Source organism: Trachurus trachurus (genome assembly GCF_905171665.1).
Source record: "Trachurus trachurus genome assembly, chromosome: 1".
In the NCBI taxonomy this organism is placed as follows: Eukaryota; Metazoa; Chordata; class Actinopteri; order Carangiformes; family Carangidae; genus Trachurus; species Trachurus trachurus.
In genome coordinates this window covers 16,168,694-16,306,469 of record NC_139891.1, presented here as the reverse complement: position 1 = coordinate 16,306,469, position 137,776 = coordinate 16,168,694, and the positions used below count along the sequence as shown (strand labels likewise).

The following is a 137,776-nucleotide window of genomic DNA, read 5'->3' as shown; positions in this document are numbered from 1 at the left end:
ACATCCTCACGTCTTATTGTGTGGGTCTGCTCAGACACGGTGCTCCTGTCCACCCATCTGGTAGTCAGCTGAAGAAATAACAGGTTTCTCCTGCATCTGGTTTTCAACATCTTAGCAATATTTGTTTCAGTGTGACTCAAGTGGATCAGTTATACATATTGCATGGACACATCTGTAGATGTTGCACTACTTGTGGTTTGTTGTTAAAATGGAGAAGCACTTAAAATTGTACTGAGGGCACATTGTATCAAACAGCACAAACATACAGTATACTTATATTGGTAAATGTCTGCTTTGAACACATAATTACATTCACTAGTCAGCCAGTTGTTCCCAGGTTCAGCACACATTCATTTTAACATTACTGTGAACTTCAATAAAAGCAATGCAACTTTGACTCCACCATCAGATAATATATGCAAATGTGTCAATACTCTCCTATAACGTGTTAAGTAGATGAGCAGTTGAATCAAACAAGAAAGCAGCTGTGGACTGCAAAATGAATTTTTAGATTGCTGTACCTATGTATTATCATTTCACAGTAAAGACTTTATGATGTGTGTGCTAGTTTTATGCCAATCTCTCATGCCAGGAATAGATCTTTGTTGTAATGACATGCACAACTCACCGCTGTAAAAGGGCTTCAGCTCTCACCACCATTATATCAACCCTCACTGAGAAACTTTTTAAGCTGTTTTTATTTCATTGTGTTGATTCTGGATGTTTTCTTCTTACGTTTAGTGTTTCTATGCCACTCTGTTTTTGTTGCTGTTGTCTGGTGTCTCCAATGGAACCACTAATGATCAATAAAGACTTGACTGTTGTCAAAATTTATGGTAAAACATACATTCTTGAGAGATTAATACAAACGTGTTAATTTGTTAGTTTTAAGTGTACCTGACTGTTATTTTGACTTGGATAATTCAAGTTCTTTCTCATGCTTTACTGCATTATATTTTCTTTTACATAGGCTACAAAACAACAACAACAAAAACAAACAAGCAGCGAAAGTGACAAATGACCACAAGATCAAATTTTCCTTGAAGATTGGAGATATGTTCATAGGTGGCTGCTAGGCCAGAAAAGCAGAGAATAAATGGCCTCTCCAAATGGATAAACACATCCAGGGTGTACTCCCAGCTGCAAGGAACAGCACAAGGATACTGCCATCCAGAGCCAAGACTGAGCAATTGCCTACTGAAAAGGTCCGTGGGGGAAAAAGGCATTAGATACACAACCCAAATGTAAAATGGATGTGGCATCTGAGACCATACCAAGCAAACTGCCAGAACAAGAACCAGTCACCTTCACAAGGCACAACAACTTAAAAAAACAAAGACAGGAAAAAACCTGACATGATCCAAACCTATTGGCCCAAAAAGTTAAAGAGCATGTCATGACCATGGCCTCTCCTAAATCCTTAATAATGTTAAACAAAAAATACATAGACTAAAAGAGGGACACGCATGTACACACAAAGGACTAAAGTTTTCTATTTGTGAATAATGAACATTGAAAGGTGAAAAAGGCCGCCGCTCATGCTTAGGCAAAAGGTGCTGGAGGTGAACGTCACAATGACCGAAAGCTTGCAATAAATTGATATAGGCCTACGTGTTAGGCTACATTGTCCCCCTCTGCTGGCCTGGCAATAATCTCTCCCTGTGCTCTTCTTTCCATCCAGGAGTGATTGCTGCTGAGCGCATAAGTGTTTGGAGTGTGCGGTTGCGATTTTGTTGTTTTCTAAGTGAATAGGCTAATGAACATTAAAAACTTTGGAGAGAGTGGCACCCACACACACCAGTAGGCGGTGATGCACTACAATGTTGCTGATCAACCGCCGAAGGTAATCAGAGGAAGAACACCTGCGTTTACAGCAGCACCTGAGGATTTACGGCAGCTGCACGCGCGGTTAATACAAAAGTGTTAAGTTAAATTTGGGCAAATTTAATAGACTTTTACTTAATAATGTGTGACAATAGAATCAGTGGAAGTATCTGACCAGTCTGCTGAAATGTCTGCAACAAAGAGGACCAACACACAAAAGCATTGAGAAAAGGTAAGACCATGAGCCACCTCGTCCAAATGTTTTCTTGGCCAGTAAGCTAGCTAAGTAAAGCAATTGCTGTCTTCGACTTTGTAAAATGAATTCTTTAGTTTGTGAAGTGGCAGTGACCTACTTAATTTTAATCTGTGTGAAGTGAACGTTGTGTACACAGTTCATAAACTAATAAAAAAAGAAGAAGATAGAAAACAAGTTTTATAGCCTTACCCTTTGATGCACAACATGGGTCTAAAGTGAGCCGACTGAGTTTTTTGTGCTACATCCTTGCAAAAAGATGTATCATATAGTATTCCAGGCATTCCTCAATTAAAGCAGAAGTAAGCGATATATTTGTGTTAATATAAGTCTTAAATAGTTATATCTTCCGACAGCAATCACTTACATAGAGTGTTTGGACCGAAACACGGGTCTGTCAGTCCCTCTGCTCTGCTCTGAGCCGAGGAGAAAACTTTTCTCGTATCCTACAGTTTTTATCCAATGAGGAGAGAGAACGGCATGCAGGGCTGTGTGTGCAGCCAAGGGATGCGCGTGAATGTGGTGACGTAGGGACGAGGACTGTTATGGTGCGTTCAAGGCAGCCCGTAACTCGTGTTTTTCCGACCTGTGAAGTCATACCAGTTCGATCTGGTACGAGTTCACGGGTCGGAAGTTACGAGTGGCCGTTATAGTGCACTTTCACAGGTAAAACAGGTCGGAAAAACACGAGTGGGTTGCCTGGAACGCTACAAAGTCGTAAGTTGTGACTTTGAAGGGGGTCATCCCTATGTTCCCACAGCCCTATGTTCCCTCAGCCCTATGTTCCCTCATTTCTAACTTTTGTCGTCACTGAAAATTAGGCCCTATGTTCCCTCAGCCCTATGTTCCCTCATTTCTAACTTTTGTTGTCACTGAAAATTAGGCCCTATTCCCACAGCCCTTTGGTCCCACCATTGGTTGGGTTTAGGCAATGAAGAAAGGAGTTGGTTAAGTTTAGTAAAAAGACCAGGTAGAGGCTAGACAGGCCAGATAGACAGAGTCCAGATAGGTAGAGAGAGTCCAGAGGGGACATAGGGCTGAGGGAACATAGGGCCGAGGGAACATAGGGCTGAGGGAACATAGGCACGCTCCCTGAAGGTTTCAAAAGCCTGCCTGGAACGCAGCATTAGCCAAAATGACCGGATCGCTTCTGCTTTAACTTGTTCATCATATTACATCCTTATTCATTTTTTACTTTATGAATAAACATTTTGTATCACTAGTAGCCTACCACTCTAATGCACAATATGACCCACATTCATTTTCAGTGTTATTTCATGCTGAGTGAGTGTTTCTTTGCTGTAACTTTTGAAATCTATCTATTTTATGATTGAATGTTCCAAGTATTATTTTAATATCTTGTGTTTTTATTAGTGAGGTCATTATTTAAAACATACAGTATACTTGTCTTACATATTGGACAAACTGATTAATCCAGGTGTGTCTGAGTAGTCACAATGGACACACCTGGATTAATCAGTTTGTCCAATAATGTAAGACAGGAAATAAAGGAGCTGCCTTAAATTCAGGAAGTAGTGGAGCTGTGCATAGAGCCCATTTTCATCAGCAAAGGCTAGTAACAGACAGGCAGAGAAACTGAGGTGAAGGAGCAGAAGTCCAAAAAACAGGCTGGGGGTTCATTACAGGCATAAATTGGCAGGCATGGGAAAAGGGGTGGATAACCATGGCTGTAAGAGGCACTTCACAATCTGGTGTGAACGGGGAAATGGTCTGGTCTAAATGCTTACAGAGCTGATGAGAACAGGTGTGCAAGTGAGTGTGGTGCAGAGAACGCCAGGAACAGTGATGTGCCTATAAAATCAGATTCTTTAGCATGCAATACACTGTCTGCACAGGATACTCATGTGATATAACATGCAATGTAGAAATTACGTTGTCATCAGTCCTTATGGCATATGGTGTCATTTCTCACCTTGCTGCACTGATAAACCAGCAGGTGTACATTAAGAGCCTGTGACATCAAAGCTGGGTGTGCTTACAGGTGAAACAAAGCACCACACCCAAACAAATCTATCAGTGATGCTCATGCTGCATATGGTCGCTGGTGAACCAACCACAGAGGGGCAGCAATAGACTTCTCTGTCTGACAGAAAGATATCACATACCTGCCACGTTGCAGTGATGTTTTTCTATGGTGCTGTGCTGCTATCAAACACTATTAAAACAAAAACATGTATAAAGGTAGGTTCAAGAAGTTCGAGTGATTTACAGAACACCTGAATTTTCACTCAAGAAATGCTGTCAAAATCTCACAGTCAGATCCTCAGTGCGATAAGACGGCAGTCTCTAAGTGGCATTGATGAAACGTATGTAACAAGTCATTCATCACTTGTAGTTCTGTTACATGCTGCAGTTGTCAGCTTGCTGTCACCCTTGCTCTCACTTCCAGTGTGTAACGATGCTGTGACTTAACATCTGCTGTATGTCCAGACCCATCTGTGGTCCCGGAGAGATGTATACATTCATTATAGTCTTTGACAGTACTGTAACAGCTATTTTACTTCACTTAATTTTCACATTTCATCTGGTGGGGATTGGCGTCACTTCCTGAAAGGAGCACTCTCTAAAGTGAATGAGCTTATTCAAATTTGTGTACTTTTCCCCCAATATGTTGCATAAATAATATCATAGATGCATTCATAAACTCTGACACAGTTAACTGTCTAATTGTTGTACTATCCTGATGATTCTCCATATTATGTTAAGTTATGTATGCATAGGGCCTACTTTCAATGTCTGAAACCTGACTACCTAAGATGCTGTGCAGTGCCTCATAACTAATGGACAAACTTTCCCATCTGTCTATAAAAGTTTGTACAATAACAAAGGTTTTCACATTTTCCAATTAGACATAGAAGAGAATCTGAATTGTTAAATGTAGCACATAGTGGAGTTCTGTAACACTGGCAAAATGTAAAAAAAGAAAAAGAAAAAAAAGCCCTGATGCAAGGCAGCAGTGCAGACAGTAGTTACACCGATTTTGGCATTTCTATGGTTGTGATCTTCTGAAACCTAGTCTGCTAGCTTCACATATTATTTATTTATAACATACAGACTGTACATATGAATTCAACATTTCCTGGCTCCTGCCAAAGATGAACTGATTCCAGACAACATCACCTTCACAGGGACCTACAGAGACCTTCATGCTGCCGCTGCCATCTGCTCAGGGAATGAACCAAAGGGATGTAATATTGAGCTTGTGAGAGTGAAATTATGCAAGTTTTCCACTTTCTACAGTAGGTCATGATATCACAGAAACTGAATACAGTTGCTGTGCGTGTTTTTGTGGTATACAAAAGTCTGAACATGTGCCATAACAATACAGAGACTTCTCATCCTCTGAAAGGCCACGGGCTGCTGTTTGGGAATAACAGGGGATCGACTGCATCCAGGCAAATTACTGAGCCAGCTGTGCTGTTCCTCTAGCAATGATGGTCTCTCTAGTCCCTGGTGTGAATATCTGAGCTACATCTAGTTGCTGTGCATACAAAAAAAAAATCTCTCTTCTAAAATGCAATAAAAAAACCAACAAGAAGGTAGTAATTCAGTATTACTCCAATCTCTTGTGACTTTCTTTATACAGTAGCAATCAAAAGTTTGGACACACTTTGCACTTGATGGGAAAACGTATCCAAACTTTTGACTGGTGCTGTATCTTTAATATATTTGATAGCAGTTTCAAAAGTGTATAACTTTGGACATGGATCATTCACTACTGTATATTATCACTATTAAAATAGCTAACAAATTAGTTCACTGGGAAGACCTGTTGTGACACTTGTCAGTTGGTGTCCATAGTGCGCTTTATTGTACTGTAAGGTTAAGCACATGAGTACACACTATTAAGCATTAGTTAAGCATGAATAAATATTGAATTCATAATTTATAACACATGAATACTCATTAGTATGTAGTTAGTAAACATAGTTATAAATGTTTTACTCATCATTGGTAAGCACAGTAGTTATGGATTAGTAAACACTGAATTCATCATTTATAAAGCATGTTTCTGACGTTAATACTCAGTATGTGGTTTACAATCACAGTTGTAAATGTTTTACTCTTCATTAATAAGCTCATCTATATAAATGATGGATTCAGCATTCCCAAGCTGCTCTTACACGTCCAGTATGAATGGTTAGTGAGTGTTAGTAAATGTTTTATAAAAACTCACAAATTTCATTTCCAATGGATGACTTATAAACAGTTATTAATGCAGGAATTCATGAATTTAGGCAGTTACAAAGCACTTACTACTTGTTAATTAAGTATTTTGTGTGAGCTCATCTAAAGTGGGCACTATTTATGCCTTATAGAGCATTTACAAATGAGATATTAAGGCTGGCAATGCCTCAAGACTCACAAGGAGAGACACAACACGATATGGTTCATATTGCATTGTATTTACTGCAACTAAAACTAAACTTATCAACCAGCGCATCCAGCGTTTACCATTTGTATTTATAAACGAGTCTGTGGCGGCCGTGACTCTCTCCCTGCTCTCTCCCTCTCGCGCTGGCGCACACACGGGCAGATGGATGGACAGCAACCCACTCGTGTTTTTCCGACCTGTTTTACCTGTGAAAGTGCACTAAAACGGCCACTCGTAACTTCCGACCCGTGAACTCGTACCAGATCGAACTGGTATGACTTCACAGGTCGGAAAAACACGAGTTACGAGTTTCCTTGAACGCACCATAACAGTCCTCGTCCCTACGTCACCACATTCATGGCGTCCCTTGGCTGCACACACAGCCCTGCATGCCGTTCTCTCTCCTCATTGGATAAAAACTGTAGGATACGATAAATGTTTTCTCCTCGGCTCAGAGCAGAGCAGAGTGACTGACAGACCCGTGTTTCAGACCAAACACTCTATGTAAGTGATTGCTGTCGGAAGATATAACTATTTAAGACTTATTAACACAAATATATCACTTACTTCTGCTTTAACCTAGTTTACACATGCTGACTTCAGCTTCAGTAACATTACAACATTATAAGTTTCTCCTCATGTATGATATTCGTCATGTGTGATACTTGAATTGTGAAAGTTATAGTGTTAGCAGCAAGTTTGAACTGTGCAGTCAGTAGCCTCTTGTGGTCAGCTATAGGTGTATCCCTGGGAACACAAGTCACCCCCTGAGTGAGAGTCAAAGTCATGGTTCAGAGAGGGGCAGTTTAATAAAAAAAAAAAAAAAACCCAACAACAGCAACTAAAGTTGGCATCAACGTTGTACCGAAAATAGACTTAAAGCAGAAGTAAGCGAAATGTTTGTGTTAATATAATTCTTAAATAGTTATATCTTCCCACAGCAATCACTTATATAGAGTGTTTGGTCTGAAACACGGGTCTGTCAGTCACTCTGCTCTGCTGTAAGCCGAGGAGAAAACTTTCCTTGTATCCTACAACCTTTATCCAATGAGGAGAGAGAACGGCATAAAGGGGCGGTCCTCTCTGTGTGTGCAGCCAAGGGATGCGTGTGAATGTGGTGACGTAGGGACGAGGGCGGGGACTGCTAACTCCATCCGCTGACAAGAAGTTAGCTAAAACGACCGGATCACTTACTTCTGCTTTAACCGTTAGAAACCTCTTGATGTCCTTTTTAAAAAAAACAACCATTTTCTACCCCATTAAATTTAAAAAAGAACTCATCTTAACTACTGCAACTATATTGTTTGTAACATGTGAATTTTCTAATACACAAGTAATTATATGTTTTAAAATTACAGTCTTGAGGCACCCAATACCTACCCACAAATCACCACTGTCACAACTGCAGTTTGGAGCTGTCAATTATCTACACACAAACAAGACAGTTTCATTATAAGCAGATAAGCTGCACAACAGCTGAGGGGTGAGCACTGAGAAAAACAACAAGAACGTGGGGCCACAGAGAGATGTTTGTCTCCGGTCTTTGAGAAGCCAGCTGCCAACTACTGACCAGTCAGCTGATGAAACACACCCGTGCATCACTTCAAACTGCAAATAACACACTACCACCTACAGTACACATACACGCACATGTGTCTTTATTATTATCTTACTGAGTACCACACTATCAGATTTATCTGTGAGAATAGAGTATTACTGCACAAACAGTCAATGACTGTGTGATGACTAAGAATTCCACATTTTACAGTGACACTCCTACACAGAGGTAACTTGTTGCTCTCATTAAGTTTTGGGTTTCTGTCTAATTAATATATTTTTAGGCAAAGCTTTGGTTTCCTCAAATTACAGTGGATGGTGCAATGTGTTGCACCATGTTGTTGTTGGCTGGCTACTGTATATAATTGCAGAACACACAATACTCATAAATACTGTACTGCAGATGTGGCAATCTAGTGTCTTCAAGCAAAATCTTATTTCTCTTGAAATTAAAATTAATTTGTTTCTTCAAAAATATCAAAGTCAAGTGTAATGTTAGCACAAGATATATATTTTTTTTTTGCATCCCCGAACCTGGCTCCTATTTCTTCTCTTTAAATACAGATTTTCTCCCCCCCAACTGACACCTGAATCCATCACAAGTCCAGCTTATATATGAACAACATAACAATCCATGTTTAGTTCAGTATGTTGATTTTGTTCTGCATGTATTAGTTTAATTCCCTGTATGTTTCTTCTTCAAGTTCAAGTTCAGGTTATTTTGTGTGATGGAAATCAGCTAGTATGAACTGGACAATTTTCCTCCTTCAAACCCTCATGATCTTCATCTGCATACTTAAATGTCTAGATGCCTCAAGACTGTTGACAATAGTGAAATTTCTCACATACAGTATAAGAAAGTGACAAGAATATGAAACAGCATGTAAGCCTTAATCAGTGCAGCCTTCACACATCACAGTAAAAGCAATGTGATAAATAATCCTGCTGCACAACTATATTTCACATAAATTGGTCAGTTATTGGAGTCAGTGGTGTAAAGAGAAAAAAAGCTATAGTTGATTTTTTGTTTGTTTCTCTTGTTAAAGGCTGATACATATGTGTCTCGTCCCACTCAAGTAAAGGCTTTAATGTGGAATCGTGTTGTATAGGTGTTATTTTCTGCTATTCCACCAAGAATGCTGATGGCACAGCTTTGATGAGTTCAGGCTGATGTGACCATGAAAAGATGAAGAGACATAAATGACAGCCTAAGGAGGAACACAGGGAGGATCAAATCTCACGTCAGCCGCCTGGCATATCGGCGAGAAAGAATGTTTACAGCTCTGCTGCAAGGCTTTCCTGAACAGAGGAGTGCTGCACTTTGACAGAATTTATCACATCTGCAATGCTTTACACTCAGCTGTACTGCCACTGAATGTTTCTTTGGTGATGGAGGGTTGCTGCACGCTGCTGTCAACTGACTGGACATCAGAAAGTACCCCCCCCCCCCCCCCCCCCCCCCCCCCCCTACAAATGAGTAAGATAGGGAAATTTCAACATGTTATGCGATTATGTCCTCTCACTTTGAAGCCACGAGTCCTGGGTTCTCTCTCTGCATGTAAAGGCAACTTAAAGGCGATGCACTTCAGCTTGCTTTTGCTTAGGGAAAGAGAATGTGTTGAAGCCCCTGGAAACATCTGACAAATCCAAAGCCAATTTGATATATTGGGCAGTATGTGTGGGGAGGTTAACATTCTGGGGGTTTATTTCATCAGGCATCTCCTTGGTAACATTTTCCTCTATCTTTATAAAATCAATAAAATGAGCATCCATTGGGTCCATCCCTGGAATTTAATTTAGAGTTCAAAGAAACTGATGTCCCTTCTTTGCAGTGCAGACAAGACTTTGCCCATTTATCTGGTGAAACAATGTGATTTATTTACAAAGACTTTTATGGTTGCCACTTATGTGAGATGACTTACGAGTACAAGCTGATTGATATTGTACCTGATGCTTTTGATGTTTCAAAGACGGTTGCTAATACTTTTTACTGTGGGGTTTAATGATTTTCTTTTATGTCTGTTTTCATGACTTTATTGCAGGCTGCAGAACAATTGGTCCTTTGGGGATGGCAACATCTCAACCATTCTTTCCTGAAGACCTGAAACTGTGGTCAGTAATTCATTTTCTTTTTTTGAAATAGACTTTTATTGGCTGTGACACATGCTGGCATTTTAACACAAGTGATTATACTAATTGCAGATAATGAGGGTACAAAATTATATGGCCCTAGAATCTATGAACTGACGATTCAACTAAACCCTAAATCAAATGTTAGACCGTTATAAGCCATCAGGCTAGAAAAACACAATAAACTGAAAAAACTGTTTCAATCCTTTCCTCAAACAGTATAATTCATCCAACCTGTGATGTGAATATTAAGTTGAAATTGTTTGAGGAATCAAATTAATAGTCTACAGTGGATCTGCATTAAGTGAATAGCTCATGACGAACACAGAGTGAAGCCCAGCTTCTTGGACTATTAAAATGGAAATTGGAGTAGTTTTTGCTATATTGTTGTTTTGACTGTGATAGTAATCAAATTTTAAAATGGTTTCTTGGTATTATCTGCCCTAGTGGTTTTACTCCACATTAACTAAATGATTGGTGTAGATTTTGTGTAGAGCATCTAGAAAGCTGTTTGATTCTCTACTTATCTTATCATTTATGTGTGTGGATGTGGCTCCTCCCTGACTCCTCCAAGCTGAGTATTAAGTCGCTTTGGGCAAGATACTGAATTCCACATTGCCACTGATGACTGTTTCATGTGCATGACGTACGAATGTGTCAGTAAAAGGATGAATGTGACAAGTACTATGAAAAGGTCAGTAAGTCTAGAAAAGCACAATGTAAGTTCAAGTCCATTTACCACACCATTCACAAAGCCACAGTTATTTCACTTTATTTTTTAACGCTTCTGAATTACACGTTTCAAAATGTGTGTCATATCAGACACACATTGTGAAATATGAGGAGGCTTATAATCATACATGGTCGTTTTCCAGATTGTCACACTGAATCTTTTGTATTAGAATAGAAGGGCTATAAATTAAACTGGCAGGTGTAGCGTCTGGCTGTCGGCTCAAAAGAAATGGCTGTTGGATTGAACATGCAAATAAACATATTTGCAGCTTTTCAGTATTGGTTGTAGTTTTGAATGCATCTTTGCATTCTTCATCTTTTCCTCGCCGCCACTGACCAAAACGACTTTGAAACAAAGGGGAGAAGCACATTTCAGAATTACATGACCAGATAACCAGTAAGCAATACTGAGTCATGACCACACGGTGTCAGTGTTGCATACTGGACAAATTGAAACAGATTGGGGGACTTTTTTTTTTTTTTGACAGTTTGGTTCTTTCACACAAATCTTTGCTGCAGTTAACACCTCTAAAGCATTATCTGATAAGTCTCAGCACAAATTGCCCTATACATTTTTAAACTTGGGCCCCAGGCCCCAGTTTGAAAATTCCCTTAAAAGATAAGGCTGATGGATGGAGCCACATTTTAGTGATATTCTACAAACTTATTTAGATGACAACCAGGTGCATTGCACATACAAATAAGAGTATCAAAATGCCATTCTGCTAAATGGGGTGTGTGTGGCAGCTCTGCTGGTTAGGCATGAAAATAGTTTAAAAATGGAGCGTGACAGTTCATTTCCAACCTCAGAAACAGCACATAACATCATATGGCCTATGGTCTTCATCAGTGTATGCAATTTGCTCATTTGTCATGGAACTGAGTTTGAATGTCTCAAGTCAAAGCTGAACAAGTTAGCGAGTGGACCTTGAACAGAATTAGTTTTGGCAAAAGTTGAGCAATGCAGTTTCATTGGAATAAGGCAACAGTTTTTAAGAGTGGGAAAGTGCATTTTGGATCAAATTGTCAACATTACTCAGTCACGTAAAGCTGTCGGCATTAATAATAATAATAATAATGGATTACATTTATATAGCGCTTTTCTACCGTTACCCGATACCCAAAGCGCGTACAGTAACCATTATTCATTCATACACATTCACACCGGTGGTGGTAAACTACGTGTGTAGCCACAGCTGCCCTGGGGCAGACTGACGGAAGCGTGGCTGCCATTTCGCGCCAAACGGCCCCTCCGACCACCACCATGATCATTCATACGCATGCACACACATTAGTTACCTGTAAGTCAGTCAGCTGCCATTATAAGTCTTTATAGTTAATTAATACAGAGTCAATTAATATGCAATGTATCAACTATACAGCTGTCAATGTCAATTAGCTGTTAATAATTGGATTTTGGTCAAGATGGCCTGGAGCCCTTCTCCAGAGGATGTGGCCACACAGTCCAAGGGTTTTCTACAACCTGGCATCTAAAAGGAAATTCTTACTAATACTGTATGTCCTAACTGCCTGTAAGGCATTGGTAGATGATTTAATAACCATTATAGTGCCATTAATTGCATTGAACACTAAGCTGTAAAGATAAAGAGAAAGGCTACCTGTAATTAGAGTGTTACTACTCATGTGTAATGACATGTTTATTGTTAACAGGCCACCTGAAACTGATACTCTGAGAGATAGCTGCAAATTAACTTTTGTTTCCCTCCCATCTACTGTTTATCTCACAGTCACTGTGTGGAACACAGCCTTTAAAAAGCTAATAGACAACCAAGAGTGTTTGAAGTTTTTAATGTCAAAGTCAAACTTTTACATGATTCATTTTCATACCAAACCATTCGTCACCAGCTCCCCCTTCCTCCTCATCATAGCAAATGCAATTAGTTCATTATTTAATTACAGGAATGGAGCAGCAAAAAAGCAGTGCCAACCCCATAAGAAAAGAACACAAAGAAGAGGAAAATAAAAATAAGATTTTTTTTCTCGTTTTTTTTTTTCTCAAGTGCAGATTTGAAGACCTTAAGCATGCCATTGTCTGTTATGGATTCCAGTTGCCTGTTCTACAGTGTAATTTTATCTGTACATGGCTATACGGATAACAGCACGAGGGGGATGACAGGTACATGATGTCCGCTGAAGTGTCTGTTTTTAAAAATGTCTTTATTACTGGCTGACCGATCTCAGGCATTTACGCTCCTCTCTGTCTCCCCCTTCTGTTTTGCAGTAAACTGAAACATATTCATGTTTAAACGTGCAGTATAAAAAAGATACACACCCACACATATTAATGTACAGCTAAATTCCCTTGAATCCAGGTAGGAGGGGTTTGAAAGGTGCCATAAATGGAACTGCCATAAAACAGCAGTTTGAAGAAATATCTGCCACTTTGATGAGGCAGGGCTGCGTCAAGAGTCTCTTTCCAAAGCTTGCAAACACGGACATTAGTCCTTCAAGACCTTTCTGGTGTGCAAGGGATTGAGAAACATTTATCCAAGAGATGAGCACATGTCTCAGTGTACCCTGCAGGAAGTTGCGTTTTTTTTCACAAATCCCTTTTCAGTGTGAACACTCCATGAACAGTAGCTTCAAATGTTAGGCCTCCAGTTTCATTATGTCTTCAGCACAGTCCATCAATAACAGAGCTCTGTAAACAGCCATGTTGGGGAATTGGGGGTAATGAAGGCTTAGGGAGAAAGTACATCAGTGGCTGAACAAACTACAGAATTAAAAAGTTGTAGGTATATACAGGTATACAAACTGTAATCACACACATGGAGCACACCAATTTCTTAACCTCATTTCTGTTGAAAGATCAGAGGAGGAGTCTTACTGTTTCCACACATTGGTTATCTTTCACGCGGGTACAGTCGAGCAGCAACAGTGTGTGGGTTTGTGTGCGGCCAAAACCACAAGTAGTTAGTTAACAGGTTTAACACTGCTGTGCATGTTACCTGAGTGGTGCTTGTGTTTCTGACTCTAAGCTCTATGAGGATCAATGAACTAAACTTTAGTACATCCTTAACAAGTGTGACTCTTTTTTTGCCTCATCTGATTCAAAACAACCAGAAAAAATGAAGAGGCACACTTACTAGCAGTTTCCAGCAGTGTTACATTCGCCTATCCAGACATTAATGAGATCAGTGCAGATCAGGGGAGGAGAGGAGAGGAGAAAGGAAACTCATTAAGACCACAGGGACGACCTAACCCTATTATCCCTATCACACCACTGAACCACACACTGATGATGGGAATTAAGATGTGCTGGCCTCGATCCACACCCACTCTTCAGCCCTGTGCAGCAGAGTGTGTCTGGAGTCGTGCGGTACCTGCTGGGAAGGACAAATGTGAAGGAGTTTGTTATCTGCGCGGTTCAGCACAGCAGTACGGGCGTGTTCAGTTCGGCACTGTGCGGTGAAAAGGGTTGCAGCAGAACTCTGCGCTCCCACTACATTGTGTTCTTCTTTGTTACAGCTTGCGGTATCCTTCGTGCCAACTCAGGGGCGTGGAAACTGAGAGAAAGACCCAAGGTTAGCCCAGACCCGCTCTATGATAAAGAAGCAAAAGTTTAATCCACTGAAGCTAACTCCCTTGCTGCCATCATTATCTCCACTTCCCTGTAAGCGCACACATTTAGTACAGATGTATTCAAATAGGCGTGGTATCCAAAAAGGCGTGTGGTTTAAAAAAGAGAGAAAAAAAGTTAGCATTATCTTTCTTTCATGCAGAGTCTTTTTTTCTTTTCCTTTTTTTTCTTACAGAAATTTGGTTTTTCTATGAGTCCTACTTACAGAATGCAGAATATCTCATATTCCCACATTGTTCATTATTACATACAGTAGATGTCATTGAAATTCTCTTTAATGTAGTCCCACACGTCAGTCAGAGAGATGAGTAATTATTTAAATACATTTCATGTTTAAATACTGGCTGGAGGGGAGCAGGCAAAATGCTACAGCTATTTGAATGAGAGGCAATATGTTAAAAAATTATGATTAAGAGCACATACACACATAGTGCATATGAATTTTGCGCATTGCACACATTTTAATCTGAGTTTGTGTTTCTACTTATGTTTTAATATGCTGTATGTGTGTGTGTGTGTGTTTTGTGTACTTAATGTTTTCTGTATGAAAGTTAATGCAAGTTATTATATACTTTATGTTACACTGCCACTGTATCCTGTCATAAACTGTGGCCCTATGCATGTTCACATTCTGTTAATGCACTGTTTGACTTTGTGTTTACATGCTAAGGTCTGTATGTGTAAGCGCGTGCATGCGTGCATGTGTATGAAAGAACATTTTATGATACATGAACACTGTTAGGATAGTGTAGGCGTGTCATGAACCCAGCACCTCAGTCTACTCTGAAACGGTGGACAGATGCAGAGAGAGAACACTGCCGTCGTATCAAGTACACACATACAATATATACATACAGACTGGGCGTGAAGGCAAAATAATAAACACATATTTTCACACACGCCGAAGAAACTGTGGCACTAATGACACTCTATGAGAACCTTATTCTGAATGGTTACATTTGATTATCGTAAAAAAAAAAGTCACATTGTTGCAGTTTGTTCTGAATCATTAATATTTTTCAAGAACAGTACCTGATTTTCTTTTCTACCGTGTAACTGTACAGCGACAACACTTGTGTTGGTACTTTGATACTCTGTTTGTGACTTAAGATTCTCACGGGGGTTAGAAGGTTCATTGGTTAATATTCCCGTCTTGTGTTATGATAGAGTTGATTAGGCATTAGAAAGTTTGACTGATGTGAATTAGACCCAAATAACTCAAACACCCATTACTTCTTTTCATCTGTTTTGACTTGTTAAGACTTCACTGGTTTTCCAGGACGGTTTGTCAACTGAGTCCAAATCTGGTCGGCTGTAGCCTCAGAGAAAGTTTTTTATGTACACTGAGGCATTTATAACATCAGGATCTCAATCTCTCTGTTCTTCACACGGATCCCTCTGTGGCGGAGGGTCAGGCATGCATTGAATTCAGGGTAAAAGAAGAGGAGATGAAGTTGTCCTCCTCCACAAGGACATAATAGGATTTTTGCCTGCAGGCAACTCTCTCTCGTAGTTAAAAAAAAAAAAAAAAAAAAATTTTTTTTGAAGGTTCTTGTGGTCAGAGCTCTGCAAAGAGTTGATCCATCAATGCTGAAGTTTAAGTGCCTATAAATATTAGTTAGAATCCAAAAGTTCCAATTTGATACACAGCTTTTGGAAACATCTTCCCTGACATTTCATTTTCACAAGGCCCTCCAAACTGATGAGTGGCAGGTAAAGTCTTAACACTCCCTCTTATACAGATAAGGGAGTGAAGTGGTTTCTCCATTGCAAGGCTGTCACAGGTAGACCTCACGACGTGACAGTGTGAGACAGGACGTGGTCTTGTAGTCCCCTCCTGTCCGCGTCAGTGGTATGACCTCAGCTGGGTTCTGGCCTTCTCCGCCTTCCTCCTCTTGCTGGCGCCTCCCAAAGCCTGCGCTACTGAACGTGTCATAGGATGCCGACGTCATCTTGCGGTTCAGAAGATTACGGTTGTGATCGCCCATGTTCCTGTTGCGGTCTCCACGACCCAGGGTGCCAAGAGGATCCCCGTTGGCCAAGGGTAACCTATGACCATCTCCACTGACGACCACCCCAGGTTCTGAGCTCCCTGCGCTGCCGGCACTCTCGCTGTCACTCTCATGGTCGTTACCACGGAGATTGTTGTTATTATCTCCCGGGGCAAAGGTGGAGAGCCGTGGGGGGTCGCTGCCGTGGCGCTGGCGCTGGCGAGGTGAAGGGCGGACGGGCATCCAGCAAGTGTCAGAGTGGCCAAATTCATCACACTCCCTTGTACACTTTCCTGTCAGAGCTACGTCTGGAAGCTGTCTGGCATCTGGACACAGGAAAAAGATAAGTGTGAAAAAGACTTCATTTAGTCGTTTTGAATGGAGAACCAGACAGGAATACAGGGAGAAAGAAAAGGGTATCGCAAGAGGTAATACTGGAGTTCTTATGGCATGTAGTAGGCCTATTCAAGAAGAGACAATTAATTGAAAAAACAGACATTGTGAGCATTGGGAGAGGAACACAGGACAACGACTAATGTGTATTAAAAAAAGGAGGAAACTTCAGGACACCACTAACAACCTTTGTCTCCAAGAACAATCCCAACAACAAATGCTGGAGGAACTGTGGCATGGTCGGCGACCATACTCATATTTTTTGGGACTGTCCAAAAGTACAAACATTTTGGAAAAATGTCAAAGAAGAACTGGAAACATTTTTGGCAGTGGAACTTCCAATGGACTCTTTGTTATTTTTATTAGATGTGTTTCCTGACCTGTTTACCACAGAACAATGTTATATATTACACATTTTGTTGATGATTGCAAGAAAAATGATTACTATAAACTGGATGAAAACGGACCCCCCCATGATCACTCAGTGGTTACAGAAAGTAAAACATGTCTACATGATGGAATATATGACTGCCCAATTACAGCTAAAAGTACCTGTTTTTATGAGAAGGTGGACCCCAGTTACCGATTATATCGCTTAAAGGGATAGTTCGGGTTTTTTTTTATATGAATCTATATGGCATCCCCATCATCAGTTAGGCCTACGTGCTGTGACGGTGACTTTCCCCGGACTGTGTCCCGTGAGCGGAGTTCCGGCCTGGTTTCGGTGCTGACGAATGTAGTCCGGCTAGTTGGCTGGGGTCACGAAAATAAAGCGTTTTTCTTCTCAAAACAATATGCATTCAAAAGAGTGATACATTTGCACCACAAAACCGTTGTCCACGAAAAAGTCTGACCTCGCAATCGCTTGGCGCTATTTTCTCTCCCGCCGTATCACTGCGCGCTGCCGCCTGTAGACGGCTGTGCGCGTTTCTATCAGCTGTTTCACGGAGTTTACTGCTCGGATAGTTCACATAAACATATCTGATTATGACACAAGTGATGAAGCCATCCCTTGTTTTAGCACAGAGCCAAAGGGAGAGCTTTATGAACCTGATGTGATGCTGAACTTCGTCAGATGGAGTTAAAACGAGCAGACAGAGAGAGGAGGGACAGGGAAGTGACAAGCTGAAGTTAGACCACAGCTGTAGCTGTGACGGACAGGGTGATGATCAGTAATGCAGCGCAGTCCGTTATGGAAGATCTGAGGCTCCTCTGACAGCTGCAGGTGAGCCGCAGGTGAGCCGCAGGTGAGCTGCACGTCAGCTGGCTGGAGAGTAGTGCCGTTCTTTTTTTTTCTTTCTTTTTTTTCAGCAGCACCGTCCGGTGCAGGTGATGCACGCTGTCTGTCTGTGTATGTTTGTAGGTCTGATCTTCCACCATGAACTGCGCTGCAACGATCACCCACCTCTTTACCTAACTCCATCTGACGAAGTTCAGCATCACATCAGGTTCATAAAGCTCTCCCTTTGGCTCGGTGCTAAAACAAGGGATGGCTTCATCACTTGTGTCATAATCAGATATGTTTATGTGAACTATCCGAGCAGTAAACTCCGTGAAACAGCTGATAGAAACGCGCACAGCCGTCTACAGGCGGCAGCGCGCAGTGATACGGAGGGAGAGAAAATAGCGCCAAGCGATTGCGAGGTCAGACTTTTTCGTGGACAACGGTTTTGTGATGCAAATGTATCACTCTTTTGAACGCATATTGTTTTGAGAAGAAAAACGCTTTATTTTCGTGACCCCAGCCAATAGCCGGACTACATTCGTCAGCACCGAAACCAGGCCGGAACTCCGCTCACGGGACACAGTCCGGGGAAAGTCACCGTCACAGCACGTAACTGATGATGGGGATGCCATATAGATTCATATCAAAAAACCCGAACTATCCCTTTAAGACTCTTATCTAAAATATCCCTTTTATTTATTTTATTATTAGTATTTTTTGGGAATATAGAACCAGATAAAATATGTGCAATACCCTTTACAGTGCTATTTGTGTGACAGATGAGACCCAATCTCAAGATTGTTTGATCTGTTTTCCTTTGTGATGTTAATTGCCTGTTAATGTGCATAAAGGCAATAAAGTTAAAAAAAAAAAAAGGAGGAAAAAAAAGAAACCCTGGGGGCAAAGGTGGGGAGGTGATAGAATTCAAGGAAAGAAGAAAGGCAAAGAAAATGCTGTTAAGGCAAAATGAAAATTGCTGACTAGTGACTACCAAAGAAAATTCTCAAAAATATCCTTACACTATTCAGCATTACACTGAAGGTGAAAGGTGGGGTCAAACCAAACAACTAATGAGGCCAAACAGATAGGTAATTACAAGCAGTTTGAGTGACATATTTTAATTTCTTCACATGAAAGGAAACACATTATTACATTAGCCGAGCCCTATTATATCCCATGAGTGTTGTTTGACAAGGTTAGTGAGGCCAAAGAATACTAATGCCCTACAGAGTCAAGTGTCAAAGGTTATGGTTATCATCAATGAAAACCGATATAAATCAATACCTACATGTGAAATCGAGACAAGAATTATAATAATGACAGATGAAGTAAATGCGTGGGTGTAATGTTCCAGATGATTAAAGGTAAAATCTACATTGTAAGAGCAACTTAGAACAATACATTAAAGCAGAAGTGAGTGATATATTTGTGTTAATATACGTAAGTCTTAAATAGTTATATCTTCCGACAGCAATCACTTACATAGAGTGTTTGGACTGAAACACGGGTCTCTCAGTCCCTCTGCTCTGCTCTGAGCCGAAGAGAAAACATTTATCGTATCCTACAGTTTTTATCCAATGAGGAGAGAGAACGGCATGCAGGGCTGTGTGTGCAGCCAAGGAACGCCGTGAATGTGGTGACGTAGGGACGAGGACTGTTATGGTGCGTTCAAGGAAACTCGTATTTTTCCGACCGTGAAGTGGTACCAGTTCGATCTGGTACGAGTTCACCGGTCGGAAGTTACGAGTGGCCGTTATAGTGACTTTCACCGGTAAAACAGGTCGGAAAAACACGAGTGGGTTGCCTGAAACGCTACAAAGTCGTAAGTTGTGACTTGAAGCTGTAATTTACGATTTCAAAAGCCTGCCTGGAACGCAGCATTAGCGAAAACGACCGGACCACTCACTTCTGCTTTAAGTTAAGGATTGATTGTGTAAATTCTGCTTAACTCGAATTAAACACGAGAAATTAAATATTTTTTGTTGTATTCTGAAAGACAATTCTAGTTGTGGCAGCTACATAAAGCAATAGCAGCAGTACATTCATGTGAAACCAAACAAGCACATAATCATACAGCCTAATTACAACCAATACAATGAATTCTCTGCTAAATTCCTCTCCATCAGACCGTGACGAAAACTTATTAAACTCCACAAAATCCTCATGATTTTACATGTCAGTGAGATAGTGGCATTTAACTGAAAGCACATTAAAAGTCCTAGAAATACAGTCAGTTACCAAGGTCATGGTGACCTTAAATAAGAAAAACTTTTTCATGTATCGGCACTCTTGACAAAGGCCTAGTAGAAAAGGATTTCCTTGGTGAAAGGGAATATTTGGACAGCCGACTGATGACTGAAGGCCACTGATGAGCATCTGGCTGTCAAGATTTCCCTGTTTATTGGCCTTCTGTTGTACTCTACATGCCTGCCCACCAGAACTTCCTTCCTGTTTTCCGATCCTCTTGCATGCCTGTTTTCCATTTCTAATCACTGGAACTTCCCTGCTTACCTACACACCTCTCCCTTATTCCCCTAAACTTAGACCAGTCAGTACTCAAATCATTTGCTAAGGTTGCTGACTGTCATTAATGCTTCTTGTTTGTGGGTCCTTCATGCCAGGGCTACCACCAGCTGTGACAGTATAGTCTGGCCTAATGTGGACTGGCAGACTAGCTCCTACTTGACCTGCCATGTACCTGGGAGAACGCTTATATACGCCTATAATTTTCAAGAAAGACCCAGACCACCTGGAGTCACTGGAAAAAGAAAGAAAGCCATGTATTGTTGGAAGCTTGTCTTCAGCCTTCAATCCATGTCCTGTTTCTTGCAAACCCAATATCTTTACCACCTGTGCAGTCATTCTTTGGTGCCTGCTTCTCTTGCAGCTATCCCCTGCCATGCTTGCCAGTTCCCCAACCAGCTAGCCTGCTAACCTCCAGCCTGCTACCCTGTCAGCTGGCATCAGGCCTGCAAGCCTCCAGCCTGAGTCAGCCACCCAAGCAAATGTTTTGGCCATTACAAAGTTTGTTGGGGGGTTTCTGCTGATGATCAATCTGTTCCTCAGGCCCTTGCTTTAGCTAGTGACGACCGGCCTGTTCCTGGTGCCATTGTCTCAGCTGGCACTAATTACTTCAGTCTTAATGCCACTGTCTCTGCTGATGCTTTGAGTGTCAATGACCAGCTCGTTTATGGTGCACCACCGACTCCTGAGGTTGTATTCACAGGTGGGCCAACCCCCCAGATTATCAGCCCCTTGTTGCTGGTCACTTACTCTGGACTCCAGCACCGGCCTTGCCAGAAGCCTCAGCTCTCTGACTTTCCAGCCCCTGGGCTATCCACCTGAGGTCTTTAGCTCTCCGGCTCCTGGGTCACCCACCTGAGGTTTTCTGATGTCTAGTACTGCTGTTTGGCTATCCACCCTAGATGTCCCTCTTTTTCTCTCTTCTGCCACCAGGCTGTCTGCCCAATGTTTCTTGCAATCTGAATAGTTTAGCTTTCCTGTGTATGTACTTTGAATTCCCCTACTAGCACTCATGAAATTGGCAGAGTATGCTACCACACATTAGATTTAAAAAAAAGAAAAAAAAAAAGAAAAAAGAAAAAAGCACTTCATATAACATGTGCAGCAGGTGCAAATAAACTACAGTTGCTTCGTTCTATAAAACACATTTCTCACCATGTGAGAAAAGACTCCTGAGATCTTGACAACAAGTCAAGGTTTCAATGAAAATGTTTGTGTGTGCGTTTTAGAGTGTGTATAGTCAAAACATGTCTAAGCTTTTCATAGAATATATAGCCTTGAGAGATGAAATCTTTAAAGTTCATTAAGTAAATGAATGTTGATGCCTCTTGACCACAAGTCTAAAATGAGTTCAATAAATGTTATTAACTGGTTACTGCACTGTGTGTGTGTGTGTGTGTGTGTGTGTGTGTGTGTGTGGTTGCTCTGACCATTCTCCACATGTTCCTCCTCGCCCACACTTCCCTCCGGTGTGGTTCGCTCATAGCCTTCCTCGGGCAGCGGCAGGGCTCCCAGCCGTGGCCCTGATGAACTCTTGCTGCTCGGTGTCTCTGAGTCCTCCATGCCACTGTCATAGCAACCGCCGTCCTGGGGCTGGCTGACTACCGAGAAGGTCACCCGGCGAAGGGTTCCCTGCAGGAAACATACACACACAATATGGGATTAATCATCCAGGATTCCTAATCTGAGACTCTAAATCTGGGGATTAGGCTGGTGGGCAGGGGTCTGCAAAGACATATTGAGATTATCTGATCATGTTCGTCTTGATTATGGGATTAGCTGCTACAATGCAGGGTAATAGTCATCAACCAATCACGGCTGTCTTTCAAAGTTTTCAGTTGGCTTTTAATCCCAGTTTAGATTAATGCTGCTGGACATGGCTGATGTTTACAAACCTCTGGCCTGCCTGAAGACACTTATTTTCCATCTGGAATGGCGCCCAGTAGTAGCAACATCTGGGTAATATAGTCTCTTCTCAAAAACACATACTTGGTGCTCTTCTAAAACAAGTGAAGGATTTGAAATAATGAGTCTGGTTATGTTCTATATTTTTCTCAATATCAACAAATCCCATAAAAAGCAATGGATTTATCATATTAAAAAGACGCATGTATCCAAAACCTCATGTAACTTCCTTGATTGTGGCATATATCTCCATGCATTGTATGACTTGTTCCTTCATAACTAATTACATGGGAACTGTAGTTTATTTTAACACGATCGCTACAACAACCTGCTGCGCAGGATGAACCGTCTTTATTTCACAAAATGTATAAGAATCCACAGCTGAAAATAGTCCCCAGCTGAAACAGTATTTACTCTTGTTTGAGTTATGTTTTCTAAACACTACAGCACCCTGCTGTTTTAAGTAATGATCACTTTAAAAAACAAACAAACAAAAAACACACAAAACAAAACTGAATTGTCACACATCATGATTTACATCTTCAGGGGGATCAAATGGGCTTTGGGCTGAGTGCCACAAGCAGGGACAGGAAGATGGAAACTGGAGAGATGGATGAATGCTTTGTTTTGTTTTGGTATTTTTGTTGGATTTGTTGACGAAAACAAAAATACAGAATATCAACAACCTTATCCTTTCAAAATCAGTTTTATTGATTTTTTTTGATTGATTTTTTTTCAGTGAATTTTTTTTTTATTGCTATCCCTTTTAGTCTGCAAAATGAATGAATATATATCTGATGTTTATGTTTGTTCTGTTTTTCTTTGTTATTGTTATTTGAATTGATTTACGGAAAACTACCATTCGCCAAGTATAGAAGTTCACTTGGGTATGAATCAAAAGAAATATGCCTTCTATTTGTGAAAGCTTGATATGCAACCATAAGGGTTTCAAAAGTTGGCTGCAGCCATAACTGTGAACACAAACCCACAGACTGTCAACCACCAAGTGACAAATCTCCCAATCCTGCAGTGAAAGTGGTAGTGATTCAGTAACAAACCATATCATTCACTCAAGCTGAGCAATACACCTGCCACCATTCCAACACACAAATCACCCCAGTCTAGTTAGCGGACAAGTTTCCACTCTGGAGAGGGGAAAAGACTGTAATAAGTCCACGCTCAGAGAATATCACAGAGAGTTAAATGATCCCGTCTGGCCTGGAGGGATCACTCTGCAGCAGGAAGCCCATTTCTATACAACATCCCTCCAACTCCCCTCATACTCATTTATCTGCCCGCAAAATTACACCCCTTTCAATTTAGATCTGCTTCGAAATACACAGCATATAGAGAGGAAGTGAGTGAACAGAGGGAAGAGGCAGATTAGGGCAGAAAGACTTCAGATCGGAACGTCGCCTCAGGAAAATCTGGAGGGAAACTGATGGACAGCATGGGATAAAAGACAAAAGTGTACCAATTCTTTTTTTTTTAAACCACCTAAAAGAAAAAGGATCATTTGAACATTTCACCTAATGAACATGCAAGACAAGAGCAGAGGGGAACAGAGCAAAATTAATTAAGCAAAAGGGAGAAATTAACGGAGCATTTGTTTCTTCTGCCATTCCTTACAGTAACAACGGATAAGATGAAAGAGGGATGAGTGAAAGTAACTCAGCCAGCAGGGTTGGTGAGCCCAAGCAAGACTGAAGAAGAGATATTAGACTCTAATGGTAAAGCAGCAGTTCTTGGAATCTCAGTGGCTTCATCTTAACTCTCCACAGAGAGAGCAATGTATTTTTAGAGCATTAGCTAGATGAAGCGGTCCAACCTCTTTTCCACTTGTTCAGTCTAGGGGCAATGGCACAGAGAGGAAAAACTGGGTGACAGAGTATAAGAGGCTCAGAGGGCATGGGCATGATCTTTTGCTTTTTTTTCCTCAATGAAAAAATAAAGTATAGATCTCACCATAAGACGTTTGTTTTTTTAAGATCAAGTTGACACTATAAAAAAATGATGCTATTCCCTAACAGGCTGTCAAAACTGTTTTCTCGGATCATAGAATAATAATAGCAATGCATCATCATGGCAGAGTGCTTTTTTTGATCCGAGGATAATTATTTATTTCATGATATAAATTATGTAAAAATGCTAATTATTTCTGATCATAAGACAAGGGAAATTTCCTCTTGAATCCTTTGAAACAACATAAAACAGGAAGAAAATCAGATTACTAAAAAAAAAGAGATTATTGTTAGCTCTGGTTTGTGCCATTCATTTATCACCATTACTCTCAAGTCACACAGCTTCACATCAGATTTTCTTAAATGTAAATACCCCGCAATCTGGGTATACGTTTAACAAGAAAGGTTGCACAGTGATGTTCTTAGGAAGTTTAACAATTTGATTGAAAAAAGTATTTTCTGTAACAGAAAAGATTTTTATCCCATTTCCACAATCACACATTTTTCCTAATCTGAGCACAGATAGAGGCTTGATTTGGTGCTCAACTTGTAAAATTGGAACCAAATATTGTAAAAGCCTGAAGACGTTGCTCAATTGTGCAAAAACTTAATATTTTTCATCCAGATTAGAATACTGTAAGAGGATATCTGAAATACCTTCACAACAGTGGTAAATGTTAATGAACGACTTTCACAGTCTACAGCCATGCTAATACCACTGTGCGTCTTAGGCACTGAGGTGCAATATGCTAACATACTCCCAAAGACAATATTAATGTGGTGAGGCTAAAATGACATAATGCTTATCATGTTATGTTAGTATGCTGACACATGCTAACTAGCACTAAAGTGCTAAAGTCCAGTTGATGAAGTTGGGGAGATCAGTTCCTTTGCAGGTATTTTTTGTCATTAACCAAAGCACTATAAGAAAAGTCAGGGGATCACCAAAGTGATTGCAAATAATCCTAAGGGATCATAGTCATGTCAACCAAGTTTTATGGCAATTCCTCCAAGTCTTGTCAACACATTTCACCCAAAAGTCAGGGGATCAGCAAAGTCAGCTGGCTTCGTCCTCCTCTGGGGACAATGCATTTTTGTACATAATCCAATAGTAATCCATTCAGTAATCTGTTTCCACCCATTGGATGCTTAGGTCTATTACTAAAATGTAATGGTTATATATGAGAGGCAAAAACTGAAGCAAGGATTACTTTATGAATGTAGAAATCCAGTCTGTGCCACAGGGCGGGACTTGACTGACAGACAAAGAGTAAGTTACTATTGGAGGCCGGTTGGTGGTTGCTCTGTGTGTGTTCTATTACAACATTCATCTGTTCAGCCATGATTCCATCTAATTCAATTTCCCTCTAACCCTCTTTCTGGCCAGAGCTGCCCCCTTTCATTCCTTCATCCCGCTTATTTTATTTTCTGTTTCTCTCCTCTATTATGATTCTCGCTTCCTTCGGCCGATCCCGCCGTCAACTCCGCTTTTCACAGCTGTTTCTCTCTCTTCTTTCTCTGTTCTTCCCTCTTGCTCTCCTTACCACCAGCCCCTCCCCTCCCCTCCATTCCCTCTTCTCTTCTCTGACAGTCAGCTTTATGATGTGGCGATCGATGATGTGTCCTTGACCTCGTTATGAGTCCCGCTCCTCTTCCCCTTAGCAGGCTTTATTGACCCATAACTTCTCTACAATCCCTAACCCCTTTTCCTTCATTTTTCTATCACCCTCCGTCTTCTCCATTTCAAAGTCTTTCACTCATTGACAAACCTCTGTTCTATTCCTTTGCCAAATCCCATATTGGCATCTTTAAGTCAATAAATTTTACTTATTGTACACGTTACACAGCCAGCCTTGTCCCTCTTGCTTCTTATGTTGTCTCACTTCATTCCAAATTTGCCTTTACACTCCTCCATTTATACTTCAGCTTCTCCCTAACCATTCTCTGTCAATCAACATTTTCTGTCTATATTTTTTTTTAGTTTTTTTTCTTAATCACTTTCTTCTCTGCTCGTATGTTATATATATCTGGGTTTATTTCCTACCTTTCTCTAAAAAATAACTCTCCATACCCATTGATGTTTTCAAACCTGAACAAAGCTCTTGGTGTGAAAGTGTATACATATGAATGCCTTCTATTATTTGGCTGACTATTGGCAATGAATAGTGATAACTAAATTTGCCAAATATCTACTGAATCTGGACACACATTCGTACATGTGAGAGCGCAATACACACACAAACAGATGAATTGGCTGAGGGCCAGTGTGTCCTTAGAGTTCATGCCTGATGGGATATTAATTGAGTTTGACGAAGGACATAAAAAACCTTCCTCTTAATCTGACACGGGCCATTACGGTTCAATACTGACATGGAAGCTTCACTCGCCTGCATGGCGTGGCAAGTCTGCTCGATTGCGTGTGCGAGTGTGTTTGTGTATTTACTACATGCATGTAATGCATCTTGTGCTGTACAAGCATGAGTTTCCTGATACAGTATGGAGGTTATTTTGAAGTTATTTCTGGCTGATCAGTGTGAATCAAACAGAGGAATGATGGGTCTGAACTCAGAATAAACTTAACTATCTGAATCTTGCAGCTCTGAAAAAAAGTTCCTAATATAGCTTTCATTTCAGGGCAAGCTCATGTTGCAGTGCTTACACGTGTGTGTATGTGCATATGGTTACACTTATGAGTGAGACTTCACACCTTTATGTTTGTGTTTCATGGCGGTGTGTGAGTGTGAGACTTTCAAAGCTTGAAAGATGTGTTATGTCAGCCCATGAGAATGTGTGTGTGAGATTGTGTGTGCATGTGCGTGCTTGCAGTGTGAGGATGTGATGTGCATGTGTGTGTGCTTGTGCACAGGTTGGCTTAGTCATCAAGGTAATTAGTGTGTAAACCTCCTTGCTGTCGGTTCAAAGAGAATTAACGAGCTCTAGTTAATTAACAGTCTCCCTCTCTTCTCCTTACATGTGTCTGCATATTCAACACATGTGTGTTTGTGTGTGTATGTGCAACATCTCCATATCTGACTGGTTGCGTGTGTGAGAGCACATTAGTATGTGAGTTTGTGTTTGTCTATGCCCTGCTACACTCTGGTCTGCATAATGAATTGACAGGATGCGGCTTATGCATAAACCAAAACTACAAATATGGTTGTAGGACTAGAGCCACATTTCCCTTTGGCTCTCTGCTGATTCTCATTTATGTTTGACATCATCTAGGTACAGGGGGAAAGCCACCATGTAATAGCTGATTTTTATTATTTATCAGTTTGTTATATGTACATTATATTGTTTACTTCCTCTTTCATGCATAACTATTGTGTTTATAGCAACACTCAGATTGGAGGTCAGTCTCCCACTGTGGCCACACATTTGTTCATCCATTCACTGAACTCCAAGTCACGTTGCTGAGAGAGAGTCAGGATGTCATGCATAATCCATGACTGACCACAGCGTATGGAGCTGCTACATTTCCTACTGTAGATACACTGCAACACATTACTGTAATGATTCTGCGACACACCAAATAAACTCATTTTCTGCACCAAAATATAATTGCAGTTTGACTGGTATGGCTTATTTAAGACTGATACAAAAATGACTGAAGATCAATATCCACTGACAGTGTGTGATAGCTTTTGCTGTTGGCTTATATCTGACAGATTGAAAGTTGCCAAATTAATTGACAGCGCCTGTTCAATAATTACATTTGGCCTTAACAGCTCTTAGGTTTTAATTACATTAAAGATTACAGAAAAGACGTTTTTTCTTTCCTGCTTGCTGTTGTTTATTAAAAATGTAACAGGCTGTGGCAGAGGGAATTTATATGTTTTAATGACGGGGAAAGAGGGATGATATTTTCCTAATATTTCACAAATGTTCATCAGTTCTTCTGATGCCTTTAGCTAGTCTGATAGCACATTGGCTGGCATCACAAGCAATAGATTATGTTCTCATCTTTAATTCCGAACATCCCACCACATGTCGTTCCTACATGTCGTTACTTGCTTGCATTAGTTTCTGTGCTAAAAAAGAAAGAAAAGAGATGGAGCGGGAGGTAGAAAACATCTTTTCTTTCTGATGGTTACGTTTTTTTGTGTTGAAGCAGGAAGAAGTCAGAGAGTTTTGTGAGCCATACGTCAATCAAACAGACACCTGACATCCTATTTGCAATCTCTCCCTCCAGACGTCTGAAATTTTCCTAACGTTGAGTGAGGGGTGTAGCTTTGCGTATTAATTTCCCTGCCAGTTGTCCTTGACTGCTGATTTCAGCGTGTGGACACATGATATGCGATGCCAGTCAATATTTTTTTAAATGTGATTACTCTCATTCCAGAAATAGGATTGTGTGACCCTCATGGGACCCCGAAAGTCTCAATTAAAGGCCAGATTTATGGAATTCCTTAAGTGGCTTAGCAGCTCTAGTGGCCAGAGTGGTTAGAATAGCTCTGCTATTAAAGCATAATAATGTGTTTTCATTAAATAATTAGTTCTCAAAAAATGAATTGAATGAGAAAATGTTCCACGAGTATTTTGATGAGTATTTCTCCCAGGAAACCATCTCTACCAACCGGACATCAGATATCAGATACTCAACATCAATATGACACTCTAAAGTCACTATTTATATGATCAAATTATGCCACCTCATCCTGTCCCTCATAATATGATGATGGAGCTCATTTACTTCCTAAAAATAAATGAGCTGATATTACACTGTTACACTATCACACAATGAAAACTAATACTCCTCTGTTGATACCACTTGGGTATAGTCCACTCGTCATATCTGGAATGCCGATCAGTCAAAATGACCTTTGCCTCTGCTCCTCTTGTTGTGCCTCTGTTTAGAAATCATGTTGGACTGATGCAGCCAGCTAATGGACGTATGTGCTCACACTTTTTTGAGGGGAGTTGGTGCTGGAATGAGCGAATGATCTCGATAACGGGGAGTTTATTACAATTCAAACATTATTGAAAAGTAATGAGTTTGTATATCGACTGTTTTTTGTATTGACAGTGCCGTCATAACTGCCATGTAAAAGATGCTTTGTGTGCAGATGCTAACTACAGTGATCGATTCACACTATTGTCTAATACATTGTCTAGCACATTCACATCTTCGTGGCTCTTCTGATGTCATGTTTCGCGCCATCTGGCATCTGATTCAGTGTATGTTTTTGCCTTGCCATTTCAACTTAGTTTCCATTTATATTCTCAGATCCATCCCAGATGCCTTGCATGATATTTCTTAGGGAAATTGTTTCTAACAGGCAATGTGTGAATGTGTGAAATTTGGTAGAGAAGTCACATGAAGATATTGAGTGTTTTATGTCATCTCCTCAAACAGCGAAGTTCATCTCTATTTTTTTTATCACCACACTTCAACACTTTTTTCTGTCGCTTTTCCTCTGTGTTTTATCACCATGCCCATGACACCAGCAAACAAAACTACAGTAACTTTGACAAAGTGATTGACTCAACTGGTCAAATTTTCCCATTCCTAGGCTACATTTGCCCAGGAAATCTCTGAAACATTTGCTAGAAAATCTTTTGAAACCTTTTTCTGTCTACTGTTAAGTTATGCATCAAAGGCAGCGAAGAGGAGAAACAGTGAAATATGCTGACAGAAAGCATCTCGCAGGGGCTGTGTGAACAGGACAGATGTGTTAACAATTCATTTGACAATGACATATTTACACTGGTTATTTAAATATAGAACTGATCTAAAGCTCTATCCAGGACCTTGTGCTGTAATCGAGTGACGTGTGCAGTGTTGGAATGCAGTTTCCTGAGGCTACGCTGAGAGGAGGAGACGTCCTGTTTATACAGTTCAGCCATTAGGTCAAGCAGACAGGTAAAGACAAGTGGTGAGAGAGACAGAAAGTAGGAGGGAATGAGCTCTAAGTAATGATGACTAAAATGGCTGAAAAATGGGTGAATAAGCAAAACAAAAAAATGGACAAAGAGGCTGATTAACAGCCTCTTTGTCCATTTTTTGTTTCACTGTGTGGGAGGGTAAAATGTTAAAAAATAAAACAAGAAAGGGACAGAGGAAAAGGCTCGGCACGACCACGGGCTGTCTGAAGTAGAAATGAAGAGACAAAGGATGCTGTTTTGAGCAGAGAGATGATGGGCTCTTGTGGTATTTGCAGAATGCAGAAAATGGTTTGGAGCAGGTTGAAACTCAGCTTAGGGACGAAGCAGCATGAGTGTCGATTCTTCAGCTGTCTGACTTGCAGATGTTGATGAGCCAAGGCGCCTTGTTGCCACAACACACACTCACACTGACTCACACAGCTTCCATGCAGATACCGTAAATCCACACATTAGGCACACCTGCTCGGTTTACGCTCACAATTGCAGGTGTGCACATACACACGCATTATGTGAACACACGCATTTACAAGTAAAGCAGCGTGTGTGTTGCAGTGGGACCACCTCTGCAGTAAGAGCAATCCTCCCTTCTGCATGCTTCTGCTCTCCCCTATTTTTTTCCCTCCCATATTTCTCTGCTCCCTCTCACCCTTCGTTCACTCTTAGTTCCCCTCTCTCTCTGCTTTCCTCTCCTCTTTCTCCTTTCATCCTTCTTATTCTGCAGTCCACCAGTCACCCACCCCTTTCCCTTCTCTCTTTCCTCTGTCTCAGTCTCTCTCTCCATTGCTCCCTCTAGAAGCAGGTGATGTAGAAGGGTGCTCAGCAGTATCTGACTATCAGGCCTGACTCTGTGAGAGGAATGATAATCACTGTGCTGCACTGCAGAGAGAAAGAAGAGAGGGAGCTAGGGAGAGACAGGGAGAGACCAGAGGGAGGGAAAGGGGGCATGAGGTAGAGGGAAAGGGGGGCAAGTGCGGCAGTAGAAAGGGGGGGCAAAGTGAAGTGGGGTGGGGGAAATGATAGGGGAAGGCCGTAGCAGCGGGACAAAGAGTGGAGGGAGAAGAGGACAAAGAAAGAAAGAAAGAAGGAAAGAAAGAAAGAAAGAAAGAAAGACAGGAAGAAAGAAAGAAATTGAGCTGTGCTTTTACCATTCATTCTGTGCTGTGCTCCCTCTTTCCCCTCACACACACTTTTTATCCACCCCCACTCCCCTCATCTTTACTCTTCTGCATACACACTCATACACCCTGACGCATTAACACACCTCCAACAACACCACCTCACCACTACAATAGCTTGTAGTACAGCAGCCCTGCGATATGAGGGAGAGCCTTTGCCTTGTGTCTGAGCACCAGAGAACATTAACTGCAGCAGCGAGGTCATCTGATCGGCACTATGCGGTCTCTCTCTCTCTCTTACTCTCTTGCTCTATTCCTTTTCACTCTGCTGCAGTCTGCTACTGGCCCCCCTGTGGTCACCACTAGAACTGCCAGTGCCAGAACGCCTGTCCTGATAATCAGTTTTTGCACCGTACAATGTATACATGTATGTAATTTTCCGAAGCTTGCGGCCATGAATCCCTTTCTCTTACTTGGAACAGTTTAAGACAAACTCTGCAGTTGTGTTCTTTAGCACAGCTGTAACTAGCAAATGTAAGAGTGTGTGTGTGTTTCGGTTTGGAGAGACATTGCATGCGTGTGTGGAAGTGTATGTGAGTGTGCAATTTGTGTAGAGAGAGAGAGAGAGACGGAAAGAGAGACTGCTTCACTGCAGGTCTACTGCATCACCATCCACCACAGCTCTCTTACTATCAAGCTGTCCACTCTGGCATTGACTTTCTCCCTTCTCCCTGTCTCCATCTGGGTCCTCCACCCTGCAGATACACACTGAAAATCACTCACTCTATTCACAGCGCCGGGCCTTTGAAATGTTTATCCTTTTGTGCAGCCGTGGCTGTCTATAGGGGGAGAAACAAAACGGAATCAAAAGCTCATAGTGTGAGATGTAAAGCGAGGCTTACCGGACAAATGCCCATGATTCAGATTAGCCCCATTGTTAGTGTGTTTGTGCGTGCATGTGCGTGTGTGTACTGATGTGCATCGCTTTCCACTGCTAGTCTCTAAAACAGTCATCTCTTATAATATCCATGACAGCACTCATTGTTAACACAGATGCAAACAGGATGGTGGTGTACAACCGGCCTTCTGTACGTGCTCGTGAGTAAGAGAGACCATACATATGTATGCTTGCTATTTAGATGGCATTTACTGCTCATTCTGGGTGTGTGTGTGTGTGTGTGTGGACCATTATACTAATAGTATGCGTGTTAGGAACAGGCTTTTCCCACCCACTGCTATTGTCCATTAAGGCTGACCAGAGGAGGAGACAATGGCTTCACTGTGGGGTCCAGTGTATGAAAGAGTAAAAGTGAGGATGAGGCTAAAGATACGTAGTCTGGCAGACAGGCACATGCACACACACACACACACACACACACACACACACACACACACACACACACACACACACACACACACACACACACACACACAACCTCCCTGTTGAGAGTGATTAGGAGTGCTGCTGTGAACAATAGACAGAGTCAATAAAGGACCTCAGAGACATCCGGATACAAGAGCAAGGTCTCTATCCCTCTACTCCCTCTACCCCCCCCGCCCCTCCCCTTCTCCACCACCACACCTCCACCTTTATTTCCTCCCCAGCATTTTCTCCTCTTCAGCATCCTCTACACTTTGTCCGCTTTCTATGTTTCACCATTTCCTCTTCTCCACCATTGCTGCCCCCTCCTCTCCACTTTCCAAACTATTTCATTTGTCATATCAGAACCAGCCCGTTCCATATCTCTCTCATTTTCTTGTTGTCTCCGTCCCCTTCTCTTCTTCTCTTGTATATTCTCCGTCTCCTTTGTGGCGCTCCTGTCTTTTGTAAAAATGGGCGGACGGGGCTGAGCTGACAGAGGCTGACACTGCGGAGCGCTATGGCAAACTGAAATCCATCCTGTCAGTTTAGAGTCGGTGTCACTCATTTTACAAGGTTAAAGATAGCTTTGCCTAATGTGCTGTCAGATACAAACAAATACGTACACCACAGCCCCAGACACACACACACTCTTAGAGAGGATAGCATAAACTCACCCACCTACATATAGATATGACCTAAAATGGAAATACAGCATATCTGTGTGTGCTTGCGTGTGCGTGTGTGTGTGTGAGTGAACCCCATCTCAGCCCTATCACCCCTGTGACAGACACAGTGCCACAGAAATGTCTTGGGGCGCCTCGCCCAATGTCTTGACAATAGTCTCAGTGTGTGAGTGACAGAGAGTGGCTCGGGGACACAGAGGGGGCGTTATACTAAGTAGACGGCATGCGTGCACACACACATACGCAGACACGCACCCACATTAAAGAGGGAAGACAGTGCACTCTTTCTCCCCCTCTGCGCTATTTCTCATTCCCTCTCTCCCTGACGTAGAGAGACTCAATCATTCTCACACTCTGTCTCTTTTGACGCAGAGGAAAAACATAAAACAACTGCTCCCTCGCTCTCTCTCTCTTTTTCTGGGTGTGTATCTGTGTGTGTGGGTACGTGTGTGTGTGTGTGCGCGTGCAAACACAGACTGTATAATTAATATGGCTTTCATTTTCTTTGAGCTCTGAAGTATGCTTTTGGTATGCAAACAGACTTCTTGCATGTGAGTGTGTGTAAGTTTGTGTCTGTGCGCGTGTGTGTGTGTGTGTGTGTGTGTGTGTGCGAGCTGTTCGATACACGAGAGACCAAGTGCAGAGTCGGGCCATTGAGCGAAAGGAGAAGGAAGGAGGAGAGTTAATGAGAAAGCAGGGGAGAATCCATGCCATTCCCATCGATAACCTCACACCACACTTCAAGCATACATTGGCTACATTTTTGCAGCCCCCTTTGAAAATTATGGTTCAACATTAGAGTCTTCAGTAAAGCCATATCCAGCAGAGTTTCAGAGAGCCGAGCCTTTGCTGAGTAGTCAGCCTGATTATTATGCGACTCCTGGCATTAAAAAAATGTTTAAAAATGCAAATTATTCCACAGCTGCTGCAGCAAAATAGCTAAGCTGCTGCTGAAAAACATAATGTTTATTGGACACCCCAGGTATATACTTTGCTAATTACGTATGTATGCTTTACTTGCTAATGTGTAAATGTATACGTCTTGCCCTACACAATTAAAATATATACGTCAACTCCAGCTAATTATAATGGGCCATTTGGGGATATGAGGATTTAAGGAATGTAAAACAAACATAGTCTTATGGTTGAGTTAATGTTGGGACAACTAGTGTAGGAATTTCTTTGTACTAAGGACTTTGGGACATCATCCTCTCATTATTGAATAATGTGCTGATTACTTTCTTGATTGACTGATTGATGATGTCAAAACATCATTAAAAAACTGCAGATTTGCTTGCTTAATCCATCCCACGGTCCAAACCCCCAAAACTAATAAGGTTTGTTGTCATGGAAATTTAAGAAAATCTGAGGAATATTTACATTTCTTAAATTACAGCCTGCACATTTTTGGCATTTTGCTTTAAAATGACTCAATCAATTATCAGATTATTAGAATTGTTGCTGATTGAGTCCCCCAGGATCAAATCATCAATCAATAATTATTTTCAGCTGCACTTGTGCAGTGCTGCTCTGCTATGAAAACTATGTATCAGCAAATTGTTGATTTGATGTACTAATGTATGTGATAATCTAATACTCCTGAAAGCTTAGAAATAGAAAAGGGACAATTTACGACTCATTAATCCTCCACTTTGTCTGAAAACGTATATATATATCCCCAAGATTAATAGGTTTAATTGGATGGCAACAAGATTCTATGTGTATAGTATTTGCATGACTTCACTGTGTGTGCGGAACAGCTCCTTATCCAACTTTGTAAAAGCACTTTGAAGATGCAAGTACACAAGCTAATGTCTAGTTGGATCATGCTGTGTGTAAAGTGGTTTCCTATAAGAATCTGCATGTCAGACTTAGATCATACATTAATCCCCATATGGGAATGGAAAATGAATTATTAAACCATTCAAAATAACCATGCCATGTGAGAGTAACACAGCTTTGTACAAGTCACGCAGAGCCATTTTCCTGCAGCAGGGACTCAAATTGCACAAGAAAATACCAGTGGCTTCTTTGATATTCAATTAGCAGTTTAGTCAATAATAATTCCAGATTCAACGTTTGATCACCCTCAAAACTACACTGCTACTGCAGCTGCTTTGTGGTTGAGATCCACTTAAAATGTGGCCATGCATGGTGAGCACGCTTGACTTCTGCCTTTCAAAAAAATTCAGAAAAAAGGGAGGAAAAAAAGGAAAAGAGGAGGAAGAAGAAAAAAACCCATGGAGAGCATGTTGAGGTGAAATCGTTGATTCAACATATTTTTGACGGAAGGCTCCCTGCAACGGCTCTGCTGGATTTAAAAGCGGCCGTCGTCAGCAAAGGCCGGCATTAAGAAACACTCTCACACATCAAATTCTAATCAAAGCCTGCTCTTTTTAACAGCCATGAAAGCTTTCATGTTAACACGACACCGCGACCAAAGCTTTATTCACGCTTTTAAAAAGCGACTGACCGGTCAATGAGCGTGTGTGTGTGTGCCTGCGTCCGACAATGCACCGTATCTGTGTCAACACACTCTATCCCTGCTTCTCATCTTACCGGTGATACTGTGTGTGACTCCCCCAACCATGCATAAATTGTCTGTGATCCCCACTTACAATGTGTACACCTGTATGTGTGTGTTTGTGCGTATGATGTGTATATTTTCCAAGCCATCTCAAGTTGTCGGCTCAGATGTGAGTATTCTTTTATCCAGCCAATTAGAGGTTGCCATTTCATCCCCCACAGAAACCCGTTTGGGCCCTTAATTGGCAGAAAGATTTGCATTACTTTGGTTGTAGATTTTTTTTCATGTTTGTGTTTAAAGTTTGTGTTTGTCGGTGGATCTGAGCAGTACTCAATAAGAGTGTGTTGTTTTGGTTTCGTCCGTTTCATTTCCGCTTTTTTATCCACAAGTGCTGTTTAGTGGCCATCTTCACAAGATCTGTATTTTTTGTGAAAGGGGAGAATAGATCCTTTTAAATAATGCATGTCTCACTTGCACCTCTGCAGTGGCGACCCATTAAAAAGCAGCTTTACCGTAATGCTGCTGTGCAATTACCGTGCTGCATATTAGTATCATCGATTGACTTTTAAGTGTGGTTTATTGCTGGAAAGTTTGTTTTGTTTGGGAAGTGTCAGTATGTAGATGGGTAAAAAAGAAAAAAGAAAGGAAGACAAAAGTGTTGCTTACATGTAATGGATGGTGTGATGGTGGTAGTTGAAACAATTCATGTGTAATGTCTACGGCTGAGTTGAAAGTGGTGTGGTGGTGTTAGTGCCTGATTATGTAGTCTGTGTGAGTATGTGTGTGTGTGTGTCAAACAGGTCAAACTATTTTAATGCCTCTGTTGAAAAGCACCGGGGGGATTTCTCTCAAGCGGCTTGAGCGGCTAGTGCTTGTAGTTCAGCTACCTGTCTCTTTCTGCGTGTGTGCATGAGTGAGTGTGTGTGTGTGTGTGTGTATGTCTACGTGTATAGATGGGTGTCTCTTATCTGGTCTATTTCTGACAGGAAGGACGATCAAAACACACACACATACAGTACACACTCACATTTATAGTAGGTGCACACATACATTGAGAGAGGCCCGGGTCAGTGGTATAATATGGAGCATTGCTGTAGGCAGAGGACCTGCCCACTCACATTTATGTAACTTCTTCAATAGGGCAGGTAGAAAGCTCTCATTCTCACACACACGTACACACACATCTACACACGCACGCACACACCAAAATAGCCCGAAGAGCCTTAGCTGGCTTTGCTTGCAGAGTGAGGCTCCCTCCTCTCCTCCCCCTTTCCTGTCTCCCTCTAACCCCAGACCCTTATATATACCTTATTTCTGTCTTTTTCATTCCATCTCCGCCCTCTCCACACTTACTCCTTTCCACCCCTAGGCAATACCTAAGAACTCATTTTGTAGTTTCACTTCTCCCCCCTACCACTCATTGAAGCGTTGCCTTTTCTCCCACTCGCCTAATTTCTCTTCATCTCCCTACCCACCTCTCATAACTACACCCCCCTCCTCCTCCTCCTACCACCATTCTCTTCTTTCTCAGCCGTGGGTACTGACCAGGCATGTCTTTTTTCCTCTTCCACTCATTTTCTGTCTCTTCTTTTTACACCCCTTTCCCTATCTATCTCCATCTTGATCTTTCGATTCATCTATCTTCCACCAACAATTCTAAAACAGATGGCTACACTTAGCCCGGGGCAAAAACATTGGCTTTGGACTACAGCGCCACCAGGACCAGTCTTTCGCAGTCATGCAAGATCTAATAAGCTGATATCCGGCGAGAAATGTGCTCTGATTCGCCGGTGGCAAAAATGCATAAACCATATTGCTCACTGCAGTTATTCACACCTTAGGCTTGTTCCTTGGTAGCATGCTTAATTTTATCCAATCAGGAAAAATGAAAATTAAAGCTTAAAGCTGACTTTAACTACTGTTTAAAAACAGAAGGAAAGGGGAGGGAGGGGCACATGGAGAGGGTTGTTAAGAGCCATTTGTAAAAATTTAAAGAAACTATTAAGTGTTATTAAAAAAAAAAAGTTTAGAACCATTAAAAAAAACACATTTTGAAAAGATGGAACCAGATGGAGAGTGATGAAAAGAAATGAAACCACTTTGGGAGAACAGAGAGATCAATCAGAGGGTAGACAGACGGAGGAGGGTGTGTGTGTGTGTGTGTGTGTGTGTGTGTGTGTGTGTGTGGGGAGGGGGAGGCAGACAGATGACAGATATTGGGGAGGGTGGGTTGGACACTTTTTATTGGATGAGATACAGAGGACTGTTCAGACAGAGCAGGCAACTCGTCTGTGGAATATTCAATCATTCATAATGATGTGCTTGTTGTTATCTAGTTTTACAACTTTTACAAATTTTTTTACAATTTAAGTTTGTAGCTGTGGACGGAAAATCAAGCTGGGGGGACTTCATTTTTTAATTCTGAACATTTGGTCTCTGCCTCTACACTCTCTTGCAGAGCTGTGTGCTCACTTTCATGACTTCAAGCTTAATGTTACGAGCTATGAGGTAAATAAAAAAATAATGCGCAGGCGTCTGCCTGCATGTTCACAGACTTCTGACAGGTTTACTGGGTGGTGAGGTTCAGAAAACAGAGGGTCCGCAGTGAGTGAGGGGGAGGGACATTTAACAGCTGAACAATCAGTGCAATTGGTTGTTCGCGTCTGTCAGTCATGTGACAGGGAGACAGCTGTTGTTCGCTCCCAGACAGATGTCTGACTAATGATGTCACACAACCAGGTAGACACTGTGTTCTTTTAAGAACACTTCAACCCAAGACACATAAATCTATATCTGCATAATTTATAATCTGACTTGAAACTGGTGGGATTAAAGCCCCAACATGCTTAAAACTAAGCTTTAAAACAATTAAATAACGTGATTTTCAAATGGTGGATTCAGCTTTCGGGTTTGCTTCTTGCACAGAAAGTACAACAATCAAACCCACGCTGTGCATTGATTGGCTAGGGGGATGGAGGTGATGAGGTAAGACAAGGTTTTGACTTCTCTCAACCGCTATTCTTTCATTTCTCCATCACTTCGCCTACAACTTTCTGTGCACCATCTCAAATGCTTTTAAAGAGTGACTGTCTATAACTGTGCACACTTATACCCATTTTTATGATTCACTGTGTAGATTCATAACAAGTTCAAGGACACAGTGTGATGCAGTCAGGTATAAATAATTTGTCTGTTCTATGTGGTTTGACACCACACTGTATGATCTAGTTCGTGTCAAGCACAGAACCCTTTGTGCATCTTTTTTTTTTTTTTTTTTTTTTACCACTGAGACTACAAAACTTGAAGCAATGGAGTTGAATTCAGAAACTCACAATAGAGATTACAAATATTCATGTTGACAAACTTTTCTGGAACAGAGTTTACAGCTACAAACTTCTCTGCTTACAACCAAAAATGACAAGTTCAAAACTACATATTGGGCACATCTTTGACAGAATAAAGCTATTAACATGTTGTCAATCCACCTCATGTAATCAAAAAATATTTCACATTCTCCCCACTGAGCTGACAGCTGCAACATCCACTGGCAAGGCAAACAAATTTAAATCACTTCAGCTCGCTTCACTTCAATTTGATTCAGTTTGACTCAGTCCTACTCGATTCCATACAGTCTGAATTATTCAATGGAGCCGAGTTGGGCTCAGTCCAGTTCAATTCAAAATCCATTCAAGTCAATTTAATTCAACCCAACTCAATACCACTTAATGCACTGAAGATTCTTTTGTGTAGGTGGATAAAACCAGTCACAGGGCTACTAAGCTGTCTAGAATCCCTGTCTATTGCGAGAGAGACCGCTTTTGTTTAGCAATATTGGGTAAAATTGCTCAACCCACAGACAGCCATTAAGGTAATGCTGGAAGGCAGATGAGCCGAATGCAGGGCTGTACAATGCAGAGCAGAGTCTTCAAGAAGCAAATAAAAGGAAGCATCTCAGCGAGGGGCTTGCTATGTAGGTCTTTGTGTGTGTGTGTGTGTGTGTCAGGGAGTTAAGAGAGTGTGTGTTTGTAAGCCTCTGCGGATGTGTGATTCTAGGAGACAGAGTGTGCCTGGGCTTGTGCATGTGATTCGATCCAGAGGGAGTGGAAGAAGAGACTGATGTAAGAGCCGGAAAAACTTTGCTCTCCGCTCGTGTGTCATCATATTCTTATCAGAGTTCGTCTGCTCGCGGTGAAAAGTGTATATGCATAAGGATCTGGGAGGGTGTGTAATTATGTGCTATTATGTACACACAAGAGTGTGTTTCAGTGGGCACGTCTCTGTGTGTTAAGATCACACGTCTGACAGTGGCTGCTGTGTGAGAGCGTGTGTGTGTGTGTGTGTGTGAGTGTGTGTCCCTGCCTCAGCCTGTCTGTGCGTGTCTGTGTGCGAATGACATTCCCACATTCCTGCCATTTCACAGAGAGCTTGAAACAAAAGCTGAAGGGGGGAGTTGTTAACACAGTAACATTATCAGCTGAGCAGCCTGTCTGTATTATCTTGTGTGGTAAACAGCCAAGACAGACAGAGGACTTCCAATCACATCCCAGCTCTGGGTGACCTTGACAAGTGAGGAAACAGACAATTTCTCTCCCTCAGCCTCCCCGCAATCTCACTCCCTCTCATTCTCTTCTCACTTTGTCTTTTCTGTCTTTGTCCTGCTGTCCTGCGCTCACACACGTCGAAAACACACACACACACACACATCTCCAGAGGAGGCTTTCACAGATTTTCGATTCACGACTCCAAAAGCTTACCATTACCCTCACTACGATTCTAACACCCCTTCCCTTTACCTTCACCTGATCAATATTCTGATCTTCAAACAAAACAATTTCTACCGAGCAAGGACGACCTCTTCACAGTTCACGTCACTTTTAAGAGCTTATCGTCATCCCAGTGGGGTTCACGCTGAGTCTCCGCTCCCTGCACAGTGATGGCAACACGCCAGCACAGGAACAGTGGCCGCAGTTGCTTTCCACACTGGACGCAGTCAGCCGCAGCACCTCCATCAGTCGAGCGAGTTCAGACAGCGCTCAAAGTCCAATTCACAGTGAGGGTAATTGCACACGTAAGTGAGAAAAAAATAGAGATACGGTGTTCTTCAGGTGTTTTTACATCTAACATCTGACTGGAGAGCAAAATTTGTTGATAAAGCAAAAGAGTTCAAATCCCCTCCCTCACATACACTTGCTTTCACATGACCAAAGTGGTAGGACTACAACTGAAAGCTCCCAGAAAAGGCTGAATATTCAGCTTTTTTTGTTTTGTTTATACTGGTATATGAATGATACTGTACTAGTAAGTCTAGTGCCAATCAAACAACTGTTCCCCTTCAACAGCAGCTTTGAAGTGAACTAATACCAAACATAAAATGCAGCTTATTCACTACACATCCTGCAAGTAAAATTTTGTGACAGTGCTATTAATTAAAAAGCTTAATGGAATGAATTCACAGGATTTCTGTGTCACAGCAAATGTTGTATAATCGTATTTTCTGCATAGTTAATCATAGATTATTGGGTAACCATAGTAGCACAAGTGTTTTTCCACATCTTCAAAAACTTAAGTCTCTCTTGATTTACAGTGCAGCAGATGAGGTCTAGTAGCAGTCTTTGGGAATAATGTTCAGCTGTTACTTCAAGAGCTCTTTGTCGCCAGAGGGGATGAAGAAAGCCAAAAGTTTCAAGTCCGTCAGAGTGATTTAATGTCTGCATTTCTTCGTTTGGTTGTACTACATTCAGCTGCACACAAAACAGACAAGAACAAAAAGGCACTAGCGCTTAGCGATTTTGTTTGGTCTGGACCAGTGGAACTGAACTGCAGGTGTGAAAGCACCTTTAAGCAAAGCATATTTGTAAGGGATCCATATGATCCTGGTCAAGCAGAAAATCAATGGTTACAGGGTAAGCATGTGTTCCACCTCCTCCACTGAGCGTAAAACACAAACACGCATCTGTCTCCATTTTCCCTTTATGTTTGAACCTTTTCTCATCCCCTCTCCTATTTCCTCATCGCACCGACTCTCACCTCCTCCCCGCCCCCCTTCCCTCGCTCGTTGCCGCCAGGTCAGCGGATCAATTTTCAGTCTGTCTCGTTGGGTGCTCCCCGCTTTGGTTACCTGGTCCTTCTCACCTCCCGCTTACCCCCGCCTCCTCACCTCCCCACCTACGCACCCCATGAGCATATGGCTGGCTGCACGGCCTGAACTCGCCGTGGCTTTAATAAATACATCAGTTCATTGTGGTATCACCATGACAGGGGTCATGGGTCGGTTACATTGTGTGTTCATGGGCGTGTGTGTGTGTGTGTGTGTGTGTGTGTGTGTGTGTGTGTGTGTGTGTGTGTGTGTGTGGTTGTAACAGGAAGAAAGGGAGAGAGGGAGGGGAGCGTATGTGTGTTTGTATTTGTTTCTGGATGACAGTGCCTTCACCTCCATGACCCTAATACATGCCGCATGTTATCACAGGAGGTGAACGTGCGTTTGCGTTCATGTGGCGTGGCTGAACGCATGGAGGGGTCGGTGTGAGTCTATGACAGACGCTCATCATATTTAATCCTCCAGGGATTTCGTTGAAATGAAAAGCTGCTTTTCAATTTTATAATCCAGTAGACCTAATCTCTCCACCCGCGCCTGTCCATACAGTCCAATTAGATGAACAAGACTGGCCGGATGAGTCCTGTTCACCACAAACTCATCTCCATACCGTGTCCTTGCTGTGTCAAAACACAGTGTCGCGTGTGCGCGGGCCTGGCGTTGACCTTCACCAGGCACATTAGAACTGTGCAATGCGCAAAAAACTGCGCTGTCAACCCACCTGTTTTTACTGCAGTCTTGGCCTTGTTAACGGGGCATTGATTAGGCTTTGGATTTGTGTGTTTGTGTGTATGTGTGTGTGTGTGTGTGTGTGTGTGTGTGTGTGTGTGTGTGTGTGTGTGTGTGTGTGTGTCTGGTTCGATTCAGCCTTTGTGGCACCACACCCACCCCCACACACCCCCGCTGGGTCCAGAGAGAGAGAGAGAAAGTGCTCACTACAGTAAAAGAAGAAGTGACACTAGTGAAAACGCTGAGTCGATTCATTCTCAGAGGTCAGTGTGGTGCATGGAAGACGCAAAGGTAGCAACGGCGCTGGGGTGTTTAGATTTATGGCCATGCATACGGTAAAGAAAACAACAGAGGGGAACAAAAGGTGAGAGCCAAAAGGAAGAAGAAGAAAAGCATGGTGCAAAGTGCTCATCAAGATAAGGCACACACTGCAGTACTACAAAGACTACCTGAGAATAAAACCCCAGCAAAAGTGAAATCTAATGACAAGTTCAAACGCCAACTGTGACCTTTGTTGTGGTCGACTGAGGAGAGCAGGCAGCAAAAACAGTTTTGCGGCGGCGTGTGTTATGTATGTGGTGGTGGTGGTGGTTAGAGGGGGGAACGAGGCCACTTTGCCCATATTGACTGCAGTGCCATGTGACTGCTGTGATCATTAATGTGTCCTGATGCCAACGGGTATCCTGATGACCCACATCTCAGCAGTCCACTCTCTCTCTCTGGCTGCCACCCAAACCAGACCTCTCTCCCACTCTCTCTTTCTCTCTCTCTCACTCTCTCTGCCTCTCCCTACTTGGACGCATGTACTCAAACCTTCTCCCTTACACTTTCTCCATCAGCACTAGAGACTGGGTATCGAACCTCAATGCTTTTCTGGTTCTGACCAAAGTGTCTGTGGCACTGAGTGTTAAAAACTGTCAAGTACCAATTGACTTGTAACGATTTGTTCTCTCATTGTTTTATTGAATATTCACTGTTTTTAAATCTGAATTTTGCTTATTAGGTTTGTGTAGAAACAAAATGAGGAACCGAGGGTAAAAACTGTGAAGTACCGAAAAGTTGATTCCTTTAATCCACATAGAAAACACAAACCCTCAAACCCGAAGTTTCTCCTCTTTCTCTCATTTAGCTCATGCTACCTTTTTTTTTTTTTTTTTTTTTAAATGTCATCGCCCCTTTCTCTCTCTCTCTCTTCCCCTTCAGCTAACCTCTATCTCTCAGCTGCTCTCTTGAGTATAACAGCCCCTTACTCACTCTTTTACCCTCTTTCCTGCTCTCCTTCTGTTCAATTTTGCATTTATTCATGCCCATTGATATGGATATCCTCCCTCTTCCCTCTCTTCTCCCCTCCTCAGTGAACAATTTAGATTTAAGAGATTCAACACCGTTGACTGAGCTGTTTTATGATCTTGTTGCCTCTCTGATGCAATCTTGCTCTTCATCCATGATGGCCAGTTTTTATTACTTGCCCATTTTGCATTCGTTTTCTCTCTCCCTCCCCCCCCCCCCCCCCCACCCTATTTGGAGCACCCTAGTTGGTGTGATGATGTGCTGACTTCAGATGAACAGTTTTTAGAGTTTTTCACTGACCCAGTAAAGTAGCTTTGAAATTCAAAGTCCCACCCTCACACCCCCCATCTCGTTTACTCCGTCTTCCTCCCCTCCTAACCTCCTATAATTTTCTCCCACTCCTGATCTAATGCTATTCCAAATTCTGTCAGCGTCCCAGTTCCTACATTTGGCGTACTCGCCACCTATTACTTCCTGAGTCTATCTCTCACTTACACTCACACATAAAATGCATATGCCTTCGTTAAATAAGCAGTCCCTCAAGCACCCTGACAGGCACCCACCAACACAAACCTGCTCATGTCGCCAAACTGTTCCGAGTTAACAAATTTTGACACGTACGTGAAAGCAGTCACACACATGAGCAGCCAAAGTCTTAGACGCGAGCACAGTTATTAACACACTCACGCACAAACACGCACAGGACTGTGTATGAAATCACTGGCTGTTGAATATTTTGGCGGTGGGCTATGGTGGGGCGGGGGTGCACAGCAGAGGAGTTAATTACCCCGTACGATCAATAATTCATTATGCTGTCAGTTTGTGTGTCTGTGCGTCTCCGAATGTGTGCTGGCATGTTTTGAGTGCACGTAAGCATGAACACCAAACTCTCCAAGTAAGCATTTTCTTTCCCTGGGAACGGCAGATTAAGAGGATTGACTCCGTAATGGATTAACCTCTGGAGTGTGTATGATGTGCGCGTGTGTTCCCCTGTGTGTGTGTATGTGTGTGTGTGTTGAGCAGGATCAGAGAGCCTATGTATGAATTGATTAGCCTAAGAAGCTCCTCTCCTTCCCTTTTAATGACCACATCAGCACTTTTTCACCATGGGGAGGATAAATGCAGAGCTGTCCGTCAAGGAAATGAGACACCACCCCTTTAAGAAGGGTTAGCTGTCACTCAAACATCACTCTTGGGAGCACTCCCCATGGACTAGGGAGACCCTGCTGTGTCAGTGTGTCTACAATGATAGATGGTGCCTGTGCGTGCGTGCGTGCGTGCGTGTGGGTAGAAGGGCGAGTGACCGTCTCTATCCAGTATTTATTTGTCAGCAGGACTTCAGCTTTTAAATGGAGCTTCCTGAGCAAAGATCAAAGCCAGTGCATCCATTATCTATGCAACTGATATTGTTTACAGCATATCCATATATAGTGAATGGAAGAAACATAACAGCTTGATAGGAGGAACAGAAACACAACATGACCAATTACTCTGTTGGAGGCAACTATTCGCCCACTCCCTCTGTGCCCTTACTCCAACTCAGCTCCTTAGGGGTTCATTCACATGGTCACACAAGCGCACGCAGTCATGCATGTACTGTACAGACAAATGCACATTCACATATTGTTTGGCTACAGTAGGGGGTTGACTCATGTCCCCTGTATTAGATCTTGCTAAACAGAGGGCTGATGTTTGACATGGAGCGCACCAGCACACACACATGCACACACACATGATGACAGCAGGGTACCATCACACTGCTCACAGGCTTCGGATGCTGACATGGACACACGAGCATGCGAGCTGCTGTGCGCACACACACTGACAGCTATTTTGTAGAGATAAAAATGGTGTTTAGACGTTAGCGACGGGGTGTGCGGTATGGTATGTCAGCAGATATGAGAATAAGAAGAGATGAAGCCAGCGAGGAGGAGGGGAAGACAGAGATCACGAGTCGGAGATAGGGCAAACCAAAATCGAATAAGCACAGAGACAATGTCGACCCAGTCCTACCTGTTTGCTGTACTTGTTCCCAGTCTGGCAACCATACTCTGAGCACTGGTCAGATCCCAGGGACATGGCATCTGCATTACCACTGCCCCCACTGCTGCTGCTGCTGGAGCCGGCACTCCCCACGCATCCTCCACTGCCCACAAAGGTGTTGGAGGGAGGCAACTCCTGGACCGCCTGGTGCTTCTTTCCCTCAGCTGGGGGGGAGTGGGGCTGTAGGTTCACTGCTGGGAGGGGTGAGCTGGATTTGTAGTGTCTGGCCAGATCTGGGCTCGATTGGTGTCTTCTGCCACCACCCATCCGTGGGCTGCCAGGGTCACCATCCACAGCACAGTAGCGGGCCGCCAGGCGATCACTGGCACTACTCAAATCCTCCTCATCATCATCATTAGCATGGCGGCGCAGTCCATTGACGGTCACAATACCGCTGTAAAGCGATCTGTCCGACTTCCCTCCTCCCGCAGCTGCACTACCACCGCTTCCGTTCCGTTTGTCCCGTCGAGGTTTGCGTCCACGGTCTGATCCCCCTCCCCGGCCGGCCTGTGGTTGAGCCCCTGGAGGACTGAAAAAGTCTTCCTCTGGCTCCTTCTTACCAGCCTCGTAGCCATTCTTACCCTGAGCACCGCACTGCCGAGCTGTGACTACGAGGAGTATCACTAGGATGACGGCTGCGGCTCCCGCTAGGACGCCGATTGCTACACTGAGGCGCTGTTTCCCTAATGCACGCTCACTGTCTGGGTCCCCTGCAATGTCCAGTGACAGTGGAGCCATCAGGCTTCGGGCCACCTGTAGTGAAAGTGAGAGAAGGAGAACAATAGAGAGAAGATACAGAGTATAAGAGGGAAAAGAAAACAAGAGACAAACCGTCAGTGAGGGGAAAAAAAGTCCAAAGCCGTGACTGTAAAAGATGACACAGTGGGTGTGAGCCACAGAGAAACATCAAACAGCATCTTCAACTTAATTAAACTCATCACTATGTTTTTGGTGGAGGAGCTTCCCCATTATTCCCAGACACACAGTGTCACTAAATATATAATTGCTCTTGCTTCTCTGTTGCAGCATTTCAAGTTGAGCCTGTAATTCTCCACTTGTGATCTCGCATCATCTGCAGCGTTACAGGAAATGCTTAAGATTATACTGTTTAAAGCTGATTAAAAAAGACTAACGGGAAACTTTAAACGTTGAGGTCCAGGACAGTTAGAAGAGGATAGGTGGGAGAAACGGTGAATAAATATGCAAATAGAAGCAAGACTCATGCTACGACTGCATCCCCAGGACACAAACACATTTCTGTCTCGTCAATGAACAATGTCCCTATTGTGAATGATAGCGTAGGTGTGGATTAGTTTAGGATTTGCTTATCACATTTTTTTCTTTTTTGCACTGGGAATTGGATGGACAGACAGATACAAGGCTACTGTAAATATGTGTGCTCTGTGGAATATTTTAAGGCCATTTTCTGTTTTCTTTTAAAGCATAATGGCTTTTTGTTGCAAGGCAAATCCATGCTAATCCATTTTGATCAATATATATTACACTTATCTTTTCTGTTTGGGTTTAAGATTGAGGAGACAAATAATAGTCATCTTTCATTATATGAGCACACAGACACACACATACACAAGTCTGAGCTTGTACACTAATAAAAGGATCATTACTAGCAAGTGGGTGATGCTGAAGCACAAACACCATTACTGTGATGGGGCCTTGTTGGACAGGAGACAATGAGGCTGTGGAGTTGTGGTCTGCAAAGCCCTGCTGGTAATATTGGACAGGGTCATGAATCTGAATATAGCTAATCAATAGATAGCAAGTATGCTGGTAGAATCATTATGCAGAGACGACACAAAATACAGAAACACACACACACACTCTCACACTCCCTGACATGCATGCAAGCTTCTACACCAGCCCACACAGAGTGTAAGCTGTCCGTTAGTGAGACAAGTCATTCTGCAGCCCGGTGACACCTTGTCTCAGAGCTCATATGACAATTCCTTTGGCCTGTCAAGTCTGGAAATTATATACTCATGTAATCCCCACTGCTTTAGGAATGGTCGGTAATAAGACTTGCGGGAATGAAAGGGAGAGAGAGAGAGAGTACAGGTGAGAGAGAGAGAGGTTAAATTTGAGCTCCGGTGGTTTGTGATAACAAAAAATAGATAGATATAATAACTACATTAAAACCTGCAGCAGTGGTAATACTGCCGAGTGTGTTGCTCACACAACTGCACTGTGTAACTTCCTTATTACATTATCCAAGGCATATTAGGCTTACTCATATACAGCCACATTATTCACTCTCACTTCTTGATACCCCCAAGCTAAGAATGGGACTGTGTGATATTTCATTGTTTCATCACCATCTATCTCTGGGTTAAGTTTCATTGTTTTTGAGCGAGTTGTGTTGGTTCTCTTCCATTATTCTGCCTCCACTGCAGCGGGCCTCTCCGACAGGCTCCGCTCTCCCTTCAGCCCCATTGTTCTTCCTCTGCCTGCAGTATTCCTTTTCATTCTCATTCTGCTGGGCATCTCTCTGGCTTATAGTGCATCCTTGCACTGTCCGCTGTATTGTAGGGAGATAGCGATGCAATACCATATGTGCATGTACTATGTGACAGTTCAACAGCCAAGTTGTGTTTGAGAGTGAGGTTGCCAAGTATATGCAACTGGGGAATCCATTAAAAAGTACAAGATGTGTGTGGTTGTAAGGAAACTTGTGTGCGTGTGCGCATGTGAGAGAAAGAAATGCCACACTGAGTGCAAACTAGGGGCAGTGATCTAAATGTAGGTATGTATTCTTGTGTGTATGGGCACACACACACACAGGATAGTCAAGCGTTCAGCAGGCTTAGTGCAGCAGGCACCTCTACCGCTGTGTTTGAATGCATCCTCCTGACGCATCCCTAGCTCCCGATTGAATCTTCCATTCTGTTGCACAAGCTTTGTTCCGGCTGGACTTAACACCACCATCTATCTGTTCCTCTCTCCAAGGATTCTCTTATCTGCATGTCACTGCAGATGTCGATGCTGCAACCAAGACAAGGAGTTCTCCCCTGACCACACTATTGACCCAAGCGATTGAGAAAGTCCCTGATCTTGGTTGTAGTTCAGCACATTCACAATTCAACATTAGAACAGAGAGTTGCAGCCCTGTAAATGTTAGCTATTAATTCTAATTATAAAACAGGTTTCTATATTTTAAAACACGGAAAATCTCACATTTGCGGATAACATGAAAATATCATCACTAAAAGACTGTACTGATGATGTACAAAGTGTCTTAAAGTTTCTCCAAATGACGACTATGTCTAAAATATCACTATACTAAACTCTAAATTCCTTCTTCCCCTAGCTTAAACTCTGCTGCATCATATTGTAACTAATTACCCAACATGTGGTTCACCCAGTATAGTTGGACAGAAAAGACTGGAGTAATTTTCTGCCGCGGTGCTGCAGCATGTAGCAGCCGTTTTCCTTCCCTAATTACATCTGGCATCCATCCACCTCTCAGTTTGACTTCATTATGAGATGGAGGTATTCTCTCTTCAATGCCTTCTACTCAATTACTCCGCCAAGTTCCTCCCTACAATCAAACTAAACTATGCATATTGTAATCAAAGATGGCTTTTATACTGGCTTGGACATATTACACCCTATTGTTCGATTCAATGGCTCCGGTCATTTAGGCACACTGCAGTTAATTCCACCTGTCAACGCCATTGTTCGGCCATTTACGGCTTAAGTGTTCTCTTGTAATCATCCCCTTGGTTGTTCAATTTGTACATTTCATTCTACTTTTAAATGACAATGTTACCTTTATGAGGTGTTGTGTTTGATGGCTGGTGTTCAAACCCCACACTGTATATCTGTACTCAGTTGTTTGTCTTTGTTTCCAAAGAAAAAAATAATAATAATCAAGTCATAAAACGACATTTTTGGATGCCAAATTGTCACCATATGAAGTCAGTCAGAACTCTCAGGTTGTGATTATGCTTGATGTGTTTTTCTCCTGCTAAAACACAAGATTTAGCTTTAAATGGGATTTGAAACAATGAGGCCGGGAGCACACACAGAGCACAAAGTTATTCAAGCTGCTATTATGACTGTCTAGAATAGCTACACTGTAATATATATTGAAAATGAAAAATCATCTCAAGGTAACATTGCTCACTTGGATCTTATGCACTACCAAAGGTGCTTCCCTTTCATTCTCTGTTTGTCACAAGTTGAAAACACCCAGGGGAGCACCACCATGATGACAACACACATAGTTTACCGTAAGAGAGGCATTTGCTGCCTTGTATGATGTGTCCTCAAGATCACAATCTCTGGTTCGTTTTTGGAAGAGCAATAAAACACTTTTTTTTCAAGTTTTTTTTGACACAGAAGGGCCTGATCAAGGTATGGCATATTCACGTTTTTTGGGGGTACCAACGAAATCTGTGCTTTGACACATTTTTGGAGATTTGTGCATCTTATCTCCCTGACTGTTCTATTCCTCTCAAATGTCTCAGAGCTATTTTAGTGTTCCACTGTTTACGTCATGTTACATGCACAGAGCTGACAGTTGAAGACCTTCTCCTCAGAGAAAATATGGGAATGTGTTCCAAGTTTCAAGAGGACCCTGAAACACAAGCTTCAACCTGGTACACGCATAAAGATGATCTGGCTGATTTTGGCCTGATTTTCCCCCTTCCGACCAAGGACAGAAATAGGCTCTTAAGATTATCCTGCGAGATTATCCTGTGGTGTGAGGTGTGTTAAGAGTCAAATTTTCCCGACAATCTGCTCGAAAAAAGGGTGGGGGCCTACGATTGTAAATATTAAACATGTTCAATATTTATGACGGTCGGCCCCGACAATCGTGACTGCGTCGATCAAAAGTCGTTTTGTGTGTGGCGGAAGCCGACAATCCCGAGTCACCGACTCCACGGATTGTGACGTAAAATTGAATGTAGCCAATAAAGAAGCGAGTTGACTGAAAAACACGAAGCATAACAAACCAGTGTGGCTACTATCTCCATGGCTACCATCAGCAAAGCGAAATTCAAAGTACGGCAGATCACGTTTGATCATACAAGATTTCTGGCGTGGGGGACAAGATTTTAGTGTGTTATAAAACAAATCTTTATGTGTGTGGTGTGCTGTATGGGGAATATCAGAGCACGCCACACACAATACAATCAAAACTGTTCAATCACAGATTTTTTATCTTCATGTGTGGGATCTCTCACAGATAAAAAGTCTGTTTATTTAGAAAATCTTTATGTGTGTAACAGGCTTTAGTCTTTGAACAAACACTGTAACCAAGGCTATACGGAGGCGAATTAAATATAGTCAATACAAATTACTTTGTCCAAACTAGGGATGTCCCGATACCACTTTTTCACTTCCGATACGATACCGATATTGCAGCCTTCAATATCGGCCCGATACCGATATTGATCCGATATTAGGGGTGGTGAAAAAAAACGATTATTTATATTTTTCAAATTATAATACAAAGGAGAGTCCTCCTGTTACTGGCTGACAGGCTGCTGCTGTCATGTTCTTCTATGGGACAGACAGTAGGCTAGTGAGCTTACTTTTGAACTGTAAAATATTAAAAAATAAACCTTATTTACAACTGTTATTGAATTACTGTATGTACATCAATGTCAAACAAAAGGCAAAATCTTCTTGCTTCAAGGTTTTATTTGTCACTCCAAATTGAAGACTATAGCCTGCCCTACAGTAAAAATGGCATACATAAAATAAAAAGAGGAGTAAAGCAATATTTAAGCATCAAAGATGTTTAATCAAACCCACATAGTTTGAAACAACGTTCAAAACACACAGCCAGTGTCACAACTAAGCATAAAGCCCGCTAGCTTAATGCTAACGTATAATGTAAAACGCCATAGACGGGCTAACAGAAATTAGCACCGACCCCGTCGGTGGTTAATTTGAACTGTACATTTAGAGCAATATAGCGCATTTACCGTTGATTAGCGGGCAAGCGCGACCTGTCCATGCACCCGTGTGTGTGTGTGTGTACACGTACGTGTGTAGTCTACGTGCCACACAGCCGACATCACTTGAATCGCACACACGCTGTTGTTGTTGTGATCATGTGATCTCTGCATGCTGGAGCCGGGCGCTCCAACATTAAGGTGCAGTACCGCCACCTACTGTGTTGGAGTGTGAACCAGAGTCACCTATTCATATGGGACAGAAGTGCTGGAGCGGAATAATGGACTGCTTTTATCGGAGCATTTATATCGGAGATTTTAGATGCAGTCCGATATAATCCGATATTCGTTTTTTTGGCTGATATCGGACATAAATCCGATATCAATATCGGATCGGGACATCCCTAGTCCAAACCAAAGAGGGAGGCTTAGTAATTATTACCTGCCAGCATTCATAGCTTAATTGAACATTTCTAAAGCATATTAGGAAGTTCATTTAATTAATATAGCCAGGGCAGAGAGTGGAGAAAGACGTCCACCAGCATGGCATATGCTAAATTTGAAATCATGCTGTTGCAGTTATTTCTGGTATCTCAGTAATGTCTTTGAATCTAGTCAATTACCTCTGCACCCCAGTGTGGGTCTTTCAAGCCAGCTCTAATCTTGCTGTGAAGTCCTCAGTTCAAGAAAACAACACATATTTATTCAGTAGTACAGTGGGTGTTTTTGTACGCATGTGTTTCACGTTCCTTTTATTCCTCATGTACACATTATTCTTTTAGAGTTGATAATGGCTTTGATTTATGCTCCTCTAAGTTTGACCACCTCTGCTCGGAATGTGCTGCATATCACAAAGCAAAATCCAAAACCTCATCAATATTCAGGCCTTTAGTGAAGAGACACCGCTAAAGTACAACCCCTATTCAAATGAATATACTTCAACCTACTCTGTATCACAAGGCCAGAATTGGGACAGGCTCATCTCGCTCTTTCTCTGCCTCCCTGATACACTCACCCCTAATGCTCTCTCTCTCTCTTTTCCTCTCTCTCTGTCGCACACACACACACACACACACACACACACACACACACACACACACACACACACACACACACACACACACACACACACACACACACACACACACACAAACACACCTAATGCTCTCAGCTCTGAGTTCAATGTACCATAAAAGAAGAACCACTTCAGTAATAACAGTTATTTTAACCACACAGTCATTATAAGAATGCATGCTGGACAAAGAACACACTCCAGTAAGATCCAAACTACAAAGAAGCCGACATTGCCAATAGCCTTCAAAAGCAAAACGGGGTTCTATATCTGGGACAAATATAGACACAATTATTTCCTAAAAAATGGGCAGAAAATTGCAACACTGCACAGACAGTGAAAATTGTGCATTTATCACATTCTATCAAGAAAATAATCTTCTTACTAGTATAGTTTGAACAGCTACAATCACTTGTCATTACCACCCTCCTCCATTGTTATATGTGGCCATTACTTGAATGGGGTCAAAAGACAGTATCATTGCTGTCATTATTGGTTATCATTACCAGCTCTGTGGAACAATAGAGGGCTCCATACACAGTTGGATTCATGACCTCTTCTACATAGGGTTTCTTTCATTTACATTACATACATTTTAATGCACTTCCCCTGCTGCTGCTGAAATCAGTTTGAGAACAAATACCTCTGTGAATAAATATTACCTGTGCATCCACCAGAGTAGCGTTGGCCAAACTCTCATTAATGAAGACATGAACCAGGGCAGTGGCGCAGAGAGAGGGGATCCCACTATCGTTGACCCGGACGACTAGGCGATGCAGACCCCTGTGGCGCCGCTCAAGGGGTTCTGCCAGGGTGATCACCCCGCTGGTGTGTCCAATCTCAAACAGTCTGAAGGGATTCCCCCCCACTAGGGCGTAGCGAAGGTCTGCATTTGGGCCTGTGTCAGAGTCTAACGCTGTTACAGTTCTGACTATGGTGCGGGCACTGCTGGCAGGTGGAAGAAGGGTGTAGGACTCATTGGTTGGAGAGGTGATTGAGGGGGCGTTGTCATTTTCATCCGTCACAAAGAGCGAGACGGTGGCAGTGGCAGTTTTGCGAGGCTCCCCTCCATCCACAGCCCGGACACGGAAGGTGTAGGTGGAGAGCTTTTCACGGTCAAATGATGCAGAGGAGAAGATTGTTCCGGTGTTGTTCTCAATGGAAAACACTTCTTCGCCTTGTTCTTTCTCTCCATCTTCACCCTCAACCTTCTCCCCTGCCTTCTTCTCTTCAACTCCATCCATCTCTACAAACAGACTAAGTTCTGCATTCTCACCTTCATCAGCATCAGTCACAGTGACCATGCCAACTGGGCTGTTGGCAAGCAGGTTCTCTTTGACGTAGAATGTAAAGATTTCCTGAACGAACTTGGGTGCGTTGTCATTTCGGTCGGTCACCTGAACAACAACAGTTGCGGAGCCTTGTAGAGACGGGGTCCCCTTGTCCTTGGCAATTACGCGCAGTTCATACCTCTCTCGCTGCTCACGGTCCAGGACCCCAGTGGCGCGGATATCTCCATTATCTGCATCTATGTAAAATGGCCCATTGCCAGCAGGATCCAAGGAGTATGCAATCTCTGCGTTCTTGCCGCTGTCTGCATCTGAAGCTACCACAGTGACCACCCTCTCACGAGGTGAGTTGTTCTCTGCAAAGTGGACCTCAACAACACTCTGGGCAAATGTTGGAGCATGGTCATTGATATCTACCACTCGAACCATCAGTGAACTGTTGCTGGACAGACTGGGGCTTCCAGAGTCTACTGCCACAATGGTAACACTGTACTCTTTGGTGGCTTCATAGTCCAGCAAGGCAGATGTATGTAAGAAGTATTTTTTCCTGTTCCTGTGAAAATAATAAGAAAATACATTTGATGAATGTAGCTGCTACAGTGCATGGAAATAATATAGGTCTTGTCCCTGAAGCAGTCAAATAAAATACTAATGCTGCTCCCTCTTAAGCTGATTTGTCACCAGGGTGCTGGCTGACTAAAAATATTTTGTCAGTAGTCGTTGTTGGGCTTTTGGGGGGGGATTGTTGTATTATATCCTAAAAATATCAGTAAATAGTGACATCCCCAGATGTTTTGTGTTGTCCAAGCAGCAGTCCAAAGCCCAAAGATTATTTATAATGGTTTGAAAACAACAGGAAAAGCTGCACTGACATTTCAAAACTGTGTTTCGAGGACTGCTGGAGTAATCAACTAATAGTTTCAAATCTAATCTTTGCCACTCTATCCTGTAAGAGATCTCTCTTCATATCTGCAGTCATCTGCAGAGGAACGTTACTGAAGAAACTGAAGGTGATTTATTAATATATATATTTTTTTTATCAACTCTTATTTGCTGTCGACATCTCTTATTACTCAGAATTTTGCCAAGGACAGCTCTGCATTCAATACAATTACCTACCTTACTGTATAGAGATCTAAAGAAGTTACAGTAATATACAAGGTCGGCCTTCTCTATTTCCCATGCTCCCTCTATTTAGAAACTTCATAAAATATCTTTACAACTGGCTTAAGAGCAATGATATTTGCAGCCTGCCGTACTGAAATGATATTTTAAAAAATCTAAAACCCTCGACAATAATGAAAATGTATGCTCAAACTTTACTGATACACTGTGATCTTAGTGAATGGGTGGCAGCACTTGAACTAAGCTTAAATAAAATATGCATGTAACAGCACATGAGCCACTGTTCTCTGATTTCCTTGTGGAAAATATAAATTGTGGAAATACCTCCTGGATCATTAGATTAACTGATTAATATAGAAACTTCAGGGTGCATATGGTGTTTTCAAGATTAAAAAATGAAAAGGTTAAAAACAGACAAAATGCATTTATACTGTTAATCTATTAATCACGTTAAATATTACATTTTAAACTTAACTACTACTAACTTTCTAAGTTGGAAGGTAGAAAGGAAACAGTCAGTCAGGAACTATCTTCTATCAGAAACCTACATACTCCAATGCCATTATGGGTTTTTAATGAATAATGACCATTTTTAAATGAATTGCTCCTGGTAACATCAGGTAGTTAATGGCACATATCCCAAATATTATTGGCTAATTATAAAGAAGTTACTTAATGTTTTTGTTCCCCTGTGGGTAGAGAAAGTGGTCTATCATATTTCACTAATATTTGAAATGCATCATTACCTTATAATTACACTAGCATTACCACTTTATTGTCCCCGAAGAAAAAACAATACATCATCCCTCCAATCACCCATCATGGAAAGTTATTATTGGATTGTTGTTCCTTATTACAATATCTTGGGGTGTAAGTAACTTATTATCTGTTATGCAGTCCCTGAATCATAATTACTCAGGAATTATTTATCGATAAGCAGTTAGGTGACTCTCGACTCACTCAGGATTTGGTGCAATCAGCTTTAAAGCGTTACCTTTGATTTGCTTACCTGTCGAACGCTTCATCTGCTGGTAGGGGTGGGAGTGCTGTTTCACCTGCAGGCTTCAGTGTGAATGGGACGTCTCCTACTACTGTGCACGTCACAGCCCCATTCTCTCCCTGGTCTCTGTCCGACACCTGTACCAGAGCCACTGGTGTGTCCACCAGAACGTTCTCTGGTACTAATGCTGCACCATCGCGAACAGGGATCCGCCCAATCTTTCTGATCTCTACGACTGGGACGTTGTCATTTTCATCCCGGACGGCCAAAACCACAGTGGTCCGGTCAGTTCGGGGAGGCTGACCCCTGTCCCTGGCCATGACTGAGAACCTCAGCTGGGCCACCTCTTCCCTGTCGATCCTGTGAAGAACACTCAGCCAGCCAGTCGCTTCGTCCAGGCGCAGGAGTCGTCTGACAGACTCAGTGGCAGCTCCAAAGACGTACTCCACCTGCCCATTGACTCCAATGTCACGGTCTGAAGCTCTGACCTGGAGGACAGGTGTACCTGGAGGAGCATTTTCTGCCATCTCTGCCTCATATGTCGACCTCTCAAACTGTGGGCTATTGTCATTCACATCAGTGATGGAAACACGAAGCAGGGCTTGGGAGGACCGTGGCGGGTTCCCTCCATCTCGAACCCTGAGGACGAGTTCATATGAGTCTTTCAGCTCACGGTCCAGTGTGCCTTTCACAATGAGCTGTGGTTGTTTTTCACCATCTGGTATATCTGCAACTTGTAGTTCAAACACACTGCTCCTGGCCCCACCTCCATTGTCTCCACTTCTTCCCCTCCGATCACCAAGTCCATCTACTCTAGTGATGGGGTTTCCTCCTGCTGTGCGCCTTGTTGGACTTGATCCAGCTCCACCATCCTGGATCAGCTCATAGCGGTCGATGCCATTTCGCCCAAAATCCCTGTCTGTAGCTGTGGGCAGCAGATAAAGGGTTCCTATTGGTCGATTTTCCTCAACTGAGAGCTGGAGCACAGGTGAGGGGAAGGAAGGTGTGTTGTCATTGATGTCTGTTATGACAACACGCCCTTCAAACAGATCTACCCAGCTCTGCAGTGGCCCTATCACTGACACCTCAAAGTCCAAGAAACACTCATTTTCGTCAAATATCATTTGGCACTGTGGAAGTTTCTCTCTGTCAATGCGCCTTGGGCCGGTTGTCAGCTCACCTGTCACATTGTCAATCTTGAAGTACTCTGAGCCGCTCTCCAGGGCGAAGGTGACATCCCCGCTACCTGTCCCTGCTGTGAGGCCCAGGTCTGCAGCCACGTTTCCAATCTTTACGTCAGGTGGGCCCTCCTCCGCTACCCGGTACCGGAGAGCTGAGTCGGCACCCGGCGGCTGAGTCAGCAGCTGCAGCACTAAGACCACGAGGCTGAGAGCCTGCGCCGCGGAGGAGTGCACTGCACCAAGCCTCTGCATGGCTCCTTGTTCCTCTCGCCTCTGCTTCCTCGCTCTGTTTGCCTCGGAGCTGCGGCTTGTCTCTTCTTTATTGGTGTTTTGTGGTCTGGTAACCCTCACAGCGTGGGTGTTTGATTTATCGTCTCTTACCTTCTCCCTATAGCTCTCTGCGGACTGCCGCCTGAGGTCCGGGAAAAAGCTTCAGCACACTCTTACTAGTTCACTTCTGCGGTGCAGGCTCCTTTCTTGTATTCTCCTCCTCGGCAACCTAGCGCTTTTGCAACTTCTATAATAATAATCCCGTCTTGCTGAGTTGCTCATGCCACAAAAATATGAAAAAATCCATCCTGCTGCGAAAAAAAGAGGAAAACTAATTCACCAGCCTCTGATTAATCCACTTCACTCTTCTCACTCCTTTCAATCATAAAAACAGGAGAACTATCCCGTTGTCACGGGAGGACGCTTATCGGTTCATAATGCCATTTGTAAGTGCTTTTTATTCCAGTCACATTTGGGACAGCGGCTTTTCTCGCGTTTTTCACAATTAGAAACTGCAATGCAGCACCTCTACACAAAAGAAGAGAGAAAAAAAGAAACAGCCTCTTCGGACGCTGAGGAAGATGAACTCACATCCCTCCGAAGAGGAATAAAAATCAGTTTGAGAAAAAAAAGTCTTTGGGATGCTGCTGCTGGATCTTTTCTTACCTTCAGATCCAGCTGCGTTTTCGTCTTTTTTTTTCCCCGCAGTGGAGCAACGTGCCAAGCTGTCGGATTCCTTCACGCAAGTTATGAGGAGACAAGAGTGCTTTTCAGAGCGAGTTTCTCCTCATTATTTCTTTTATTGACCTAAAACAAAAAAACGAGAGCTTCTGTTAGTGAGCTCAAAGACGAGATCCCGACATCAGCATCAGTTTAGCGTAATCCCGTGGAGCTCCGTGTCTGGGATGGATGTTTCGGGTGATGGACTGAGTGTAGATGCGTCTTTTTTCCAAGAGTCCCGCATTCTCTCTCTCTCTCTCTCTCTCTCTCTCTACACCACATGCGCCTCCTACTCTTCTTGCTTTTTTTCCTCTCTCACCTGCACTGCTTGGGACTGCTGCTGCTGCCGGTCTCCAGCGATGCTGCAGTCTCTCTCTCTCTCTCTCTCTCTCTCTCTCTCTCTCTCTCTCTCTCTCTCTCTCTCTCTCTCTCTCTGCTACTGCAACATTTTCCCCGGCCGCGTAACTCGATCGCTGAGCTGTAACGGGAGAGGCAGCAGAGGCGGTGTTGGGTCGCCGTGTGTGTGTATGTCGGTTACCGGGGACAGACCTCATACCCCGCCGTCACCATCACCAACTACCCCCCCCCCCCTCCCCTTCCCCTTCTCCCTGTCATATGGGGAAGATTAAATGGTTTGGTGTCCCGGCCGCTGACAGCTCCTGGTGGGAAAATATCTTTATTCACACAAAAGGACAAAGAGAAGACGAAAGCAAGAGAGAGTGATCTGGCTTTAACACAAGTCAGCCCGGTGCTCGGTCATAATTTCTGCTGGTGCAGCTATTTTGCCGGGGCAAGCATAGAAGACTTCATTCATTCTTCTCAGAAAGAGACAGAAATTGCCAAAGCTTATCATCGGAGTACACAATGGGAAGTTGCTTTAATATTCATGACCTGCAGTCACGTATAGGCTACTGTACGCCAGAAATGTATTGCAGTAGCTAGTTCACATCTTCTGCAACCAACATTATGAGTGTCACATAAATAAATACGACAAAGTAGTTGAAGTTGATTGAAGCTTTGTTTCATTTGTATTTTTTTTTCCTTGACTTTTATTTAGCCTATTTGCATAATACTCGCACTTACTGTTTTTTATCGGCACTATCTTCTTCCTCACACATACACACACACACACACACACACACACACACACACACACACACACACACACACACACATGCACGCACTGTTGTGAGGATGTTGTGTCTCGGCGGACCGACCTGCTCCGCGAGGAGCGCAATGCAGCATCGGTCTGCTGCTATTGAACACTGCCGGGGCTTCCACGCTGCTGCTGCTCTGTTAAACCCGCTCTGCATTTCTAATTTCCAAGCCAGTCAGGCCGACCGTGCTGCCCGGCCTGGCTGGAAGGCAGGGAGTTCCCCAAACATAATGTTATTGGCTGGGGTTATAGAGCTCTGTGTACCAGCTATTAGGGTGCAGTTTATGGCTGGCAGTGGGTAAACAAAGACTGACAAACTGCAGAGAGAGCTCACATATCTTTGCCTCTCCAGTTTTTTCAACCCCCCACCCCAACCCCAACCCCAACCCCCTCCTTCTCTCCTTCGCTGACTTTCAATTTATTTTTTCCTCTCTTTCTTTAACCATCTCGCACCCTGAGCTGGACCAGTAGGCACCTGCCCGCGCCTGTCTGCACGGGGCCTATATGCTTTGCAGTGCACACCAGGTGCAGTCGGCACGCGCCAACTCCGAGAGCATCCACGCCCTCTGTCGCTCGAAACACGCGCGCTTTTATTTCCCTCAAAACCCATTGTGGAATTTACCCCGTGGTGCGTGAGTGCGTGCTTGAGCTTGAATCCGGAGAGGAGGGTAGAGAGAGAGTGTGGTATGCTGATGCCTGAGTCAGCCCAGTTCACTTTGAGACTATAAATTGATTCAGAAAAGTTGTGGGGGGTTGGGGCTAAGGTTAGATCAGGGTCCGATTTGACCCAATGAAAAAATAAACACCCTATAAAAATCTGTTGGCTGGAGCATGCTGTTGTAGGCCTATCCAACCCATTAAGATATAATTGAACATGAATCCTCTTTCATCAGCAAATGAACTGCAGTTTCAATTTGCATATTGAATGAAAAATGTGTGTGAGTGTGTGTTTGTGTGGGTGCTTGTGTGTCTGTGCGCACCCACTTGTGTTTATTATACTGTACGTAAAGACAGGATGTTCTGGAGAAACACAACCTGGGTTGACATCCGTTAGCCTAAAGGCCTAATCTACTCTATCCCAAAAGAGGATCACAGCTTCAGCACATGGTCTATCCAATGATAACTGAGGAGAAAATAAAGACAATCTTGACATATATTTGACAGCATCAGGCAATAGCAACTGATATTTAAGAAAAATATCAGGGATCAACTTTGCCAGATATCCTGAAGACATTTTGTGCTTTATTTGGCATGCTCTTTAACATAATTTTGCTTCATTATTCACTTGTGAATAAGTAACCATTCATTCAGCCATCCATTCATTTATAACATCTTATTGGGTCAGGGTTGCAATTGCAAAAATACAAATCAACACATCTCAAATGAACGCTTTTCTGTAGCAGCACCCACCATAGTAGATTTCAACACTCAGAGACTGCTGATGTAGGAAATCATGTTCACATCTGATCATTCAATAAACTACTAATCATCACAGTCATTTAGCAACCGATGAATGCCATTCAGTGTTGCCATCGATTTCAAGTTCATCGGATGAATCCCAGTTATATCATTAAGATTGGCAATGATCTCTATTTTTGTTTTTGTCACTAAACACTATGACCAATATGAAATTGGCCACATAAATAGTTTCACTTAAAAAAAGAGTAATTTCTGCAGTGTTCTGCAAATGTAATGATTCTTTTCTTCTTCTTTTTTTGCCACAAATTAACGCATGTGTGTGTTTGACTGACAAAATAAAATACAGTGGCCAGGTTGATGACACTAAAGGAACTTCCATGATTACTTCCATGTTTTAAGAGCTTTTGGAGTAAGGAATAAAATATAACAGGTCTTTTGCAAAATACAGTAGGAAGTACTTGTTAACCCTTGGAGTAAATTGGAGGGCATGGCTAGCATTATCCTTAATGTATTTGTTTATTATTCATTTAATTACCTTATTTGTTTGTTTTTAAAGCATAATTTCAGGAGTATCCAGATCAAACTTTTGAGTCTGAAGGCTGCTCTGTGGGCTTACCAAACTTAAAGTGAAATCCTTCTCAATCCATCCTATTTCTATTCTCATTCATCTGGATTTCAACTCAACTCAGGACTGCCAACAGTAGATTTGTGAGCAGAAGAAACAGATAGTGACAGAAAATAGTGGGTACATAGAGATATGATGGGGTGTAGCATAAATGAAAAACTACAGTTTTATAAATAATTTCATTGCAATTTCAGGATTGTTATTATTTCTTAATGTACATCATCCAGAATTCTCTACAGAGACTTTGCCCAGCTTCTTCTGAAACAGATCTTTCAAAGTTCACTACAGTTGCATTGCCTCTCCTTTTTTTGTAAAATGTGTTTTTTCCTCTTGGTTCCCTCACAGACCGGAGCTCAAATGAGCATTGATGATTATTGATTGTTGTCTATTTCGGTTTTGGTGCAGGCACATGCATGAATATCTGGTCTAGATTTGAGGGGCTGTCTGGTGCCACGTCACTAATTGTAACATGCTTGTGTGACATTTGTTTGGTAGAGCATTAACAGTAATGATAGAACCTCTAATTAGCTTCTTTTATACCTGTCCCATCCACAGAAAACTCAGCCTCAAAGGCTTTAATGACTGCAAAACCAATCTGAGTGACCTCAATAGTCATAAACCCCCCTGACAGTCTTATGTTGACTCACCTGAATCACATCATAGACCACCTATACCGGACCGTCTGCAGTTCACCTCCTACACAGACCAGCAGATGCAAGCCCAGGGGTATGTGGAAGGATCCTGTCTGGTGGTGAACTTTAGCTCAGCTCCACTGCTTTGATCCACGGACTGCTTCACACTAAGCTCTACCAACTCACCATGCCCGTCTCCAACCTTCAGGGGATCAGCAGCTCTCTGATAGGTAGGGGAAAGCAAATGAGGCAGGGCAAAGTTAAATCCAGTCCCCTGATAATCAGCCCTGGTGAAACCGTAGGATTTCTCAACACTCTGTCCACTGCTCTTCTTGCTTTACTCTAACCACTGCACCTGCAAGGACACTTCAGGATGTTATAGAAAGTCTGTATACCAGTAGCAAGTTAACAGCATCAGCAGCATGCTCAAAATAGTGAAGAGGAGGGCTGACTTGAGAGGGAGCTCCTCACATCTATATGACAGTCAACATTAAAGTAGAAACCCATATAGCTACTGTATTGTACAAGGTGGAGAAGAGGAGGAAATACAACCAATGTCTAATACTGAGTCTGCCCCGACCATTTATTTCACCATGGAAGACACTAAAAGCCTTCTATCAGTTTTGGAGAAAAAATTTAGAAATTATGTGAAAAACAAAACAAAAAAGACCTTGGTCCTATTAGGGATTGGTTTTCCTGACCTTGAAATTCAAATTACTATTTTGGTGCCAAGTGCAAAAGCATGAAGAGGTTCAAACTAATGTCGAGTATTTTGGTAGAAAATGTGACTTTGACTAAATTAACTTGGTTTTGAAAATAGACTTCACAGAACTATATCAGTTTAAGGTGCAACTACAATCTGTTGCCTCTTTGATTATGGTGATTTTAAACTCTTACTAAATTCATCGATTCACCTATTAATTTGTAGGAGTAATTATTTCGATGGCTGTTGTACTTCACTGTATATACTGTATGGAAAAGCTTCTACTTCAAATCTTACACCCACCTGCTAGAAGGTAACTCCAAATAATACCACATGCATCAGAACCTCAGGGAGTGGCTCATCAGTCCTGTGCATCACTTCCTCCTTTCCTACCTTTTTAGCAAATGTAGCATTTCACGTTTTATTGTCAAACTACATTATGGTGCAAATGCTGATGATGATGTAAGCATTTATGTCACCAATACAGCAGAGATTAAAGATCTGGACTGATGCCGTCATCTAAACATCCTCATTTTTTAAACTCAGTCTATTTATTTTCATCATTGCCTAAGTTAAATAAAAATAATTTGCCTCTGGCTGTGGAGTTGAGCTGTTTTGCGTTGAGGTCGTGCCCCATTACACCATCCAACAACCTAGTTTCCGATGGAAGTTTCATTCCATTTGCTGAGCTGTTCATGCTGCTAGTCATCATGTGTCAGTGTGATCGGCACAGCTGTTTCAGAGCAAAGAGACCACTGATGTGACTCACTCAGAGTGCATTTATTAATAAGCACACCTTCTCATTTATATTCCACCTCAGAAAGCCCTTTTGCATTTAGCACTGCTGCACCTAGTCTACATGAACCGAAACAGTTGACACACCAGGAGACTCCCACATTGTCACTGTGTCTAAGACCTAAGACTTTGTGTTGGTGTATTTATGACTGGACTATGGCAATCATCAGGTCAGGTTGTCATGCAGTGTTGGGGGTAATGTCTTTGGTAAAAGTAGTTGGGCCAAATTTCTTAGGAAAAGATGGATTTACAGGGAAATAAAAGTGAGGGGGCAGATTTACAAAGGGTGGGGGAAAAAAACAATTGGGGTGGTCAATCCCAAGGCCACAATAATTCTGTCCTTCACCCTGTCTGGTGCTTCAGATCAAGGGAGATCAGAACAGTCAGCCATTAGAACAGTTGTGTTGCACATGCTGACAATTTGTTAATAATTACTGTAATGGAAAACTGGGTTTTTGCTTTGATGTGTTATGAAACAAGTTTCCTGATCGATTCAGTACCTTGAGCTCAAACTGTTCATATTAAACAAATAAGCATGAACCCCTGGTGCAAATAATGCTTAACGTCATGATTAATTTGATCCTATATTGATCCTATCATCACTCTGGGTCCAGTCTCTTGAGACCCCCGTGGTTGAAAGACACTGCACCCTATTTGGCCGAATAGCGAGACTCGGAATCTCCTTGATGATCATTGCTGACTATTGCTGGTTGCTCATACTAATATGATGCTATTCTGTAATAAATTCTATAAATCTCAATGAGACTATTATTGTTGTCTTTACTTCCTCACCATAGAGCAAACTTTTGCCTCTACACAATTACCTTGATGTAACGGTACAGTGTCAGTTTATTCAAGACAGATAAGAGTGGGAAGGAAACTCACATCCTTCACTATGTACATTACTTTTGTGCAGGACACTTAATAGCTGATGTACTCTCTTTGAGATGTGGTAGCATGGTAGCATCAATGTTGGTATAGCTAAATTGCTCAATGAGCACTCTGTTGTAGGCCAGAGTCCAGATTGGCTATGTGTATAGTCAGCGTAGCTGGATGAGGACCAGCAGCAACTGAATAACCTGCATGCATGATGCCTATCTCTCTATGACGACAAAAGAACTGACTAAGCAGCACCAACGTGGGTCTCAGTTTTTCCCACACACATCCTGTCCATAGTACTCCCTTGACGGTACACTGCGCTGTTGTGATGTATATGTACAATATCCAATACTTTACTTAAAATTAATCTTAAAATGAATGTGAATGTGAAAATGTTCCCAGACTTTTCAACCCCCTTGAATGTATTTCAGTTAATTTTGATGTATATTCATCGGACACATGCATTTGTAAGATGTTGTGAGAACACCTCATAAAGGTGGAAACTTGGAATACCCTAATCACTACTGCAAGCACTGCTACATACTGTAGTTGGGCTGTATTAGGTGGAATGTGAATTAGTAGCTTTTGTCAGCTGGATGAAGCCTGGTAATCAACAGTATGATGTCCTTTCCAAGTAACATGAAACAGCTGCAGTAACAGGACTCTAAAGAGGCTGAGCCATTTGCACTCTAACTGCAGGAATATCAGTCACAAAACTGTTGAAACGTCCAGAGGAAGAGGTTGCATATGCCATATGACAACACAGACACACTGATATCTAACTTTACCCATGGGGATCATCCTAAACTTTTGGATTGCACTGTGTCATATTCTGTCCTTTCCTATCTCCTATCCAATCCTCTCCTGTCCCACCCTGTCTTATGCTATCCTTTTATATCATATCTTGTTCTGTCCTGTATTCTATCCATCCATTTAAACTGACCTTACTGCCGCATTCACTTGGTATTTGGTGTTTTACACTGGCTGCTTTAGTGCATGTTTATGACATTATTATGGTAAACTCACACCCCTGTAGGATTTGCCTCCACAATTCAATTCAATATCTAGAGACCATCTTGTGATAGGATCACAACAAACTGTCAACATGTTTGCATTATGATCTAATGAAGTAGTCATTACTACATTAATCTGTGAGTGGCGCCCACTCAGCCTTCATGGGTCAGCCCACAACCATCTTCGAACTTGCCCTTCGTTTTAACTGACGACTGTTAGGTTTTATGATTGTATCTTGATCCTATCGTGACCAGTCTCTCTCTCTCTCTCTCTCTCTCTCTCTCTCTCTCTCTCTCTCTCTCTCTCTCTCTCTCTCTCTCTCACCTACACACACACCTACACACACACACACACACACACCAACCAACATTGAAAATATCGTTTTTGGAGTAGTACTTAGTGCCGGTGCATATTCTCATTTCAAATCAAAAAAAAAAAAAAAAAAAAAAGTAGTACTTAGTATTTAAGGTATTTAAGTGGTTGAGAAGCTGGAGATGATATCTGAAAATTTAGAACACTTGAGTATTTCAGCTACTTGAGTTTGAGCAAAATCTGCCCACATTTCAGCATTGGAGCACTGAGATTCTGTTTATCTGTGAGGAACTGCTTACTACGCCTACTACTAGCTACAGCTAGAATTCAGTTTTAATTTTTACTCAGCTAGGTGAGGTTGATGTGGTTAAAGGTACAACAAAAGTGAAACCATGCAGACTCTTGCTGAGAATCCACATGAAAAGTGAGATGTGAGTGGGTGTAAGCACAACTGAAGCATTTGGTTTATTCAGTCCACCTCAACTCCGACCTCTGTTTGGCTGTCTCTGCCGTCAGAACCAGCTGCCTGTCAGCAGCACAGCTCCTGAGGTGTTGAAAGGACGGCAACCAGCCAAACTGTCCTTACCAGATTGACAAAAATTGTTTTTAAGTAGGCTGCATGAGGGTTGTACAGGAAGAAGTCTTTATTTATTGATTCACAGATTTTATTTCCACTGCTGCAAAGGGAGGGAATCTGCCTTCAGGGAAACTGGAAAGCCCATGCTGACAGTGGAATCCTTGATCACTCATTACAGATATTGTTAATATGTACAGAACATACAAACAGTGGGAGATTTGTGTGATTTAATGTGCTGTCTGTAGATATTATGCATGGCTGAGTGTGCCAGGAGAAGGAAAACAGACTCAGAGCGTAAAAAATGCAGGGGGTCCTGAGGCAATGTGCGTGTCTCAGACTCAGTGTCGATTTATAGATTTGATAAAATGGAAACGTATCTGTTGTGGTAGACAGGAGAGTGACAGACATCATAATCGCTGCTGGATTTCTCATTAGACTCTTTCCTGTGAGTAGGCATTCACCAGCCTGTTATTACAGTACAAATACGGAAAGAGGAAGGATAACATTATTGTTGAGTTGCCAGTAAATGCACCTGAGATGACCTTGTAGGGCAATACAATGCAGCACTTCTCTTTCCCATCTGTATTCCAATAGGTATACCGTAGCTTTGCTGCTGTGCTGTAGCTGGTAACATCACATACGTATAATTTTTTTTCTCCCAGTGGACAAATCAGAAACAATCTGCACTGGGCCACATAACACATCTATAGTAGCTGTAGACCACTATGAATGTTTATGAGGAATTTCCCTTCGGGATTTATTTTCTACACCTGCATGGAATGACTGCAAAGACTCCAATTCCCACAGGGAAGCTTTCTAGGTCAGGTGGGATATGTAGTGCCTCTAGCTTAACCTGGTGTATCTGCACAGGTTCTCGTCGCTGTCAACACTGTTGGCTGGTAAGGTAACTGATGGATGTGAAAGTGGTCGCACACCAGTACACACTGAAAGATACAGATGTTGTGTATGTGCCTTAATTACAGGCATGAGTTTAATTGCACTTAGATGTACTGTTAAGGGAAGAAGGTTGTGAAACCCTGTGAGATTCTTGCTTTAATCTCTATGAAAGCTTATGTCTTCTTAATTATAACACATATGGTATGGCTGCAAAAATTAGATTTGAACCCCACAAACAGAACTGGCTCTGTCTGCAGAATGATTAGGATAGAAGTTGTATATGGCTGGGTGATTTTTACATGAAACCTCCAGGGCACCTTTTAATTTATTTATGGGTATTAAATGGACTATACTGAGTGTAAGACTGAATATATACTACATAAACCACAAAATGTTTTATGGCCCTAAACAGTCGTTTATTTTTGAATCAATAATTTGATGTTCTCTGCAACCAACACAGTATAACATTTATGCTTATTGGGATTGTGCAGAAAATCAATATTATTTGTATAGTGCCAAATCATAACATACATTATCTCAAGGCTCTTTACAGGGTAAGGCCAAGAAGAGAAAAGAGAGAGTGTGTGGAAAGCTGTATATCAGGGGTCTCAAACTCATTTTACCTGGGGGCCGCTAAAGGCAGAGTCTGGGTGGGGCTGGGCCGCATCAGGGATTCCACAAAAAAAGTTAGTTAAAAAAGTTAGTTCATGGCTCTGCCGGTGTCAGTGCGACACCCAGTTCACGGCTCTGCCGATTTGCACTGACACTGGCAGAGCTGTGAACTGAGACACTGGGAGCTTCCGCTACAAACAAGCTTAAAATATAGACTTATTTGATTTTTTTGGGAACAATTTCTCATGTCGGGGCTTCAATACAAGAGGGACATTACAGACGAGCAGTATGGAGGTATTTGGATGGTTTTTGGTGTGTCTTTTTGGACGAAGAAAAGTGAGCCCCGTTCGCGACCGTCATATGGCAATGCAGTGCTGCGCGGAGCCCCCCGTACACCCGGTGTCTCCTCTCTCTGTCTCAGACTCAGACTCTCTCTCCCGATTGGCATATAAAAATAAATATAGCCATATAGGAAAACAATAAGTGAAAAAAAGAAGCACAAAAACTGCAAAATGGAAACATTGTAATAATTGCTGTGTGATCACAGCTGGACACAGCGGTCTAATAACTGCTGTTTATATGCAGCGGTCTGTGGGACCGCTATTGGCGGTCCGAGGTATAATTGCTCAGAAATTGAGTGTGTTTCATTTTAATAAGTTGTAAGCTTCAGAAATCATCAAACACATATATTTAGGAAAAGTCGCGGACTGAGAGACCTATAGTTTTAATGTAAACAAAGTAATTTACATAAGAAAAACACAAACGGTCTGTGAGACCGTCTTGGCGGTTCTAGTGTTAAGTTGAGTGAAAGATAATTCTATTGTGATCTTCACAGAGAAGACCTGCTTTGCTGTGACATGTTGTTTAGCGGAAACAAAGTTTGAATGCTGTAACTCAGGACGGAAAGATTGTGACCATATTTCCTGTAAATTGGCTGTTTGCCAACTGTAAGGTTTTTTGTTTTTTTTAAACAATACGTTTCTGTCCTATGACTTTATATCCAGAGTCAACCACATCTATTAGCCTACCCAGTCTTCCCACTTTTCCCACTGACATCCTCTCTTTTGCCATGAAATATGAAATTGCTCTTGCTGTGTCCCAGGTGGAGCTCCTACCATATCAGTGATGATATAAAAGCGACTGCTGCTGAGTTTGAACTAACTTTACCACCAGAGGCTTGTTTGCAAGGTTGGCAGCTAATGCAAGTGCTGTTAGTTTGGGAACACAGCTGTGCTGCTTGTTGTGATGGTAAGGCTACCTTTTACACATCAGCTCTGCGTTTGTTCTCCACCAATTTTTAAGAGAATGTCTTGCTGTTGAACTTCTCAATACTTGGTTCTGGGCTGGCAGTGTGGAGAAGATCGTTGTCTTTGTCTTCATTCTTGGATACGAATGTCTGCTGCAGGTTGAACCAAAACAGTTAAGCAGAAATTGCAGGTTGAAGGTTTGAGAGAACTGTAGTTTCATTACAGTGACTTCGTTCTCACACATGATAATACTGATTATATCTGCCAATGAAATATAAAAATACAGGGTCAAAGACCCTGCGCATAGTGTAACCATGTGACCAAGGACATTTATTGCATGTTATTGCCCTCTCATCTCTTTATGGTTGGCTATAGACCCATAGAATACTTTTAAAATGATAAGAATAGAGATTCCAGCAGGAAAAAAGTAGATGTGTTGCGTGTAATAAACTTATCTGTTAGTTTGATGTCATACAAAGAAAGGAGCACTTTCATGATCAAAAGCGTTTGAAATTATTATTGGCACGTTTTAGAACATTAACTGCTAAATTCGGCCACTGCTGTCTCTGTTCTGCATGACTTCATCATATTATTTATTGGTTTCCAAAGGGCTGAATAATTTCTTCTGCCCTCTGTATTTACTGAGGAATAAATTTCAGCTTTTTAAATAATTCTTAATTTAATTCTTTAATAAATTATCATTTGGACCTTTACACAGGTCCCTATCAGTATTGGAGCAGCACATCAGTGGAAAAGTAGAAATGAAAAATCCTCCTTCATAAGTTTTCAAATTAACTCTTTTATTCACATAGGGATATTTCACTCAAGTGTTTGGAAAACACGCCAAAAATCCCATCAACTGTATTCAGTAATTCATTGATGGGTATTGCAATTCTGATTCACTACAACATGTGTGTTTTGGGATTTTTGTAGCTGCTTAATGGATCTGGGGAAAGAAATGCAGAGGATAAAGCTCAGAAGTGAGTCTAAACTGAGAGAGAGGGAGAGAGATGGTTATACTTATGAGGGGCCGTCAGGGACATAATTCAGAATTACCACTCACACACACATGTAAAAGAAAACACATTCACACACAATAGTAAAAACTTCACACACTAACAAGTGAAATGCTTTCATAAACACAACTGAGACACTTTCACACACACAACTGAAATATTGTGCTCTCATACACACAACTGAAATGCTTCCACACACACAACTGAAACACTTTCACACACACAACTGAAATGTTGTGTTCTCACACACACACACAACTGAAATGCTTTTATACACACAACTGAAACGCTTTCACACACACAACTGAAACACTTTCACACACACACAACTGAAATGCTTTCACACACACAACTGAAATGTTGTGTTCTCACACACACACACAACTGAAATGCTTTTATACATACAACTGAAACGCTTTTATACACACAACTGAAACGCTTTCACACACACAACTGAAACACTTTCACACACACACAACTGAAATGCTTTCACACACACTATTGTAATGCTCTCAAGATTTCACTGTAACAGGAAGGCGTTTCACTGTAATAGGAAGGCGTTTCACTGTAACAGGAAGGCGTTTCACTGTAACAGGAAGGCAGCTAAAAAGAGGGAAGTGTGGGCTATTTTTCTTCTTTGGAGCATTCTGAGGAGGCACATGCGGCCTACATGTACCACGTTTACATGATGTTTTTTAATTCGGAATTAATTATTCTGAATTAAATAGTTCGGAATTAAAATAGTTTACTTGGAAATAATAATTCCAAATTGGGGTTTACATGGAAAACACATTAAATAGCCTTTACAGTATTTAACGTCTGGGGGTCGGGAAGCGTTCTGATTGGACAGAGGGTACACGTGTTTACGTATTTACGACTACCGGAAGAAAACAAACTCCATTCTCAGTGTGTGAAGTGAGGGTGTGTGAGCCCGGCCGCCGCCGCCGCTGGGGCTATCAGTGAGCTTTGCCTTCCCCGCCGGAGCAGTGGCGGCGGCGGGGGCGGCCGGGCTCACACACCCAGGGAAGGCAAAGCTCACTGCCAGGATCCCCACCGGAGCAGCTGCGGCGGCGGCCGGGCTCACACACCCGGGGAAGGCGATCCTGGCAGTTAAAGCAGAAGTAAGCGATCCGGTCGTTTTGGCTAATGCTGCGTTCCAGGCAGGCTTTTGAAACCGTAAATTACAGCTTCAAGTCACGACTTACGACTTTGTAGCGTTCCAGGCAACCCACTCGTGTTTTTCCGACCTGTTTTACCTGTGAAAGTCACTATAATGGCCACTCGTAACTTCCGACCCGTGAACTCGCACCAGATCGAACTGGTACGACTTCACAGGTAGGAAAAACACGAGTTACGGGCTGCCCTGAACGCACCATAACTTCTTGTCAGCCGATGGAGTTAGCAGTCCCCGCTCAAACACTCTATGTAAGTGGTTGCTGTCGGAAGATATAACTATTTAAGACTTATATTAACACAAAAATATAGCTTACTTCTGCTTTAAGAGGAGAAACTTTCTGCTTCTAAGTTGTTGTTAAGTTTAGGAGCAGCGGAGCGGCTCGCGGCTGCAGCTCTGTTCACTTCACACACTGAGAATGGAGTTTGTTTTCTTCCGGTAGACGTAAATACGTAAACACGTGTACCCTCTGTCGAATCAGAACGCTTCCCGACCCCCAGACGTTAAGCAGAATTAAATACTGTAAAGGCTATTTAATGTGTTTTCCATGTAAACCCCACTTTGGAATTATTATTTCCATGTAAACTCGAAGGAGAATATTTTAATTCCGAACTATTTAATTCAGAATAATTAATTCCGAATTAAAAAACATCATGTAAACGTGGTACATGTAGGCCGCATGTGCCTCCTCAGAATGCTCCAAAGAAGAAAAATAGCCCACACTTCCTCTTTTTAGCTGCCTTCCTTATATTTCAATATACTTCCTGTTACACTGAAACGCCTTCCTGTTACAGTGAAATCTTGAGAGCATTACAATAGTGTGTGTGAAAGCATTTCAATTGTGTGTGTGAGAGCACAACATTTCAGTTGTGTGTGTGAAAGCGTTTCAGTTGTGTGTGTAGAAGCATTTCAGTTGTGTGTATGAGAGCACAACATTTCAGTTGTGTGTGTGAAAGCGTTTCAGTTGTGTGTATAAAAGCATTTCAGTTGTGTGTGTGAGAGAGCACAACATTTCAGTTGTGTGTGTGAAAGCGTTTCAGTTGTGTGTGTGGAAGCATTTCAGTTGTGTGTATGAGAGCACAACATTTCAGTTAAGTGTGTGTGAAAGTGTCTCAGTTGTGTTTATGAAAGCATTTCACTTGTAAGTGTGTGAAGTTTTTACTATTGTGTGTGAATGTGTTTTGTTTTACATGTGTGTGTGAGTGGCAATTCTGAATTATTATTGTCCCTGACGGCCCCTCATATATACTTTCCCCTTTCAGCCATTCTCACCTTCACACGCATGCATGCATGCATGCATCCACCCACCCATCCAACCACACACAGGCAAATAATGATGCAGGAGATGGAGATTCTAGTCATCTCACATGCATACAAGACAAAGTTGGTATCAAATGTAGACCCACAACATACATAACTGCACATATGCTCTTCTCCTCTTTGTCACTTACTTACTTACTTAACATGCAGGGATGCACACGCACACATGCATGTGCACATAAACACACGCACACTCCTCCATTACTACTTCATACTTCCCACCTGTCAGGTCTGGAAGAAAGGTATCAGAGCCGATACGTCTTGACAGAGCAGTATATACACAATGCACGTGCACACACACAAACACCAAAGTCCCTTACTGCTTTATGTACTGGTGATCCTTCATCTCTGTAAATCCTTCTCCAAGGCCTCCCTTCTAACCTGCTCTTATAGTCTATAAAGATGTTTCAAATTCTTTTTTTCCCTTCATCCTGTCACTGACAGGATATTGAGGAAGGTTCCATAGATCTTTTTCATGCTTTGCATTTAAGCTTACACGGGCAGCATAGTGTAGGTCTTATGTCTGTTTTGAAAATAAATAAATAAATGAATAGATAAAAGAGACCCCTCTTTATCCAACATAGTGGCCATTTGCTTTGTTAATGCATTGCAATTCAGCTGGCTTTGCTGCAGCGGGGAGCAAAAAAAGCATCTATAACACTGAACATATGCATTATGGTAAAAATCCAGATGATGCTAGTGAGACCCATTGTATAGTATATATACTGTATATCATTATGTATGCCTGTATGCCTACAGTTCTACAACATCTCAGTGCTTAACAGGTGAAAGAAACTAAATCAATTAAGGAACAACAGATATTCAATTGCAAGTAACCAGCAGTCAAAACATGAAAATGATTTAATGAAAACCTTAAGAATTAGACCTGGTACAGGTGTCCTGTTTTGTATATGACAAGTGAAATACCCATACTGTAATTAATTCCTACAGTATATTACACCCCACTCATCCTAGCATTATGTTTCCTGTTGCAGGAAGTTTTTGGTCAAAACCATTTTACAGGAGACACGCTCCTGCCTCAGCTCAGAAAATACATTGTGAGTCCATGATTCCAGAGAAAAGTAAGAGATTTTATGATGTCTCTTCTTTTTTTCATAAATAATTAAATTAAACATCAATAATTTGTCTTTATTTGAAAAACAAAACTTAGCTGCAACAAATCCTTAAAACTCACAGAAGTCAAATAAACAACTGTAACCTTAACCCTGAAGAAGAATTAAATTTCTCAACTCATCTCTTTTAATCACTTTAAGAATATTAATATAAAGACCTTGGGAGACTATATCCCCACAACATTACACACACACACACACACACACACACACACACACACACACACACACACACACACACACACACACACACGCAGACTATATACAGCACCTCTCACACTTGCCAATAATAGTTTAATTTAAGCAGCAGCAGCCTTAGTCTTAAACTCTCAATTCCTGTGTTGAATAGCTCTCCCAGCAGCACGCCTGGAACGTCATCAGCTTTGGAAATGCTGACAGACTGAAAAAGCAGCTGAGTCATTCTTAATGAAGATCAGGAAGCTTTTCCTCCTCTCCTCCTTTCCCTCCATCATCAGAATAACAAGCATGCTGGCACAGACAGCATAGGCTTACCTCACTGGAAATTTACTGCTACAGCACTAGCTGTCAAAAAGTTACAGGCCTTCGGCGAATATAAGGCAGGACCAGAACAAATTTTTATTTTCCACACTTCACCTTTATTTGTCATAACAGGTTTTCCTTTTTACGGGTGTCAGTGCTTGATTTGCATTGTTGAGTACTGTTGAGTCAAAACATTCAGGTCGGCCGCAAAGTGACCACAAATGTAATACCAGGGGGGAAATAACAAAGAAAAAAAAATCTCCATTACACAATCAGCAGGCTCTGAGTCTTTTGTAACAGATGCCCCTTGCAACAGAAATCATAGTTTACTGTAGCCACAGGCCCCTGAGGGAAGAGGAAACTGTGTGTACTTGGCAGCAAATATTATGTAGCTATAGACATCTGTGTAAGTATGATCTCAGTCATGAAAGCACCTGGCAGTTAGACTCTTATTGTAGAAAATGGTGATATATGTCATGGGTGCAGTCACTGCGTCAAGCAGAGGCTAAGTGTGGCTAAGTATGGCTGTCAAGCAAGCAGCATTAATCTCGGACAGTGTTTGAGAAAAGACACTGACTTCAGTAGCAGAGTCCTAATAGATCATGAGGCAAACCAACAGTGTCATACATTTGGCCTTGATGATGCTTTGATTTGACTTCAATTTACAACGTACTTGTGAGAAAAGTAACTCTGCACTTGTCAAACGGTTTGATGATATATTAAGGGTTTAGGCTTTGGTGTCAGCTTTTATAATTTAGCCTGAGTGACCCTCTTATTGCACTTGAACATCAGTTGTGCTTCCAGGTTGACTTTGCCGGAGAGGAAAAAGAGCTGCGCACACATGTGCCACTGCAGCCAATGGTGCCATGAAAAACATCTGCTTCACAATGTATGGAAGTTGAAGAGATAGATGCAGAGGAAACGTGTCAGAAGGAGATGGTGTTGTCTGATAAAGAGAATAAGAAAAGAGACAGTGGTTGAAGGGAACAGATTAAATGCTGTAATGAATGTGCTGTAATCTTGGCAGTGTTGATCTCATTATTTGTTTATTTCTCCTCACACCTGCCTAGACACGCCGTTCCACAATGTTTCCCCTCTTCATTAGTAAGGAGCTACTGCTGTGCACTAATGCATGTACTCGGCTGATGTTCATGTCCTGTGCGTTTGTGTCTGTTTGTGTTGTGTTTGTGCAGCTCAATGTCTGTGCACGTGTGTGTGTGCGCGCGCGTGTGTGTACATGCTGGCATATTTTTTCCTTCTGATTAAACTCCCGTGGTGAAGCGATACCTCCTGTGTCTTTGCAAACTCCTCCTGTTTTTGACCTTTCTGTCGAACGTGTGAACACGCACAACACACACACACACAAACGCGCACGCCACATCACATGCACACATGTCCACACAAGCTGGTGATGGATGGTGTTATTACCTGAAGCTTTTAAGGGGCAGAAAGGTGCTTAAGAGAGCAAACACACCTGACTGTTTGTGCTTTATCATCAGGAATTAACACTGAGATGCAGACACACACACACACACACTTGAGCCTGGACAGACACCCGCACTCACACAAATCCAATATATCCCAACATTCTTTGAAAACATTAGTATTTACCGCAGGAAGACAGTATGTTCTCACCCAATTTTGTTTTCAGCTTTTTCCTTGTGCACACTCTCTCACCTGTGAAAATTATTCATTAATGATTTATTGAGACTCACACAAGCCATCCATGCTTGAGAAGCTGAAATAAGCTTTGCATTTCTAACACAGCATTAAGTACAGATAAACACACACACACACAAGCATTTATATATATATATATATATATATATATATATATATATATATATATATATATATATATATATATATATATATATATATATATATATATTGTTGCCAGAGTGGATCTACATTATGGTGTTTTAGCACTGGGGATGACCTTGCTTTATTATGTGATGGAATAAATACAACACCACTGAGGAAAAAAATAAGTTGTTTCTGTGGGTTGATCATGCTCCTGGTAAAATGTGATGATTCAAAATGCATATCATTTTGCTGATCATAAACATGCACCAGTCCAGGACTCGTAATAAAGACATATCCCTCTCATCCTTCTCTCTCTCTCTTTCTTTCTTTCTTTTTTTCTGACTTTCCTCCTTTCTGTCTCCCCCTCTCTTCTTCCCTCTGTCTCCCCCATCTCCATTTTTGCTGATTGCTTTGCACCATTAATATTTCATGTGTAATGTGGCTCTTTTGGATAGTGTGAGCATGTGTATGTGCCCCTCTGTGTTTGTGTGCGTGTGCATGTGTACTCACACACACACACACACACACACACGTGCATGTCTGCGTCTGCATGTGTGTTCGTGCACGTCTATGTTTGTGTGTCTGTGCCGCAGTATCAAATTCTGCTCTCACAGCTGTCGGCTAGTCTCAGCTTGGTTGTGATCTGCCTGTCTACCTCTCAACCTTCAACCTCTCCTTCTGTTTCACACTCTTTCTTCCTTCCTTGTGAGTTTTTCATCTGTATCCCTGTGTTCTCCATCCCTCTGCCGCTCCCTCTTTTTATCTTCTGTTCTTCACTGCTTCCCTGGTTTTTTCTTCTATGACATCTTCCTGCCTCTCTTCCTTGATGCCCTTTCCATTTATCCCTCTGTGTTATTCCAACCCTCGCTCCCCCTTTTTTCTCTTGCTTTACTTCCCTCAGTCTGGCTTTTTCACCTCTCTGCCATTCATTTTTAAATCCATTTTCTATTTTTTTTCTTCTCTTTCCAAATTTTGCCTCTAACTTGAGAAAGACGCAGATACACAGTAGCCACAAACAAAATATGACAGAACGTTAGCCAAACTATTATTCCAATGAAATATATTTAATGGCTGTTTAATCAAAACTTTTTTTTATATTTTTCCTCCATTCCTCTCTCTCTCTCTTTTTACTCTTGACTAAGTTGGACTGTGAAAATGTATACCATAGACAGGAATATAAAAGTGGCGATTTGTGATGGATGTGATGAAAAAATCTTTGACTGGATGTCGCTCTTCTGTTATGGGCCGTTGCGTGACAGCAGTCCCTGTCCAAGTCTTAGATGGAGTTCTGCAAGGAGAGCAAAGCAGCGGCAGCAGTCGAGTGACAGGCTGATATTGAACAGGAGTGATATGTAGGATCAGGTTCGACCTCTCCGGCAAATGAGAGGGGACAGAATTTTTTAGACTAGTCTGTGAGTGTGGTTGGAAAGATGTGGAGCTGCTCGATTTCTTATGCAAAGTTCTCCTGTAAAACGCTGCTGCAGCCCAGAAAAGTTCAGAGGTTGGAACAGCTATATATTGCCTGTCGTAAAGCATCCTTAAATGTCTCTTTAGGCAGCACTTCTAGTGATGTGTGTGTGTGTGTGTGTGTGTGTGTGTGTGTGTGTGTGTGTGTGTGTGTGTGTGTGTGTGTGTGTGTGTGTGTGTGTGCGTGTGTGTGTGTGTGTGTTCCAAGCCTCCTGCTGATAACAGGCACACACTGTTCCTTGAACCTTAATGAACAGAATCACCACAGACACACACACTTTCCATTTATTACCCTTGTCTCTCATTATGGAATATCTGTGTGTGTGCTGTGGCGTGTATGTGTGTGTGTGTGTGTGTGTGTGTGTGTGTGTCGCTGCTGCTGCTGCTGCTGTATGGATACGTGTGTGTCTGTGTGTATGCATTAACTCTGGTCCATCGTGGGCCCAGGCGTGTGATTGGCTGCGGATGAGAGCTACGGTTGGCACAACAACATTTCCGCAGAAGGCCGTAAAGCAGTAGGCCTGGAGCGCAGGCAGCATCTGCCCCTCCGTCGCTGCCAAGACATACACACACACACTTACACACATAGATGGATTTGCATAAACACTTAACCAGATAGGACATACATGTATTGACACACACTAGATAATTCACAATCTCTCACTTAGCCTCAGTCCCCTGCCCCTTGTGCCAATCCATCTTCTCTCCTGGCACTCATCTGGCATTCTCTCAGTCTACTGACCCCTCGCAGTCTCTTCTTGTCCATCTCTGCCACAGCTTTGTCCCTCACTCAGTCTCATATTCAATTCACCAGCTCTCCGCTCTATTTGTCCTTTCTTTAAGCTGTCCTTTTCTATCACATGTATAAAGGTAAACTTTCTGTAGACCCACTTCTCGGTGCCATGCTCATTTTCTTCGTTATCCACTCCCACTGCCTTTCAACAGTGAACACACACACACACACACACACACACACACACACACACACACACACACACACACACACACACACACACACAGTCCCTGCTCTGCCACCCACGCTTAGGTTGTTGTGGCCAGGAGATTCTGTCATAACTCAAAGCCTGACCTTTCATAAGCCACTGCTCCAGACAGATGAATAGCCCTATAGCCCTGTGTCTCTGTGTGTGTGTGTGTGTATGTGTGTGTGTGTGTGAGCACGAGCGAGTAGGTTTGATCGTTGTCAGTGAACACGTGCATGCTATTGTTTGTGCATAAGTGTGTATTTTGTGTGCACAGGGGGGGTGGTAATGCATCATGAGTCTGAGCCTGTGTGTGCATCTGTGTGTGTGTGTGTGTGTATGTGTGTGTGTGCCATATAGGCTGCGGCCCGGGTGGAAATAGAGAGAGGGGTGACTGAACGGTGTGGATAAGAAGAAAGTGTAAGAAAAGAGTAAATCTGTGCTATAACAAAAAAAACAAACTCCTTAGAAGTTTCGTTATGCTTCTGCGATTATTGTCTAATTTTTTTTTATTTATGCATTGATATTATAAATTCATGATAAAATTAATATTTAAAAATGCGTTTTTCCTTTTTTTTTGCATTGAGTGTGGGCTTGTTTATCTCAGCATGTGGATGATAATTTTAGTGAAACTATGTTCTTTCAGGCCCTCTGGACATGTTACCATGCTATTGATAATCAATACAGTTTCTGTCCCTGTTTCGGCATCAAAGGAGTTTTGGTCTCTTTCTCTGTCTCTTTACACATACAGCACACAAAACATGTACGCAGGCACGTGTACAAACCCAAGGGAATATACAAATTTGCATACTGATGCACAGGCTCAGATACCGATGTTCACATAAATACGTATCTACAAACAAACAAATGTACGAATGTACCCACAAGCTGTAATTCTATGTTCAAGCCCTTTTTGCACTCAACAATAGGAAATAGTCCAATCAGGCAAGTGTAAGCCACAGGCAGCAACGGGTGCATTTTAGGCTCAATAAATCCTTACTTTTATTCTTTTTCTCATTTTTTATTCTTTTTAAATGAGCTGGGCCAATCACACACATTCAAAAAGTTTCTGACATTTGAATAATTGCTCAACTCTGCCATTGTTCACCTTTCATCAGATTTGTGGGGAAAAAAATCTTGGTGCATTTATTCCAGAAATGGTGCAGAATGTCTACAAGACTGGTCAAAGCCAAGCCCACTGTCACCAATTAATATAACACTTAAGATTTTGGTTAAGTTTGCCTTCCAGAGCATACAAAATTACCTAGTGAAATTCTTTATGCTTTTTGTTGTTTTTGTTTTTTGTGCCCCTACGGGTCAGATTCTAAATACATTAGTAGACCTACATCTAAACATAGTCTGAACCGGCTCATAATACCTGGCCAAATATTTAAATTCAACCCTTGAAATGTATTGTTCAGATCTTGTAAAGTAAAAAAATAGCTTTATACAACTTTTGTAATCAATTGAAAATTTTAAAATGGGATAAAATCCATCATGACAGACTGGTATGGGCTGGATTTGTGTGTTGAATTTGAATTGAATTTCAAACCAACTGGATTTATAGTGTACAGTAAAGTTAGGGTATGGCTCTTCCAAATTTGCATTTTTTGGGGCTGCAATTACAGCTCAACTGCACAGTCAATACTATAATAATAATAATAATAATAATAATAATAATAATATCAATAGCAACACTGAAGCATCTTTTAATTTATCTTTTTTATATTGTGTTTTTGCAAGAGCCCTTGTGCTCCTAATGTTATTGTAAGAAAGACAATACCAGGGGACAGTGCTCTCAACACTAAACAATAATGCATCATGTTCCCAAGGAATATGCCACACATTATCCACTTCAGGCCCGTCTTCCTCTCTATGATATCTACAAAAGCCATGGTAACAACGTTGCCATGACCACGTTAAACCGCTGGCAACAGACTGCATATTGGCAAAGTAATGTCAAAAAATAACACTAAAGAAAGATTCCTTTCAGGTGACATGTAGAGTGAGACTGATAACACCACTTTACCACTTTGTTTTGGCCGAATCATGTGAAAATCATGTGCACACATACACACCCACATCCTCTCACAAAAACATATGCACAAACACACAGCACACACCCTGACAGACCGTCTGCTCATAAGTAGAGATAAATTATAGATCATGTTCCCACTCAGAGTTTGTGCTTCTGCCAGACAGAGTTTCGGGCTGAAATGCTGAGACAGAGAGTTTCGGGAGCTCATCTCAGTCAAAAGTGAGAAAAAAATAGTCACAGATGTCACAGGCTATAGACTGACAGACTGACACTTCAACATTTACCCTGGCACCTCAGTATTTCTGGGTAAAGTTGCTTTTCAAACTAACTGAATTAGCACACATGGAATTATTGATAGTTTCCTGAGTTTTATTCACTGGGCAACTCTAAAAGCAGTCTTTACTTGTTAAAATAAAAATAACAACAAAAGTACAAAAATAGGTCACCTTTGACAACACACAATACTGTGCAGTACAAGCATGTGAGATTTACACATTTATTGTTACTTAATAAAAGAGTCCCATAAAAGCAGTAGATTAATTTCTTTTTTATGTTTACTTTATAGGTGTCCAACAGATTTTGGCAGAAGGGTTTAAAGGCTCAAGTTTGGGCTCTTGCACCATAAATTTGGAGCAGGTACTTCAGATGGTCAGGTGTCAAGTCATTTAAAGTTGGATGGTTGTTTTGGACCTGCACACATTTTACCATTGTCACTCCACTGTTATGTTCTTTCAGTTGATAAAAACCAGAGAAATGGGTATGGTTCTGCCTCGAGAAAGTAATAGGTCCTGTCATTTCTCATCTTAACTACAAGAGTGTCAAAGGAGTACAGAAAAAAAATCACTGCATGAAGGTGGGGTTTAACTTTTGGATGCGTCAGCTTTTATATAGCTTTCACAGGGATTATTATGTTTTACCTCCAAATCCAATGCATTATTTGCAAAGTAATTTTTAACAAGAAAAAACAAATACAGTGGGTTGTTCTTGCTGAATATATTTCCCTTTGAAGGAACCTTCGTCCTTATCCATGAATTATTGTACTACATAGTCTAGTACTTTCCAATTAAACCCTACCATTTTATCCAAATGTTTTACTCCTTAAGGGCATTGTATTTGTTCATTCTTTTTTTTATTTTTTTGAATGACCCCCTTTACTTGGTGTAATTTCTTTGCCATTAAGTCATCATTTATCTAATAGGGAGAAATGTTGCTTCTACCTCTGTAGGATATCATTAACTTCTGCTACACAAGGAAAGGAAGAGACTTTGTGACATTATAGGTGGTAGTTAGCTTAAAACATTTCAGTATCATGACACATTAACATTTATTAAGCACAAAATGTATTAGTTATTTAAGAAAACATGTCCCTTTCCATGAAAACATCAGGAGTAATCACAAATGAATTATAAATGAAATGAAAAGTATAACAAAGTGCACACAGAGTTATCAACAGAAACAGGGGCAATAAAGGTTATTACCGCTCATATTCATATAAACACTACATATAGATATCAAGTTGGTCATTTTGGCTCACACAACAGCTACATTTTGTCTCCAGATATTCTCATCCACCATACAAATGGGATACACGAACAACTCTCACTGCACTTTTTGAGTCTTCAGTGATTTCAATGACACATAAAGACAATAATGTAGTAGATACAGTAGCTCCCTCTTTGCCTCTTGTGGAAAGGGAGAATGACTCACAGAAACCGGAGGGGTCACATGATAGCAGCCTAATATGATCTCTTTGTCTCTATTTGCTAGTAGCAGAGAGGGAAGAAAACAGAGAAGTCGCATAATGGTAACTTAATAATGCTTCCTCCCTCCTCCTGTGCCTGCCTCCCTACAGTACCTCTGCCTCTGTGTGTGTGTGTGTGTGTGTGTGTGTGTATATAAGCTGCTGACTCTGCAGAGCTTTACATTGACCAAAGTTCTAATTATAGACCTCATGTGAACACGTTTGAATACGATGTGATTGTGTGTGTCCTGTCCTGCGTTTCTACTCCCTCGAGAGTTTTAAAACAAGTGTGGCCGTGGACATCCGCACATACTGTATACGCACACATATCAGCTCTGTATGTATGCAGCTTACAGGTGTAATACATGCTTTTGACTTTTTTTATTTTCATGTACGTCAGCATCCGGCTGCTTCCTGTGCATGTATCTCTGTGGATACGGATGACTCACTTGGGGCCTGACCATTTTATTTATTTATTTATTTTGCTAATCCCTGTCTCTGGCCAAAAATACAGACTGCACCATCTTTATCCATGGGACATTTGGGAAGAACGGGGGGGGGGGGGGGGGGGGGGGGGGGGAGGACAGTACGTGAGGGGAGTGAAGAGGGATGAAATGAGTCTTAAAGGAAACTGGAGGACGGAAGGAAGAGAGGGGAGGAAGTGGGACTCTAGGGGGTCATTTAGCTGAAGGCAGAGGGAGAGGTGAGAAGAAAAGCGCAAAGAGAGGGAGTGACTCACGTTGAGGGAGGAGAGGGGGGGAGGAAGAAGCAGCAGCAGCACTGGGGGACATAAGGAGATCAACTGAGGTGTTCAGGCTGCATCGAGCTTGAAACAAACTTGGTACAAACTGTTTTCTGACCATGTCTCGAGGACAAAGTGTTAATGTGGCCTCCCCAAATGGCCCCATTTGAAGGCAAGGCGAAAAACCTGCTGTCACACAGAGAAGCCAGATGCAATAATCATTCAAATAGGAATAATGGTGCAAAGGCATTCATTATGTTCTACTTGGCTGAATTTATAAAAAATAAAGCAAGGAAATGTGTGAAATCTGAAAAAAGAAAGCACTGAAAAAAGCTACAGTATAATTTCATGGTTCTTCAGCATCATTCACCACACACCTGGCTAGTTGCCATGCAAAGTGGGCTGGATTGACAGATATAGTTCCAAAAAGAACACCCAGCCCCTGCCATTGTGATGTCACTAGGGTTTTTCAGTTACAGGAATTGTGTGACTTAAAATTGAGAGGTCGGAACGAAAGAAAATGTAACTTTCTTAAACCGCCGACTCCTACATTCACCTCCACTTTGCACCAGATTGACTATCTATGCATAGTTAAAGGAGACCCGCATTGTGCTTCACTCTCTGGCCCTTTTTTTCCCTTTTTTTTTGCTAAACAACTCATTGTGGCATTACATTATCAGTGTCTCCCTGTGGAGACTGTCAGAAAATATGCATTCTTATTTCCATTTTTTAAATTTCCCTCCACCCTCTACTGTGGCTATTTGAAACAATTCAATTTGAAACAAATTTGATTTCCAAAGTGGTCAGAGAGTATTTTTTAAAAGCTTGTTCTGCAGGGCTATAAATCAGCCCCTGAGGTGTGTTCAGACAGAATGCAAGCAAATTTTAGAGCAGTGCAATTATACGTGAGGCCAGTGTAAATATGCAAATGAATGGAAGCGTGCATAGTTTGAAAATGCTTCCGCTCAACTCTTTCCAAGGCTTGGGATGCCACATGAAAAAGAGACAGGGAGAAAAGGAATAACAGGTCATGGAAGAAAACAACAGAAAGAACTGCAGTTCCTGACTAGTCTGCACAGCAGAGGAGACCACCACTCTCCTCACAGATGGTGGGAGAATATATTGTCAGCTAGCAACCATCCGTTGGCTATACTGCTTCTTTCTCTTCAGTTTATCACAGAGCCAAAATATAGAGACAAACTATGAGCACACAGGCACAGTGAAAAGAAGAGAACCCACTTGTTGTAAGGCCACAGTGCTAACCACTATGCCACTAGCAACATAACATCATCTGCTATACAAAGTATATAAATGTTTTTTTTCTTTCATTGTATTGACTGGCCTCTGACTCTACACACTCAATACCAGGTGTTTATTTTTCCTTTGCCGATAATACTAGCTGAAATAGGTGTCGTCATTATAGCATATATGATGCACAGAGCTATTATGTTGTCATCAATATTGAAAGGATACCAAACAGAGAAACATTTACATCTCCTAAACTGGTCCAAAATAACCAATAGAAATGTTTATTCAGTAGTGATGATTCTCTGTGACCAGTTAGTCTGTATAGTCTGCAGTATTACGTCCTTTTCGTATCAACTCAGCTCCCTTGGAACAGTGGTGGAGATTAGGGATGCTGCGATTTTTTTGGTGTGTGACCGATACTGATTATCTATGACTGTGATTGGCCAATCCACTGCCAATATTTACCATCTTTGGAATGTTATGAGACTCGTACATCTTGTAAAAATTCATGGCTGTCATGTTTTCTTTTGGTGTTGTTGGTGGAGACAGGCATACACTAGGGGCGCTTCTCCTAGACACCACAGTATTAACAATAGGTCTTGTGTTAGCTTTCTGCTATGGTGTTAGGGTCAGTTTTGACCCGTGTCTTAAATCAGTTGTAAAATACACTAAAACAAAACACTTTTTCATCCCATTAGTTTTTCTTGGTTACATTCTTAGGCTTCCTTATCCATGAAAATATTGGTTTTGATATTTTTTGGTGTGGGCCCCTGGGCCTTTTTTTTGTCAGTATACCCCTTATCTTCAATTTTATCCTCCTCTTGTCAGCTTTCTGCTACCATCTCTTGTGTTAGGATCAGCTTTGACCAGAGTCTTAAATCAGCTGGAAAACATACTAAAAACAATTATTTATCATTCAATTTGTTTCTCATCTCTTGGTTATTTTGTTAGGCTTCCTTATCCATGAAGCGGTTGATTTTTGAATTTTTGAAGTAACTAGAAGAATTTATTCTTATCCACTGATCAAGCATTTTAATGGAAACCAGCTGATCATGATTTGTGGCTGAGCAAACAGTAGCTACCAGGTACCAGGTATTAGCCACAACTTTTGCCTGATAGAAAACCAAGGACCGTGAGTCAAGTTGAGCCACTACTGTACAGTGAAAAAAACATGAAAAAATGGTGAATCTGTGTAGGTGCAGTGGATATTTGGGATAAATACAGATTTCAAAAAGCTCTTGTGGTAATATTTGCGCAAATAGCATAAAGCACACCTTTAGAAGAGAGAGAAAGGGGGTAGCAGGAAAAAAGGACAATAAAGAAAGAGAGAGGGGCCCTGGGTAAAGGAAAACTCCGTCACGGATGAAAGTTGGGATCGCGAAGAGCATAAGTGGACCTCCTCTCACTATGGAAACAGGGTTGGAGCTCAGTGAGTGCAGCTCATTGTTGAAAAAAAGACCTTTAAATAGATGAGAGGGGAAATGAGGGGATGGAGAGCAGAGAGAGATGACGGAGTAAAAGAAAGAAGTTGGGAGAAGAGGACAGCCAAAATGGGAGGCTGGAGGGAGAGAGAGAGAGAGAGATTAAAAAAAGACACAATGTAAGGATTTTTGGGAACGGGCAGAGTGAGAAAGTTTGAAAGAGGAGGAGAGAGAGAGGAGAGGAGGAAAGAGGGCTGGAAAGTCAGAGAGAAAAGGGGAGGTGGAGAGAGAATCAGGCCATTCATCCATGCCTCTGGAGAGGGACACAGTCTGAATTCAGGATAACTCATTCAAAACGCCAACTCCACTTTGTCCCACAGCACCTCTGTCAGTCTCTGCTATAGTTACCAAGTGGCAGGGACACATCCAGAATACCTTAACCCCATGACAGATAGCAATTTGCAGGATGTGACACCGACACCCCTACACCTCCATGCGCACACATGAACGCCACACAACACGCAGTGCATGCTTCCCTTTCAGTGTTGTTTAAGGGGAAATAAACATGATCAGAGCAACAACCCTGAAAAGCCATGTTTGTTACTGATGCGTGAGCTAATGGGGATTCTGGTGATAAATACTACAGCCGTGCACGCACGACACACAAACACGCTCAGCATGCCTGAGGAAATCTGCTGGAGTGTTGTCACAACCTCACAATCTCCCTTCACTGGCACCAGAGAGTTTCCTTTACCCTGTCAGATAATTGGTCTCCAGGGGTACAATGTTGCTTGAAGCTAAAAGTTAAACCTTAATAAGGCTGTAAACACGAGCGCACGCAAACGCAAAAATAAATTTAACGGACGTATGCAAGGCTGAGGCGTGCAAAAAAAGATGCACGCACACACAAATGGATATAAATAATTGAAGTGTGTGTTGTTACAACAAAATAAAAGAGGTGATAAATGCCAGTGTAATAGAGACGAGTCAATCAATTCTGCTGCCTTTGCCATTTAGCCTCTCAGGTAAGAGGAGCAGTGAAAACACATGGTGCTCTGTCCTGGCTCTGCTGCGGCTTTTTGCTCAGGGATGAAATGTTTTCTTCTTTCCTTCAGTTTCTGCTTCCCAGTTTTATGTTTCAGAAACAGCAACACATCCCAAAGGTGTTTTGACCAAGCTCCCTGCGTGTGTGTCTCCATGCATGTGCATGTGTGTGTGTCTCCGCGTGTCTATATGTGTGTGTCTGTGTGACCTTGTCAGGAGTGTTCCTATTTAATCATCTCTGGGAAATCTCAAACATTCCTTTAAAATTGAACATGAAAGGTAACCTTCTCTATTTTTTGCTCGCTGTCTCTCTGCAGAGAACCAGGGAATTATCTTTTTCACTTTGCCTTGGATCTCTGGAAGGCGCGTGAATAGGACAGAGAGAAAGGGAAAGAAAAGAGGGGAAAATGACACATACACGCACACATTCACTCTCCCCCACGCACAAACACAGTGGAAGATGGGGACAGAGAAAACTGAGAGTGAGTTGGTTGGCAGAGGGAGAAAGAGTGGCTGAAAGAGGAAGAGTGACAGTCAGACAGGAAGCAAGAGAGTGAGACACACTGGGAAGAGAGAGGGGTAGAACAAGGAGCTGGGGGAGCACTGGTTAAGAAAGAAGCCAGATATTTGGTTTAATGCAGTTTCACTGCTGTGGTGTGGAATTAGATGTCTGCGTAACAAGGTGTAGACATGAGATGCTATAATGAGGTGGTTGCTCATTGTCGCACACAGGCTACTCCATAACTCTGAGATGCAGTGAAACCTGCGAGCTACGCGACAGTGGTTTAATGACAGCCTGTCATTATGATACGCCGCTTTCCATAGATGGGTGCTACCAGCGCTCTCTCACTAGCATTCACACCCTCATAGGTGTGTGAACGTCATGCACGCATATTAACCGCTCACCCTCATCATGGCACTCTCTTTATGTCCATCAGACTCTCTTTCTCTGTGGCACTGTGTGTCAGAGGTGAAGGGCAGCCAGCTAAGTGGTGGCGCTGGCTGAGCCTGAGGCGAGAGCAGGGAGACCCTTACGTTTGGCTGAAGAACAGTGTTTAAGGAAGCCATCCAAAGCCTGTTTCACTCACTCGGTACACAGTGGGTCCGTCCCGTCAGAGACCAATTATGACTGCTGCTGAGCCACGGATGAAAGGCTCGATCAAGGGAAACAATATACAGAGAGGCTGTGCACGTCCATGAACTCATGTGACCCATGTGCACAAGACCGTGTTTGTAGTGCATGAACTCAAGTATACAGCAGGCACATGCCTGTCCAACTAAGCACTCGTGTCACACTTAGGCATACTCTCCTCTTTTTTCTTTTCTTCCATCTCTCTCACCAGCTCTGCTTGTGTGTCCCTTCATCCTTATTTCTCCGTTTCTAAACAAACACAATAATCCTTCTGTCTTTTGCAGCTCCACCAAATCCCAAAAGGCTTCACAGTAACACTCACAGGGACCCACATACCAAATGCTCCCCAACTGAACAATATTTACCAAAAAAGTTGATTCTGTGAATTCAGAATAAACCAAGGACAGTGAGAGGTGAGCGAGCGGGCGGGCGGGGGGCGTGCAAGCTCAACAGCATGTGCACACACAATACTTCCCGTGGTGACTCACTAAGTCTGCAGCACGCATTCACATGCACATTATTTTCTCATTGTGACATGCAGACACATACGCACACAAATCAGAAGAGCATAAATCATTCATAATGATCATTAAAAGGAGAGAGGGGGGGTTAGGTAGGTGGAATAAATTGCTTCTCTAGCCCCCTCCCTTTGTCATAGTGATGTGAACTGACAGGCCACCAGATAAGGAGCAATTACCCAGAGTCATCTGGGCCAGGGAGCATACGGCAAAGGCTCGCACAGACACACAGACACTCAGGTATCAGCAACACAGGCACGCGCGCAGACACAGACGAACGTGCACGCTCCGATACTGTGATAACAAAGCACAAGTACATACAGAGTGACACATAAACACACAATGATGCAGATGATCTCTCTCACTCACACACTCAGTACAGTTACCTTGATTTATTCCTCTTTTTCTCCCTGGCTAGAGGGGAAAAGGTTCTCTCTCTCTTTCCCTCTCTCTCTCTCTCTCTCTCTCTCTCTCTCTCTCTCTCTCTCTCTCTCTCTCTCTTTCCCTCTCTTTCCCTCTCTCTCTCTCTCTCTCTCTCTCTCTCTCTCTCTCTCTCTCTCTCACTCTCTCTCTCTCTCTAGTCTTCGCTTTCGTAAGCCCCAGGGAGAAAAGGCACTTAAGATAACACAGACACAACACATGTTGAACCGGAGCTGCTGCTGAGACATACGGAAGCAGAGGCGAGAGGGAACAAGTGAGTTCTATTCAAACAAAGATAAAATACCTCTTGACTGGTAAATGACAAGAGCCTAGAGGCTCGGTCTGGATTGGGAGAGTTTAGCACACGCTGTATTTACATTGTTGTCCCCCTCCCAAGTTTGGCAGTAATGACTTTCACTTTAATAAGGAAATCCCCTTTGTTCTGCCATTTAAGCAATTCCCACTCTGTCAAATGTCTGTAACGAATGAAAATTAAGAAAAAGCAAACACCAAAGTAATGAGTAATTTTGGCGTGCGTGACGTCAGTTGACCTCTATTTCAATTTAGCGCGGAGTGTATATGCTTGGCACTATGAAATATAAAAAAACATAATATCTGTGTCTAATCTTAGGCAACCCACTGCGATATCAATTTAGACTTGGTGGAAAAACAGAGAATGATTTAATTGAAACCTTATGGTGTATATGGAGTGGATGCAGTGCTGCACATGTTGAAAAACTGAACAAGCCGAGGCATTGCTGTATCTATGTGTGAGTAGCACAGATTGCTTGTTTTCAGAAGCTTAGCCAAGACTGAACGGTTTTTACTGTCCTACCAACCTGACAGATTTATTTTTTTGTTTTTCATCTTGCATGTAAAAGCCATGATCTATACAACATTTTTCAGGTCAGTTCAGTTTATTAAAGAAAAAACACACTCATATGCACACGCACACGCACGCACGCACGCACGCACGCACGCACGCACGCACACACACACACACACACACACACACACACACACACACACACACACACACACACACACACACACACACACACACACACACACACACACACACACACACACACACACACACACACTTATAGAAGAGGTGGAGAGCACTGTGTCATTACAAATGTGACAACCAGCATGGATGTCCTAGACCTTCAGCACAGATGATGCCAGTGTTGAGCTCACACAGTGTGATTAATCACAGCTAAATTATTTTCCTCAATTCTGTGGAAGGCTCATTAAATGAGGCCTGGAAGCCCTGAAACATCTGCAGTAGTTTTGAAAGAGTCGCTCAGTGAAAGAGAGACAGTGCACAAAAAAGGATGTGATCAAATGCTGTGTGTGCAGTCTGTCCATGGAAGAACAAATAAAGAGGTATTTGTATAGCAATATGAACTGCATGATAAACATACTTTTTACTGTGCCACATAAAATGTAACAGCATTAAGCTAATTTGATATCACCAATATCAACTTGTATTCTCGCACTGTGTCCTTTGTGTTGGTACGAATCTACTCACTGTGCACTTTAAAGTGCAGTGAGTGACGTACCTGAGAGTGCAACAGTTTCAGTCAATTCCATGTAGTAACCTATAATTTGTAATAAATATCTTACAGGAGGGAGCTAAAATAACAAAAACACTGGGGGGAAATGCTGACACACACACACACACACACACACACACACACACACACACACACACACACACACACACACACACACACACACACACACACACACACACACACACACACACACACACACACACACACACACACACACACACACAAAAAGAAGGACCTGCCTTGAAGTAGATTAAATCATAATCACAATCAATGCTACACAGGTGGGTCATATTAGGTTGAGAGGCAATTAGCAGTAATTTACCAGCTGTGTGGTTTAGAAGCAACATCAGACAACTAATGAGCTCAAAAGTGCCCAACTTTGTTCCCAAATTGAATAAAAACCATGACAACACATGGCAAAACAAGGACAGACTGCACTGATTCCCAGCAGTTAGTCGCACAAACTAACAAACATGAACATATAAACGTGACAAATTCAGAAACTTCAACCCAGCTTCATAACATAAAAGTATTTTTAACAGTGATTCAGTCTTTATTTATTATTTTTCTTAATCCTGTCGACTTTTCAAATAACGGAATGAAATGAAATCAAACTCAAACTCGGCTCAAACTTTGACTGAAATCATCTCAACTCTATTCCTTCAGATGTTACTGACATAGAGGACAAAGCTGTCATCTGGCGGTTGGAGTTGACTGTTGGGGCCACTAGGAGAAGTATAAATAAAAGTCAGCATCAATACATAACAAAGAAAGTCAATATTGTCTTGACAGCATTGAAACTCTACAGTATGTAGAAAAAGTGATGTCAGCAATAAGATTTGTTTTTAAGTTGTTTACTGTATGCACAGTCTAATGTCACTATCATTTCTTTATTTATTTCTGTCTTTGTTTGCTTATTGCTCCTTTTTTGCCTCCTCTGTACCCTTACTTCCTCTCAAATACTATCTACTGAGGGTGTACAGGGGTGGAGGTGGGGGTGGGGGGCTAGACAAGTTCAAAGCATGTACCAGACTATGTGCCTGCCCAGTGTGCCCTGACATGATGCTGAGCTGTCGCTGAGGAGATGCTGTGGAGATGATGTAGCCCCCAGGCCACACATAGACGTCAGGCCGGGGTTGAGAACAGTAAATAGCAATGCTATTATTTAACAGACTGCAGAGTCAAACGCCGCTGCAACGTGTGACCTTTACATTGCTGGTGGGCTAATACAGAAATGAAAAGAGGTGGAGGAGAGAGAATTGGGGAAGCAGACACACCCCGATGAACACACACACACACACACACACACACACACACACACACACACACACACACACACACACACACACACACACACACACACACACACACACACTCACTCTCACAGCTGTACAAAAGATTACATTTTAAAATGAGGCATTAATGCATAGCAATTTGATGTTGTTATTAGTGATGCGTAAGATACTCATAAGTACAGCCGCACATCCCCCCACCCCACACACACAGGGACACACACACACACACACGCACACACACACACACACACTCAAGGCTGCACTTTTTTTTGGCACCATACATAAAATGGTGTATGTATGTGCATGTGCGTGCGTGTGGTAAATCGGGCAATTCCGCAGTGAAAGTGACTGTCAGACCCAACTATTGCAGGGATGTGCTGATAGAGAGGTTTTAGAGCAGCGCACTACCGCCTAAGGCCTAGAGGAACTCGGAAAATGGGGTGTGGGGCGGGGGGGGGGGGGGGGGGGGGGGGGGGGCAAACAGTGGAAAGGAGGAGAAGCAACAGAGATAAAGAAAACAGGAATGCGGCAGAAAATAAACAAGGTTACAGAAATAGGGAGGGAGGCATCGAGCAAGGGATTTTAGCGAGGTGGGAACCAAGGTCAAGCTGGCGAAGCAGAGAGAGAGAGGTGAGAAAGGAAAAGAAAGGAGGGACAGAGAGAGTGACTGACAATGAAAAAGAGAGAGGAAGGAAAGAGAGGAGGGCTGTGGGGGAGGAGGGTAGGGAGAGTGAGACCTTTGCATGATAATTTGTTCATTAGGAAAGACCTTGACCGAGAATTTTCTCTCTACATCCTGATCTCCTGACTCCGCTCCTCCTCTTTCCTCCTCCACTGCCCTCCCCCCCCTCCCCGCTACCCCCCACCCACCCACCCCCACACAACCCACTCTGCTTAGTTTTCTCTTTTTCTCCCCCTCAACGTCACCATTCTCTCATTATAGAATCCCTACTCAGCAACTCTGAAGCATGGAGGCACGGTAAGAGAGTCAGGGAGGGAGGGGGGGAGGGAGAGGGACTATGACAGGCTACCGTCATGTGACTTTTCTCTGTTCTGCCTTTCACCTTCTTTTACAGGCCTACTGTGCATGCACATCGAGTACCCACTTCTTGACTGGGGTTTCCAAGCGCCCAGAGCTTAAATGAGATAAATAAATCTTTTCAAAGGAAAACAAGAAAGGGGGAAAAGGTTATTTTTTTCTAACAATCATGCACTTTGGCAAACAAATGTGAAATCAATAAGGAATACCCACAAAAGAACTGTGAAAGGAGCTGGAGGCTAACAAAGTGAATAAAATGATGCTTTGAGTGAATAACAATGATAATAAAGTGAGAAGTTGATCACAACAGATCTTGCACTGATCCTCCACATGGCTTGCACTATTTGAAAATTTGGTTATAGGTAGGTGTCAAACAGCAGGTTACAAGGTTGCTGGCCCATTTTATACACATGAACAGCAGAGGCAAAGATTTCGTCAGTTTTGAATACTAACAACCATCTAACGCTAATGAGACGAGTGTGAAAAGCTTGTTTTTAGTTATTAATTTAGTTTTGATGAGAAAAGCAGAGAAAAATACAACAATTTAGAATTTACCAGCTTCCCACACACAGGTACACAGTGCATGCAGTTTAGAAAAATACACACAGCAGCAGCCTTCAAATATTAAATGCTTATTTGCAAATCACCTCAGACAGCACAGTTCTTCCACTTTGTGCTGTACATGAAGAACTTTGTGCAGTTTTGGTCCACTAGCGGTCCTGAAGAGCATTTCCTTGAATATAAGTGCCTCTGGGAGACTCTCATGTGTCACTATCAGGTGCAAGGCAAGGGTCATGTCATGACTTTGTCAGTGTAATGCATTGGAAAGTTACTATCTGGAAGCCTTACTAGCTAGGCTACCTGTTCAGCAAAGGTTACACTGTAATCAGTGGACAATGAAACTGGCCACAAAAGTAAAAAACAAACAAAAAAAGTTTCAAAACTTTGCTTTTTGTGGGAAATTGGAATGTGATTGAATGTTGCTGTGCTGACAGTGCTATTTGTAGTGTTGCACTGGCTGGCAGTAGAGGCAGTAGTGGTGGAATATTTTCCATTGTTCAGTATGAAATTGCTTGGCTGATACAGTATCTTTCTGCAGTAAAGCCAAGGGCAGCAAAGATGTGCAAAGAATCAGTAGCCAGAACAACAACAAAAAAACAGACAATGGCATTTATGCGACACTTCAGGTGCCACCTCGGCAGCTTGTCATGCCAGACTGTGCAGCAATCTGCCACCAGCTACACTAATCTGAGGCTTATTCTCTATCATGAAACAAGGCAGTCAAAGGCCCATCCCCAATTTTCCTCTTGGCCTGTCTAAGGCAGTTGACCTCTACAGAGCTAAAAAAAAAAAAAAAAAACAGAGCTGTAGAGGCTCATTAAAATGATCAAACCTCCATCCCAATATTTTTTATTGTTTTCCATCAATATCCATGCCATTTTTGAAAGAGAAAGTTCCTTCTTTGACATACTTGTCTGTACTCATGGTCGGTCAATGACACACATTTTAAAAAACAACTTGCTTTACAAAGCTATAGTTCCCACTTGATACCTATTGGTATTGGAACCATTGAATGCAGGTTACAGGAACATCATACCATGGGGCTTTTGGTGATTAAAAATACTCTTTGGAATCACAAAGACAAGTTGAAGGTTGACCCTTTTCACAGTCATGGAGGTTAGGTCTACAGCTGCAAGAACATGCCCAGCATTGTGCCCTTTTACACAATGTGTGCATAGATAATGGAGACTAAAACCCCATCCATGTGCCACAGGACACCCTCAATACGACCACCACCTTACACAAAACAAGAGGCCAAGCAAACCCACAGGGAACAGGCTAACTTCCTTGCTCTATGTCTATGGTTTTTAGCAGGCCCCACAGCAGGGATGCAGCTTGAACTCACAACCTGCAAACAGCTCCCAAACACGTTGAGGAAGAACTGTTTTTTACTGTTTGATGGTCTCTTGTGTGATTCACTGATCCTGCTTTAAAATAGTTTATAGTTGTTGTTATTAAATATTTAATATTTATAAGCTTGTATATCTCAAGAATTATATCATTTAATTTGTGGAAATATACTGTATATTTCCACAAATTAAATGATATACAGTATGAAAACACAGAGAATCTGCATACATGCTTACAAACAAGACTTTATTATGACTGTTTGAACCAGAAATAGCTTTATAATTCCAAAGCTGCACTTGCATGTCACCTTGTCTATGGCCAATGCAATGTTCAGTTCTGGCCTTGCTCCCTTCGTGACATGTCTCAGGTCTTCCTTTTTCCAGGTGCAGTGAAGGCAGATGCCATCAGTGAACTGAACAGGTTCAGTAAGGTTAGTTTATGTGGTTCGATTATGTCTTGTAAAAAAAATAAAAGAAGTGTGCTGCTGGATGCACATTAATACCCAAACACTGCAATAAATAATGTGTTAAGAGAATGTCCTGTCAAACAGAAAAGGCATAGCTGCAACCATGGACTCGCAGGTCTTCTGAAAGTGAAGCTTTGGCTTCTTTGACATACGCATCTGCTGCCTATTGCATAAAGGACTGAGAAATATACTGTATGTGCAATAGTATCTTTTGGACTAAACCTATTTGAGTGAAATATTGACAACCTTTTTGGGAAATGTGATTGGTGCATCAGTAATGTTGCATCAGTATTTGCCGCAAACAATATCAGTGTAACAGCTTAGCTGAAGGCCTGGTTCCTAAAACCTCATTGAGATCTGCATAAAACTGAGAGCATGCAATCATGACCTCTGTGTCAGTCTGGGGAGTTTTTCTACTGCAATATAATTCACACAGAAACAGAACTGAATATTATAAGAAAAATAACAATGTCAATATCATCAATTAAAAACAAAAGGATATTGTTTTATATTAAATTACTTTTTTGTATGAACATCTCTGCTGCAGCTTTCCTGAAAGACAGCATTGACCTCTGGTTACCTTATGTTTCTTTCTTGTGAAACAGTAGGTGCTCTGGAGTCATCTTGCCCTAAAGGCCTCAGGCCAGCTCTCTGATCAGTGTCCTGTAACAGATAACAAACGGTGATGAAGATCATGCCATGGTTAAGAGCATTATCACAGGTAGTTGGCAAAACAAATCCAACGGTCAGGTCACTCATATGCTCAGAATGTTTTGGGTTGTTTCTACAGGAGTTTTAGGAATATTACAACATGATTTTAACATTATAGCACTACAGTACAATCAGCTACTGTACATCCAATTGTAAAGCCTTGTGCTGCATACCATCATCAACTCTTAACACTCAGTATGTTTACATGACACTTGAAAAAACCAAATTATTGCCTTAATCCGACTATAACTGGACAACTGAAGTGCATGTAAGAGAGAGAGAGAGAGGAAAAAAGGAAGCCCGTATCCTATTCTCAGCACGAAATTCGGCCCAGACAGGTGCGTCTGGTCGGGAACTGCAGTTGAGAATGTATTATTAAGCTTACTAAGTTGTTTATATTCAGTTTTTTACGAGGTGACAGAAAAGTCAACAGGAACGGGGGGGCGTATTAACCTGCTGAAACAACGGGTGACGCCGCATGAGGGGGCGGACCCCGTCAGTTATTCAATTTTCTCAGTTGCATGTATATTGAGACAAGGACAGAAGTCCGATTAGACGCCAAAATCGAATTTTGAGCATAGCTCGATTAAGCTCTGCATGTAAACGTACTGTCTGTAACAATTCTGACCAACTTTGCTGGGCAGAACAAGGGAGATTAATCTATTAGCAACAAAAAGGAAGCACATTTAAATTTAATTTCTCCCCCTTACTGGTATCACATGCAAACAGAACAGTAGACAAATTGCAGATTTTGCTAAAGTCAAGACTAGTGGTCACAGAGGAGAAATCTGGCCTCCAAAGAAGATGCAAATTATTGTAATCAGGACAATTTGGAAGTTAAATGAACCTAAGTCCATGACCCTTGTTCAGACAAATACAAAAAGCCCTTCCAAGTGAAAAGGCAAAAGCATTTCTTGAGGTAACTCTGGCCATGCCAGGCTTCTATTGACTGCAGACCAATAGCCAACAGTTATGTGGAGGAAGTTGCTTCTTTCTCCTTTTTAAAGCAGGAAATTGATTCAAAGTGCAACTCAATGGGACTTGATGGCCCATGCACACACACACACAAACACACTTTGCACTCCCTTGTCATCCCTACCAGAAACCCCATACAAACAAAAGGTGCAATGTAGTAAGGGTAATGGGCCATACAGAGGTGGTATCAAATACATTTTACATGTCTCAGATACTGTGAAAGAGGCAGCTGGGGGTTTTCATTCAGCTGGAATTAGACAACCAACCTGCAAGTTCATCATATCTGATGATGTGATTGTGAAAATAAGTTTCTTATTCCTACAGGCAGAGCTCATGATGAGCAAGCCATGTCATCTTCTGTTGCATTTACACATGTGTATGCATATGCATGCTGTATTTACGAGAACATCCTGCTGCTATTCATGCAAATGTGTAAATGCAATTCAAATACACCAGGTACCTACAAAGAGGAATACGTCCTTGGGTTTTTCTTTTTCATTGGATAGTGTGTGGCTATGCTCAACAAATTTAGACACTTAACTGTCAATTTGTGATCAGTCAAGAGTCTTTGTGATGACATTTTAATGGAAAATGTTGAGGTCAAGTTGTTCACTGGCAGCTGCTGAGGGAAAACCTTTGTCCCATTCATAATGCTTTTCAAATGGGGTACTAATTCGGGGAACTATTGGAAAGTAGACTCAGGTAGCTTTGTGTGAGCTTTGTGTGTACCTGAAAAATACTAATCCATGCATCCAGGGTGTATGGTTATTTAATAACTAAAGGTCATAATGAAATCTAGCCTATGTCTTCACTCATTGGATGTTAAGTTTTTCATTTACATTATTTCTTTTGTTGAGCTTTCAATTCTGTGGAGCTACTGCTTTGAATACCCAAATCTGATATAAAATACTTGGGTGGGTTAGGCAAATGGCTGCTATTCCTGCCTCTTTGAGGAAGTACTGATGATAAACCTTGAGAAATCTCAGTGCTGGTTTTACCCAGCAATGAACTGTGAGCTACCGACTCAATGGCTATTTGCACAACAGCCAGTTTGTTTCAGTTTGTGTACCGGTACTAACTCTGGCTTTTCCTGCAGATACTCCTAGACCTTTTTTGCTCTGATGAACAGCATGACCTTAGTTAACTTGTTTCATTAAGTGGACACAGTGGAAAAGGAAATGCAACAAGGGAATCACTGTTTTGTTTTACATCAGTGGTACAGCACAATATCACAGTAGAAAGAGAGAAAGAGAGGTTTTGTCATCGGCAGCGACCAGGCTGGTGAAAACATTTTGCTGGCTTAGCTACATTTAACTTCTCTTGGGAAATTCCATTTTCAGACTGCGATGCTGAAACACAGCATACTGCTCTGAGGTGTCCATCTTTGGGTATGGATCAATATGGCTTATAATAGATCTGTTTGGGTATGTTTCACACTGCAGTCTGTGCTCATCTTGATTCCACATTCCTCTCAGCTCAAATAGCTTAACACTGACTTAGGTATTGTTTATTGGGAGAAAACAATACATATACTTTTCTAACTTACAGTAGCAACTACTTCCAATTAATAATTTATCCATTACACCATAACAAAACTAGCTCAGTCATGTCTTTGAAATCATGCATCTTCGCTAGTGAAATACTGTTATGTGCAGGTTATGATGTCAAATAGTTTGAATATTCACAGTCCCTGAAACAAGCCCTCAATGTTCCAAACTGTCCTTTTGAAAAATGAGGTCACCACTGCTGTATTGAGCTCTGATGCTGAGGCCAGCACGCTTCCAGGGCCAATGTGTAAAGAGGCAGACAGGATGGTGACTCTGCTTCATAAGGAAGCTGAGCAAACTCTGCCCAGAGTAAGTTATAAATCTTTACCACTGCACCATTGATAGTATCCTGGCTAAAATTGTATGGTCTGGAAGAAGCTACTCTGTTTCTGACAGAGGAGCCCTACAGAGAGATTCAGTCTAGTCGGACCTAATCAATACACTGAGGGCCCGATCTACTAAAGGTTTGCTTGTATAAAAACATGTGCAAACTTGATGTCACCCGCAAAAGAATGTGCAAGCCCGTCTACTAACGGTGCGCACTGAGGACTCTTTGAAGTGAGCAAAACAACACGCGCTGTCCATTTCGAACCTTGGCCTTACCCCGGATTTCCATCGGCACCGTCAGTGCCGCGGTTTTGCTTTGTCCTCTGCCTGGCGTCAATCGCCACCTGGCGCGTCACGGCAGCACATAGCGCTTCCTTGCGAGCCGGCCGTATTCACGTGAGATCACGCAAGTTGTGATAATCTATATGAACTCTGTATTGGGTTTTATTTTTAAAGGGCGCTGAAGTGTTTTACTTTGAAACTGTGTTAGACTTCCTGTCTGGTGCGATCTGCTCTGTTGAGCTTGACGCGATTTAGCAACGGCTCCGTCAAGAATAGAACCGCTACCGATTGATAGCGCTGCGCGCCGGGTAGTAAAACTAACATTGATTAGTGTGGCAGCGTTTAGCTCCGTTCCGCGGCACTGACGGTCCCAGTGGAAATCCGGGGTTAAATGGACAGTTCAACATTTTGGCAAATTGGCCCATTGCCATAATCCCGATAGTTTTAGGAGTAGGTTTGTTACCTTTAACGAACTATGAGATAATAACGAAACGTTACATTTCCTGGGCTACCACTAATCTGTTCTTCACACAGTGAGATAGCTGGACCTGCTGCTCAACATTAGTGAGAGCAATTTCTTCTGCCGGCCCTCCGCCTGTCTTATTTGCAGAAGTTTTATTAAAAGAGAGTTTTTCTTTTGTTTTGCTCCTCAGGTCTTGCCCCCTTCTTTTTATTTCCTCCACTGTTCTCTTTGTTTTCCCAATGGCGTTTACTTTGGCACAGATGTCGCTCCATCTCAGATTTCTTTTGGTGATATTTAGATTTCTATGGTGGAAAGGGCGGCAGCATGCAAGCTCCTCATTTAAATACTGCTGTTTGCACCTGTAGTCACTTAGGCAATTCTCTTAGTAGATCACCCGCAAAACACACGCAAACCAAAAGGTTACAGCTGGCCATACCCCAGGCTATCTCAAAGCTGTCTTAGTTACAATAAATGACAATTGACTGACAGTCAAAAAATTGTGGTTTGTTAGCAGTGTTGTCAAGTGAACTCTTATTGGGTCTTAAAAAAGTGTTTATCATTTCAGTAACATTCATCACTAACTTTGGCAAAACATCCTTGATACAGAAAGCACAAGGCTTCTGCACTGAGTTGAGCAGTGTCATTCTGTTTGGCATGTTTTTACTTTGAAGTATGAATTCATTTATGAAAAGTAGTTCTACTTTAGATGGAAACTGAAGATTTACTGATGTAGATTAAATTACCATCTCACTGAAAATGTTTTAGTTGTGAAACATAGTTAGATGTATAGTTAGGAACTATCTAGCGACATTGATGTTTGTCTGTCCATCCATTTGTCTGCCCATCTCGTCTTTACAAATTTCACATACATGTCTAGTAGTTTAAAATGATGACATGATGACATTTTGTATCCAAAACACACTTAATGTATTTTATTACATTTCTTCACTATAGTCTTCACTATATTATAAGAATCTGCACAGATAAGGATGTCAACTAAAAATGGGCTGGTTGGTAGAGGCATACAACAACGAGGCAGTAATTCTAGTTTGAGCATTAAATGTTTTATTGATCTTGACCTGGACTGATTTAAATTGAACTACATAAATATGTAATGACCCTGTCTGGCCTTGCCTCATCCTGTGCTGCAAAGCACAGAGTAAGAGGCAGTTTGCTAAGCACAAGCAGGATGCCAAGAGGGCACAAAGGGTGACAAAGTCCCAGATAAATGTAGGATCAAAACACAATGAATGCATGCATTATGGCATATGCCTCGAGGGAACTGTAGAAAACCTTACATACTCATGTAATCATGCCATACACTGCAAAGACACACACACACACTTATGTGACAGCATCTCATGAGCTGTAATTGGCTGAGCACATTGACCTTGTTTAGTGTGTTTGTGTCTGAGTGTGCATGCATTTTAGTGCTTATATAGGTTTCTAGGCACGCTTAGACTCCAGCATGCAGGTCTCAGAAATTCCTCATTTAGTCGCGTAAGCATCTTTTTTTTTTTTCTGCCCTACCACATTAAAATTAAATGTGATGATGGATGGACCTTTAATAGATGGGCTCTTGCCATGTGCATGTGAGTCTGGGTCCCTATATGTGTGAAGTGTACGGGTTCCAGTGTGTTGGGGGGGGGGGGGTTCCTGTCATTTTGATTTGATCAAGGAGAGAGGGATGAATAGAGATGTCTATGGAGAAGGAGAAGAAGAAGGATATTGATCTGAAATTTAATAAATGGATCTTAGAAAACATACCTCTACTTTTTCCGCACTGTATGCCTGCTATATACTGTAGACTAGAGCAGTGTATGTGCAACCACACACACAGACACAAAGGTATTTGCGCATTCACAGGAGGTACCTACTGTGTGTGTGAGGAGCACCTACTCACACACACATACACACTGGTTTCCAAAACCCACATGCCTTTGGATGTAGAGTGCTGAGAGGAGAATTGCCGGCGGCAAGAGTTGTCCTATCTAATAACACCCTAAAATGGAGAGAATGGGGGAGAGAGGAAAAAAGATGGAAAAGAAAAAAGAGCAAAGTGCTGAATATGTAATCTGAGCAGAGCGTGGCCAGTCAGCCAGTTAGGCATGACGGCACAACATGCATGGACATCGGTGCACACACATGCCTGCACACAAACATGTGCCTGTGCAACCAAAACAACACACAGAAACACAAACACACACACATACAGAGAAAGATGTGTGCACACATGCAATGCAGGCTAAAAGTATTGACGCCTGTTTTGATCTGGGCTCTGCAAAAAGTCTTTGTTCAGAGCTCTGGGGATATACAAAGACAGAAATATAGGCTGATCTCCAAGTGAACACACACATGCAAATACACTACAATAATACACACTTGCATACACATGCAGACATGCTCCGATGCATACACACACACACACGCACAATGCATATTCACGTTCATATTACAAAGCACATCCCAAACCAATGGTTTAAAACATCCATAATAGGCCTATATTTAATGTGTTTACAAACTAGAGAAAAATGAAAAATATTCACTGAACAATTCCCTTATAGCACAAACAAGTCACGTCGAACTGTTTCACTAGATGGGTAACATGCATAGAGGCTATTTTTCTCTACAGAAGATGCTGATGAATATTCTAACAACCACAACACAAAACACCATGGATTGCTTGGCTCTGTGTTCTGTGTCAACAGAGTTTGCAGTCTGTGTTACCCTGCATCTATTTCTCATCTCACATCCAAGCAACTAATTAGTGAATAATGTTGCTGATTCTTCTTGATTATTATGTATAGAGTTCTGTCTGACACAAAATCTGTGTTTTTTTCCCCCATTTGAAAAAATCTTCATTTTAGTTACACTCAGTGAACCACGGTGTCTGGGACAGTGACTTGCAGGAAAAAGCACTGGAACATGACAGCGACAGCCTCATCCTCATCCTCATCCTCATCCTCATCCTCAGGTCAGCTGGTAAAAATCTTGTAAGACATAACAAAATTAGTAACAGCAATGAATCAAGGTCACATTAGTAATTAAAAAAAACATATTTCTTAACCATGTTATTCTACCCCTTAGCTGAACATTTGTGTAGTTATCAGTTGCTCTAAGATTTATGTTAACTGAAATGCTTCTAAACCATGGTAACTTACTGACAAAAACATTAGTAACAGGTTATTATGTAGTGAATCTATGTGTCTGGTTAACTTCAGTTCATCTGAAAAATGATATGTACATACAGTACATATAGATACTATATACATAAACTGGTGACTGAATAGGAAAGAAAAGCTGAGTGAGCCCCAAAATATTTGTCCCTCTTTCATCTTGCATTTTTCAAATGTGCACACCCAACAGTCCTAACAGTGGCATTAACAGCATGTTTTTAATGCTTATCGCAAGCAGATCACTATTTGAAATTACACTTCCTCTTTTCTGGCTGCACTGAAGCAAGGCTCAAAGTCTGTCCACCCACTTTCATCCAAACTTTGATCCAATATTGAACTGACTGCCATGAAATTCAGTGCATTCATCTTTAGTGACTTTAAATCTGGTGCCCCCTGGTTATAATTACAATCACATTCAATGTCATGACAGGATCAAATCAGCCTCAGCTCTACTTTGTCATTAGTACATTTAATTTAGCATGTAATATAACTAATATAACATGTATACTATAGCGTATAGTTGCTGTAAGCGCATCAATCTTACTCTGTCATAGCCTTGTTTGTGAGTGTACGTGTGTGTGTCTATATGATCGATTGCTTGTTTTTTGTCTGGCTGATTCAAGATACTGCAGAGCTGGCTATACGGGTGACGGCTCCTGAGATATAGACGATTCATATGGTGCACACAATGTCAGCCTAGGCAGAAGCTGGCACACTCACAGTTACCCTCCGAGTGGCAAACACGCAACAGTTACTGTAGCAACAGCTATCATGCATTCACATAGAAATGCAGAAACATGGCTAAAATATGAAGGAGGTGACCACACAGGCTAGTTGGATGTGACTTTACAGCCACTAAAGGCAGGAAAAAGGATGAGCAAGGTGACATAATATTTTTTGTAAAACTGCTTAGAGGGATCATTTTCCAGACAATGTTAGGCATATAAGTAAAACCATCCATCCATTAGATTTTTTGCCTTATCCTTGCAGGGCCCAGCTGACAAAGAGTGAGTGTGGACTTCACCCTGGACAGGTCGCCAGTCAGTCACAGGGCTGCAATATAGAATCACCAGTCTTACAGTCTAAAGACATCTTCAGAGACTGTAAGAGAAAGCTGGAGTATGCAGAGAGAACCCTCGGAGGCACAGGGAGCACACACACACTCCACCCAGACCTCAAGCCTGAGAATCGAACCCGGCAGAGGCAACAGTGCTAACCAATACACCACTATGGCAGCCGTTAGTAGATCCAGCTTCATGTACAGTATGATATATATATATGCCAAGGACCTCAAGCATCAGCAGATAACTGACATTCAGATCATTGATAGATCAAAAGCTGTAAACTTTTTCCAAGATATTTTTTGGTTTTCCTTCTGGTGTCGCAGCTGCTCTCATTTGTAGGTGATGAGGCAAGACTGTATCACGTGAAAAAAAAAAAAAAACACCTCGCACCCTCTATAAAGACCAGATGACAGATACCCCACTGAGGCTTCACTCCTCATCCCAGCTGCCAGCGAATGCCACTTGCTCTTCAGCGTTGTGAACTAGTTTGACAGAGGAGATTGTGGCGGTGAATCACAGCTTGAAGCTGTAGTTGGGAGCTCTGTGATATGTGTGTAGGTACTACACTGCTTGAGGCTGTAATCCTGACAGTTGTAAATATTGGTACAGTAAATAGAAAACTTGCAAGTAGAACTCCTTGTATGAAAGAAAATTGTTGTTGTGTAGGAGTGTAGTGTTTCTGGAGGTGTGAAAATCCTCTTTTGTTTTACTTTTCTCTGGTTATTTCTGTAAGGGGTTTAGGTTCTGTGGTTTAAAGCTGTAGTTGTGGTTCTTCAGTATTGGTTAGAGAAGAGCAGACTTATGTTGTGATGCATTTTGGTTTTGCTTAGTGCCCAGTCTGAATGAATAAGCTGATTGCTTTGAACTTGAAAATCTGACCATGGCTTAAGAGCAGGAAAGAGTGGGGACAAACAAGACAAGTATGACAAGTGTGGTGGTGTGGGGTTGTTGTTGTGTGGAGGTTCTCAGAAAACTGATTTTATTTACGTAATAACATGGATTTTCTTCTTGCACCACAATTAGGACAAATGGTAAGGATGTGAGAATTGCAAAATTGTTTCCTCAATCTCTATCAACAATTTTGTTTTTGTGTTGCTGGTGTTATATATTTTTGCTCTCTTCTACAGCCTACCATTTTCATCTTTGTCGTGGAAATGCAGCTTTGCACACGCTGACCTTGGTGAGCAAAGCCAATGGATGTAGGCTGCCGTCAGGGCTGCGAGTACAGATAGGGAAGTAATGAATAAATGTTTTATGGAGTGTCTGAAACAAAAGAAACAATTAGCACTCATCATTATAAATGTAATTAAGACTGCTCTGGAGGAGGAAAAACACAATCCTAATGCAGCTTCTAGGTTTGTTACAACAATGCTGTTTGAGCCTGTTGTTCCAGTTTGCCTTTCTGTCACAAAATAATCTATTGATTTTCTGTTCAAGGACAAGGAATTTCCCATTTTTTGTGGCAGTCAGCACAACTTTTAAACTCATGTATTTCAACTGGAAACTTATTGGATTCTATAGAGTTGGGTATATTACAAAGAGTAGAGTTGTTAGAAAGCACACTTCTGAGTTGCATTTAGATGTTGCATTTAGAGGAACAACACATACACACAAATTCCCCTGCGCAAGTTCTGTACTGGGCAGAGTGTGATTTGCAGCACAAAAGTCTTGTTTGTGCTATAATCTAAACACCCTATTATTAACACGTCGCTATCTTTTTATTCTTTTTTCCCCCTGCCTTTGTTGCCCTCATTAAATATTTCCACATAATTTGGCTTAAATGGGCAACTAAAGTGCGAGAACAATTAACTGCATCTTGGCCAGAAGCTATAGTTTAAAGAAAATCGTTATGATACCTCAGAAGACCCCTACAGTCACACATACACAACACCAGTGTAAACTAATGATTGTTACACATGACTGTGGGACTGTTGTGGCTTAACCTCATATCAGACCACATTTCAGAGAGAGTCATATCTATCTAAATTTGATTCATCATCAGCCATGCTTGTTCTTATAAAGATGTAATCCGTGGGTGATGTCTATGACTAAAATATGAGCAATGGTGACGTTCAAATAGATGATTAAAGGATAGAATTAGTGATTTGCATATACAGGATGAAGTATTGGCCATATGTGAATCATTCACTGTGCACAAACACACCGTGGTAAATGGGATGTTAAATGTTCAAAAGGTATGTTGGGTCTGTTCCCTTGAGTCTTTTATGATATTTCCCAGCTCATCATCTGGCAACAGCACTTTACTTTCTATGCTTAATGCCTGCAGGAACACTTACAGTATGTTTGTGTTTGAATTTATGGGGGTAGGAAGACTGTGCTGAGTGAATGTATGAATGTGCAAGTGTGTGTGAATTGGCTTGGCTGCGGTGAGGCAGAAATGTTCGACGCATGTGTGTGTGTGTCTGCGGCATGCAAAGCAAAAATGAGAGGCAAGAGTGATGCATGTTTTCCTTTTTGGCTGAGGATCTCCGCCTTTAGGGGAATTCCCTCAGCAGTACCCCCTTGTAGAAGTCCCGAGGCCATGTTACCCACACACACAATCACAGTCTGTTCATATAGCAAACACACACATAAGTCGGGGTGTATATTTTCAAACATAGACTCTAAAACCTAGGCACATACTATGCAGTCATACTTTTCAAAGTCTGTTTGGTCCTGATACAAGGAAACACAATAAAGGATAGAAGGAAGGAGAGAACCAGGGTGTGTTCGCACGACAAAAAAAACAACTTTAATCTATTCCTTATTATTCTGGAGACACGCTAAGCATCAGGCAAGTGACAGGCAGGTGTCAAACTTGGCATTCTTTGACAGCCGACCTCTGTGACAGCTCTCTCCCTCTCACGCACACAAGCACAAGACTCAACGTGCTAATCTGAGTCAAATTGTTTGTGGGTAGAATTTTTAACATGAGTCATCATGCTCAATCATTGCTCATACAGCATACGTTTATATTCTGCCTGTTATATATTCTAGGGGAGAACATAATTGCTGCCTGTATTATTTTCCATGGAAACATTTTCACAATGTTTCAGTGTTACATTTCTATTGTTCATTCAAGTCACAGGATGGGGTGGATAGGTGTGTGTACAAATCACAGGGTTTTAACCTTTTTTTTTTTTTTGCATTTTACATCCTCCACCCTGTGTGTCGCCAGCACATCCTAAATAAGCAACATAATACTGTAATTAATGAGCTTTGGACTTGGAAAGACCTCCTACCTTTTTTCCCCAGTCTTTGCGCTAAGCAAGGCCAAGCACCTCTTGGCTGTACGTAGCTTCATACTTAAAGATTAAGTGCGCTGACATACTACTGTATGTCAAACGAGTCAGCCTCAGTTGCGTCTGAAAGCTACTTGTGTGAAATTGAGAAAAATTTGGGAATAAGGCATTAGCCGACCTCCTGAACCTTCTCATCATCCCAGCTTGAGAGCAGCGGTTGAATTGCATTCTGGGCAATGCAGTGTCAGACTTGGCTGGACAGACAAATGCATGGAATAAAAAAGATGTAGAAATACATCCGATCTGTTCTATCAGTCTTCTCATCTAACCAGTGAGTAGAAAGTGAATCAGTACTTTTCCCTTAATGCCACATTTACCCCTTTTCAGTATTTACCAAGATAATGACCTTTCCCGTACTTCAGTGTGTGCTTTCAGTTCCCTGAACCAAACAATTACAACATTAATCTTAATTATGCAGGACAGAGAAATGAATATTTTACATATTCTTTCATTACAAACATCATCTCATGATGATAATAAATGAATCCAGGCAGCATTATATTTCATACAAACCATACTTGCTAATGCAAATTATATGAACATGAACATCATGTATAAAAGACGAGGTTGTCACTCTTTGTCTGGGGACTAGACTGAAGCACAAAGGTGTCAGCTATTGTTACCCATCTGGTCGTGGGGACAGATTGTCTGCGGGACTGACTCCACTGCTTAACAATGAGAGGTTGACAGTGATGCAGTCCACAAATGGAAAGGAACAAGAGAAAAGAAGCAAAACAAGACAGAGTGAGCTGATTGATTATCCTCAAGATTGAAATGAATGTGTGGGAGGGTTAGAGGTGGGTACTCTGTGTGTGTGTGTGTGTGTGTGTGTGTGTGTGTGTGTGTGTGTGTGTGTGTGTGTGTGTGGAGTGGAGGAGGGAGTGCTGAATGACATGATATGTGACACTTTCAAATTTACAATTCTGACCCCCAACTCCCTCTGCTCGTCTCCTCCACACAGAAAGGCATACACACGCGCACGTAGCACGCATGCATTGTAAATCAGGTTTGATCTGTCAGAGAAGCGTGTCTTAGCTGTCAGTCGGCAACGTTTGAGTGTCAGATGAGTGTTTTGAGTGTCAGGAGATGAAAAAGTGTGTGTGCTGTGTGTGTGTGTATCTCTATGTGTGTGTGTGTGGGCACTGACTGTTGTGTGTGCATGTTTGACTACAACTGCTTAACAGGCATCTATCACTGCAGAGGGTTCAGAGCTCCATCAGTGAGATACTTACTCATTTCATTTAACAGCCTCATCGTCTCCTGCGGGGTGTGCAGAGGTGGTGCTCTTTGTATCTGCCCAATTAGCAACTGCTTTTGTAGACATAAAATCAAATACCTCAGGATGTTTGTGTGTTTCATGCTAGCAAGCTTAGCAAAGTTGGTTAAATTGCCATTAAAACAGTAGTATAAATAAGAACTTGTACACCGAATCAGTTTCTCCACTAATTATAATAATTTGAACACTCGCTGAGGGCAAATCTCAATGACATTTCAATTCGTTGGAGAGATTACTGTTCATAAGAAAGAGGAGTGCTTATTCCCATTCTTTCTAACATACAGTAGTAATATAATGTAATGTAAGATGTGTATTTTGTCTCTTGGAAAGTACCTTAGGTGGTTTGTTGAGCATTCTCTTCTCTCTCTCAACCTTGGTAACATTTTTCCTGTGGGGCTCATTGTTTGCATTTGTACCTGAAAAAAATTAGAAATTTAAATCATATTGCTTCATATCTACACACATATACTGATTTTTACACCTTTATTCATCCATATTGCACATTCTGTACATACTGTAAATATTTATAATTATTGTCATTGTCATATTGTCATACTGTATATCATGTTCCCTTCTGCTTATGCACTTTCGGTCAGATGCCATCTGCATTTTGTTGCCTTGTTCCCAGGACATGTGCGTTTGTGTTAGTAAATCAAGGTTCTCTTATTTATGTTAAATCAGTCCATACACATTTTACACCCAAATAGAGCTTTTATCCCATTTTTATATGCAGAATGCATTTGACCCATCTGTTTGAATAGGGCTTGTGGGTATCATTGGTCACTTTAGATGCCTTTACTGCCTTATCAAATATTAACATCACACCAATTACCCAGCCTTGCTTGACTTAGCAAAGCCTCTTGGTTGGGATTATTTATTATTTCTGACAATGCCTGCCCCCCTCTCTTTGGGGAAATCTCTTGGAGTCACCATTAACTACTGTCTCCTAAGTAGACTGCATGCAGCAGTGGAATTTTGTGCTACACAGCAGTGCCAGACACTTGTCAATTATACAGAACAGCCTCTAGATTACTAAATCCGCTCTTTAGATTTTCTGTTTCTATTGTATCTGTTCAGTCCTGCTGGGTGTCATTACTAATTTAAATTACCCACTTTTTCTTTTGCATAGTCCAAACAAGCCTGTGGCTGCTGTTGCAAATGTAAAATAAAACACCCTTCACTGTGATGACAGGAAATATCATAAGTTATTCATTTCTGAACATATGACATACATTTATTTGTGTAAAAATGAATACAGCTAAAATACATGTGGCAGAACTCTTTAAAGTGGTCTTTTCATCCTTAAACCTACATTGCAGAACTTTTGTCTCACCCGTGGTAATCCAGGTCCTCGCCATCGATTGCTTTCTTTTTCAGACTGTAATCCTTCCTCTGAACACCTAGTTCCTTTTTTATCCGGAGAATCAGAAACTTTTCTTGGCTGCCGTCAAGTTTTTCCTCTATAGGCTCCACCATACTCCCAGTTGTTGTTGTTGTGGCCTGCTTATTCGCTACACTTGCTCCCCTCCTCATCTAATGGTAAACCAATCATCAATGGTTAATGTAAAACACATCGCTTCTGCTTCCAGCCAGATTTGAAATTCTGCTACAGCGCAGAATACAGAGAGATATATGTGACGCTGATAGGCTTAATCAGTACTGTGTGAACTTGTCTGGCAAGGGCTTGAATGTGATGTTCATTTATATGTTAAAATATCACACTTCAGCTTTAACTAAATTCTCGTCCATCTCCTCTCTGCTCTTGTCCTTCTATCCCTTTTCTTTGTTATCACCACTTCTTTTTGTCCTGAAACCACCTATCTCCTCACTGCCCTCTCTCTTTAATTGAATTGAATGAATTTTAACACTCCTATTAGTGTCTGAATTTGTCACTATTTTGTCTTTGTATTTAACATTAATATCCCCTTAATTAAGTTATTTATGTATTTGTCTTTTCTTCCTCCATGAGAAAGGGTGCAAAACTTTTCTGACGCATGCCCATCAATTATATCAAGACCACAAGTGTTATCTTAGTGCTTAATTAGCAATTACCTATGAATGATTAACTGACAATTTACAGCAGACGGCTAGAAGATTAAAATGTGAGCAGAGGCAGTGAGCACAACACAAGGACACATGAAAATTTGAAAGGATTTATGCCTGTGTGTGTGTGTGTGTGTGTGTGTGTGTGTGTGTGTGTGTGTGTGTGTGTGTGTGTGTGTGTGTGTGTGTGTGTGTGTGTGTGTGTGTGTGTGCATATTTGTTTTGTTTTTTTGTTTTTTTACAGTATTTTCATTCTGGAACATGTGCTCTGCATATGTGTATATGTGCCTGATTGAGTGTGAGCTTAATCAGTTGAAAGGGGTTTGTAGCATCAGTGTGACTGCTCACCTACACTGGGATTTATCATTGTGAATGCTGTCACGTTTTATCTAAGCACGCCTGCTCCATTAATGGAGTTGGGAGTGCGGACAGCTTTTCATGTCATTAGGAAAACATGATATGGCAATGATTTAAGACTTCATTGGAATTGTGCTTAATGCATTCAAAACCCAACAATGCACAGCTACCACATAATAAGGGGACGGGCTAACATCTTATCTTTTTAAACTGGAGGGAAAATTGACAGCCCCCCTGATTTACTACGCCAAAGGTGGCATATTACAACATGCAGCGGCTGAGCTTACTTTTGAAACCTGTTCTTTTTAATCATGGGAGCCTTTCTCCATAATTTATTTTATCATACCTATGTTTAGACATCCAGCTGACAACAAAGCAGCATGAGGTTGCTGTTATGAAGGTTATTCCACGTCTTGCATCTCAAGGATTTTGTCTCCAGCATTAGTCTGCTTGGCTGATACCGTTCAAAGTGCAGCACTTGTGCAGCTAACAAGTACAAAAAGGGCGTAAAACAGCTTCTGTGATGGCTGAATTTGTAAGTACAAAGTTGTGTGTATGGTGAGGAAAACTCAACACTGCTGCAGTGGCGGTACTGTAGATTATTTGAATCACACACTAATTGGTTTGCTGTGTTCAAAGAACTGTGATACTGGATTTTAGTAGATTTTGCAACTAGATGGCACAGTGTGGCATTGTAATATTGAGTGTGGTGCATATATTTACATATTCCTTCATGGATTTGGGATTGAGTTGAAATTGAGCCCAGGAGTTTCTGCCTCTGGTGAATTTAATTTGTTATGACACTTTTCCTGCTGTAGAAGACTGAATTATCTTATGTGTGCGCCTGCCCACTTGCACATTCACCCTTGGAGACATTCCTCAAAGCGACTATTCATTCTCAATCTTTAAATACACTGAAAGTCAGATAGACATGCCTGTGCACATCACACACACATGCACGTTCTCTCACAGACACACTCACACACCAAATACACACACACACTCCTCTATCTATCTACAGACAGGGCAGGTATGTGAGAACTTGTGTAGCGAGAAGCATCTCCCCCTCTCATTTTGCAGGAGATAACATGCCCTCCTTCAGAGTGTCTCAAGGACTCTAAGGAGAGGGAGGCAGAGAAGGGAAGAGAGCAAGTCTCCAACTAAAATGTGTCTGTTGTTGAAGTTGTGATTGCACACTGAAAAATTTGTAATCATTTCTGGTCACTTTAAAAATGCACTCAGTTACAGAGAAGGGTTTAGATAAGGTTCAAAGCAGCTAGCCGCTATGGTAACTACACATAGTATTTGTTGTGTCACGCTGAGGCTTAAGACTTAACTTTAAATTCTAAGCAATAGCAGCACTGCAGCACCGCTTCAGCAGAGGTGTCACACTGCTAATAAGGAACACCATGTTAATATATTGCTCTCACACTGTGTTTTCTCCGTGGGAACACCTTTTAATGGCTTTACCTGTAATACAACATGTTACTTAATCTGACGGTTGGACAGGGAGGGGAGGTAAAAACCAGATAGAGATAAGCAACAACAAGAGTTAACATTGGCCTTGCTTTCCACTGCTGGGGACAGCTCTTAATGAGTCAAGGAACAAGGTTTGATTACACATTCACAACATTTCTTCTTGACTGGGAGCAAAAACATTCATATAGCACTTGGCTATCTTTGCACAACACTATAGGTCTGCTTACCGCAGAAAGGACTGACATATCTTCTTTCCTCTCATGCAGTCACTCCTCTGTCTTTCATGCTCCCTGCATCCCCATCTCTGCCTCCAAGGTCTTGTGCTCATTCCGCTAAACTGTCAGGGCCAACACACCTTTCTCAGCTGCAGAGACAAAGACAAATCCATTTGAGATAACAGACAATATTTCTGTGAGATCTTCACCGTCTAACTCTTAGTCAATACATGGATGAAGAGTGAGCTCTGTCCTTAATATTAGGTATTGAATCATTATGTCTTAGGTGTGGGAAATTGAGTAATATGAATTGATTTTTGTACCTGGAACTACGGTTTGAAAAAGCTCAATAAAGCTCATGTTACAAGTTTTATCTCCAAGTTTTATATCTAAAAATATATATTTCCATTTATCTTAGTGTTATATATACTAATATGCATTATTCATTCAAAGCTCTAACAATCATGTTTCTATTAAAAATGACAGCATAAAATGTAAAAGGTGTCACGGTCATGGTGAAATAGACAATAATCACCTGACTCGGCTCCTTAGTGATGTTAAGTCCAGTCTTAAAGCCCATCTCTTTTGTTTTATGTTCCACAACTCCCACACTCTCATCAGCTTTGTTTCCAGAAGCAGCAGACAGGAGCTCTGATAAACCAGCTTCATACTGACAGGCAAGTTAGCATCTACTGTACGTGGATAACATGGGGTATTTAGCCGCTACAGAGACAGATATAGCCTGCAGGAGTTGCTGGAGACCAGAAATGTAAATTATCATTTTAATTTATAGATTTGTCTCCTAGAAGTGTAAACCTTTTAAAGCTGATAAAGGGATATAGAATAATAATCTAATATGTCAGTGTTGTGTCTGCTGCCTGTTTAAAGAAAGTGCAGGTGCTTTAAATGAAAAAAGAAAAACAAGAAAACTAATTACATTTTATATTCTGCCAAGAAAAAAATCCACCTTGCATTAGTGAAGTGTTGTTACCAAGGACCTGACAATACAGAAATCTCTCCTTCATTGGAGATCAGGGAAACTGAAATTGAAATTTGTGTATTGATACTCACTCACTCACTCACTCACTCACTCACTCACTCACTCACTCACTCACTCACTCACTCACTCACTCACTCACTCACTCACTCACTCACTCACTCACCATATCTTCATAAACATATATGGACTCAATCTGTGAATTAAAAATTAAAAACAATTAAATATACAAAGATATGAAGCCAAGTACACACACACACACACACACACACACACACACACACACACACACACACACACACACACACACACACACACACACACACACACACACACACACACACACACCTCCCTGCATGGATTTAATTGCCTCTGTGTTTGTAATTATGGCTCTGCAGGAAGTAGAACGGAGCACCTGGGTGCCCTGCAGTGGAATACACTCTGAATGAACTCTGTATGTTAAAACCTTTTCCAATCTAGGAAATTAAGGTTGAACTACTCTTTGTGCCTGGACAGTTAAAATCGAATTCAAAGAGGACAGATTGGTTCTCAAACTTTATGCTTTAAAGTGGTCTTCTTTTGCTGTGAAGGTACTGTATCTTTGCTCATTATCTTATTGAGCACATTATTGGGAACCCCTGGACACCTGCTTATTCATGTAATCAGCCGATGATGGGACAGAGGCACAGGTCAACGGCTTGAGCAACATGGGAGAAATGTGATATCAGTGACTTTGACCATGGCATGACTGTTGATCCCAGCATTTCTGAAACTCTCGATCTCTGGGTATTTTAACACACAACAGTCTTGAGAGTTTATACTCAAAATGATGCAGTAAATAAGTAAGTGAGCAGTGGCTCTGTTGATAGAAATGCCTTGTTGATGAGAAAGGCCAGAGGTGAATGGTTGTAGTTGACAGAAGGCTGTAGTAAGTCAGATAACAAAAGCATCTTGGCATCAACATCACGTCAAACCTTGACTCACAAACCGTGTTTAAAGAGCCATTACATCTACCCTTGATTCTCTATTTATTTTACGTTTCCTGTATCCGCATTTATCTTTTCACTTAAGGTTGAGGTCAACCTAATCAATAGAATATGCAGTTGCTTTCAGGTGGGATTTACTTTACCAGTCTATTTCAAGGGGAAAAACACATATTTCTTCTGTTTTGTATTTTCACTCTTGCAGGGAATGGTGTGTTTCTGCACTCTTGGTTTCTCAGGAAGCAATTTTCCACTATTTGCAAAAGATATGAGAAAGCCAGGAGCAGGTGAAATGATTAGTGCATTTCAAGTATTTATACACCGATAATCCCTTGTAGGGAAAACTCAGGAAATCTGTATCATAGATTAGAAGAAGAGAAATGTGAGAAAAAAACCTCTCTGACCAAATACATAGGGTTTTACAGTACTCAAGCCATCAATAATTCTAATGTTATTCATGATGATGTGATTCTAGCAAAGATCATGTTCTACTCTGTTGTTATTATTAAGATTTAGTTACTAGTTTTTTCATCATCTTTCTTTATCAGTGGATGGATTTGGCATCTTTGTTCCATCATCCATTAATTACTAATTTTATTAACTTTTTGTTCTTATTTAATTTACACTACAGTACCTTCTCTTTCTGTGCACTGATGATAATGTTTACACATCACAACTCTAACACTGTATTAACAGACTTTCTGGCCCTTGGGAGCAGTGGAACTGAAGCTGTAAACACAACACTGACATAAATACAGTACATTTGATGTCCACCAACACCAGAGGGAAATAAGTAATTCACTGTGAATCATACAAGACAGGGAACAAGTCTATCCAATCCTCCCCATCTCCTGTAAATTACCTTCATATCCTACTTGACTGTTCAAAATTAAGCTTTAAGGATGGCAGAGTGTCTGAGCTGCTTGTTGTTCAACAGTGAAAGTTAACATCCTGGCAAAACTTTTTTTCCCTTACATTTCAGTTTGTGTCATTGCGATGTTTAATTCAGTGCTGAAGACTCACAATTGTACTGTAGGCAGGTGTAATCCCGGTAATGCAAAACAAGATTGTAATAATCAAACATTACCAAAGTGATGTGAACTTGATACAGTTGGAGGAAAAATAATTACTGAGTTATAAATAAAGGTGCTATTGTCTTATACAGTGTCATTTGATTGCATTAGCACACCTAGCAGGAGACAGGATTTGAAGAGTGACACTCTGTGTACAGTTCATGACAGTTGCACAGCTATTTAAAACTGTCTCTGCTGTCACAGGTTCGGTTGTTCATTATCAGGTGTTGACAGATTTCATGTGACTTGGTATGTGTGCAAATTACGTCTATTTTCCTTTGTTAACTAAATTAAAACTGGGTCTTTTTAGTGTATCCGTGTGTGCAACAGAGCAGTCACGCTCACACTTGCAGATACATTGCTCTTCATGCCGACCTTTGAACATCCTCACAGTGAAGACTCAGTACTCAAAAGGCCACTTGGACTTTAGCTAAACTGAGAACAGTCTAGTAGATGCCAGCTCATTTGTTTGTGCACTGCAGTATCGCAGTATGCTGCAACAAGTGTGTGTGTGTGTGTGTGGGAGTGTGTGTAACTGTTTGAGTGTGTGTCTGATATTTATGAATTCCCAGGAGAGTAAGGAGGGGGGGGCTGAACTGGAGAAGTGAAACAGCACAGCCCACAGTTGAAACTAATAAGTTCCACCTCTGTGTGCTACCTGTCTGTATGTATTTTTCAGCTGAGCAGCACTCCACTCAACCATATCAACCTGAACATGGCTGAAATTTGTTTCCAGTCTAAAGTCTTTCCCATGTACACTTTTTGATTCTGTTGCATTACAAATTCATTCAGACAATTTTCCGACAGCAATACACATGCAGCGAGATAAAAAACATCTGTGTGCAGAGTTAATAAAATACTGTACTCACTCATACTTAGTTATAAAAACATTGCACATGTCACTGCTAGAAATAGTGTCATAAGATGCTCCGTTAGTTTGTCAGCGCTAGTGGCAATATGTAGCAGAGGAGCAGAAGGTATAAACTGGTGGTAATTGAATACTAGAATCCCAGTGGGAAGATGAAGGGTAGCCATGCTATTAGACAGAATTAGCTGCCCTCTCCCACAGGAGCACACGTTTAGACACTGTGCACACAAGTGCTTGTGCCTGCGTAGGTGTGTGCGCATGTGTGCAAGACCTGAATTTGTGGACGTGTGTATGAGTACCATCTCCACGCCCATGCAGGTTTTTGACTGGTTAAAAAAGCCATCACATTAAGAGAGCTAAATATCATACTGAGTGTTCATGAATAAGCCAATGTTTATTAATAAACATTCATAAATTAAAGGATTGGGTTTCCATGAAAAGAGCGGCTGTGTCTGTGTGTGTGTGTGTGTGTGTGTGTGTGAGTGTGCACACAAAGAGGGAGGCAAGCAGTTGAGTTAAAGAGCGCACAAAACATGAAATATTTTTGAAAACGGGGAATGTTAAATGTCAAAGATAAAGACGGTGATAGCAGATGACAGGAATGAGTGCTGGAAGGTGGAGAAGAGGTTATGGTTGTGGTGATGATGTGCATGGTGAGAGGCATGAAGCCAAGGCGACTTTGGCAAGAGCTTAATTACTCCATTATTCAAATCCAGTCAGGTGATTCCCTTTGCATCTGCGTCACAGAATGCCAAAAACTAATGGATAAGGGTGTGTGACTGTGTTTGTGTGTGCTTTGTCTATATTGGCACATTCTGAAGCTAAAATAGGTTGTCTTTTACTCTCAGTCATAAAAGCTTATAATTAGCTCTAACAGAAGGACATTACAAGCTGTTATGACCAAGGATGGATGGCTAAATGAATGGATGGATTACATATTTGGACAGATGCATACCCAAATGTGATAGATGTACTGTGTGAATGGGCAATAGAAGAATGACTGTGTGCACAAGTGGATAAATGTAGGAGACAGAAATGAATTTACATGGATGACTGTGGTCTATAGCTCACATTCATATGTCAGCACTTGTCCTTGGAAATCTGGTAAAATGTGCCTGTGTTAAACATGTTGACAGTTTCTCAATCCATCTGAAAAGCTTACCCATTGTTGAGCTTACCTTGAGAGTATTTTTCACAAAAGACATCCAAAACTAAAGCATCGATTTCATCAACTTTTTTCTTTATTTTCATGGGTCCTCTTGGTGTGAAGGATAATTCTGGTCACAGTTAATGTTAATCCTATTTCCCAGTTTGCCCTTTCTCCCTCCTGAAAATTCTTGAGGATTTCATACCACTAAAGAAACAGTTATCGTAACTTATGAACTCCCTCCCCATTGCACTTCAGTTCAGCTTCAAACACTATCCAGAAAAACAATTTTCTGAGATGCAAAATCAGAGTAGCGTAGCATGCATCTACAACATTTCAGCTAAATGTTTTGCTTAATAAAGCATAAAAACTCCATCATTTCATGAATCAAAAGTAGGGTAAAGCAGTCACAGACACTACAAGTGAGGAGAGGATTTGCATGAAAATCAACTCTCTGTCTCCAGCAGACATACTCAGAAGACAGTACACAGTACATGTAGTATGATAATAAAGCACAGAGGCACTGGCAGCCATAATCCTTCCCACACTGTGCGTTAATTGTTTTGTGATTCAGTTTTTGTTTTTTGCTGCATCCTATCTTGTTATTTTCTAATATTTTGGCAACAGATTTTGTCTTATTTTTTGGTTTCCCCTTCTCACTTACAATGTGACACAAATACATTTGTCACTAGCCACAGGTCATTGTAAAATCAACCTTTCTGGCATTTTGACTTCAGCACTGTCAGATTAAGTAAGCAAATAAACATAAATGAGAAACAAAAATATTCCTCAGTTGTAAGAAAATGGAACGTGAACTTTCTGAGGGAGTTCAGATTGGTTGGTTATGTTTTACTGTGCATATTGTTGTTATCTTTATGATAATCATTTGGGAGGAGGATGATGCTAAGTGAAGAATTCCTTTGCTTTTCTTCATGTTGGCTTTTGCTGCAAATTCTGAGATATCCAATATAGTATGTGGTTAAAAGAAAATGCCCTCACAATATTTAATAGTGTGTTGTAGCCCCATTATTTAGCTGGCTGTTAATCCTGCCGGCACCATCGATGGAGCCGGTTATGTTACACTGTCCCTCAAGCTTTCTACTTTTAAAAACTAGAGGTCTATTCAGTGAGCACAGACTTCTGCCAAGGCTAGTGTCAAACAACATGTTCCAGACTTCAGAGAAAACTATTCAAATTCAAGGTAAATGATCCATATCTGCCCTAAACTTTAATGGCTTCTCTCCAGACCAATGCTCCTTGCTTCCAACGTGTGCAGTGCAAATCGGCTCAGGACCTTTTGCTTAATCCTACTGACAAAAAAACAGATAGGCTTAAAAATATAACCTAAATGTGCTGAGAAAATGTATTTTTCTAATAATAATAATAATAATAATAATAATAATAATAATAATAATAATGCATTTTAATAATGCAATACTAAGTGTCTAAAATGTGTCAAGCTGAAACATGTAGAATCTATTCTGCATTTTAACATCTGGACCTATATCTTTTATATTTTAGATATTATTTGTGTTGTCACTGATTGTTTTGTGACTACATGCCATTTTGTGATTTCCAAAATGTATTTATTACCAGCAGGAGAATCTTTGGGCTCCTGAGCACTAGTTTGAGTTGTACTGAGATAGCTTTGCTACTTACAAACCAAGGTGTGGATTGAGAGCCCAGAATTGCATAACAGTTGAGTGACAGACTACAGAAACACTACTATGTGCATCAATTGCTTTTTTAACCAGGGGATATTTGTCTTCATTTCTTTTTATTTCAAAGGTGCTTACATTTTGCCCTTAATGTTCATGTTCCGTTTTTATTTTCATACTGCATTTAAATCCCATCTATCCTCACTTTGCCCTGACACCTTCTGCTCTTCAAAGTCTATTCACTATATGTCTGATCTCAAGCTGGTGCATTAACATTACAATTTTCTGTTAATTATTGTTACAGTTACAATTAAATTTCTTTCAGTATTAGAACAACATGTAATAAACATTGAAAAGTGAAATACCTGAGACATGAATCTAGTACTGTCATATAATGAGGCTGAAAAAAAAAACTTGGAGGACCTCTTTCAATGAATACTGCCATTAAACCCTGAAACCTGGAGTAGTGGGTATTAACCTTCCATTAATGTGGTGTCAGGATAATTGGGAAAACGAGTTTCCAGCAGCGAAAATTCATGTGAACGGCTCTCGTATCAGAAAGACTGAAACTTGAAAGGGTTAGGGGGGGGGGGGGGGCAAGTTGTGCACAAAAATTGAACTCGGGAAATACAAACATTTTTGTGCACAACTTGCCAAATTGTGTGATGTCATATGTTCAGAAATGTAATGCGTCTGTCTCAACCTGCCCTGCTGCATCTTTACTTGATTGTAATTTTTTTCTTGTGTGTAATAGCATGATGCATCGATATCGTATAATATAAACAGATACATGGTTAAATGTGGGGTCTTATTAGGATGACTTTCAACATCCTACTGTAAAGCTGACTTGTATGCTCAGGACTCATAATCAAAAATTCTAATTTGAAATGAGGAGCTCACCTGAAACCCTAAAAACATATGTTTCCTCATAGAACTGATATTTATCTACCCTGCTTGTGTTTCCTATAAATAATTCATTAATAACAGCATTTTCATTGGATTTTTGGAGAGAAATTCAGCTCCTGCTCTGAGACATCCATGTTTCCTTCTGTTTGCAACCTGACTGGATAACAGATAAAAGCACCCGGGATATCACTGATGCTAACTAACATGGTTAACTTGCAATTGTTAACATTATTTCTACTGTGTGAAAAACTGATGTTGTCAGGTAGCTATCAGACTGAGACGTGGGTGGTGAAAAAGCTCCTGATCCTTTTCTTTTTACCTACAAAATACAAAATGTGTTGGCATGGATGAAATGAAGTTCTGTGTGCAGTGCAGTGCAAGCAACAGAGGAGTGGGAGTCACCTGATATACTAAATGTTTGCCCATGTTTAAGGTTTGGACTGACAGGACTGATGAAATCACTGCACACTGATCTGCTCTCCTTCCAATTCAGTCATTCCAAAATATTATCCCTACTGTCCATATGCAAACCTACACTCTTGCTTTGTAGCGTTGTTGTTTCCTCAGTCCGACTTAAAAGCACAAGAATGCACTGAAGTTGGAAGAATGAACTCGGGAAATACGACCATCCTAGGAGCATGCAAATGTATGCTTTTACTCGTATGTAAAAGCATAACTTTAGAAAGTGGGAGCCACAATTAGAGAGACAGGGAACAATTTTACAAACAGAGTTAGAGCTTACAGTAGCCTACTCATTGCTCATTTAATGGTAACTGTGATGCTGCTGCTTAAGTGTGAAGATAGTGAGCGAGCTGGGATTTCAGTTTGGCCAATTAATGAGCCAGAGACATAAGGTTTTAAGATAGTTGCTTCCACCAAAAATACGTCTACATGTTTGTTTTTTTTACAACTAGATACCTGAGAATTAAATCACCGTTCTTTGATATATAGTTATAAGTATATAAGTATAAGATTTTTTTTTTTAAATCAACTTTTACTGTACTAGAGAGTGTTCTCTGGCCTCATTACTTTTTTGTAAAAAAGTCATCTAAGCCGCTCACAAGTAAAAAGTGGTTGAAAAGTAAAAAATAAAATAACATATGTACAGTATATTATATATATTGCATCTGAGTGTCTTTAAACTGCCATCATGCTGAGCAGTGTTTTGCAGTATCAAAGGCAAACATATTGCAGCCAATAAGTTAATATGATGTCCTTTAAAACAAACATACAACAACAACAACAAAAAACAACCTAATTCTCCTGAGTAAATGGCAGATTGCCCTTTGTTGGAACCATTTTTTTTTTGTTGATGTCATCTTATTTTCCTTTATCTGTTTTTATGAGTTGTTATTGTTTAGAGTCCAAGTCACTAGAGACCAGTTTTATGTATATATTTTCATCAAAACTCGGAAAGAGTTGCATGATTATGCAGTGGGTTTCTCAAATGGGAACTGAAGCAGATGACACAGCTATAATTTGGTCTCTCAGATGCTCCATCGACAGTCTCAGCACACACTCTGCCTCTCTGTCACTGATGGAGAGTCACGACTCCTCAAGTTGAAGAAATATGCAAGCACACCCTGACGCGCACACACACACATGCTCGCAGAGACACTCACACATGCACACATAACTTTCGTGTCTGTTTAAGCCTTCTGAATTAAAGAGCACATACACACACAACACACGCTCACAAGCACAAACGCACACATAAATTTAAAAGACTCCAAATCATGAAACCTCATAACGAATAGTAATCACAGGCATTTCCATAACGCAAGATATAATCCCTGATGAAAATTCAGTTGAAGAAATGAATTACAGAGGGGGAAAAACTGCAAAGCACCAAAACAAGTGCAATAATGTAATGAATGGTAATGTGAAGGAAAATGACGGGAGGTCGGGAGCTAGAGGTGACGATGATGCTCGAGGGTTAGGGGAGGTTCCGCATGCATTTACGCATTCACCCGACACTTATTCCTTTATGTGTTGCAAAAATACAAGGCTAATTTCCAGACAGCATGCCTTAAAATGTTCATCTGCAGGCGTAGGTGTGTGTGCCTGCATGTGTCAGTGTGCATGTGTGTCTGTGTGCGTGTATGTAATCTAAGGGTTTATGCAGTGAAGTTAGAGCTTATTAAAGGGAGTGTAAAGCAGAGAGAGTGTAATTACCAAACATAAATGAGAAGCTCTCACCCAATGCATTAAATTATCCTGAGAGAGGAATGCCAGCTGATAATTGGACTTTCTCATCTTAGTATGTGTGTGTGTGTGTGTGTGTGTGTGTGTGTGTGTGTGTGTGTGTGTGTGTTTGTGTGTGTAAAAGAGAAAGAGACAGACAGAGAGGGTATGTGTGCATACATGTGAACAAGGATGAACACCATCTTAAGTTAGAAGATTTTATACATGCATGTGAGTGTGCGTGAGATTCTGCTGTGTGTGTGTGTATGTGTCTATGTGTGTGTGTGTATGTGTAGCTGATGATCTGATGTCCTTCCTTTCGGGAAGAAAACTAGTTGCTGGTCCTCTTGCGCACTTTTAGGGTGATAAATCTATCCACGCTTGCAGTTGTGATAAACACATTCACTTTAGGCTTCACCGCGTCCAAACCCCCAAACAGTGTGTGTAGAAAAAAATACACAGACATGCCCACATACATGAATAAGTGTTTGTGCCTTATACAGAGTGCTCTATGTATTCCTTTGTGTCTGCATTTTCTGTGTGAGTGTATGTAAGAGATTAATAGTGAATTGGTGTTAGTGTGTCAGTGGAAATGAGAGCTTGTGTGTCCTGGGAATGTTTGTGATAAAGACAGATTGTCTATCGATATAAGTTGAGACTGGCATGAATTCAACCATGTGGGTGGCCATGTAAGAGATGTGCACTGAATTTGTGAGTGTGTGTATACGCATGGGCACGTGCAAGTGTGCATGTGTGTTTCTCTCTGTCGTGCGTCCCTGAGTGCATTTCCCTCCTCCCGCTTCCCTCTCTTCCCTCTGCACTGTCCTTGCAGTGTCCTTCTCTTTGCCTCCCTCTATCCCGCTCTCTTGCCATCTCCATCTCCTGCCTGGCCTTGCTTTTTCTATCTTACCATGTCTTCTTTTACCCCCCCCCCCCCGCCCACCTCCCACCCATCATACACATCCCCTCGCCTCTCTTCCACTTTGCGTTTTGCTCTTTCTCTCCTTCCTCCCCCTCTCTCCCTCTAACTTTCCGTACCAAGGGAATAACATGCTTCAGTGCTTTCAGATGGAGACAGAGAGTGTAGCTCCAATCAGAACTGCACCAGACCTTTTAAGTAAACACAGCAGTGATGTTATCGCACACACACACACACACAACACACAAAGTTTCACGGTCAAATGTACAAATGCACATACACACACTCATGCAAACACATACAGGGATTTTTACGAGGGGAAACTCAGCCATATATGAACTTTAAAAAAGGAGGGGGGGGCTAGAATGAAGGGAAGATGCCAGTACAGAGGCAGAAACATGAAATAAGCTGTCAGGGAGGAAAACTTGCAGCAGATTAGCAGGAAAAAATGATAGAGAGGGAGCGGTGGTCGAAAGTGAAGAGAAAAGACTGGAGTTGAGAACATAAAGAGAACTAAACAAGGTAAACACTCGGAGTGAGTCGGACCAGTGTGAGCTGACACACAGACACAGAAGCAGTGAAATGGGGATAACAGGGATAAAACGATGGGCAGTAAAGCAGACAACACACAGAGCAGAGTGACAGACTAAACTGACAGAGACACAGCGAAGGGGTTAGTTTGCTAAATGGGTCTGCTTGATAATTGTGTTCTGTGACAGCTGACAGTAGCGCCACTTAATTAAAGCCAAGCAGGAAATGACTATTTATAGAGGCTCCATCCCATCAGCACTAAATGACATGGTGTTTTATTTCCCCGCAACCGACTGGCTGCAAAACGCTGACTTTATTTAATTCGATAAGTGTGTGTGTGTGTGTGTGTGTGTGTGTGTGTGTGTGTGTGTGTGTGTGTGTGTGTGTGTGTGTGTGTGTGTGTGTGTGTGTGTGTGTGTGTGTGTGTGTGTGTGTGTGTGTGTGTGTGTGTGTGTGTGTGTGTGTGTGTGTGTGTGTGCGCGTAGGGGTGGTGGAGGGAGGATGTGTGCATAGCGACAGTGGTGATGATGGGAGGGGATAATGGGAGGAGCCTGAGTACATGTGTCTGTTTCACTAATCCATAGAAAGTGTGACTCTGAATGTGTGTGTGTGTTTGTCGCCAAGAAGTATATTTGTTAAAAAAAACAACAACAAAAAAAAAAACATTATTATATAAATTTGCTCCAGGCAAGCAAAAACAAGCACTATATCTACTCAGCTTACACACACACACACACACTGACAGAGACACACAGCTACATGTAGACATGTCCCACGACAATGAACAGTTTGACAGCATTCTCCCTGACAGTTTGAAATGTCAGCCCCAAGTGTCTGTCCAAGTGCGCGATTGAATGTGCGTGTGTGAGCACGGAGATGTGTGAGACTGTAGAGCCACCATTTCCTGGATGTCGGTTATAAAAGCCATTCACAGAGGTAGCCTGCTGCTGCCTCCTTGTTTAACTGCTCTCCACTGGCCTTGAAGTGAGGGGATTTGAAAAACCGCAACACTGGATGGATGGAGTTAAGCGTAACACACAAACAACGCGCAAAACAGGCTCCTGGGCCCATGGATGCACTCCAAGCACTTTGCTGAATTTCCAGGAGTTTTGGGTGACTTTGCTAAAAACATTACTCAAAACATTTCCTAACAGGACTGGATGTGATTCAATTATCTAGTGGATAAAATATAACAGTAACACTTTGGCATCATTGCTAGAGGAAACTTTCTAGTCCTGAGAGACTGAAAGTAACACACCCACATAGTGTTGTAACATATAGGGTCACAAAAGTAGGGATGTGACAAGATAAATACTTATCAACTATTGGGTATAAATACCAAATGCTTTAGTACCAAGTTCGTGAAGGAAAATTCTGCTGCTATGAGACTTTCTACATAATATAATATAATGTAAAAATCATAGATGACACTTGAGATGTATGTTTTCTGGTGGGTGGTATAATGAACCTAAAAGTGTCTCAGTCTGACATCCAAGTTGGAGAGAACAGGACAGGTCCAGTAAACAATTGGAGTGCGAGGCACACACATCCAAAAGCATTGGCCGCATATGATCAGGCGCCAAATAAAAATCATCACACTGTAGTAACAGCTACTGTAGATTCATTGTCTTTACAGTACCTATTCACCTTATGTCAGCCACACCAGTTTCTGCCGATTATGTTATGATCCACATGACTCATCTAAAAAAGTTGGTAACACTTTACAATAAGGGTCCCTTAATTAACGTTGGTTAGCACATTATTAAGCATCAATATATTAACTAATGTATAATTAATGCTGAGTAATGCATACATAATGATAACTAATTACATTATTATGCTTAATAATTTATGAACTAACTTTGAGTAGTAAACATTAATTAACTGCTTACTAATAATTAAACAGTTAATTAATGCTTAATAATGTACTAACTAGTGTTAATTAAGGGACCCTTATTGTAAAGTATTACCAAAAAGTCCTGCTGCCAATAGCGTGTCAAGCTAATACTGAAACACAGTTGTATATCCTTTTTTTTTTTAAATATTAATTGTTCTATTATTGTATATTTTTCTATTTCTCATGTTTTCTCTTTATTTTGCTATCTAGTAGTTTGTGTTCTCTCCGCAGAGGCATGCCCCCTGATCAATTCACTATCAGAGCATCACAATCACCTGTGCAGCCTCCATACTGTTAATTCATTACTTCTACTGGCCACAGTGCCTGACAAAGATCCTCTCTGAAACAATGCCATCCCATTAAAATTCTAGGGGTGTCACAGTGACAGTAAACAATGACATGTAGGTACAGCTCTGCTTTAAATGCAAAATGAAGTAACCACCTCGAAGCCATCTGAGCAGCTCAAAGACAGGCAGCCTGGATCTGTACGCAGAATTTAGGTGGGTGAGTTTCAGTTGTTATTTTTACATTAACAACATGTGATCAACATGTTCATGTTCATGCATGTTGTTTAGGCTAAGACAGTGACAGCTGGGTGCAAACAGCATTATTAGGCTTACCCCTGCAGTATATAAAAGACTTTTAAATGAATATGTCCACGTCTATATGGAGGTATGCAGTGTGTGTGTGTGTGTGTGTGTGTGTGTGCGGGCTGCACACGTGTGTGTCAGTGCATCAGTTCTTTTGTTTTTTCCTGTGGTCTCGACTTAGATATTTAGAATCATGGAATTGCATTCGTATTGGTACTTAATACTAAGTTTCCGGCGTCGTGACATCCTGTGTGCGCAGCAACACAAACATTACTTTAGCTCATCCTGAGGGAGATCTGAATGTCTGTACCAACTTTCCCTGCAACATCATCCACTACTTGTCAAGTCATTTCACTCCAAACCACATTTATAAACATCATGGTGGCACCAGAGGCAGGGGATTACACTCCACCATAGACACAGAGAGGATTCGCTGTGCTACCGATCCTTTTGTCAAATTCTGGGTCAGGTAAACAGTGGGACAAACTCACTGAAATCTGTGCCTGTCCTCTAATCCAAACAGCTGTAATAGTTTGAACCCACAATGAACTTACTTTCTCCAGGCAATCCCTCTTATTCAGTATTTCATTCAATATTGAAAACAGTATTTCAACATTTTCTCCTTACATTAGAATTACATCAACGTTAAAAATGTGGATGTCTTAATCCCTTTATCCAAACCCATTACTTCAGCGCACACAAGACATTTGCTGTAATATGAATTACTAAATCTGAGCATTGTGTGTAAGAACAATAGAAGCCATGGTCAAATACCTGTACTTTTAAATATTAATCAACCTAAGTGAGTCTAACCGTGTGACTCTGAGAGATAATGGGCTGGGATGAAGACATGAAACAAGGTATGAAGGATGGATTCAGTGGCTTTCTTCATCCTTCTTGGAGGACTGTGCATCAGTAGTTTCTCAGACAGGCAAAGCACAGCTCCTTCAACTGCTGCCAGCGCTGTTGGCACATGAACAACAGAACACAAAACCAGAACAAAACACATAAATGCCCGCTGGTTGAGTTTTCTTTAGCCTCAACGACTTTCTTCATTTTTTGCCGAATCCCTCTGATTCAGTGGATGTTGCCCAATGCAGCACTTTTTCCTCAGACTTTTTGTTTACTTAGGTTTTGGGTGCTGGATCCCACTGACAAGAAGATCTAGAATAATCTCATGTAAAACCTTAAATATGTTTCCACAGTCACAGTCTAACACTGCAAGGTAAATGCTATCCGTTATGTCAGACTAAAAAAAATCCTCTTCATGAAGAATTACTGCCACAATCAAATTACAGTCTGTCAAAGACCGTGTTTTTCTTTTTTCTGGCGTGCTTTTATCGCTAATTGGTTTCCGATTAATTAGACAACACTTAACAACCTGTGTGGTATAATGAAAAGATCAAAGATAAATATACTTTGAGCATCAGAAATCTGTAAAACTCATTCAGTCAGTTTTATCTTCTTATCTTCTTTCCTTTTCATCCCTTAATAGATAAACAGGCAAGAATTACAGCCCCCCTATTTCCATAAAATATTTTTTATTCAATATGCTTTTATCTTTAAATGTCATTTTGCAGATTGTTGAAGTAAAATCCATTGTTTTGTTGTCAGGAGATAAAAAAAAATCTGACATGGTTAGATCTCAAGAGTTCAACCTCATTGGCTCTGGAAACACACCGCCAGCCTCAGTCAAATATGTCATCCAGCAGGGTGCAGAGATCTTGTTAAACTAATGTTTCTATTTTCTCAGTACTGGTAAGCTGTTGGCTCTTGGGCATTCCCTTGTCGCTGGTGAAGCCTGAAATGTTCCTCAAAAAATAACCCAAAAGAAACATCCAAAAACCAACAAATAACGAGTACGTGTACTACACTGAATCCACAATCCTTTACACATCTTCCACACCTTGAAGTTCATCGGAAACCTGTAGCGTTCAAATTATTCCCGGAGATCAAACAAAGCATGGTTAATTAGGTTTTAGTTACTAAGCGACACAAACTTTGCACGAACAAACTTGCAGAAGATCTTTGACCTTAACAAGCTACTTATGAATCCAGGCTGTAGACAATTTATTGTTTTAATCATGTCTGTGTACCGCTCTGTGGTGTGTTCCAATTTACGGTAAAATGGCACTGAGTGTGATTTTACATTAATTTGTTCATGAGTTTAGTAATTATAAATACCTTTAGAGAGGATGATGTTGCTTCATGATTCACACATTATCGTGCAAGTAATTATGTTTTTCAGTTTTTTCTTTTAAATCCAATGACATCTAGAAATTAGAGCTCTATTTGCGGTATCCATGGTTACTGAAAGTAGATAGTGAATCTGTCAGTGGTGGCAGCTTGGCCCAATTAATGTGGCAATGTTCATTGTTTCCACTGATCCTTCCCAACCACACAAAGAATGGCCACTCGTTAACAGTGTATGTCATACAAATGATATTGTGTTGCATGATGTTACAGTATATTGCATTATATTGCATACGCTATCATAACAAATATTACAATACACGCTAAAGTGGAAGCTGCAGTTTTTGCTCACCTTTTTTCTCACTGACAGGCTGGAGGAAGTAAACAGACCTAATGAAGGGGGCACGTCAAAACCACACGATGCGGCAGCGTTCGCTAAGGAATAGTATGTACCTCAAAAACAGTTGGAACTGGCTCACATTGCTTTATTTGTTAAAATCATATGGACAAAAGCACTTTTAAAGAACAGTAATATAATGTAGTCGTGAAATTGAAATGCTTCTTTAACATCTGCCTGTGTCTTTTCCTCTTTTGTCCTCCTCACTGCTGTATTTTCCCTCTCTTCGCTCCTTTATACAACTCTCATTCCAACCTACCGGTGTTTTTCCCAGCTTGTAGCCTTTTTTCTCTTTCAAATATTTTGCCTGTTCTTTGTCTGTTGTACTTTAAAATAGTGCTGATGATGACACCACCTTTCTGAACAGTTGAAGTGGCAGTGATTCACAGTCATCAACACCTGCTCAAGCAGCGCTGCACATTCTGCTTCTATATTATACATCACCCTAGCCATGACTCTCTCCTTATTTTTTTTCTCACTTGGTATCTTGCTTCCTTTGTTGCCCTTTAAAAACAGAGAAAAAACTTTCACTTCTGCTGTTTCTGCAGCCACCTCTCATACACCAACACTTTGTTGATTCTTCCCTTCCCTGTTCACTTCCTTCCAGCCCTGGTGTGCTGCCACAAGGTACTACTTCCCCCATTTTTACTCTGTCTCTTTCCCTCCCTGTCTCACGCTTTCTCTCTTGCTCTCTCTCCCCCTGCACCTGGCTGTATCCCATAGCAGTGCTGGCAAAGCAGAGAGCAGATGAGACAGTGTTAAACAGTGTCATCTGCCAACACATTCAGCCTATAAAACTGCATTGTGGTGTGTGTGTCTGTGCGTGCGTGTGTGCATGTGTGTGTCTGTGTGTTTAAGACTGCGTGTATGTTGCCACCCAGCTGTGGTTTATACTGTTTAGTGCATATGATCAGATCTGTGTGTTTACAGATGTATACAATCCAACAAGAACTCCTCCTTGATGTGCCATCTCTTGATATGTGGGAGTTGCGACACACAGAGACTGTTAAACTGAGAGGGCCCTTGGCTTTGAACACTGACAGCCCTCTGGCTGGCTGTCTCTGACATACAGTGGCGGTCGTTCAAAAGTCACCATCTTGATTGGCAAATCAAAGGCATCTACCGCCAAGTGCTGTACTGCAGATACATTTCATACGGAAGTTCTCTCCTCTATTAAGCGAAACCCCACCAGGCAAGAGTGTGACAAAAATTTTTACAAAGGGGGCTGAGGATGCGGCTGACTGTTCTTTACTGGGGACTGAGAGAATGTAGTTTTATTTATTTATTTTCCATACATGTCTAAGCATCTGATGTCTTGGCAACTGCTAGTTTTCCAAAACATTTCAAACACACGGCTGAAGCATTTATGTCTTTAGACAGCCTGATGGGAGTGTTGTGATAGAGAGGTATTAGGTCCTCAGGGCCTGTTGAGGAAATGTTTTTGTCATATGATTTACATAAAAAAGCACTCTGCCATGATATACCTTATCCTAAACTTCTCACAAAGATGTCACAAACTCAGAACACACGGATAGTTTTCAAATTTCATCCTTACCTACGTGATGACCCTGAATATTATTTAGTGGGAAGTCAAAAGAGCCATCAAGAAACACCTCTCCTTTATAGACTATATAAGATATTACTGAACCGTCATGCATCAGTGGCAATGACACCATTTCAGCGATGGCACACTGCACCATATCCCAGCAGCTGATTAAAACTCTGCCCTAATTTTCTCCCTGTAGTTGACTCGCGCGTTGCCAGCACTTTTGTTACGATGCAGTACAACTGGAGGTCACGACCTTGGTGAAGGACTGCAGTGCCATAGAGGTAGATGTGGATTTGTGTGTGTGTGTGTGTGTGTGTGTGTGTGTGTGTGTGTGTGTGTGTGTGTGTGTGTGTGTGTGTGTGTGTGTGTGTGTGTGTGTGTGTGTGTGTGGGACTGTGTGCCTGCTTCTTTGTGCACACATGAAAAGAATCCTAACCCTTTGCCGTGGCTTTCATTTGATATGCCGTACAATTTGTAGCTTGCTACTATTAATACCCATTCACTCTCCATTCTGCAAATTATCTATTGACTGCAGGGTGGTGGTGGTGGTGGAGGTGGTGGAGGGCCCTGAGAGCATGATTGTGATTTGAGTAATGCTTTCAGAAGAAAGGAAAGGAATGGAGGCAGAGACGGAGGGAGGGAGAGAAAGACGGGCATTGAACAGGGAGGGAACTGCAATAAGGTAAAGGATGGGGAGATGAATGAGCGCACAGAAAGTGGGGGGGATACAGAAGAAGGAGGGGAGAGACAAGGGAAAATAGAGGAGGATTGAAATCCTCCCGGGATGCACAAAGAGAGGAAACACTTAAGATGACTCAATTCATCACAATCACTGCTACAAAAGAGAGGGAGGGAGGAGGGATGAAGGGGAGAGATATGTACTGCAATACATTAGCAAGACCGGAGTAAGTGTATAAAAAGGCTGTCGGTCTGGGGTGGGGGATTTTGCTTGGGGGAGGGAGGTTGTCATTTTTGGAGAGACACAGGGAAGATGCAGCGACTCTGGCAGATTATATTTGATTTATATTCTTCAAGTTTAATGGTGCTATAAGCCAATGCAGAAAATCAATGTATGTGATATCATCATCATAACACAGTGCAGCAGACAAATGCAACAAACTTCTCAGTTTAATGCAGACATTTAAACCTGAATAGACCAGATTTGAACAGACATTTAGTTCTGGTTTAGAAATTAGCAATTGACAAGAAATAAAAAATAATAAGAAGAAATCATTTTACAAATATACCCTGTATATGACTCTTCATTTATGTTTTTCATTATTTGTTTTGGATGTTTTATGTAATAGGTTAACAGTAATTGGAGCAGCCAGAAAATCATCATTTAGTCACACAAAACATTAGCTACAGGCTAAAGTTTAAAAAACAAAACAACCCCCCCCCCCCAAAAAAAGACACAAAATTAATAGTTTCCAGTTTCTCCTGCAGGTTTCTAAGTTTCTGAAAGATTCTGAATGCCGTACTAAAAGGTGAGGAGCAAGTCAGTTCAGAGTCTCTGGGTGTTCTGCGGTAAGAGGATAAATACACTTAGCCTTGAGATGATTTCAGGAAAGAGTATTCAGGCCTGACAAGGGTTTGACATTTCTTGAATTTTGTGAATTTGAAATGAAAATGTATGTAGTGTTGTATATTACACACATAAAGTGAGGCAAAATAAATTTATGAAAAGCTAAAGGACTGAAATATTTTACTTAACTCATTGAGTGCCGCGCTCCTTTCCAAAGTTTTAGTCAAGTGTACCGGCAATTTAGACCATTTTTGACTTTTTATGTAGAGCCATAGTGTATTCTATATTATTGCCACCAACACATACTGTAGCTCATTTGAAAGGTGAAACTTTATGCTTCAAATGGCCACAAACCGCTTGTTTCTACGTGCCTCTGTTCCTGAGAAAAGTCAAGCTAAACATGGCTCGGTTTCACCAAAATCCCTGCTTTTTTTCTAGAAAAGGAGATAGAGCGTCTTTTATGAAAGGTGCTCTGTTTGTGTCTGTCGCTCTTCTGACACTCGCATTTCTGGATCAAAGGGCTCGTGTAAGATAAATATATACAACAATTGTTGTTCTATTCACAAAACCACCATCGGGGGCGGGGGGGGGGCGCCACTAAACAACAATAACACAGACGCACCGTGCCGTGTCACAGCCTCTCGCCGCGGAACGTGAGGGTCTGTCGGCCACAGCGGCTCGGGAACACCGGTCCCACCGGTGGTCGCGGTCCTTCTGTGGTACGGGTCGGTGCCGGCGGCCTGCTTTGGCCCAGAGACCATCAGATTTTACCGCGGGAGGACCTTGGGGAGGACACGGTGTTGCTCGAGATGAAAACCGGGCGGGACTGTCGGCTGAGAGCTTCCTGTTTCTGCTCCAAGCTGCTGGAGCCTCGCGGGTGAGAGCAGAGCAGCTGCTGCATCCACATGCAGAACTCCGTTTGAAAGTACGATCAAAGTCTCATGACAGCTCATGATCTGGAAGTTATGATAAAAACTTCCAGATCATGAGCTGTCATGAGACTTTGATCGTCATCTATTTCAGTTCTGCTCGTCGTAGAGTCCCCAAATTTACATATAATGTGTATTAAAGTGTCTATTTTCATAATTTAAAAAAAAAGCAAAAAACGTAAAATCTCGTTTTTGGCACTCAACGCATGGGAACGAAAAACGAGAAATTACGTGGTTGGCACTCAATGAGTTAATATACATACAAATTACCTAATTGGAATATGCATATTACTACACATTAATTGGACCCAGGTAAACTCTCTGTCACTTCAGTTCTTTAGCAGCCCTTCATCTCTGGTTTGGTTTGGTTCATCAGCTCATGAGAATCCAAGTCTTTTTTTTGGTGGTTGAACTTCAGTGCCTGCCACTAGCTGCTTTGCATCCAATGCATATTAGTCTACTGTCTCCTCACATGAACTCATGCACTGAAAGCAGCTGGACACTGACCCAAATTTATATGATCAGGTCAGTAACAGCCACTGGGACTCATTAAGATTAGTGCTAAAGAGGCAATGTGAGAGTGTGCGTACGTTAAGCTGGTTAAATTTGTAAACTCATCTTTTTCTCTTCATCTCATTCCTTACTCCCCCGTTATCAAAAATGGCCTCCAGAGCATCTGAAAGCTTGTTTCAGCATGCACAGAGCTTTTTGTAACAATGAAGTGAGTCAGTCATGTGTAGGTTGTGGGTTGTAAAGTAGCGGCCAACCAACGCTATTATTTTAACTAAGTAATAAGAGAGCAAGCTAACCCTTTTCTTGCTAGGGTAGGCTAATAAAAAATATTTAAAAATCAGATAAATTATTTATATTTAATATAATATTTATATTTATATATATCTTCAGCTCATAGCAAGTTAGGCAAGGCAAGTTAGGCAAGAAGAGGAAAATTATAACATTTGTGTTAAAGGAGGATCCTTTTTAAATGACAGACAGCATTTAAAATACTGATGTGTTTTGCCTTCTCTGCCTCAGGGTTCCCCCACTGTAAAAACCTGTATTTGGCTGCAACTTACTCTGTGATTATACATTTTAAAATGTCAATATAGGTGATTACACAGAAGGGCTATTGTCAGTTTTGAAATAAGGACTTGAATAAACTTAACTATCATTGCAAACAGGTAACAGATGTGTTCTGTTAAAATCCCACAAATGATCACAAATAAGCATTTTATGAAAAAAGTGAAAATGAAATCGTAATGCATCCAGTGGAAGGAAGAGGTGTAAAGAAGTCATACAGATGCACTCATAAGTAAAATGGTGAAAAAAAAATGAAATCAAAGTGCTTAGATATCCCTGCGAGCACTTTTCGATTCAGTGGGAGAGTAGCGAGAAAGAAAACACGTGACTAGAAGAGACATAAAAGAGCCGCAGACTTCAGCAGCAGAGAGTGAAGGTGCATTAGTCAATCACGTCCAGAGCTTTGCATAAAAGTGGCTTTTGGGAGTGTGGCTACAAAGGCACCATTACTTTTTAAGAGGAACCATGTCAGAAGGGGAGTTTGCAGTTTCCTCGAGAGGAACTGAGTGGGACAAAATTTTTAAATCATAAATCAATATTCAAGGCAGTGTGTATTTCAAACAATACTTTCTCCAGAATGATGGACGTAATATCATAATGTGGGCACTGTTTTTGTTCAGCAGGGACAAGACATGTTACTAGAGCTACATTGAGTTGGCTGCCACTGGAGAAACATAGTCTTTCAGCATGGTGGTAATGATGATCTTGGTCCCTGAAGGCTAAAAACAAGCTGGTTCACTTTGAAACCAATTGTCACAAGTTTTCCCCAGAATCAGACAAGAAATGACACAACCACATGCCACAATACTTTATGTTCTGGACAATTTTTCATTCTAACCAAAATATTGTATCTGCATCGTTAAATCTACATTTACCTATACCTCTGTCTTACAGTACCACTGATGTAGATTCACAGGTGAGGTGGAGGGAGGAGAGGCTGCATTCTCTGCCAGAGCTGTTGCAGTTACATGTTCACTTTATCTTTTCTAAATGTTTATAGTGACTTAACAGGTGTTTTGATAAATTGTTCTTATTGACTTTTTACTTGCTGAGGTTTTATTGCAGTGCAGTAATGAGCATAGATGTTGTCGACTTGAGTAATATGTTTCACCCCAGATGACCTCACTCACTCCTCCCGACCTCTCTTGCCCTGCTTGTCTGTTGTGTGTGTGGAGGAGCTGAGCCCCGTCCTCCGTCAGACTGTCAGACAGAGAGCAGGGAGCAGAGAGCAGAAGACTCATGCCCCATAAACACCAAATCATATTTTCTTAACTGTTAATCTCTCTCACTGGTCTCTTGAAATACCAACAAAATGCTCTGGGTTCTTACAAATTTAGCTTCAGTTAAGAAGTGGCAGCCCTGGGAGCTCAAGAGCTACTGTTACTCGCACTGGTGGATACAGATTATTTTGAACTTCCGCACACCCTTATTTTCACTCAGGGTATATAAGCCAAATGCTGGCACGGTACAGTCCAGTAGTGAATTACTTTATGGAAAATTATCCTTGTAATTGAAAGAAACACATCCATGTAGATGTATATTCAGAATGGCTGAAAATATTTCGTTGCCGTCTTTCAAATGGTCATCTTCTACTTCAAGCTACTTCCTATTGTTTAGTTTTTTGCATGTTTGGAGTATAAAAACACTGATTACATCTGAAATATCTTGTTCTCATTGTACTTGCAGAATTTTCTTGGAGTGTTTAGTAAACAAAAAGCAGTTTAATGCACACAAATGAACCAAAGTAATTTAGTTATAAACATATTTCTATTGTTCAATTTTAGAGTGCAGCTCAAAAGTGGAAAAAAATTGCATTTTAAAAATTGGTCGAGATTTTCTGAGGGTGGCAATAGACCAGCAAAGTTGGATGTTTATTCTCGGTGGGATCAGCAGCACTAAGTTGAAATATAAATACAGATTTAAGTTTTGAAAAAGTTGATTTCAGCATGGTTAATATTACATTACATTATACATTATACATACTGTACATTATTAGTTGCATAGTGCAAATTACCGTACTCATTCTCTGTGCAGATGTCAAGGTTTTTTAGTTAGTGTTCAAGTGTATTTTGTTTTGTATCAAAAGTAATAATACTTTTAAATAAAACTAAAGGCTTGATTTTTCTCCAGTTGGCAGAACACTGGTAAGAACAAGCAAGACGAAGGTGTTGGCAGCCACATAGCAGCAACAAAGATGGAACAGCATTAAAAACTGGTATTCTTTTGTCTCTTTTTTTTAGATGATCTTTGTTGTGTGAGCAAGCTTTGTTGAAAACTTTTTTATTCTGTCTTTATTTGTTATTACTGTATTATTATTCTGTTAGTTAGGAGTCATGTATTTGGCCACTGAAAGCTGAACACACAAATGGGACCATGTGCTACCACAGTGTATGAGGTTGAGGCATTTTGAAAAAATCTAATGACAACAATGTATTTATAATGTGACTCTGCTCTCAAGGTTACTAAAGTAATTGCATTAGGTTCTGTGGCAAATCAAGTGTGATGATATACAGTAAAAGTTAAATAAAGGGCAGAGTCAAGTGAAAATATTAATAGTATGGAAAATAATTAGATGTCAAATTCATCCCCTGCCTTTCACTGATAACAATCATGCTGATGTTGAATGACTCACTGTGTGACTGATAGAGCATAGTTCTTGTGTATTCATACATGCTTAGATCATACAGGTTACATAAACCTGTACTAATTGTTGAGGACATGGCGCTTTACTTTTTCATAAGTTAAAAAAAAAAAAAAAAAAAAAATTCTTTTTTTGAGCTGCCTCCACACCTGAGAGAGTTCTCCACCTCTGCCCGTCACACATAAAGTGCATTGTGGAGAGAATGAAAAGTGAAAGAGTGACAGGCAGGTATCAAGGTTCATCCACCAATCTACGATTAGCGTTATTAAAAATGTACCAAGGACAAATGGAGGACAGGCCCTTGGATCTCTCAGCAGAGCAGATGAACCCTGAAAGGCAGGAGCTGTCTTTCAGGTTTGGACAGCACCCAGGGCGTGCACAAACACACACCCATGCATGCGCGCACATATACACACAAAACACAAGCGAGGGAAAACTGCCTCGGCATACATTCTTTGAGAGGCGAAATGTGCCAAAGAGACTTAGAGATGAAAAAGAGGTGACGGAGGCAAAGGCAGAGAGTCCCAGAGAGAGATTGAGAGTGAGGAGGAAAGGCACAGTTAAGCGAAAGAGAGACAGAAAGTCAGAGAGAGAGAGCGCGAGAGGGACAGAGAAACAGAAACGGGAGGGTGGAGGGGCTAGAGTTCTGGAGAGGTTAATTGGAGGTTGTGGCGTGATGATATGATTCACAGAGATCATTAGCATTCCGGAACTAAATATTAATGACGCCAGCGCTCAACTTCAGCCGTAGGAACACAGTGCTACCGCAGGTGAGGCCCCAAAGATAGAGTCAGAGGAACAGAAATGCAGAGTTTGCAGCACTAAGAACTATAAGC

The 137,776-nt window shown here is 41.5% G+C and overlaps 1 protein-coding gene across 1 annotated transcript; it reads right to left on the bottom strand.

Annotated features, from left to right (window-relative positions):
* Window positions 1–16,271: 16,271 nt before the first annotated feature.
* pcdh7a (protocadherin 7a) lies at window positions 16,272–58,061 on the bottom strand (the record flags this gene model as incomplete). Its single annotated transcript, XM_083973201.1, has 5 exons — window positions 16,272–16,810; window positions 22,056–22,257; window positions 46,192–46,974; window positions 53,877–55,056; window positions 56,638–58,061. The coding sequence occupies 5 exons, from the start codon at window positions 58,059–58,061 to the stop codon at window positions 16,272–16,274; spliced, it is 4,128 nt and encodes a 1,375-aa protein (XP_083829327.1).
* Window positions 58,062–137,776: the final 79,715 nt, after the last annotated feature.